Source organism: Leuresthes tenuis, unplaced genomic scaffold (assembly GCF_036924035.1).
Source record: "Leuresthes tenuis unplaced genomic scaffold, fLeuTen1.0.hap1 SCAF_17, whole genome shotgun sequence".
In the NCBI taxonomy this organism is placed as follows: Eukaryota; Metazoa; Chordata; class Actinopteri; order Atheriniformes; family Atherinopsidae; genus Leuresthes; species Leuresthes tenuis.
Genome location: NW_027325371.1, coordinates 8,746,398 through 8,880,512, shown reverse-complemented (window position 1 = coordinate 8,880,512; position 134,115 = coordinate 8,746,398). Strand labels below are relative to the sequence as shown.

General features: G+C 37.3%; 1 protein-coding gene across 1 annotated transcript; it reads left to right on the top strand.

Moving 5' to 3' along the window:
- The first annotated feature begins 43,729 nt into the window (after window positions 1-43,729).
- Window positions 43,730-114,557, top strand: elfn1a (extracellular leucine-rich repeat and fibronectin type III domain containing 1a). Its single transcript, XM_072369607.1, has 3 exons — window positions 43,730-44,132; window positions 89,859-89,949; window positions 110,325-114,557. The coding sequence occupies exon 3, from the start codon at window positions 110,710-110,712 to the stop codon at window positions 113,074-113,076; it is 2,367 nt and encodes a 788-aa protein (XP_072225708.1). The 5' UTR covers window positions 43,730-44,132; window positions 89,859-89,949; window positions 110,325-110,709; the 3' UTR covers window positions 113,077-114,557.
- The last annotated feature ends 19,558 nt before the right edge of the window (window positions 114,558-134,115 follow it).

Below are 134,115 nucleotides of genomic sequence, written 5' to 3'. Positions count from 1 at the left end.
CGAAGCAAGAAGAGTATCTCCCGTCATACGATCTGAAGTGAGTCGCTGCCTCATGTGAGATGCACACGCGCAAGTACTGTGATATATAGATTGCACAAAATAAAACCTTATGTTACGTCCAGTTAGTACTAATAACCAAGTCAAGTTATAAAAATAAAAAAAACACGATAAACAAGTTAAGATAGAAAAACAATGTTTATAACCATGTCTGAGTAGTGACATCTGTCCAGCTTGCAAAAGTGGGCTTATTATATGTGTCTTGGTTTAAAACATTTATTCAATGAGTGTCTTTTTCTTTACTAAAGTGTAATTGGCCTATTAGTCCACTTTAAAGCTACACTGTTGTGCAGAATTGCACATATCTGGAGGAATTGAAGCTGAAGTACTAAATAAAGTTGTGAATAGCAGTCCATATAAAACTGTGGCTGTTGAGTATGTCAGATCCACACAGGATAATTGAATGTAAGTTCAAATAGTAACCCACATTATGCTTATTATAATGTACACCAGCGACCAAAGTAGCTTCTAGGTTTTGTATGCGGGTTAAGGGGTAGGATGAGGATAACTATGGGGTATGCAGTCTTAGCTTAGCATCTCACACTGGACAACTGTTGGGTCTGTTGAATTTGAACCTTTTAACCTTTATCCTCATTGAGAAAAAAAGGTAAAATGTTTCTTTGCATTTTTTACTTTCTCCAGGTAAAGGATAATATATCTTTTGGTGGTTCATCCATCAAAGGATAAACTCTTTTATAAACAGAGAAATAAAGTGTTGGAGGTGGCTCAAGAAGGTGAGCTTCCACAAATCTTTAAAAAGTGGAGTCACTGAAAAATGTCTGTACTAAATGGTTGACCAGGACATTAAAGGGTTCCACCATTATCCCAGCTATTCTGCGTTATCATTTCCCCAGAAATAATTGCATCAAAGCTTTCACAAAATATTAGTGAGAGTGAATTTGTTTGGGTTTTAAACTAAGATGCTCCTATGGCCTGGTACATTTCAATCAATATTGGGCAACGGAGACAACTGTTCCAAAACAAGCTGCACACAGGCATGATGTTTTTTAATTAACTGTCAAGCTTAAAAGTAGAAAATAAAGCCTTGCTTTTAATTGCAATTTTACTTACTTATGTTGCTGTGAGTTTTTTTTTCTTCCACTTCAGGCAGAACAAATCCTTGGTTTACTGTGGGCAAGGGGACATTAGTATGAGCTGTCATAGCGACACAGAAATTTCATCTCACATGGGATGAAATCAAATCATTAGAAAGAGCAGGACGACAGAATGATTTTGACAGAGACTGATAAGTTTTAAACATCTTCTTCATTCGAAATGTTAAATGTACATGGGGTTAAAATCAGCCGCCGAGGTTTTGCCTTGACATTTGAATAGTACTCTAAATTTATGTGTGGTACGTGCAAGGATTTAGTTGCCCCTTTACACTTATGCAGTTGCTTTCACTTATACTGCTATAAAGAGATGTGTTGTTGAGGAATTTTTACTGTAAGCAAAAGTGCTTGCATGACATTTTTTTTTATATATTTTATTTTTTTCTCAGGTGGATGCAAGGCACCACTAAAGTCTGCGACTGCTGCATCAGGCTGACTCAAAGAAACCATCTTCACGAACATGACACTTTCACAATGTCAAATAGAACCGGCTCAGCGGAATTGTTATTCACTCTGAGTAGACAGCAGCAAGTATGAAATTGGTTGGACCACTGCCTTCACTCACTGACTGCCGATGTGTGTCCTTGAGTGAGCTAAACAAAATTGTAATGCAAATATCAAAAAGCAGTAGTTCTGCTTTAATGTAAGGAAATCAGTTGTGCCTGAGATTCTGTGAGTTTAAACTCACCTGCTGCATCTTCATAAAAATGAATACTGGGCCCGCAGTATTGGAGTCTCTTAAAGGAAGTGTTAAATATGGATGGTGACGTTTTTGCACAATTACATGGGTACAGCACATCCTTTTATCAAAAAGATTGACATTGCTGCTTAAATGCTGGATTTAGGATGATGAGTGTAACTAGTCAGGGAGATAATGCGAGATTACCCTCTTTATTTGAGTCTATTTCCAATAGATTGTGAATATCTTGGGAATACCTCTTTTTAAGCTCACCAGCAGTAGCTTGTCATGCAACGAACACCTGCTTGTTAAAATGTTTTTGTGATTTCTTTAATTTAAGCTCATGCTTAATGTTAATGGAAAAAAAAAGAAAAAATGAGGAATATGTTCATGTGAACTTCATCAACTAATATTTTGCATATTGTTATGTTGATATGTTATTAACTGGCACCTGTAATTCTCAAGAAGTCATCCAACTGATAAGATCATGTAGGAGAATTTATTTGTTGAATATGACTAATAACGGCATCCTGTAAAGTTCCATCCCCACAAGCAGCAGGGTGGAAATGTCATACATATGAGCATTTCCACATCAGAAAATATGTCCTTCTCGAGTGTTTCCTGTAAGAAATAACAATAAGCTGACAAGGAGGTTGCATGGTAATGTGCAGCACTTTCAATCACTCAACAGTTCATGGCACAAGCTCAAGACCAATATATGACAATTGCTTTTTACATCTTTTTTGTTCAGTTAATCAGACAACAATATGTAGCTAAAATATATTTGTCACCTAATGGTTGGGTTTTGGCAATAACATTAGTTTAGGAATAAAAGGGTTAGTTTTTTACAACACGACTGTCATTCACACATTACAACAAAACTGTCTCACATCCTGGTTGGGTTTAGACTATATCTTCAATTGTTTAGAGTAAGAAATGGTCATATTTCGAGCTGAAAAACACATTATTTTTACAACTAGACCATAACTGTCATCTTGCTGGGTGCAATTTTTATGATTAGGGTGCAGTTATTCTCACGACAACAAAAGGTAATATATTTTAGGCATTAAAATGATTTGCCATATCTGCCAGCACTAACAAATGCCACAGGAAACATATTTATGCAGAGAGAAGTCTCATTTGATCGAGGAAAGTTTCTATAACACAATAACTTTGTGCCCATCTCTTGGCATATCTATTATCCTTTATCAATAACAATGTTGAATCTGTAATTTGTTCTTATAATGACGTTTTTACTGTTTGTATTTGTTATTACTTAGATTTGACTGGGGAGTGTCTGTTAAGCTCCATGAATCTTTTGGTAGTTGTGCAGCACCTGTGGCATGAAAACAGATATGTGTTGCCAACTTTTTTTTTCTAAGATCTTTCGAACTGTGCTTTAATTGATTTTGACTTAACATTTTAAAACGTTAGCAGCTTCAACAGGAAAAAGATTTTAGTTGTTGATATGGAGATTTTTTTATGCTCTAAAATACCAGAGAAACTTTGAAGAGTCCTAGTCTCAAATCACTTAGTTCATGTACTGTTTCATTGTGAGTTACTTAAGCTTTGCTTTGCATAATGAATGGCCGTAGACTCACACTAACAGCTGCTGTTTCCAGGGAAAATGGGGACTAGTTTAATTCATCATGATGTGATTCATGTGTAGGAAGCACGGGTTTATATCTTTTTTTGTGTTTTTTGCACCAGCCTTTTACATTCAATCACTCAAATAATACATATTATACCCTCTTATACCCTATTATAATTGCCACAAGTTCATACCCAAGGTCTTAATTAAATGTTTTTTACATACTTTGGTCATTAAGGCAGTTCTGAAAGCAAAATTGGGTCCAACCTTTTACTTGCAAGGTGGCCAGTGAGTGTATATATATATGGATCGGACTTTCCTGTAATACCACTTTGTAACCCCAGATTGAGGAACAGTAACAACACTAGAAGAAGAGGAAGCAGGAAGCTTCTGGCACTGGAAGGGGCAAATGAACAAACTGTCAGCTGACAGAGCATATAGATGACTGATTGCACACACTGGAAAAAGAAGATAAAACACATTCAGCATGAAATTACAATAAAAGATCTTTGCTTTTTTCACTGGAGACAGCTTTTGGATGGTAAATAACTGAAATTCGATGCAGAACTTGCAATGTGTCTTTTGGAGATGTAAGTGAGAATTCACATTGGATGCTTATGCTGTAGCTCAACTATAACTTATCTCAATGGATTCCACAGTGTTGGCTTGTATTAAGTCAGTGCTTAGCTTCCTTAGCTTAGTGTTTGGGATATGTCAATATTCAAAGGGAAACAGCAGCAGTTACCCATGTGGTAATAACTTTGGAAGACCAAAGTAAAAAAAAAAAAAATCCACCTTTAACGAACAAGTTCAATAACAAATGGAAACTTGGAATTTTTCAACTTCAGCCAGTACAAAAACAATCAAAGAAAATGCCAAAAGGATTCAGATTTCCTGATCAGAATATGCAACGTTAAACATAGTTGTGGAAGAATATTACCAGCTCATTTTCCACTTCATTTACGAGAGCTATATAACTGCTGATGAGAAGTTGGTGTTTATAGCAATGTAAAAAGGGCAGAAAAGTTTTGACTTCCCATTTCTGATACAGCAAGGACACTGTGATTTGAACTTCTGAGTAGAAGCTGGATATCTTAAGCTAGGTCAGTGAAATGGCAAAATACATATATTTTCAAGCGTAGACAGAAAAAAAACAACTGATTCGTGTTTTTTCAGAATTTTAGAGTTAGTTGTCATTTCAGATATACATATATGCCCTTAATCATAGTTAAAGTGATACATTTCCCTAATATATCCCTTTAAATCACCTAGCAGCTACAGTAAATGTGCATTGGAGGGCCCTAAAATCCAAAGATTTTGATAAAAAAAAACAAAAAAAAAAACAAAGGTGTTACTTTGACTAAATTGATTTGTTGTTATCGACATGAACTTTGAACGCTAACGATAAAAAAGAGATGCCTCGTCTTTTAATCATTTTTCCCTGATCTATCTTTAGGGGAAAAAAATAGCAATAAACACCTGTTGCCACTCAAAAAGTGAGCTTTGGCATTACAATGAAAAAGGGAAAGTTTGACTCTGACATGTTTCTAAAAGAACTGATGGTGTATTATTTTTTGTACGAGCGCAGTCTATAATGAATAGTCAAGCACATGTCATTCCATGTGAAAATATCCTATTTGCAAAATGAAGCAGTTACTGGCCACAACCATGCAGGATTTCATCTTCCTACAAAAAATGTCTCACTGTGCTTTTCTGTTTAAGTCTCCTCTGTACAGAGTGAACACATATCAAACAGCAAACCTTTTTTTTCCCTTCTCAGTCATTTTGAATAGTAAATATCTTTGTATTGATCATCGGTCATGTCAGTCAAACCTACTTAACCTCACACCTTCATAATAAAGTAATAAACAGCAGAATCTTCATACCTCACTGCAAAAGTCTTAAATCCTCAAACTCAAACGCTCACAATGTTTATATTTTTATCTCTGTGAGGACTGTGTGTTGCCTGGCCTCTTAATCATGACTATTAATTGCCTTACACTAACGCTGATCTGAAAGCCAACAATGAACCCTAAAGTGTTATTCTCAACCAGCTATATGAAGCAAGGGCTGGGATGAAAGTACCCTCACTCCGAGAATTGCTAATTCAAATTAGCCCACGTAAAGATAGAATTACAATACATGCACACACACACACACACACACACACACACACACACACACAGGTATTACCCTGGTGGCCACTAGAGTGCTGTGCTGTATTACAGATAAAACTCAAATGCATCTTTACCATGATATTTTAAGGTTGAGCTCATGCCGCATGAGATTAACCACTGGGGATAGTTAACATTAACAGTTTTTATACAAGCAGAGACCATCAAAAGGAGAAAAAAAGAAGCTATGTTTAACATGGGTGTTACACAACCAGCAATTTAAAATGTCTACCTGCAGGCTACAAAATGATTATGGTTTTGTTGGTGTTATTTCTTTTGGAGTTTGTTTATTAAGGTGACCATGTGAAAGCTGTGTGAAAGTGCAATTTGGGAGCTTTATATAAGCGGCAGAAAATTACTGTATTCGAAGAGAATAGAAATTGTTTGTTCATTATTAAGTATTGCTTCTCCAACCATGGTTGCTAGACACTGTCAAATCTGCAAGCCCCAATTTTTCAACATGCACACACACACACACAAATCTGGCAGTAATCCCATGCTTGACCAGTCTGCCATTCACTTTCCATTTTATTTTCAACTTCTCAGTAATGGAAGGCAATACAACAACCAACTCTTCAGCAACGTCAGACATTTCTTACTCAAGACAAAAACAACTTGACAACGCTATTACATCATATTGGACAATGGAAAGGGTTATTTATTTTTAATGTCTCACACCCTTGTCAAAAATAAGATGGTTCTTCATGTTTGACAGAGGGGATTCAAATATTTTGGAGAAATCAAAGAGGCATTAAAGACTTGTCCCACTCTGTCTCATATCATATCCTGACTGTGCTCGAGAAATGTGCATGTCAAATTCTGACAGAAACATCTTTTATTTCCTAAACAAGAAGAAGCTTAATTTTTAAAAATAAACTGTGGATAGAGAACATTTGCTCTATTTTTTTTAGTAGAGGGTCTTACACTGAAAATAGTACAAAGATGACTTATGAGATGTAGAAACATTTGTGAAAGTACATGTGTTCAATTTAACGCCAACACTGGAACAGAAAAAAAAAGATTTGAAAAAAAGTATTTTTTTTAAAATCATCTAAACAAAGAAAAGAGTGAATCATCTACATGAGGCTGACTTCTACATCATGAGTTGTTTAACAAAAACTGTCAAAGTCTGAATGGAAGAATAATTGAATCCAGAAAAATCTTTGCTCACGAGGGATGGCAGAAAGGATTATCGAATGTGCAAACCAATACTGACTGATCATAACCTTTAGGCCCCCGGGCACTACTGGATTAGACACAAAATTCTGTGTGGAAATCAGTGCATGGTCTCAGGGAGGCCTCTTAAACACACTCCATTGCTCCCTCCCCAAATTAAAGTTAGAATTAAAACGTACAAAGAAAATTAACAACGCATATAGTTGACATAGAGTAGCTGACATGCATATCAAGCAAGACACATTCCTCTTCTGCACACATCTGGAAGAGGAAATAAGAACATTTTTTGTTAGAGGAAAGTTTATATTTCAACAAGACAATGACCCAATGAAATATGCAAGAAAACACAGGAGGGTTTTTTTAAGAGAATTCTGGAGTTTGTGAGTCCTGAAGTGACCCAGCTGGAGTCTGGAACTGAACCTTGTAATGCATCTCTGGAGACACCAGAAAATGGCTGTGCAATGGTTTTCTAAAGGAAAAGAGTGCCAGCTTGTAGAATTATTTCTATACAGACTGCCAAAGGTGCTTTTACCAAGTACTAAGTGAAAGGGGGAAAATGCTTATGTAAGGTTTTTTTTATTTTATTTATGTATTTACAAAACCCTCAAGAAATGTTTTGCTTTGTCATTGTAAATATTGTGTGAAGATTAATGAAATATTAATATTAACACAAGGTTGGTTACAGATCACTTAGGACTCTGCCAGAGCTGCCCGTTTGTGGTGCTCATGGACAGGATCTAAAGGCGAGGAGGATGTCTCAGGGTTGCATCTCTGCTTTTTATGGATGATAAGGTTCTGTTGACCTCTTCAAGTCATGACCTCTAATGTACGCTGCAGCAGTTTGCAGCTGAGTTTGCAGCTGACTTCAGGGTCTGGCTTGGGTCTTTGTCTGAAGTGGAGGGTTTAAAATATCTCTGGATCCTATTCATGAGTGATGTTAGAATGGAGCAAGACTTAACAGACAGCCAGGGGCTTCATCAGCAGTAGTACCGGCTGCTGATAAGAGCAGCAGGTGAGTCAGCCAAAGAGCGGGGACCCAAGACTCCACCAGAGGCGGGTCCATCTCCTGCCCAACCCAACCTAGACTCAGAGAATGTTAAAGCACCAAACAAATAACCATTACTGATGGAAACATTACAGTTAATAACAGAGAGTACTTTATGCAAATGAGCTAACGACTTATCAAAATGATAAAGAAAGCAGGACAAATCTTTTGCGTGGACATGGGAATTCTGTTTACTACCCTGGGAGTGGAGATGCAAAGTGTGCACTATCAATATTTACATCATGTTAAAAGTGAAACTTCATCCTTTGGTAGAGAGCCACAGGGTGTTATATATCTGACAACCCTTCAGCACCTTGAGATTCCTCAGTATTCCAGTCACTGAGGCACTTTGCTTGCCCTTGTCTGTAGATCACTCCCACAAACATACTTGTCTCTTCTGCATCATTTTGTCTAGATACAGAGTGGAAAGACCCTAACCTCACTTTGAGCAAGATTTTTTGTATAATTAGCTGCAAAGAAGCCCCACTTTTAACAAATTGCTCTCATCTCTGGGGTAGTTAACATATTAAGCTCTTCACATTTTCTTTGTTCTCACATATTACGCCTCAGTATTTGATCTTCAATCTTATGTTTGTGATCATTAATCATTACTAATGACCTCCATTAGGTCTTAACTTAGTTTATCTACATCCATTGGTGTTTTCCATGCTGGCTGAAAGCCAGACTTGGCTAATTAAGAAACTATAATGGTTAATAGAAGATATAATTAATGTCACTGAAGTCAGGGGATATGGATGAGTTTCAGCGAGGCCATATAAATAGTTGAACATGTTTGGTTGATGAGTTCATTAATAGTAATCAGTTTCTACAGACTCTTGACACATGTATCAAAATTAAACATAAGTAGCATGCCCTTTAGTGTTGTTTAAATTTTCACTCAAATGTATCACCTGATTAATTCAAATAACTTAATTTGTGCCACTGATTATCTGCCCGGTCTGTGATGCAGCACCTCATTAGATCAGAATGGCCAGAAGGCCTTCAAAGCAGCCTGAGAAATTGAATATTCCAAACAATTAATGTTGACATTCAAAAGCCTGATGTGTAGCCATATAATTAATTATACTACTATTGAAGCTATACTGATGTATATATATTTGAAACAGCAATCCAGTCAGAATAGCTCAAGTGATAAAATGCACTTAACTTTTTCTGAAGGACGCCAGATATATTGTGAGGAGAAAGTATAAAAAACGTACTTGTCATGTATTTTTACAGATGGTAATAGGACAGAGTTCTTTTTTCCATGATGCCTCAGGAACTGGACTCAAATGGCAGCCATTAGTTTCCCACGCTGTTGCTGCCTAGTCCCATGGAGAAATCCCCTCTCACCTTCAAACCATTAATGGTGGTATACTCAAGGCCACCTGGAGAAACAGTAGGCATGTAAACAAAGAAGTCCATCTTCTGTGTCACATATTTACCTTGAAGACAAACTCTCCCCGCAAGAAATTAAATGTAGTTCAAGATTCTTCAGGAAGGGCCACAACTCCACCAGATTCCACCAGATTCCACCAGATTCCACCAGGGACTAAGTAGTAAAATTTTATTTAAAAGAAAAATACTAGTTTTTCTCAGATCCAACTTGAGAGGCAAAACTAGCCATGAAACAAAACATCCTGTGAACAACTATGATATTAATTAACAATTCGATGTAAATTTCACTATTCATCTAATTTCACTATTAAACATATTGACTGTTCTGCCAATCAAAATTCAGCTACAGCTTGAATTGATTTTGTTGCTTGCAAGTAATTGTCCACCACTGCAAAAACAAACAGGTCAGTACTTACTGACTAAAGAAGTATGCAAAAGAAAAACATCCACTTTCTTTGTAATGGGCTAAATTTATTTCCACAATCATGCAAAAAAAAAAAAAAAACACTGTGAAAAACTCCCTGAATCTGTACAGGTGGTGAGATCATCCCTTGAGGACAGACAACACACTAAGCCCAGACTCACAACAAAAAAACTTTGTTCCCACATCCGAAACATATTAGTGTCACAATAACAAGTCCACCAACTGAAGTGGTCACATAAGTACCTTATTCATACCCCTCGGTACTGCTCATAAGGGCATCCTGTATCCCCAGGAGCCTACAAGCAGCACGAGGTAAACATTAGTTTCTACATTAGATACTGTGCTTTAAACCATAGGCCTGTTTGTAATGTGAGATCGAGACCAACACGTGTTCAGTCAAAAAGCTTTTTTAAAAAAACACTTTTGTCAGATTCCAGTTGGGTTTAAACGTTGTTTGCTTATGCCAAGAAATCAAAACGTCTTGGGTAGGGTCCTTTCACAACTCAATTGTATCATCGTGGACATTTTCACTCTCTCCAATGGGCAGATATCGGGGAGGAGGACAATCTCTGATAAAGACACAGGAGTTGTGAGATGGAGCATTTTACTTTTCTTGTTGGTTTGTATGGGGAAGTTTTCACGTTAGCATCACCGCTATGCCAACTGTGGCTGGGTGCAACAAATGCAAAGGAAAACACAAACCCATCATGTTTTTGAAAAATGGAGTGAATTTCTCATTTTCGAGTCCGTGTGATGATTTCATGTCATGCAAAAAGTAAGCATGTCACCCATTTTAAAAAGTGGACATGCAATAATTTTGGAGCCAAGAAAGGGTTGTAGCTTTTACAAAATTGAGACTTTATTGTGAAACTGCTATGTAGCACATTCCAAGGTGAAAGTGAATACAGTTGTCAAATTCCACCACCCATGTTAAAAAATCTTGGTCCAAAAGTCTCTTTTGTAAACTCTGTCTAGATGATCTGCAAGCATCATTAGATAATTTGTCTGAAAATAGATTTCTCTGCCATAACACCCTGTTTTGCGACATTAGTATTTGAGGAAAATCAATAGAGCAAGTAAGCTGAATCGTATCCGGCCTGTACGTGATCGCCTTACAATGTTTTGAACTGATCATCATGCCGTGAGTATAAACCTGACAGTGAGGACACAAGTTATAAATACCTTCATCTTTGTGGGAGAAGCAATTAGACTCACAATTTCCATCTGAATCAGATTTAATGTGGGTGTCATCAGTGCTTACTGAAAAATAAGTGAATATGTTCTGTATACCTGTGTATAACCTGCCCTACACTGCAGTGTGGCCCACTGATTTAGTACCTTATAACATCTAAACTAGATGTTATAAGATACAGGATATAGAAAATGTGGTTCAAATTCATGGTGAATTTCCAACCAAACTTCACCAGAAAATAATGACCATGTTAGTCATTTGTTTAAAGGGGTTAAATGACCATTTACAGTACATTTGTTTCAGGGAAGCAGTGGTATTGTTGCTATCAGTGGAAATTGTGACCAGACTCAGACAGTAGTACTTTCCTGCTACCATGTGGCTAACTTTGTCAGAGGGTCTTGTAAATGTCAACCGACAAGCAACCGACATTGACCACAATTAAATGAAACAAAATAAAAGTAATCAGAGCAGAGAAAAAATTCAGACTGATGAAAACAAAAACCAATAATGGTTTCATACAGGACTTGAATTTGAGCTTCTTCTGTTACTCTTTCATACTTCATTATATTTGCAACAACTCATACACCTTGTGATGTTTCTGCGAACACTCAGAATGTTTGTTATTTGGAAGTCATTTGCAACAGACCTCTTTTATGAGAACATGTAATTTTCTCATTGTTGATGGAGGGGATTTATAGGTTTCAGTGTGCTGCCCCATTATCATTTTTTGTGTTTTACATTTGTTTGACAAAACAGTGGATTCATTTTTTTTTATCTTCCCAATCAGCCCAGTCTCTTCAGAAGATGTGTTATACATGCATTTGTCTACATTTCAGAATCTAATAGTGCCACAATCTGTGGCTGTAAAATGTTAGATGACAGCTGACAGTTGTTTTCTGTCGGGCGCAAAGGGATTCATGAGCCGGGAAGAGTGACATGTGTAACCTCTGACCATGTCCCTTTATTCTAACCCTAACCATGTAAGTGGTAGCAATGTGAGTTGTGAAGAACAGGTCTTTGACTGTTGCAAGGAAGTGTGCAGATTAGCACTTCCTGCCAACTTCTCTTTCATGCTTAAAAAATGTTGTTGTTGCAGTGTCAAACGTGTGGAAATTGGCTGTGATGATGAACTTAACGAGACGTAAGGGCATGTTGAATGTCAACGTGATGACAAATCAAGATGCAAGCTGCATCTTTGTAGGGATCTGAGTCAGGAAAACATTGTTGTTATACAATTTCCGAGCCTTTATTGTGAAACATTCTGCTGAAGATCTTTGGTTTGGTATCATGCCAAAATGTAGTCTCATATTCTTCCAGATTAAATTTCTTTTGTTTTTGATTTGGTTGCAAGAGCTATTTTGAATCACATTTTTGTAGCATAGACTCATATATGCAAAGGCTAAATTATTTTCACCTGTCAATGTAAATATTCTTTTACATCCCAAAAAATAAATGCAGTAACACTTTGATTGGGGTACATAAAAAGATATGGTGAATTCAAAGCAGCTCAGCAGCATAATGTGATTGTGGCTACATGTTCAATTATATGAGCATGTTGAGGTATTTTTCAATTGAAAATGTAGTGGGACAAAACTCTCTGAATTTATTCGAAGGATAATTAACTGCAATTAATTTGCTCAACACTCCACAAAGAGAAAGCATGGTTAATGACTTACATTTCACAAGATGGAGCCGCTCCCACATCCAAGAGGTATTTCATGTTGGATAAGATAATGCATATTTTAGAGACCTGAGACTTGTCACTCATGCATTATTGTTCAGAGGTGATACACATCTGATGTTACTGAGGGATCCCTTTTGTGACTACACTTATGTGTGCAGTCCTGAGGCTTAGCTTGTATGAACTGAACCTCAAAACAATACATGAATAAAACAACACTTTGGAATTCTATGAAAATGGGTACTTTTACTATTCCAGCCCAGATCAGTCTCTGCACAGCTCTCACTTCAGAACTGCTTCCTGAGAGGAATCTTGTCACAGGGTGCTCTGTTGTCTGTCACTTTCCCTTGTGTGTGTGCGGCAAAGCAGCTGGGAGAGGTTTTGTCAGCAGACCAGGAAACCTCTTAATCACAGATGTGGTCTCAAAAGAGAGAGCCATTGAAGCAGATTCATAACATGTGGGTTGCTGGGGATCCTCATCTAATATTCTGAAAGGTGGAAAAACCTGGTTGACAGATTTTGGGCTGAGCCAGGGAAATTAAATCTGTAATCTCTAAACAGATGAAAAGGCATTCTTTATTTCAGCAAACCCTTTTTTTTACGCTGGTTATGCTGTTGTGCGGAGCGTAGTGTGGCCTTTTTGTATGATCTATAGCCATTCTGATGATTGTTCACATGCATTGTGAGCAATGTCAGGAACTGAGTGAAAAAAGCAAGAGAAAAATGAGCTGGAATGGGCTTACATCTTCAGTATATGACATTTATGCTAATTTGAAATGAAGATCCTCGTTCTGAAATACCAGCCTTTACATTTTGTCCACCTCTGCTGATTTCAGTGGCAGTATCAATCTCATATTTGGCTGGTATTCAGTCTGTTGCTTGATGAATACATGAGACCACAGGGTATTGTTTTTCATGAGACATAATGGGCCCAATATTTTACAGTGACATGGCAATGTCTTTGTTGGCAAGCCAACCTAAATTCATTCATCAATCTGAATCCCTGTATTTGATGACTTGGTGGCATTTGGTAAACACTGAGTGCAGGTATGGTGGTGTGTCCGGGATTCTGCCTTGGCATTGTTTAGAACAGCAGGAGGCTTGCAGATATATACATTGCACACACCTGGGAAAAGGTCACAGACAAAGATGGAGAGCTGCAGAAAATTGGTCTTTGTTATGTTGTGTTACCCTTATGCCATACTGGGAGAGGCATCATGAAAAATGGGCTTTTACTTAAATAAACATTGCCTAAATTAATCTGGTAAGTTGACAACAATTTTTCTCCCTATTTTCCTCAGGGGAATAAGAAATAATGGGAAGGTGATGAAATTAATTTTGCCATACGTTTATTTTTCAATCTTGCAGTTCCTAAACATCAGAGCCTGATTATATTGATAGTCATCCCTTTAAAATGTTGGGGTGACATATTTGAATGCGAGTGAAGTGAGTGAGTTGTATTTACTCCAGAAACCTTTAGGCTGTTTTCTGCTTTCTGGATAAATAAGTATGTTTGGAGTTTCTGCTTTGGATTAACGCTGAAGTTGATAATGCTAAAAGTGTTTTGCAAACGATTTATGAGGTTTTGCCATCAATTTCCTTCTCATTCATTTCTGAGATTTTTGACTCACGATCTGACTTGTGAATATGGACTAATTATCTTCACGGCACACTTGGCCAAAAACTAAGAGCCTATAAAAGGATGCAATATCATGAACATTACAGGAAAGTCATCCTATTTAATATAGAAAAAAAAAATCCGTATATCAGCAACATTTTGTCATATATTGTATATTGTCTCCTAAATGAAAAGTTCCTTGTCTGCCTGGTAAAGGCTGAAGGACTAACTCCGGTGGAATATACCATCACCGCATAGACACGTCCTAACTGAGGTTCAAAAGTGACCTTCTTAATTTGAGGTGACAGTGCTAACTATGGTACTGTGCACTGTGTCATTAAACATCTCACAAGTATTTAGATTATTTAGCGGCAAGTGAGTGAAATAACTTGTGATAAATTTCTCCTGGATTTGTTGACAATGACATGAACCATATTTATATAATCCTTTCCTATGGAATAAGTATCCGCCTGCCACTCTGAAGGGTAGCTTTAAAGAGGCAGTAGCTAAAACAGACAGTTGTAGGGAAAAGGTGCAGAAGTGTGGCAGAAATATAGAATATGAAAAAAATTAAGTGGTTAGGTTAAACAACAATTTTAATTAGGACTTCTATCTATATCCAGAGCACAACGCTCAGGGAAACGATAAGCCCCATAGAGCCTCTGTGAGCTCTGCTAACAAAAAGTGACAATAACATCACCAGCACCTTTCTAAAAAGTTCCAAAATTTTAAACTAGAACTTCTTAAACCAGTCGCTCAAAAAGGGTAGAGTGCTTTAAACAAGATGCTGGGTGCAGCTCCTTTTGTCTGTAAGACCAAAAGTGGCTATGTTCACTGTCTCCTCATTGGGAACAACAGAGGAAGACACTGGAGATCAGAAAGAGTCTGTGAGACTCAATTTATAGGCGTGATGGAGGTCACTGGAGAAAAATCGTGTCAGAAAAGAAGCTGAAAAAAGTTAAAAGTTTGTTACTATTCAAACAAATGAAAAGTGAAATTATTGTACAATGTGTATATTGTAAAACAGCTTATTCCAATAATACAAAGTCATTGCATTTGAGCAGAAAGCACACAGTTTACACATCCAGTAAACAGAGCAAAACAAAGTAGATGGTAATGTTTTACGTTAGCATCTTAATGATAATAAATCAGTGGGCTTGACAGCAGGATGGACTCACACAACAAACACATCTGTTTACTTGAGTAACTGATGGCTTAATCAACTGAATACCTGAATGCCTAAATAATCATTTGCTGCAGCCCTAATTAGAAGATGTAAAATCATATTAGCTTGTCCAAATAAAAAAGGGAAACTGTACATGAGCATAATTTAGATACTTTAGAATAAGACAAAACATTTCCAATTTCAGCATTTGATATTTTGTCTGTATACCATTTTTTAATGAATGTTTGGTTTAAGTGATTTGTAAATAAATGAATGCTTCCATAATCTAACTTAAAAAAAAGAAAACAAACATTGTGATATGAATAAGTAAAACAGAGTTAGATGTAAAATAATATTATTTAAGATGTGTGTATATATAATAAAAATACACATTAATCTAAAACTAAATCCATCACATATTTCAATCAATGTAAATTCTTGAGCAACTTCTCACTATAATTTTCCTTAAGTCCTTCACAGCATTAAAAACATGGCAGGAGCTGTTTGGAGCTGAAGTGCAATGCCTATCATAATTTACAAAGGCATTAGAACATCAATGGAACAGCGTGTGCTTGTGTGTGTGTGTATGTGTATGTGTTGTATGTGCGAGTGTGTGGAGGTATAAAGGGTGAGAAGGCACTGGCTGATGAGGTTAGGGAGGTGCATGTGTACCTCTGTGGGTCTCTGTGGTGTTTGCTTCCATTTACAATCTGTTTTGAAGCAAAAGCTCCGATGTTCAAGACTATGTTTCTTTGAGTGTATCCAGTGTCCGGGGCTTGTCAGGCACACAGCAAAAATCTGCCATTTTAATATGCTCACTGAGCGGGAACATTGTGTTTGACTGCAGCAGTTCTTATCATCCCCTTGGTGATATCCTTCTCACATTCCAATTTACTTCACACTGAAAGGCCTTTTTTGTTATTAAACAATTCAAATGAGGACTGTCATAGGATAAACTTTAGGAGGATGGGTTAAGATTCCGCTCTAGGGAATAGATACTGCTGGTTATTTTCCATTTAAAAAGATACTCATTTTAACCAATCATTTTCAAACTGTGTGAGAGGGACAAAGCAATAATACCTGAATTGCTGTCATGTGGATATGTCTCATTGCATCATAATTTGATAATTTCACGTATTGCAAACAAAATTCTTATTACTGTTTTTAGTCCGTTTCAGGTTGCTGTTCAACTTCACTAAGACCAAACAAATTTGTTCTTTAAACAGTGAGAAAGATCACGGAGAGGAAATAACATTTTCTGCTTAGTTATTCCATAGTTAGACACAGTTTGTTACCAGTATGGATGAACTTTTCTCTCCTTTGCATTTTTTTCCAGAGCGTTGTATAAGACATGAAGTTGAAATGTAATTTATCATGCGTATGAGGTCAGGATTCATCTCCAAAAGAACACAATTTAACTGGAATATTAGGCACAAAGGATGTTGTCCACTTGATCTCTAGGCGGACTTGACAGTTTGATACTGATTCATGTAGGTACTGACTCATTAAATCTGCTTCAACGGGAATATGTGGGTTGCCAGATACTAGTAGCTAGGTTAGGCCAGCTCAGAGAATTTCAGTCCCTTTATTGAAAATGACAGAAGAGACCATCACATCATTAAAAGTAGCTTTATGAACTGGTATCTGCTGTCATTTGGATCAGGGAAGTTCTGTGGAGTCCTGAGCCAAAAAAAGATAAAAGTAAAACAACAAAGCAGACCATTTGACAGGTTATTGCATCATCTGAAACATGAAAGGACAAAAGAAATGAAAGAAGACACTATTTGAATGGGATAGATTTGTGATTGTGGGACATTTATGCTGTTTAAAACATAATTTTGATGGAAATCTTTACAAAGAAGAGCAGACTTTGGGTTCCAGTCTTTGCCCCACCTTTAATGAATTGTCTTTAAATGAAATGTCATAAAAACTGTAATTAAGAAAACAGAAGACAACAGTAAATGTAAATCAGAATGTAATTTGAAAGACTCATTATCACTAATCTGTTTTCCAAGATTGTTAAAAAGGTTAGGTTTGTTTCCCCTTCCTTTTGTGTCTATTCCTCTTTACCCTGGTGTTTTGTGTTGTTTGGCTCCCTCTGTTGAGTGTGCTTGTGCTCAGGTGAGTGTGCAGGTGTGGCCTCTTCCTCCCAACAGGTTCTCCTGGCACAGCTGTTCCTCATCAATTCATCAGTCCATACAGCTGGGGAGAACACCTGAACCCAGGCTGAACATCTAAAAAGGTTGCAATCTGGGGAGTGTCTTTATTGTGGGAAGACTGGTCATTTCCATGTCTCCTGCCCGGCCAAAAGCCTAATCCCATGTCTGCTCACGCTTTAGATGGACGGCCCATTACTCATGTTATTCAATCTACCGTTCCTGTTGAACTCAGCCACTCTGAAATTATTTTCAATCTCATAACAGCACCAGAATCGTAGTTAGTTCTTGGCACTTGGCTCATAACCTTAACATAAATTGGGAGACCAGTGCTATTCTCAGTTTAAGTATCATCAGTCATGTCTTAGAGCAGCCACACCGCCTGCTGATTGGCAGAGTCAGGAATGTTAGAAATCAGACCTTTATTTCATTCCCTCCAAGTATCATGACCGAGCCGAAGTGTTCAGTAGAACTAAGACACTGTCACTCCCTCCTTACAATTGCTCTATAGACCTCGTTCCTGGTGCTCCTCTACCCAGCAGTCGCTTACATAACCCAAAAGACAAAACACTGCATCCTTGCATATACTTTTGGGGTCTTAATCATATAACTGTTTGGAACAAATACCCCTTACTTCTGCCTGACAGCTTTTGATTCACTCCGAGAACCCACCATTTTCCCCAAGTTGGATCTCCGCAATGCATATCACTTAGTCTGTATTAAAGAAGGCAACAAGTGGAAGACAGCATTTGACACTCCCATGGGGCACTTTGAATATCTAGTTATGCCCTTCGGACTCACTAATGCCCCTGCTGTATTTAAGGCACCGGTTAATGATGTTCACTGCGATTTTCTCAACTGTTTTGTTGTTGTCTCCTCCAGAGACGCTATTGGTGGCCGACCATGGAGAAAGATGTGAAGGAGTATGCCGCGGCCTGCCTTGCCCACTAGAGGAAAAACCTCCTCCAAGCCATCTGCTGGTTTCTTCTGCCCACTCCCTGTGCCCAACAGACCCTGGTTCCATATTGCTCTGGACTTTGTTACCAGACCTCATCCATCCAAAGGTAACACAGTTATACTGTTGTACATTATTGATTGTTTCTCAAAAGCCGTTCACTTTGTACCTCTCCCCAAGCTGTCCTCTGCTCTAGAGACTGCAGAACTGATCATGTGTGAGTGTATGTGCCTGCAGGTGCAGCTTCTTCCTTTCCTGTAGGTTCTCCTGGCATCAGTCCTGAAGCCTTATCTACCTTGGTCTCACCACTACTCCTCACCAGATCATTATCTGCCTTTTGTGGCACAACTTGGCTACCTCAGTTAAAAGTATCTTTCAGACTAACCTTGTAAACGCTGTCTAAACGAGTATTTCTATGTATAGTAGCCACGCCTATGCCAGCTCACCTGAGGATCGAGGACCTACGGAGCCCAGCGAGAAACCTGGATGATTCTCACCAAGCCAAATCTACACCTCAACGTGGAACCACACGTCTAAGAGGTCTTATCTGTGGATCTTCAGCCTTTGGTACCAAAATCCATGACCATCACCCACTACAAGCAGATCCTGCATTACCGGTACCCTCACCTGTCGGCCTGCCTGTGGAAACAGAAATACCAAAGATTTAAAAAATCTCCATCTGGAAATATCTACCTTTTTATTGATAAACCTGTTGAACATTTACCTCTTGTTCTCAGTCTGCTTCTTGGGTCCAACTCTGTTCGCTGTGACACTCAATTACAGTAAAGGCAGAAGTTATAAGTACTCTTTCAGGGTGCATTTTTAAAATATTGATGGATGATAATATTGCTGAATACTTCCATCAATATCACCAAAGACAAATGGCAAAATATTCTGTATTTCCTCTTTAGAGCATTTAACACTTTTGAATAACCTTAATGGAGACAAAACAAGCAGGTTCATTGCATTCTTATTTCATGCATGTATGCTTTAGATCGTGCAAATAAACATTCACATCATATTGGTTTACTCTGAACTAATTTCAAGGCTCAAGTCAGGCATTAGATAAAGAGATTAACCATCTGTTACTCTATTGATGTACACATATAAATACAGTTACCCTTTTTCTTGTTCCCCCAATAGTCTGTGGCATTCACATTGTTGTGTCATTTAAATGCATCCATACGTTAACATTGCATGAAGGATTAGTGTTGTGGATCAGAGGGACTGAGTCATGTGTGGGTAGAACAGGTAAGCCGAAGCAGAATTGTTGCTATGGTGCTGGTTTTGAAAGTACTCTTTATGTTTCAAGATATCAGACTTGCGTGGGCAAAGTCTGTGCAGTTGTCATCCATCTGACCTCCCTGCTCAAGTCACATTGTTCTGTGATGTATTTGATCTTGACTAGAATGTCTTGAGAAAAATCTGAGCGGCAAGCCCATAATAAAGCAGTGAAATTGAGTTCTTTTAAGATATAGTGACAACACGGTATTACACTATTAACTCTAAATGTGAAAAATAATATAGCAGTGTTAAAAGTCTCCGTGCAAAAAACTGAGTTTGGGCAGCTTTGCTGTGAGAAGAAACAGAAAACACAAAAAGGGAAATGGTTAAACAAAATGACCACACGCTAATATTGTTGAAAGGATCTTCTTCTTTGCATCTCATTAACTCTTTACATGATAAAGTTGTCATATGTTGCAGTCATTTGAGTTTACAACAGCCCAAATTTACTATTTTTTTAGGTAAATTCAACATCTAGTTTATATTGACAGTATAATAAAACAAGAAAAAAAATTATTCTGTACAGTTTTCAAAATTTTGGTATGATGCAAATACCTGAAAATAACAAATCAAAAGAAGATCTATTTGTGTAGTTTATACATTCAGAAAATGCATCTGTGCTGAGGAAATAATTTTATCAGCATTCTCTCTGACTCAGCAGACACTTCCTCCTGTGAAGTTAGCAGCACAGCCTCCCTTGTTAAGCTCTGGAATGTTCAAGTAAAACTAGACACACACAAGCAGCACAACACACATACACTTCATCTTCCTGTATTTTCTTTGGACAAGCAACTCAGTGGGTGGAATGTTCTGGATGATATACAACATCTGTACTAAAAATTCAGACAAAATGGGAATCTGGTTAGTTCACAAATTGATTGGCCTCTTTCATTCAAAATTGCACTGACAAATAACATTTTTACAAGCCAGTACCTGAGAGTGGTTAATGTTGGTGGTAAATGTTAGCTTGGAAAGATCTAGTCTATGGACTGTTAAGCTAGATAGCACATGGAACTAAATGAAATATGGATTGACAAAAGTTATGAGCAAATTTGGTAGAGTAGAACACCAAGAGAAAAAGAAAACAGAAGACACAAGCGAGAGACCAGAAAAATGGAGCTTACGGTTATATGTGCATGGGCAGAACTAAAAAGTCCTGCTTCATTTCAGTTAATGGGAGTTGTCAGACTCTGGTGTGCTATGTTTAACTAACTCCTTGAATCTTTTTCAGACAGCGGTGTAAATCGCATCAAAATTACACATAAACTGGCCACCTACTCAGTTCCAAAATGTGAAGTCCGGTTGAACACATTCCAGCCCAAATCGCCTTGATGTTTTCTCCTTGTTCTGGGTCATGTCTGTCCCCAAGGTTACCACCGTTACAAGCAGTCCTTGTGTATGGCTATTGCTGCTGGCAGGAGTGACTTCCTGTACCGTCATGTATTGCATCACTGTGTTCTTTGAAAATCAGCTCCAGAGGATCCAGAGCAGTTCCCAGCACAGAGCCAGCCTTCTTTATCAGTTCATTCTTTTTGAGTCCCTGGCCCTAATGCTGCTCCCCCAGCAGATGGTTGCAAAGCATTTTACACTCCCTACCACAAACTTAAAGAAGATATGCAACATATTGGTGCAGATGTCGAAGAACATACGCTTACACTAGAATTACAGTCTGTTTCTGTTCTTCCTTGAAGACAGCTTCAGTGTTGCATTTCCAGTCCAGTCTGTTGTCCAAGTGAACAACAAAGTATCTGAAGGTCTTCACCACCTTTCTCCCAGGATGGAGATAGAGGTTAGCCTATTCCTGGTCTTCCTAAAACCCATAGTAATCTTTTGTGTTTTGCTTGTGTTTAAGACGAGTTGATTGTTTCTACACCATTACACAACCGGTTCCCTGTACTCTTGTCCATCACTGATACACACAACAACTGCAGCCACCTGAGTATTACTGGAGATGACAGGACTCTGAGTTGTACTGGAAGTCTGAGGTGTACAGAGTGTAGACAAACGGTGGGAGTACAGTGCTGCTGGCCACCTTCTCATACACACAACCCTTCAGTCTCACAAACTATGGTCCATCAATAATCTAAGGGGTTGTGGGGGCATTCACATTTCTGCCGGTAGCAATAACAATTCACAATGTAAGCTTACTGAATGTTAAGAAAAAAATATTGCAACGATATAATTTTCCTCTGAGATAAAATAATGTATTTTTTCATTTTATTTCATTGCTTTGTTACTTTAAGAATCAGTTTTTTATTGTAACCATACCAACAGCTTTTTGCTATTCCTGTCCTTTGTGAAGTGTCATTTAAAGTACTTAACCAGATTGTTGTCACATCATGAAATAGATCAATTTTATGGCATAAAACACAAAATATCAAGTCCATAAATATCAAAGTGGATAAAATTAGAGACATTCAACTAGAGTCTGGATTTATGAAATTGATTATATTATTGCCAGTTGAATAAAAGCTTTCAGAGGGGCTGCTGAGGGAGGCAATTTAAAAGTTTGGAACATGGAACAGTTGTAAAACCGCAAGGCTTTTTGACCAAATGGTAGCAGGATTGATTAAGGAGGACAGAGAGAGGAAGAATGCAAGAGAAGTGCATATGGTTGGATGAGGTCAGTGAATTCTATATGTCCATGAAGGATTTGAGGAAAACCTAAAGGCCCTGTTCTTTAAGCCATAATGAAGTGATAGTTCTGTGGAGTGTGGGAGAATTGCTACCAGGGACAGAACCTGTTGAGATGAACAACCTAAGTTGGACATCTTTCAATAGAAAGTGACTTTTCATTATTTGTGGGGTAAGCTTTTTATAAAAGCAAACATTGTAGGTTTGTTAAATGCTTATTCTTGTTGGTTGTATGTAAAATCAAGCACTTAAAATATTCTTTCAGCATTAAGCAATTCCGTTTTGCTATTAAACACAGCCAGTTTACCAGATTGCTCCTCCCTTTGATACCTATCTAGTAGTAGTTCTGTTAATTTAAGATATGAATTGAATTCAAGTTGATGGTTCTGCAGCTACATACAGAGTGGATATTAAGCCTCATGCCTCTCAATCCCCCAATGGACTGTAAAACGTTGAATAAGCATTTCCAACGAACAACCTTAAACAGGCTTAGGTACCCTGATCAGGAGAGAGACAAACTGAACATGAGACTATTAAAGATATAGGATATGTATTACTGCTGAAACACTACTTTATTGTGAAGATTTGTTAGAATATTCTTTAGGGAATGAGAACAAAGCAACTGTGGCTTATTCAAAACTGTGTTTTTCATATAGAAATAAAATTATCTTTAAGAAGAGCACAGAAAGTCTTTGGAACTATTAAACCACTTGTTTACAGAAGAACCTTTGTCACCATGTTTATCTCTTCTAATGACTTTTATCATCTGTATTTACGCTCAGCTATGAAAGGTCATGCACAGAGATCCCGAAGACTAACATTTTTCCCCTCACTGATAAGAGATCAGCACAATGAGTTGTGACAATCCCATTCTGACATATGATACAAGTTGAATAATTCTTATCGCATTGTAACACAAGGTGAATGCTAATTGACCAGGGTTGATCACAATAATGAATGTGAATGACAACAAAACAGGTTGGAGGATAAAATTATCATTTTAAATGTCGTTCTTTTCAGTACCCCTTTCACCTTCATGACCTCCCCTCAGAGTTAAGATGCCCCTTTGAATTCTAAATCAGCACCATAAATTTCCTTACTGTGAAAAGGTCATGAGGTCTCATTTTTCATTTAGCTTTGAGACTGTCACTGACTGCCACATTACAATATTATTAGCAAACTGACTCTAGTTCGTGATGCAGCTGATGACATTGAACTTTTAGGTGTCACTTCAGATATTTGAATAAGTGTCTTATCTTTTTTTTAATTAAATGAAAATGTCATCGTGCAACAGAATGTGTTGATTTGAAAAACTGGAGATAAAACATTTCTGATCCTTTGAAGAGAAGAGTCGCATCCCATATTGTTCCCCACATCTGCTATGTTCATCTGCCACTTTTATACATCATTTTTTTTTTTATCCAAATACATTATGCTTCAATTCCAAACTTTTGCCATACTAATATCTTTCAGTGGTTCTGAGTGGGCAAGGGAGACACTCTGACGAGAACCATCCTCTTTTTGAACTTATTCACAAAAAAATAAATAAAAAATCCCTGCCAGCAGCAAATTTGAGTCATAATGTAAATTCAGCACCTAATTGGCAGCACACCAGCTGTTTCTCATCAGAATAATGAGTCTGTCTTCTTTTATGAGAAAATTATCTTTCTTCTTTGGATGCTGAAAGCTCAGCTTCAGTTTTTCCACTGATACAGTTTGTCCTGACAACACAACCTGCCTGAGGTTTCCAGATCCGGCCTGAACCTGTCTAACATTGCCAGCTGCAGAAAAGGAGAAAGGGAGGCTTTTAGCACCAACAGGTATCTCACTCAGTCAGTCCTGAAGAATAGAGAGCCTGCCTTTGTTGGTCAAGACACTAGAGACCTCTTCATAGGTCTTCCTCCTCATCTTCATCCACCTTAATAGCTCACTGCACAATTTGATTGTATGCAGATGAGGAAATGTGATGAAGTCATTTTTGTGCACGTGCATAACTGCAGGGTTTTAGATCTGCCACTTGAGTACAACTTATTAATGATTTCTGGGACTCTAACTCTTACATATGCACTGAGCAATATAAAAGGTTAATAGGTATTTCATATTGCTGTCTAACGGACGGATTGAGCTGGTGGTCAGACGAAAGTCATTGCTGGGTTTTAAATGAAAGAGCCTTCTGCCATCATGCATAAGACTGAATAATAGCCATTCAGTGGCTGTACTGAAAAGTGGATTTTGTGAAATTGCATCAGCTTGTACTGATATGATTCAGAAGAAACTGACAGTTCCCTTTATGCTAAACCCAGATGAACAGATAAACCATCAGATTTGTACTAAGTTCATTTTAGCTACATGCTAATATTAGCATGCTAACATATGCCTAATAAGATTACAGACTGTACAAAAATGTTCATCATTTTTACTATCATTGTATTGGATGTTAGCTTGCAAACAATTCCAAGTTATTGCAGATAATTTATATAAAATTCTTATGCAAACTAAAATAAGCTGTATTTACAGATACATTTTATATTTTAAATTTTCTGGAATGTTCTGGAGTGTCTGCATGTCAGAATGCAAGAATGCCAGCAGAATGCATGTCAGTGAATAAGACCATGGGGGAATGCATCAGATAATCCTTGAGAGCATGTGGAGTTCATGAGCATCATCCCTTTCCTCCTGTGTGTTCTACCACGGCACCCCTTTTAAGTTTTTCCACTTATGTGAAAGCCCCTCTTTGTCTGAAGTGCCTGTTTGAATGTGGAGAAGGTCCAGACCTGATTGTCAAGACATTTCCAAGAAAATGTCTGGTGTTTTCGATTGAAAATTACAAAATAAGAAATCAATGTCAAATTTAAAGATAGATTCAAAACACCCCCGAAAGCACTAATTGGCAATTGTCTTTCACCACCTGAGAAAGACTGCTAAGCAATTGCAACCACTAATGTAGGTTGAAAGATGTGAAGCAGAAGGCTCACAGCCACTAATCTGATTAATTGCCCCAGTGTATGTTGCTCCACATTGTCATTTTCTAGCCTTTTAGCACTGATGCAGCTCTCACTCCTTTACTGAGATAGATTACACAGTATCATTCTCTGTGTCTGGATTTTACACCACCTAGACAAATGACGTGTCAAAAAAGAAGAAACCTGAAAGTCCACTCAAGTGAAAAAGCTATATGTTAAAATTACTTTTTTTGCCCATGGGGCAAAGGCTGAACGCGAGTTACTTTCTACATTTTATCACCTCAACTGGGTCATAATATCACAGAGAGCTCGAAAAGGTAAAATTTGCATTCCTGACATGCACAGGAAACAAGTAGTGAATCCTCCTCTTGAGTTAAATGTTACAATCTTACATTACTAAAAACCACAAATAACAAATGTATGATCTCAACATTAGTCATTTAAAAGACCAATGCTCTCTGTAGAGCTGGATTTAATGCCAAACATTGATCTTTAACCGTAACTAGATTGTTTTGGGAACTAACACTGAACAAATATCTGTACATGTATCTGTACATGAGAGTTAAAACAGTCACTTATATAATATTTAATAGTTAAAATCCAAATCAACAACAAACCCATGTAAATCAGTCAAGTTACATGAGCTAATGGAACTGAAAAGAGGGACTAAAAAAGGTGAGGATTTTATATGTAGCTTACTCCATACATATTCATATTTTTGCTAACGTTCAACCGAGCAAGGCATGCCTGTCAGGGATTTTTTTATTCCTTGTTCGACCTCCTGCTGCTCTTTATGTAAACTAATGTACAGAAAACTGACTTACACAGGTAAGTGATGGTGGGGTAAGACTTACACTCAGAAGCCTGAGGTAGGGTTATGTACTTTGATGTAGAAGCCAACAAAAACAGATTCAAGGGGAGCTTAATACATTTGAGTTTCTTCGTACAGCACATTCAGAACTCTGAACGCTCCTCTCAAGGAGTTTTTCTGTTGAGGATTTCTAATTATTTAATAATTTATTCATTATGATTTATTTCTATTTTTCTGATTTTATTTTCTTAGGGTGTTGTTTCATCTGCACGGGTGATTAGTTTTGTTTTGCTCAATGCTAAATAGTAATCCATTTCCTCTGGCTGTCAGTCAAAGCCTTTGATGTGTCACACCCTGAAGATTTTCACAATACAGCACTCGCCTGTACAAATGGGGTATCCATTCGAGAGAGACATTTTCAAATGTTTTCACAGGTTAAAGATTTTCCCTTAGTTTTTGGAAATGAGTACATGCAAAGAACTGATACAGTAACGAGTAAAACGAGTATTTTTTCCCTGTCAACTAGTCCACAGAGAAGATCCACAGGGAAAAAAATAGTCCTACACACCAGTCAAAGTCACGTGTCCTGGACAAAGGTCCACATTTTCATCACCCCTCCAACCTCTGACTTCAGACTTGATTGGTGGTTGGTAATGGACATGCAGAATAAAACACGCACTCCTGTATGTCTCCGAAGCGTTTTCTTGGAAGATTAAGATCCAATAAAATGTGCGGGTTTTTTTTATAATCATGGTTTCTGCAGTTGTAAAATGGCTGCAGAGTTTCTCTTTTGTAACTAGTCTAAAAAAGCTACTTATGCATTTTTACATCATCACTGCCATCGTAGGCACACTTTAGATGGAAGAGATGAGGAGTGGGAAGCTAGTTGATTACAGTTTGCAGTCTCACCACTAGATATCACTAAATATGACTCATTGGTTCTGGAAGAATTTCTTTCAAAGGAGCTGTCCATATGTTGAGTCCTTCATAGCTGTTGGGGTTGATTTTTACATTGCAGTTATGAAAAGTTTAATTCAAATGTCATTAAGCATCTTATCATGGAGTTTTTTTCACTTCTTTGTCTTATTTACTGAGGTCATATTATTGTGCACAGGAATGCTTCTATAACTACAAATTGAATGTGACCTTTCTTCTGTGACCATATCTAAACCTTCAAACCACTTCAATTTGGCAATAGGGAGCCTTGTAACTAAATTTGATTATACTGACAACATCTACTACAAATAATGATAATAAAGTTAATGACAATGAATTGCAGGTAACCAGTGAATTTGGGTTGTTTATTGTTAATATAAACTATTCAGACAGATACTTAAATATTTTCCTCATGTTTTAAATGATATGTCTGTTTAATTTAAACCATTAACATAAAAATAAACACGCATGTTGATAAAAAAAAAAAGCATGTTGTATATTTTTGTACATGGTCAGTTTTCCAAAAAGCTACAAAAGGTGAGTGTTGTTTATTGGGACTGTGACTATAACATCATTAAGATGGTCCTGCAAGAGGACCTGCTGCTGTGAATTGACCAGGAGCAGAAACACAGAAACGGTTTTGCCTTTGCAATTTAAGAAAGGAAAAAAATGTGATTTCTTTTTTAAAGTTGAAAGAATACATCATTTGATTATTAAACTGAAATTGCAGAGCACTGTACACTAGTCCACACATTCCTATATATAAATAGTATATCAGTGCAACAGAATATCTCATTAACTAACAATAACCAAATTAGTTCATTATTCCCCATTTTTAAACTGTTTAACTGTAAATCTTAAACCATTAAAGCTCCATTTGTCTTTTTTTTTATCACACAGGAATGTTGCTTGGTGACAAACGAGAAGAACATATGTTGAGTGCATACATCAAGCCATGTTGTTTAATAAAAATGAATAAGAACTCTCAATAAATGCAGGAAATCTTGAGTAGACCGATGTAATGTCTCCCAGCTGGCTTGTTGTAGGAGTCATAAATCACAATAGTGGATACATAATTGAAGGTGACCCAAACATCAGTGTAGTCAGAACACACCGATTCTCTCTTTTTTGGTCAGAAATAAGTGGTAAAATTACATTTTTGAGTGTTGCCTGAAACATTAAAACTCATTATGCAGTTCTGGTTGATTTTTATCTACATAATTGGAAGAATGTTTTTTTTTTTTTACAGCACTAGTGGCAAATCAAGAAGAAATAAGGTTTGATCACAGTGGTCAGTTGCAAAATGTGCTTTTTGATGCATGAAAGCTCTCTTGGTAAGTTCTACTTGAAGCAATGAAATCGTAACTTTATTCTATTTTTCTTGTGAAAGTTAAACTGCTCCACAAGCCTCTGCAGTTTGACACAGTAATATGATAAATACTAATGCAAGCTGAAAACAAATTTGCCAGGTGATGTAGCCAACAGTCTGTTTGGAGGATTTATCTTGGCACTTTTTGTATAAGCCAGCTAACTTATATGTTGTATTTACCCCATGTCATGCACAGCTCACAGATAATGTTAGTGACACTGACAGTCAGGGTTGCTTGTTGCCTCAGTCGAGACCGACTGTATTAATGGTGTTTGTGCTGTTTGCTGGATGTTTATATACCATATTTGTGCTGCTAAACAGTGTGAAATACCAAAAAAGATTTCATTTGAATAATCCAACAGGTTTAAATGATCTTTGTAGGCCTTGTTGGTAAGGTGATTAACCAAAAACTTGCAGGTTTGCACTCAGGTTATAAAAATCCTTTAATGAGAAGGCTTCCATTAAGTGTGAAATAGCACAAATACTCTAAGGCATTCTCTAAAACTTACATTTGTTGTTTAATTTAATAGCCAGACTGTTATGGATTCGATGTTCTAAAAACAATGAAAGAGGAAGGAAAACTTGTAGGTGTCAGAAGAAACTGTGTAATTGAAAGTGAAATCAAGAAGCCCCCGAGGAGACCTAGTAATTTGCATAATAATGAATAGGCATGTGTTATTGTGTAGTCTGGTACATGCTGTTTAACCACACAGAGACTTTGAAATGGTCTGTTCCTGGGCTTTGAACCTCTTGCTGTACGGCAGATGATTTTGCGCTCAGTAAAATGACAGGAAAATAATGAAAAACCATGTGCCTCACATCAGCGTTCTCTGTAAATTCATTTGAACACATCTGTTCCCCTGGAGTGTCATCAAGTGATGCAGCTGTAAAATGTGGGAACATCATCTGTTAATGGGGAAAAGCACAAATGGCTAACATAACCCATCAGCCACCATTTATTTAGAAATGAAATGGGCTTATTTGTGAACTCACTCAGTTTTCTATGCTCAAGGGAGGACTGAATTGATATCCTATCAGCAGAAAGAAATTGAAAATGTACCAAAATGTTGAATAAAACCCAGTTAACTAATTTATCAATTAAGAAACATGTTTCATATAGCCATATGCCTGTCATTAGCAGTCTGTTCCTCATTGTGTTGGCGAACAAGTGTTTTTTTGCCCTTGACCTGAAAAAGAAAAACACACACAGATACACACATACACTCTCAGACTGAGCTTGTGAAGCAGATGCAGGTGTTACCTTGTGTTGGGCAACAAGCAGACATCTTCATCTCTAGCAGTCAGTCATTGGGGATGTCATTGCTCCTCTCTGACCCTCGCCGAGCTGCCTGACGCCTGAATCATTTTAATGGTTTCATCATGTCGAGCTTCACGAATACGAGGAAGGATCACTGAGACTGCAGCTGTCCCACTCTAGTGATGTCGGTCTATGTGGTGGCATCATGGGGTCACACAAGTCTGTGACTGAATAAGCCTCTGTAGAATTTGACAAAGCTAAAACAAAACACAAGCCTGGAGAGAACAATATCTTTGGCATTCACTACATGGTCATTTTAAAATGGTCTCCTATACCAAAAGAAGCTGAAAAGCAATATAATGTTGAAGGTTTAAGATGGTGTCACATTTTGATAATATCTACAGCAAGAAAAATATTTGAACATTATACTAAAATGTCAAAATATTGTATATTATGAAATATTAATGTATTTTCTATCAGACATCCCTAATATCCATCAACTAAAACAATGTTAATTTGACTTGAACATGCTGATTTGAGGCTCAGATATAAATTCATGTCTATTTATGTATGTCATAAAGCTGCAGCCTTTTTCTCAGCCTGTTATGACTGCAAAGGCTTTACATACTGGAAAGGTGCAGCCTAGACCCTTAAAGACCACATTTTGGATGTGCTAGTAATGTAATAGCTGTGCTATGCTTTGCAATGACAATGAGGAAAAATGTGTATTTCAACAGTTCACCATTATGTTTACCTTAACTGACTACTTCCAAATACAAGCAAAGTAGTATAGCTGTAGAGCAATGAAGGTCAAAATGAGAATAACGTCAGTGTCAAGGTTTGTTCTGAACTCTAACTATCCTGACTTCCATCCTTCTCATGCAGTTTGTGTTTTTTGATGATGAGCGAGCACTGTAGAATGACATTTCCTGTCGTTGTTTATTTGTGCAGCAGATTTGTGAAGGTTATTTGGCGTGTCAATTACGACCCCAGAAGTATAACTGGTAATATGCAGCTGTAAAGCAGTTCCTTTTGCACTGAAAACTGACTTGAAGGGCTGTTGATCGACTGTCAGTATATGACATGATGGTAATGACAATTTAATTCCGTATGGATTTAAAGATTTCTCAGTCGAGCTACGGCTTCTCATCTCTCACACAGTGATAATGGTCCTCAGGTATAGTAAGAGATAATGTTTTTCAAGTTGATAACAACTATGCTCATTACTGTAATTGCAATTGAACCCTTGTGGATAAGACACCAGTTGGAGCATTTTACAACACTGGCTGTTAAATAAATTTAAACATGTAGAAAAGTGATCTTTTCAGCTTCCTCCATCCATTGTTGCTTTGTTTACACTACCTGTTCCAAGCATGGACATGAGTATGATTTTTTAAGGCAGCATGACATGTTGTTGTAAGAAATCAATTATTGAGCTTGCATCTTGAATCTTTCCATCACTGCATGAGGCATGTCTGAATGAAAGGAGGACCATTTGCACAAGACTGGCCATTACCATAAATGTTACGTAGCACATGTCTGAAAACAGCTTTATTTCAGCAGTGTATTTTTTTACTTTCAAACACAGCCAGGCTTGTGGTTTCGTCTTGTTTCCTGTTAGTTAAATAACATATATTACAATAAATGATACCAGAGAGTTTTAAAATGTACCCTTAAATCTCTGCCTCAGTGATTATTGGAATGAATCTGAATGTTAACTAAATGTGTGTGAGTGCAGCTGCGGAGAGATGATGTGTTAATTAACGGTCTTGTTGCCTTTGGACAGAGCCAGGCTAATTGTTTCGCTCTCATTTCTTGTCTTTGTTCCATATAAACAATCTGCTTGATGTGGCGTCGCATGTGAAATAAAAACATGAGAGTGGTATCATTAGCAATTTCTGACTCAAGAAAGCAAATGAAATTGATTTTTTATTATTTCCAAAATTATTGACATTTCCTTTAAATCATCAAGATTAAAGTTGAATAGTTTAGTTATATATATATGCTGAGCAGAATGGTGTCTTATGCTGTCTTTGTTGAAAGAGCCAGTGGGCTTTTCAGATGAATGCCCCCATATGCTGCATGCCTCACACATTCAAGCTACAGGCCAGAAACAAGGCTAGAGCTCTTCTCAGCAGTCCTTGAGACACACTGCTCTGTCTCTGGGGCGCTTGGGTTTGTATGTATGAGAACACACTCATAAAGAATTAAAACCATACCCCTGTTTAACAATAATTCCCTCATTTGCTACTTTCTCTGACTGTACCAGATAATGTAGCCTAAATGAAGATGTCTTCATATTCCAGCCCATCCTTATTTTGACCTTCAGAAGTGTGCTGAGAAAAAAAGAATAGAATATATATAATTCTCTGACAGCTTATATTCATTAGATCATGCAGCAACAACATCTGCTGCCCTGAGCTGATTTTTGTGCTTTTGATGCCTTTGCATGTGGAAGCATTCCCAACTCTTCCCGGCACCCTGATTGGTATCAGAGAAGTGGAACTTTTTTTTTTTAAATATACAGTAATTAAAATTTTATTCTCTCTTTAAGTCTCTATTTTACAAAAGAGACTTTCGGGTCTATTTTTTCTTGTATCCTATCTACAGTTTCCTTTAAGGGACCCACCATTGATGTAGTCACTTCAGATAAAGTCTTTTCCACTAATACCTGTTCTCTCAGAAAGTGGTGCACGCTTACCTTTGTCACCTTTTAGGTTTTGATTCATGTCTTGTATCGTCATTTCCTGTTTCATTTTGAAATGCCAACTGCCCCTCTCGTTTCAGGTACCTTGTCCTTCCTCCTGTGTCAAGCGCCTTTGTTCCACAGAAACCCATAGTCAAGTTGAGCGATCCTCCTTCAGAACTATCTTGATTTGTAAATTATTCCATAGCCATAGTTTAGCCTCGGTAAGTTTGTTTAGTTTGTCTGTTTTGTTTCCTCCATTAAGGAGTGGTTTTTCTTTCTTGCTAAATGTTTCATAGAACCTCCGATAGTGGAGTGTTGCACCTTTGATTTATTGTTAATGTTTCATAGAGCCTCTATTAGAAGGGGAGAGTTTTTGTTTCATAGTTTTCGAGAGAGCATCTGTTGTTTGGTCAGCCTCACTAGGAGAGCGTGTAGAGTTTATTTATCTTTTCATAGCCTTTCCTGTTTTCCTTCTGGACTGGAGAGTTTTTGATTTTCATAGCTGCACCATCCTCACTCATAGTTATTGAGGAGAGTGCCACAGGATTTTCACAGCCCCTTGCTTTGCTCTGTTTGGGAGCTCCTTGACTTGTTTATTGTAAATAAACACACAAAGACCCTGCATCTGTGTCCTGTGTTCAAATGGGCCGTGACAACCTTAACTACCGGTAGTCACATTTCTATTCAAAATAAAGTTCAGATCCACTTTTGTGCAAGCACAATAGGAGATGCACACAAACCTCAGATCACAAGAATCCTGTTTTACTTATTTTCTGCCACAAAAAATTATGCAATCTTAAAAAAAGCTATTAAAATTTATGAGGTGTAAGACCTGAGAGTGCTTCTCTAACTGTTCATTTAAACGTTCAGTAGCAACACAGAAGATTTTTTCAACTGAGGGAGTGTTTTAATGCTGCTCAGCATCTCTGATAAGAGTTTGAGACACCACCACATGAATGTTTGTGGCTTAGGCTGTCAGACAGTTAAAACCTCATAAAACAATCCCGAGTTACAAATGGGAGATGAGGAATGATCACTGAGTAATGATTCTGTCAACAAAATACTAGCACAGTGGAGCTCCTGTCAAACATGCACACACACACACACACACAAACACATCCTCTTAAGTTTAGTTTCTCCAGATACAATAGCTGGTCTGAAAAATCCCTGAAGACTGAACTTGTCTTGACAGAACTTTATATCTCTTAGCATCAACCCACTATTCTTGACACCCTTCATACTGCTTTCAAGAATGAACAGCTGGAACTATTTAAAATTTCTGCAGCACTATCAGCACCATTTCAATATTTGTACATCCTTGTGATGACCAGAGTTTCCTGATGCCAATATCTTGCACTGCACAAGACCTATGCTTCACTTCAGTCTGTTCATAGTTGTGTGTTTATGTAAGCAACCTCATCATTTTTTCTTAGGAGCTCTCGTTTGGGTGTGGCCCAAGTTCACAATAGTGATTTTGTTTCACAATGCATTACAGCTTCATTAGCCAGTGTCCTGGCATATATTATAGTTTAATTAAGCGAAGCCACAGTCCCGAGGCCATCTGATTTCTTCCAATTACAGCAAAGACCTGTTTTTAAAGGGCTACAGATAGAATATTGAAAACCAATTTCTCCAAAAACCCTTTAATGTTGGGACTTGGCAACCCTCATTGGAAAAGAAAATGCTTGTTTTCAGTATCTTTAATATTTGGATTACTTGGCCAGGATGAGAGGTAGACATCCACACAACATAAGTCTGAATGTGGACGAGCTTAGCTTGCTGTTGTGTTGAGTCTATTTAAGTCTAAGTATTTGTAATGGCCAGTGCTCTGCAGAAAGTTTGAATGGCATTCTTATATTATCAAAAGGTTATAACAAATAATGTACGGTCTAATATAAGTTCATGAATAAATTGCTGTTCTAATGAGCAGTAATTACCTTGATAAGCTAATAAGCTTGTGAAGGATTTTTGGTGCATCAAACCCTTAATAAAAAATGTCTGCTGAGACTCGAGTCATACTCATACGTCAGCTTGACAGAAATGTGTGTGGCTCTGTATATATTCCTGCATACCTGTGTGTGTGTGTGTGTATCAAGCTTTTATTGCTCTATAACTTCAATAACACCACCTGCAATAATAGCTAAACATGTGCCTGTTGTGTGTGAGTGCACCTCACTTGCCCTCCTTTCACTTTCTTTGAAGCAACTGCATTCAAAAGAACAACAGGCTTTTAGCCCGCATTTATAAAAACAATCCTTCTCTCCACACTATCTGTCAAAAATCACAGACCAGCTGCCAACTTTTAACCCTTTTCCTATTTTTTCTAGCAGCTCTGCAGAGCAGTAATGAAAAGTTTTAGAGGAAGTATTTCTCTAAACTCTTTCCAGCCTCCACTGATCATACACTTCACAATCTGCTGGGTTTTTTTCATCGTTACGTGAGCTGAGGAATCATTTAGACAACACAGTGTAGGCGGATGTCCTTTTGTCAGTATGCACAGCATCTGTGTGGGCTGCCTGCTGGCCTCAGCTCTCTTATGGATGAGGCACTGGAAGGCACAGGCTCCCTGGCTGCAGTCTGACAGATGCAGACTGGTGGGCGCCTCATTGCTAACTGCCTGCAGACAGACGCACAAACAGCGGCTACAGTGTACCAACTCTCAGTGTGAAATAAAGGCAAGACTTATGAGGATGTTCTGCGCATGTGTGCCTGAGTCCATTTCTCTGGCCTCTGACCTGCTATCAATCTGTTTACATCATGAGTCAGATGTTGTGAATGAAGAAACAATTCTATGTAGGATGAGGAATGTCTCATCAATATGTATATATATATTATTACCATAGCTGTTTTGTTGTTTGTTTGTTTCATCATTTACATGTAGATAAATAATTGTGGCTTAAAGGAATAGTTATTTTTGTGTGGGTCATATTTCTTTTTTATTTGGTGAGAAAATTTATATCGCTCCGATGTTTAGGTGAATATAAAAACTACCATCAACCACAGCCTAGCTTATCATAGATGGTCTTCCTCTACAGGGACATGGTACGACTCTCAAAAGTTGGAAGTCAGAACGAAGAGTAATGTCATTTTGGACCATAATGTAAGATGCAAATGTCAGTTCATTTATTTGTAGTGTCAATTCACAAAAAAAAATTATCTCAAGGCACTTTCATGAGAAAGAAAATGAGTAATATTATAACTCAATTCAGTGCAATTCATTACACTTGAGTTCACTTCAAGCCCAGTAACCAAAGTGATTCAGTGTCACACAAGCCAGCCCTAGCTATAAGCGTCATAAAAAAGGAGGGTTTTAAGCATTTTAATAAAGATACAGTGTCTCCCTCCCAAACCCATATTAGGAGCATCTGATAACTAATGACTCTGCCTCACATTCTACAGGTGAAACTTCTCAGAATAACAAGTAAGCCTGCAGTCTGAGATCAAAGTATTCTATTGGAAAAATGGTTGAACTTGATGATTTTTTAAAAGATGCAATAGAGCTTTCATAACCAAGCTATATTGTACATAGGTGGGTTGGTTGGTTGGTTGGATGGATGGATGGATGGATGGATGGATGGATGGATGGATAGATGGATGGATGGATGGATGGATGGATGGATGGATGGATGGATGGATGGATGGATGGATGGATGGATGGATGGATGGATGGATGGATGGATGGATGAACTGATTGAGTGATTGTTGGAAGTTTTTTACAATGCTGAACAAAGGCTGCAGCAATAATGAATGTGCCACATGGTTGATCAGCGAATGTTATGACTGGATTTATTTTATATTCATAAAGTTAATGTGAAAGTGTCAGCATTATCCTTTTAACTCTGCACAAAGACAGATTTTTTTGCAAGCTATGCGTCTGGCTTAAAATATCGACTAATAGTACCTGGCTGACCGTGTATTGACTCACATAATTTCAAGAATCTAAATGGGCAGCACATACTTCTTGACTGAGAGGTTTTCCTCTCAGCTACATCTCCTTTGGTATGTATGTCTGCGCTGTCTACTAGAGATGTTTCTAAAGACATTTTGTATGATGAAAGAAGGCATCAGTTCCACAAGATGAATAATTAACTGGTTATTTTTACCCCTCAGGGGCACGAAGCGGATGCCAGTATGTGTGCAGACAGGTGAGAGGATTGCTGACTGTATAAACGATGGCATTGAGTCAGAGGATCTCATGGTTTCACAGGCATGCAGCCAAGCTTGTTAATAAAAGGCTGCAGGAGGGGGCTGCGCTGCATTCAAATTTGAATAATTCAAATACAGAGGTGTTGTAAAGTTTATGCAGTATTCTGTGTTGCTGTTCTTGCATATAAAGTCAATATAAATAGCTGTGAAGTATCTGATAAAATGGCTCTGTGTACTCAATATTAATGACGCTAGCTTTAGATTAAGCTTTTAATGAATCAGCTTTGTACTGTAGGCATTATCATCAGTATGGTGGAGAAGCATGCAAAGCAAGAACTGTGCTCTGTTAAATTGACATGACGTTCAGGTTGAATTAATCTGTCACAGAGCCTCAAATTCAAGTGAAGTCTATTTGCTTATTGATGATGGATAAATTGAGCCTACATGGCTGTGCAGCCCCGTGAATCATGTGTGGTGCAATTTTCCTCACAGTGTGCAAAACATGGGTATGGCCTTATTTCTTGTTTTGCCTCCAAACTTATAATACGTCAAGGAGTTGGTAAAAATCATAGAGTGACTTAGCATTTTGCATTGCTGTCAAAGTAATCCCACTGTCCAGTCCCTGTAAGTATATATGAGATGGACATTATGGACATTATTATGGTGGTATGGGGGAGGGCAGCCAACCTAAACCAGCGTAGTTCAGCTGGGAGAACTGAACCATCTGGTACTGTCAGCCTTTCTTCCATCTAAACCATAAATAAACCTCATTTATTCCAGAGTCACAGGGTGCAGACTGCATGTCACAGCTGTGGAATAGCTGTGTCTCCTTTGTAAAGCTTTTAGTGTAGGTGGTGTGTTTATCCCACAGGTCATACTGAGGCAGCCACCATTGGGCCTCAGCTCTCCTCGCTGAGTGCTGGCTGAGTTTGCCCACGCTCTGCTTTCCACTTTGCGCTGTCTGTCTCTTCAGAGGGAACGTACAGGAGGAGGAGCTAAAAGATGAGACATCATTTTCGACATAATACAGAGCAGCTGACCCGCCACGTAATTTTTCTTCTCGTTCCTGGGGAAATTATGGGCTAATTTTGACACCTCGACTGCTGTATGAGTGCAGACACAAGCACAGCAGAGCGAAAATAAACATCATAGAGGTCATACTTTGGCTTAAGCGACATTTCACTTCCCCTGCAGAGGCACTGATAAGAGGATAAAATCTCACATTGGTCTACCTGTCTTAGTCAACAGCTGATTGATATTTCAGCTGAACAAAAGCTGTTTCAGACCTCTGGAGATGCATGTCATGAAAACACTTACAACTGCAAGTCCCTGTTTAGATCACCAATGTAAAATTTCATCAAATTGTAAATTTATGTGCTGGCTGAATATTCAAATGAATGCAAATGGAAATGAATCATGGCTTGAGATCTATGTTGTAACCCAGTCCCACACGGTGCCTTTCCTAATGGTTATGCAAACAATTCCTTAGTTAGTTTGTTCACTGCAATTGTTTAGAGCAGCACAGGTTAAAATGGTGCATGCATGCATATTCTTACTTTCTTTTTTCAATTATTTAATTTTTCCTTCTTTCACTGGTGATCTACTTACTGTCATATGCAAATCTTGTAAAACAATATTTTATTTGAAAATAAAACACTGAAAGTACTGAACGTGACATTAGACAAAGAAATTACCTCACCTTGAATTTCATGCAACGAAATGCCTCCAAACAGTTGGGACAGGGGCACCAAAAGACTGGAAAGAAGTGGTACGAAAAAAAGAAAGAGAAACATGATCGGTATGCTGATGGGGCAAGAAAAAGGGCATCTGAGAGGCAGGCTTTCTCAGAAGTAAAAATGGGAAAAAGTTCAGCAATCTGCAAAGAACTGCATCCTCAAATTTTGAATCCGTTTCAGAATAATATTCCGAAATATCAAATAGTATATTCCATTGTCTACAGTACATGATATCATCTAAAGATTAAGAAAATCTTGAGATATCTCTGTGCACAAGGGACATGGATATCAAATGATCTTTGAGCCCCTTAGGCTGCACTGCATTAAAAACAGGCATAATTCTGTCATGGAATTCACTGCATGGACACCTCCAGACATAACTCAACTGTTTTTTAACACAGTTTACCTTGTCATCCACAATTGCAGGCCAAATCGCTATCATACAAAGAGAAAACCACATGGGATCATTATCCAAAAATACTGGTGCCCTCTCTGGGCCAAGGCTAAAGTAAAATGGAATGAAGCAAAGTGGAAAATTGTTTATTTTTGGAAATCATTCACGCCACATTCTCTAAACTAAAGAGAAGAAGGACCATCTGGCTTGTTCTCAGCACTTAGTTCAAAAGCCTGCTTTTCTGATGGTATGGTGGTGAATCTATGGAATAGCCACTTGCACATCTGGAAAGGCACCATCAATACTGAAAGGTATATACAAGTTTTAGAACAACACATGCTTCTAGTCAGACGTTATTTTCAGGGAAGACCTTGCATATTTAAACAAGACAATGCTAAACCACATATTGCATCTATTACAACAGCATGGAGAGTCTGGGTGCTGAACTGACCTGCCTGCAGTCCAGATGTTTCAACAACTGAGAACATTTGACAAATTCTGAACTGCAAAATAAGATTAATTAGATTACAATCAGCAGTATTTACAGTGTTAAATTATGATAAAACTGTGTTATGTGGACTGATAGTCATAGTTAGACAAAGACATCACAACTGAAAGCATCACTTTGAGCTCTGGGTAAGTATTTCCTCCGATTTTCATGTTTAACAAATAGGGAAATAACCAATTAAGTGATCAACAGGTACATGTGTGTTGCAGCCTTTAAAAAAGTGATCTCAACTTCATCTTCAACAGTGAAATTTAGATAAAAATACATCATCAGCAATGATACAATTCTAATATAAAGTTTACACATTGTGGATTTAGATATATCATATAGACTAACATGAGTCATTGAAGTATATTTTCCCAGATAATTATTTTTCCTTGAATGACATTTGGAATGGAAGACTGAGGAGTTTGATGGTCTACATACCTGTATGTCCAAATCATGTATAAAGCTTATTCAACTATAGAAGTTGGTCAACATTGGCTCTGGATAAGGGATAAGCTAGAATTAGCTGATGGCGTGTTGCAAAATTTATCATACTGGTAATGCTCCTCTTTCTTTGTCGTTGTTTGTCAACTGTAAATGTGGTAATGACACATAGAACGGCAACAGTAACAGAGAAGCATAAGTGCCATTTGACGTGCAACTACTTCAAATCAGTGCTTTACAAGGTGTACAACTCTTTTTGTTTGCAGTGTGTTTGTGTTGCTTGAATGATAAAAACAAGAAGGGCTATTAAAAGCAGCAAGCACTGCTAAGTGCAGTGCATGCACCTCTGCTGGCCATATAACAATGCACAACATTTTAAAAATTCTATTTTTGTTTTACTTTTTTGTTTAGTACAGAAGTGTTTATATATGTGAACACATTCTGTGTAGTTTCTTTTTAGTAATTTTATAATGTGAGTTCCAATATTGAAATTGTCCTTCGGGGATAAATAAGGTATATATAAATAAGGTATATATATAGGTATATAAGGTATATATAAATAAGGTATATATATATATATATATAGGTATATATGGTATATATATATATATATATATATACAAGGTATATATATGTATATGAAATGTATAATTGATGGAGAAGCCCCATTGCTTAGCCAGTAACATAGATCTCCTGCACTTCACTGACAGCAGAGATTCCATTATGTAAACCAGCAGTCACTGTCTCCTCCCCTGAAATCTGAAATATTGCTGCCCCTGTCACTTGCCTCAGCACCAAATTGGCTTAGCCAGTAAATGAAGGATTTGAATAATGCAGTCCACCTTTCTTCTCCACCCAGACTGCCTCTACTTCATTCAGTGACACCATAATCTTTTTCATTTCTGAGCATTAGAAGCCTTCACCAATGCAAAACAAGTCAAGCTGCCTGAAGGTGAAAGGAGTATTACTGTCACTAGTAATTCTGAATTTGAGATGAAATTAACATGCATTTTTCAATCATACATGCTCTAAATCAACTTCTTACATCGTACCTTGTACATAAAAGCTTGAGATAGTAAAAGCTGACATGTTTAAACCCAATGTGGACTCATGTTTGAACAGTTATCCAGTTGCTCTATCTTGATTAACTTACAGTTAAAATGTAGAATCTGTTCTAACATCAGCTTCATGTACAAGAAAAATGGATGATAACAGAATGTGACAGACCGATAAGTTCAGCCTGGTGTTTATTGAGACAGTTTTGAATGAATATTTATAATTTCGATTTTTTTCAATTAAAAATAAACAAGTTCTGAATCTAAAGTAATTATACATAATTTACCTATCCATCATCATGTTGAATGTGGAACATTTATATTTTCCAAGTTGTTTGTTAATAGATATTGAAGGAAAATCGTGTTATTGTCATGTAACCTCATGTAACCTTATTGTCATGTAACAAGTTGTTCTTGTAATTCCATTTGATGTGTAACATTTCATTTGTATAAATCCAAGTTTGCATAAACTGCATAACTGAATGCCGGCAAGAAAAATGTTTATATGTCTTTAGAGCAGCAAGTTTGACCAAATTTGTTCAAAGTAGTGGGTCGAGAGAAAAACAGATTGTTTTCAAAAAAGGAAAAAAATCCCAATGAAAAACACGCAGAAAAATATATCCCACAATAACAGAGCTTTTCAGATGTTTCGTTCATGTTGACTGCAATTGAGAATTTAATATTAAGCGCCAACAAATGAAAATTTTAAAACGATCCCAAGAAAGAGAAGTGAAAAAGATATGTAAAAAAGTCAGGGAAAGCTTCGGAGATGTCTTTAATTAGGTTGATGTGTTGTACTCTACACTTTCCTCCTAATCAGTTTATGAAGCTTTGCATGTTTCAGAAGTTTGTATGAATATGTGATGTACATCAGACTGCCAACAAGCACATTTGTGATCAAAAGAAAAGAATCTATATGAAACGTCATCTACTGTAGTAATAGGGATCCATATCAACCTTGTGCAGGTTTATGTGCACAACATTGTGGTAAAAAAAAAAAAAGGTACGTAGTTAAAGGATAAGAAACATAAAAGCAAGAAGAAATGTTCAAACTTTTTCCAATAGCAGGTTGCTGCTTACTTTTATCATAAGAAACATTATCTGGTTTATGTACTTACATTCGGTTGTGCATTGTAAATTATTAATGTGTTATTAAAAATAGCTTTTTTTCCCATTGGGAGTCAAAGCTTATACATGGATGACATAAGAGCAATTGTGCCCTCAAGGGAAATTCAGCAGGGAAGGTTAATTATAACAGCCCATCAAGCCCCTCCCTCATCTGCTGCACTGTAAGGTGCAGATTCCTTATTTTGTATCTGATTTAAAAAATAAAACAAAACAACAAAGTTTTAAAGACTTTGTGTGAGCTTTGAGATAGGCTTCTATGATATTTTCTTAGAAATATAGTATTATGTAAGAACTGAAATGGAAACGCTGAAATTCCATGTTGTTTTATCACAGAATTCTGGTAGTGGTACCTCCTTAATAGAAGAGTAAGACCTGTGTCTGTGACCTGCTTTTCTACATTCTGCCTGCAGGCCCTGATACCTCTAAAGCTTTAAGTTTTGAATTTAGGCTGGTGTGCCGTGGCAGCACAGGGCTCAGAAGCAGCAATGTTTGTATGAGGTCATGTATCAGGGGCTGTGACGATATTAGGGAGCATGATACAGTGTGTCTGTCATTCTCCGTGCTGCAGCTGCACTGCTGTGACTTCCTTGGCTGGGCTGTCCATCTTCACATTTCACAGCTCCAACGTGACTGCTGCAATGAGACAAGGAATTGCCACGTCTGTGCCAAGTCCTCACACAACCACTTGCTCCGTCTCTGAAGAGTATCTGCATTCTGGCTACCGTTTCCCGGTTTGCTGGGGTCATCCCCCTGACTACGTCATTACAGAGGACATCAGGCTGCACTCTCCATAAATTAAATCTGGGACCGCATATACACAGGGACAGACAATCTGAGTTTAACCCTTGAGCTACTGATTGCATTTTGCCACAGCTTTTCTGGCAGGAAAATTCTAAGTCTTCCTCCGTTTTGTTTATATTCTTTGCACTTTTGTATTCAATCAGTGGTTTATCAACCCTTACAATTAATGTCATGGCAGGTGTGATCATATTGCAGTCACATCTATGTACACCACTCATCATCATTTGGATTTTAACAGTGGGGGCATCAATTTATCATTTCTATACCAATCAATAAGTGCAGTTCTGGATCACTTTGTGAGAGTGCACCATCACATAAGCTGGAACACTCATATTTTGGGTGTTCTGCTAATCAATAATTGATTAACAAGCTTTATTGATTTCTTGTCTTAAGGACCAAGGCTTGACCTCCTCAGTGAAGTGTTGGCTGTTTAAATAGATGCCTTGGTCTAGTCCTTAAATCTATAAACCAGCATCATCTTGATGGGGGCATTTTCACTTGTAGACCCCTTCAGTGATTTCTATTTACATTAGTTTGCCTCTGCACTGCTTGGCACAAGCCTGTAATCCCATTATTTCAAGGCAGATACATACCTACAAAGCAAGGTTTGGTCTTAGGGGACAACATTAGGATAGATATACACACTCTATGTGTTCTTAGGCTGTAGTGCTCCCAGTGGACATGTTTAAGTTTTCTAAAGAACAGTCACTAAATTGTGATAAATGATCATATAAAGCAGAATTTTCATTATGAACAGGCCCCCTGCTGGTTGTGGACCTTTCCTTGAGAAAAAGAAATTGTTTCCTTTCATGCTGTACCAAATTAAACATACCCCCCAACCAGACTGAAATCGGGCAGTTCAAAACCATTTAAAGCAAGGAGGTGCAGCCCATATACTCAGAGGAACATGAGAGAAAAGTTTTTCACTTCATCATAGAAACAAGCTGTTCAAACTTAAAGCCAGCTAAGTTTTTTTCTTACCGGACACGGGTTATTATGCACTTTCATACGCAGGAGTCGTCCTAACCCTCTCGGCATCCGTCTTGAACAAACCACCATTTATAGCCTCGTGGTGACCGACAATCTTATTATGAGATTTAAACTTTGCCTCGGCTAGTCTGAAGGATCAACATGCGCTCCACTCCCAGTTGTTCCCCTCGGTTTCCCAACCTCATACAGTAATACCAACCCACAGTAACTACACGCCTCCTTTGATTGTGGTTAAACGCTAGTGTCAGCTCTCGGTGCAATAGAAAGACCAAGCAGGGCTCCGGGTCTCTTCAGAATACATAAAGGCGAGCAATGAGAGGAGCTCAGCCCTGAATTAAATCACTCATCGCTGAATGGATCTTTGAGACTCTCCTGACGCAGACAATCGCTGCGTTGGCGTCCTTAAACCGAACACAGAAAATTGGGATTCTTCTTCTTTTTAAATCGTTGTTTTGATTATCTTTTTCTTTTTTATGATCACCCAGAAATATCTCCTGTCTCTTTGAAAATGTCTTGCGATCGTGGTAAGATACAGTGAGCTGTCAGCTTTGTATCGGGAGGAGGCTCTTGCTCTGCAGGTAAGCTGTGACAGTGTTGAATTTATATACCTAACTTTAATATCGCAGACTTTACGGACCGTTTACTGTTAGCGACTGTCTTTTGCATCCACATGTGGCAGCGTTAAATCTCTAAGATCAAATGTGATTTGAAGAGTGCTTGAATGACTCGACTGTTGTGCATACACTGTGTGGAACAAGTAACTCATGCATACGCCTTTCAAAATGCACAGCTTAACTTGTACACCAGCATGCTGAAGTCGGTGCATTTTGGACTAGTTTTTGTGATATCTTTGTACGTTTATGTAAACCGGGCATGGGCACTTTGACGCCTTAACTGGTCAGCAGCATAAGTTTCCTTATTAATTTCGTCTTCTTCTATTTAATTTATCTAAACATTAATAGGTGTTGAGATACAATAGATTTGCATTTGCTCCGCATGCACTCAGTCCGATACAGCTCCAGATAAAGTACAGTGGGCACTTTGCAGCTGTAAACCTCCAGCAATAGTCCGCTGGAGATGTCGCTTCAGCACCACGGACAGCTCCGGGGTACCTTACTGAACCAGAAGAGGCTGAACTTTATTTCAGAGATTCAAGCACAGACACCAACATTACCTCATTACGTGGGAGCTTGCTGCTCTAATTACAATTTATAAATAAAGCCTGCTTTCAGCATCACTTGGCCTATCCAGCCAACCCCACATACACAAAAGGAAAACTGGTATCACGAATATGCACCTGAAATCGAAAGGTCATGACAAAAAGACAGATCCTAAATACTTAAAAAGCTAAATCTACATGAATAGACCACATAGACTGAACACACAGTACTGTTGTTATTACACAGTCTTGTACTTAGTAGCCTTGTGCAGTGTCACTCAGATTAGCTGAGGATTTTGCTGTCTGTATGCCATCTGTCTGAAGGATGCTGGATGCTAGACATGTTGATTTATTTGAGTTGCATGAGGCTTCAAGTGGATTGATGTCTCTTTTTATTCAAGCCAGCATATATCTAGTATCAGAAGATGTTTAGTCAGCTCAGTAGTCTTTTTGCACAAATGGAGGCAGCAGTGAGTGGGCATCAGTCGGGTCCATTATACTGTAGGGACAAATAAATGACAGACCTAGAGGAACAACTCATAGAGGTAGGTGTAGATGTGCTATAGTCCTAGTGGCATTTAAAGATATTAAGCATATTTTGACATAGAAACGGTAGATATTACATGATATTTTGTCTGTCTGTATTATCCCTTGTTCTAGTCATTTCATGCACAGGGTCATCTTCAGTTTAGCCTTTGGTCATCACTGTGAATTATTATGTTTCCTCTTTAAACTTTTGATCTCAACAGTTATAACAGTTTCAAAACATCTCAGTTTTGCTGCTGTTGCTAAAGTCTTGCATTTGGCTTCACATCTCTCTTTTCCTGTTCCCGTCTCCGTTATCTTGATTATACAGCTGGATGATTGAGTCAGCTATTTTGTATGCAAGCTGCCTTAGCTTGGCTCTTTGTGGCAGAGAAAGAAAGAGATCGTGCTGAGGATACTGAGAGAGAATTACAGCTTCTCATGACCATGAGGAGCAGAAAAGACGAGACTGCCCTGTTCGATAAATTGCTATTTGAGAGAGACAGATATCCTGAGAGGACAGCGGTTTTGGAAATGCGACCAACCTTTTTCTAAATGGAAATGACAGTGGGAATTATAGTTTTCAACGGCTCTGCACTGTCAACGGCTTCAATTGAAGCACCCAAAACTCTTTGTTACCAAGTTAACCTGACATTAACCTATCTCTCAACGCAGCAACTTGTTTTAAAAATTGAACACACAATAAAATAATCCCAGATGTTAAAAAAAACAGAGGGACTTAAAGAAGAAATGATTGGCATTTTTGTCTCCCTGCAATATCTGATGTTGGACAACAATTGAAAGGACAAAAATATATTTTTTAATTCAGCCTGAATCGCTGCACTGCTGGTAATTTGCATATTTCACCTGTTTTTTGGACACAGAAAAACAGAGCTCATACATTCAGTGTAAATATGGTTATTTATCACATTCGAGTCATGTTGAAGAAAAGTTATCAGGGCTTGGCCACGGCAGCGAAGCATTGGTTGTATGGTTAACAATGTGTAAAGTGTAATCAGAGCAACCAGCCAGGGTTTGTAGACAAAGCTGTGAAACATATGGTACAACAGCATGGCCTTATTCAGTGCCACAGTTTTCGAAACCCGTTAAAACTTATTGTGCCATTTTATAAGAGCTGTTGAACCACCTCCTTTGCAAGTGTCCCTTGTGATGCTCAGCTGTTTTTTTAAACAAATGAAGACAAATTAAGCGTTTTTTCTTTTATTAAGTATAAAAGGATCAAGAAATTTGTTGCAGAAAGAAAACAAATCAAAGTAAGACAAAAATACAAAAATATAGTTTCCTCTCTATTAAGAGCTTAACAGATTGAAGAAGCAAAATCCCTATAAAGTAGAATTGTTTCACTGAACCATAACAGCATTTTCTACATTACATCTCTTTATAGTGATGTCATTATAATTAGATTGTACTACAAAGAGTCTCCATTTTATCTGCACTAGACTTTCAAGGTATATATTTTCTGTAACAATATCATCTTTAAACAACATTATATTTCACAGTTTTTGAAAGTTCTTTGGATCTAATTTACCATCACACATACTTAACTGGAAATTATACATGCACTTCAGTCTTGCAGGTCTTGATGTCTCACCAGTAACAGTAAACAATTATTCTAAGAAGAAATCAGGGTTGAATTAACGTTCACCATTTTAGAATGATAAACTTCAGCTGGTGAAACAAAGACTGACCTGTATTATAAAAGACTTACAGGAAAGTAGAAAGTATTTATGAGCTATCAAAAAAATAAATAAATAAATCAAAGTGGCTTCAGAAATTCTGTCATAAACTGCTCATGTGTTTGCAATTTGTTTATACCTTACAACCTGTATCTAAAAGTGTTGCAAATTCTTGATGGATGATGCTGTAACTCCCCAGAGCTATTCGTCACTTGTTATCTCAACTTTGGAAATACGTGGCAATGTAACAGCAGAAAATGTTTATTTCTCAACATTTGTAGTGCTGTTTTTGCTATGGGGAGACTTGTTAAGAGCTTTTTATGGTGAAGGACGGACTATTAACGACACTGGTAGAGTTTATCTTTAGGACAACAGAAATTAAGAGGAAGTGTTATTGGCAGAAATTAACACTGGAAAGGGAAACTATTGGTTGAAATTTTACGATGTGTAACGAAGGCTGTAATTAGCAGATAAGGCTGAAAACACAAAAACAGCTGCCCCTCAAATGCAGCTGCCCTTGGACACATTTTCTTTAGACAATACATTTCTTTAGACAAAACATAGATGCACTATTGCTGAGATGTTATCTCCTTAAATGCTTGCAAAACCATTTGCGAACTTCACCTTGAATCGGCACCTCATGAGTCATTAACCATGTAGTGCATTTTCAGAGCTCTGGCTTGGTCTCATCTCAGGAAAGAATGCATTTAAATTTACTCAGGGGAGTTTATAGAAAGTGGCAGCACTGGCTCTTTGAATTCCCAGCATGTTTTGAGACACAGAAAAATGTTGCAGGTGCAGTCATTATCTCTTGGAACTTTCATTTCTCCTACCTTCTATTATCTTATTGGAGATTACACCTTAGAAGAAATAAGATGAGTAGCCTTTTACGTAGGTTTTTACATATTCCCCAAAAAACTAAATGATCGCTGGGGATTAGACATGAGAAGGGAGCAGCACAGACTGTACCACTAACAGCTTGTGGGGATCAACCTGGGGATGTGGAGATTCACTCAAGGGTGTGAATCAGTCATCATTCATTTAGGAGTGAACAAAAATTAATCCACCGCAGAATGCCAGAAAACGTTTGTGTAGTTTCCTCAGCCACCTGCTGGCTGCCTTATGATGCACGAAACCCTTTAGTAAACAAGCGTCATGAAATGGCAGAGTGAGGCGTATTGAACATTGCTCTGTCTTTTATTTACCATCTTTTCTGCAAAGTAATTAGATGCTGGTTTGAATGGCAGTGTATCTGCAGGCACCTGCTCTGCTTGATGAATATCCTGTACATGAGAGCCCCAAACAGCTGGCCTATAACAGCTCAGTTTAGAAACAATGTTTCAAGGATCAGATGAAGGTTATTGTCAATTAATGCTTTTTGTGTCGATGATGAGGATGAACCCAGCAGAAAGTGTTTCATGTTAAACGGTGCGATTCCACATTTTATTACAGACAAAACACAGAGAAAACTTTAGACATAAAAATCCTCCCATAGTGTAATTTCTAGATACAATGCATGCACTCAAAAGACGGGCTCATACATGCAGGGCTGCCAAGGCTCTGTTGAGTGTGCTGCATATTTCCTCTGTGAATTGCACACTGTACACCGCACAAACAAGTACATTGAACATGAACACACAAAGCACTGGCCCAAAAATAACCTGTCTATTTGATTTCATGAAGCTTATATGACAACTTTGTCTCACTTTTAGAAGACAGACACATCAATATGAACGATTTGCTTTGTTGAGAAAAAAAAAGAGAAGTAGAGGTCATGATGTGGGCTGTGGTTAATAATTAAGTGCTCAACCCAGTTTGTTTAAATATCAAGCTCTATTAGCAATGTTATTTTGTTTTGTTTTTTATCTTGATTCCCCACAGCAAAAAAATATTACAACATCCATCTTATGTTAGATGTTTTTCACATTTTTTTAAGGACATTATCTGTGCACATCTGAATATGAATGTATTTGCGCTTGTATGCAGCCCTCATAAAATCAATAAAACTACAGGTTGTATAATTCTATGTGAATAGTATTATGTGCAATTTTTTTAATCATAAATCACACTATGTGCCCTCTTGATTGTAGTTTTGACTTGATAAAATTACAGGCCTGTCAAACATCAGTAATCTATGCAAAGACATTTGTCAATCACTGAATAATAGCAGTGATAAACCATATATTATGCTGTAAATAAGGTACTTGTGTGGGTTACAGATACAGATAATTATTATATGCTTAAAATCATACGCTTTTTTCTACAATATTTTTACAAACAAAAGGAGGATGTGACATTCAGTTCATTTAGCAACTGCAGAGGACAAAGACAACATGTAGTTTATACAGCAGGTATGGAAAGGAAGAACACTTTTTAACTTGATTCTTTGCATAAAACCTCATCAGCGGCACCTAAAAGGTCAGATTTCTCTTTTTTTTCTTTCTATTCAGTCTCGATTCATTTTTCAGGAGCACAGTTTGAGCTTGAATAACACTATATTTCCCCTGCTCAGTCAAACCAAACATTGAAGTCTGTAAGCTTTTCTTGAATTGATTTTAACAGGTTCTACATGGAATTTCCCATCAGGTGTCAATGATCAATTTGCCATGAATATGTATTTTAGTAGATGGATGCTGCTAAACAGCAAAGGTGAAAATGCAGTTTAAGAGTCCAATTTGCATTAGAACTTAGCAACATCTTAAGCATTATAAAAATGTTCAGCACTAGATTCATTAACCATTTTAATAACCAACATATTCTTTATGGAGGGTTTCAGAGTTAAGTCCTTGCACTCTGAAACAAACACAAAAAGAGGTGTGTATGTGCAAAGCTCAGGCAAACATGCTCTATCAGTGAAGATAGAAAAAAATACCCTATACGCGGTAATTGGTTCCTAGGGGAAATATAGAAAGCAAAGAGGCCAATGCACTCAAAGTCCACGAAGACATATATTTAAGATTCTGAGCTGAGTGTCTATCAAAATAAAGCCAACTCACACCCCAAACTTCACATCCTGTTTTGCAGCAATCCATTTTTTGTACATCTACTGCGTTGGAAGAAGCAGCTGATTAGATCGCTGATTAGCAATGCAGCATGATTAAGCAGTTTGTAGGAAAGCAGTTTATAAAATTTAAACCAGGAGCCTTTAAAGATGATGGATTCCTGTATGATTGGAGCTGCTCCCTTGTGCAATGCTGAATGCTTTACATCTAACAGTGAGAAATTTCATGGTGTCATGGCTGCATGATGGTGATCGATACATTGCCCCTCTGCTATGAATGCCAAGTAACTCTGGTAATGATGCACTTGAGAAAATTAACCTGTTAAGTGGCCTCTGTAAATATAAAGCCCTAAATGCAGATTTGCTTCTTTCTTTGCCAGAGTGTTACTGTCTGGACACTCGCATTTGCTTTGTTGGTTTTGAGAATCTACATACAGGGTACTTTAAAATGGTATTTTTTGTTTATTTTCACTTTTTTTATCAAGGCTGTTTCACAATTTATTATTGCATTCTCTCAATTTTAGCAGCCAGAGTAATTCATTCAGTGAATTCCCAATGTAAAAAAAAAACATTCAAAAGATTTTTGATTTAGTGAGTCAAGGTAACTTGTGTCGCAAAGTAAGAACCTGAAGCTGCTTACTGTTTCTTATTAATTTATGCAGAACACGAGACCAAAGACGAGACACGGGGGAACTGTGTTTTCTCCTTGTAAGCAGTCCCACTGCTTCTTGATATGTGTTCCATTTCTATGCAAGAAGGGTAATTTGAGTAATTTGAGAAAAGGACTCATGTCATTCAAAAATTCCTTCAAACCAACATCAGTAAACCTTAACTTTTCCCTTTGACTGCACTTTTTCAGCTGTTATGGTCAGTAAAATTGGACATAAATAAGAGCTTCATATCAAACCCTCAAATGAAGCCTCTTAAACTCTCAAACCAGTGTACTCTGTAGAAATGTGACAGATGAAAAGATCAAGTAATCAACCCACCAGAACTGTCCAGTGATGCTGGACAACATCTGACCGATGATTAATTATGGAGCAGCTTTTGCTTTGCACACCATATTAACCAACACAAGCGAAGCAAACATTTCTTTAAGTCTACAATCATCTGAAGTGTAAGCAAAGAAAAAAAAAAGAAGCAATCAGGTGATCTGTCCAGGACTCATCTACACTTTGATGTTGTGTGAAGGTCAGTCCTTAATCTTCCTCACCACAGCTGCTGAGCACATTGTAGAAATGTCTGATGAATGACTTCAGCAAGTCGATTGCTTCCTGTTGAGCTATAGAAGCCATACAGGGGACATATTGCAAAGCCTGTAAGTGCTTCATGGGTGATGAGTGAGCCTACAAATATCTGACTGACCCAAGCAGTAAGGTTACCTGTTGGGAGTCAATGTTCTTCTGATCGAAAAGATGCACAGCATCAAACTTCAGACGCAGACTCCAGACTACACTTCTGACATGCTAACATTGTCTTTATTATTTGGATTAATTATTTGGACCACTTTTCATTCATAATTTAAGTCACAACTTCAAACCAAATCCAGTTTAGAAGCACATGCAGAAAGACCATCAGTGACAGAGCATTGAAATACTGCTTTTCACAAGTTTAGCATGTTGAGCAGAAGTAACACATTGTCTAAAACCTGTTAGCTTCTCTGACAAGCTTCTCTGAAAGGAAAATACACAATGATTTTCAAGACTAGAGTTCACTTAATCAGTGAGCATCTTTTCACAGTGTTGACACATCTAAGGGCTTGTTGGTGATTGGCACATTATCAAGACTTCTGACAAAGGTCAAAAAGAAAAAAAATAAACAATTAGGATACATTTGCACATTAATATACACCAAAAAATGCTGTTTTTTTTTTTTTTTTTTTTTACAGAATAAATCATTATTTTGTGGTGAAATGTAGCTACATGTTCTGTAGGTGCAGTAATTCAGACACGATTCAGCTTTTACATATTACGTTTCATGACAAATGCTGTCATCTTTCAGATTATAAATTTCTAGTTAACTATAATTCCAGCGTTATCAATATCAAAGTACTCCTAAATCAAACACTAATATTTTTCTACACTATTCTACACTACATTATATATTCTCTTTTTAGAATTTGGTATCACTACTTCAGCAGAAGTATTCTTCCTCCACTTTTGTCCTCTTTATCTACAGAGCTACAGCATGAGAGATACATTGTGGCATGCAGATAATGATGAACAATAATATCACACAAATGACAATTCCCATTTCCTGCTATTTCAACCACTTGACTCAACTATTCTAAATTAAACTGCCTTTATCTCACAACAATCCCAGCATCTGTTTTATTGTTGAAGTAAGGCATTTCTGCATCCATCTCAAGAAGCGGTAGAAAATCAAGACTAAAACTCTATACACTCTTTTTTGTTATTGTTAGATCGACATGATTAAAGTCTATATGGTTTGAGCAAAGATACTGAAGGCACCACCTAAGCCTGAACCCCTTAACTGGGGCTAGTGTCTTACGAATTTCACACTGAAAGAATTTATAAAGCTAAGCATCACTGACAGAGGACATGGCTGCTTTAAGGACCAGCTTGGAAGGGCTGCTTGTAAATAACAGGGTGACTCATCAATAACTTCACCAGCCATATGTCTAGCCTTTGCAACCTGTATGACCTTGTTTGCTGTACTGTGAGGATCATAGGTCAGATCATAGGTAGAAAATAATTAAAAATTTATTTACGTTGTTTATGATGTAGAATGTGCAGGTTGCAGCTGAACTTAAAAGTATTTTTAAAACGACCTTTGTAAAGTTAGACTATAACTTTTAGGTTTTGGCTGGCGAGCAAATTTGCTTACCTGAGCACATATTTAAAAAGTTCCAAACACAGTGTAAGTCTAAATCTTTTTAGGCTTAAATTGAGTTAATTTTCTTTAAAGGGAGATACTGCTTAAATCTGCAGATTGTCAGAGAGTGAGTGAAGATAGGACATTGTTACCATAGAAACTGCTTCCAAACTTGGAGCAAACATACTAGCATCTACTTATAAAAATGTGCCAGTATTCACACCATTATCAGGCCACAGTGTACCATAACACTCATACTGGAGAGCAATGCTGCATACTTGACTTACTGTTCATTGACACTACCAGGAGGCTTTAATATGATGAAAATTATTCAAAGAGGCTGTTTTCTACACTGTCATCTCAGTGAAGTCTTAAAAAGGCTTTGGTGTAAGTGCTTTACACAGTGACTTCGAAGGACACACTGAATTCTAACTTTTATGATAAATTAATTAAAGCTCACACTTTTCAGTGAAAAATCCAACTGAGGAACTTGTGTTTCTATTTTGGTGTGAGATGAAACAATGCAGTATTTGAAAAATGGTTACAGAGCAACTGATGGAGGAAGAATACTGAACTTTGAAAGCCATGACTTGAGCAAGCCACATCAAGCTGGAAAAGAAATACTATATTTGGTTTGCTCTGTGCAGTGAGGTCAATGTGGTGCTCTGCCAATTCTTCAGAGTGCCGTTACTGATAATACAGATCATGATTCAGATAAAATGCGGCACCATTTTAGGCAAATTCCTTTCTGCTTACAGCAGCAAATCAGGAACACATCAATATTTACCTGGATAACTGCCAAGCTTAGAGCTGATCTCTCTGAACACCAGCCAGATGAACATCATGCAAATCTAACTTATTCTCCAACTGCCTCGATCGAATGAATACTTTTGCATGTTTCTTTGTTTTTAATGATTATTATCTGGGCCGACTGTTGGCAAGAAAAGTGGCCAATCCCCAGCTGCAGAGCATTAATCTGACACTCCACCTGTTGTCTCTTCACTCGTGCTCGCCATTGCTCATTAAACAGCGCTGCCTTTCAGGCCGAATCAGCTCAGGCTGGTGATCACCCGCTGCGAGACCAGAGCATAGAGAGAAAAGGGATCTGGGCTGCCAGATTGTCAGGCCTGTGAGGTGTTATTCCTTGACTAAATATGGAGATTATGTGTAAAGTCTGTGTGCCAATTATGCTTCCCCACTTCTTTAGTGAGATCACTTCGATTCTACAGGAAGCTATGCACAAGGAATACATGGAGCTTCAGTCTCTTGGGATGTGATGGATATGTGCATTTCAAATTAATAGGAACCACAGCAAAGTATAACATTAAATACTTTTATTGGACTCCTGCTATAAAAGAATTGATCGTGCTTTTCCACATCCTCTGTTGACATCTCAGCAGTGTAATTCAGTGGCACAGTAGGTGTTTTGTATTATTCTGTCTTTTCTCACAAATACACAAAATTACCCTTTTCACGTACATGTTCACTCTTCAGTTTATTCAATTGTTTTGTTATTTAATCTCAGGATGTTGCTAAGATATGTGTTTATGTCAGCTGGCATTTACAGATCACATAGTACATGTCACCCAAGAAGGTAGTCATCAGACTGAATCTGTAAGCCTTTTATCACATGTTAGAACACTGAATATTCAAAGGATTTTTACTGCACATTAGGCAATTGCATATTAAAAAGTGTGCCTATATTTTCTGCTGTTAAGGAGCACAGACAAGATCAGTGGTTTGTGTGTCTGGGGTTAAGTTGTAAATACTTTAATTACCATATTCTGCAAAGACTGAGATATTATAATTATTTTTGTGGGTTCAGCCTCCAAACAAAAAGTTTTGTCCTCATATTCATGTGATGAATCATGCCAATTGTGAGTCTTGAACAATAAACCATTGTTTTCAAGTCAGCTTTACGAAAGACTCAGTTCAAATATGTCAAATGTGGAGTCACAGTTATCAGCGTGAAGTACAGTTTTAATACAAAATGCAAACACAAGCCCGCAGACTATTATGTCTCTCAATCAGTGTCTCCTTATTGTTGTTTATTCAAAAAATAACTTATAAGCCAACTGTTGTTAAGTTACTCTTCACTGGAGAGTTCCATTTTTTTAACAAAGAGCTCTAACGTGGCATATCTTCATAAAAAAAAACTCAGCTGTTGGCATTAAAATTCAGAAGTACTGATCAAAAAAGTATGCATGGACTGCTGAAACCAAATTATTATCATTATCCAGCTTTTGCTCAGTAATTTGCAGAGGTTCAATAATAACAGATGTCTGCTGTGACCACTAGCAATTTCAGTAAAGTGATTTTTGCCTCTTCCAGATATGTTTCAAACCTGCCATTTAGTTTTCAGCCAAGTGCAGGAGCAGCACGGTAGAGACAGATAAAATCAGCTGTACCTCGAAATTTTAATACAAACCTGTTAAGAAATAAGTGTGGAAACTGTTTAAATATTAGGAAGAGAGCAAATGCAATGGCCTTTTAAACTTTCGAAACTTTAAAACTTTGTTCTGATGGAAATCTTGCTATATTGCCCTATATTGTCCAGCATTTATGTGCCTTCACAGATGCACAAATTGCCAACGTAGAGTACATCACTGCTCCATGTTATCATTGATACTTGCTATTAAATTGTGCTTACAGGAAAGTTTTCTCCTTTGTTGTAGTTAATTGTAAAATAACTAAGGTGTGAAACAAATTCTGTCTGTCTTATTATTGTGGCTGCAACTAGGAACAGTATTTACTGACAATGTTTTTCAGGGTTTCTTTGAGTTCATTCAATGAATTCCACTTCAGAATAATGTTTGTTTGTAATGCATAGCCATCTGAGGACCTGGAAGCTGAAAGAATGCAGTCTCACAACAGAATGTGTAATAATCTCAATGGGCCACAGCAATACAACACTTATACGACCCTATAATTATATACCTTCGTCTGCCTTTCAAAATCACAGAAGACTATCATGCATGCTCAAAAATCGCTTGGTTAGGGTGAGACATACAAGAGTACATTGCTAGGCAAAATAAATGGTTATAGTTATGTTTTCCATGTCTCCTACGTCTCTATACAAAACGACTAGGAATGAAAGACGTTACCATCTCACAATGTTTCTGCCTTTATTGTGATATTGCTACATTTTGGACATGTGGACAAACGTACCTATTTCATCTCTTCTCATAAGAAGAGACTGAGCTGGCCACATTCACTCTGTATTCAAGTATGTTCCTTTAAATGCAGACATTTCTGTATCTTTTTCAATCTTTTGATGGTATTATATCCTGCACATGACAAAAAAGAGATTTTTGCAGTTTTATTCGGATTGTAATCATCAAATCTTTACACTATTTATTGTCTTCTACCAAGTGATAAACTCTTCTTCTTTACCTGTGAAAACGTCTCTTAGATGCTCATTTTATACCCATCATGCTACTGACCTGTTACTAATTAACATAATCTGTTTAGAGGCATTCCACTTTGTGTTTTTTTCTCTTCTCTTTTGAAGAGGAGAACAAATTACAAACGGTGTTACACAAACAAACACAATATCTAGCTTCAAACATTTAGAATTTTGATTCTATACTGCTAGTTTGTATAGTTTGTAAGTCATTGAAAATCTGCGCCTTCTGTTTTTATGTTTACATATGCAAACTGTTTGGGTTAAACTTGAAAAAAAGTATGTACATATGGCTGGGGCTGCTGTCAGCTTTGAAAAGCATGCAAAAACTAAAATAAGAATTGAGATGCTCTCCGTAACCTGTCTGAATTTAGATTCAGCTCAACCACTTTAGGCAAAATATAGGGGCCAAAGATCTTTGGATAAACAACTTGCTGCCAAAACTACTGACAAAGTCCACATGAACCTGCAAAGAGACTGTTGTTGTTGAAAATGTTGGGTTTTTTTTTTGCATTAAATAAGCCATTAATATGAAAAATCTCAATATATTTATAAAAATCAAGTTTTGATGCTTTGAGCTTTTGTTGGGGGCATTCTTGATTAAAGTACAATGCTCACTACAGCTCAGTAATTCTATGAACATTGTTCTACTAACCAAGGGTCAAAGTATCACCTACTGTAGACTCAGTATACCAGTACTATGTATGCACTTGTTGAGGTTCATTAGATATGAAATTGACTTGCTTTAAGTATGAATTTAAAAAAGCAGTTCATACATTATTCTGTAAGTGACTATGTGAATTGAGAAGAACTGCAGACAGCAGCAGAGTTTCAAATGACCAACTATGTTAAATTGTAAGGCTGTGTGCATCCTTTGGTCTCTTCTGTATGTAGAGATGCATTTGCAAGGAATAAAAGACCTGGAAAAATTGCTCCAGTGGTTAAGGTGAAATTTAGAGAGCTGATGCACTGGCCTTGCATGGCATATACATCAAACATAGAGCAATGAAAACAAACAACCATAGAAAAGTATGCCACTTTTTTAGCTTGAAATTGAAACATTTTTGTCTGTGGGGATGAATAAAGAAAGGTCATCTTATCAGGGCAGGTACCCTCCCTCTAGAAAACATCTTACTAAGATAACAGTCTAGGAGAAGATGACGTCAAAGACAGGCCACATAACTTTACAGTACAGCACTGTAGAACAGCTCACCAGCAGGGAAAATGAGGAACTCTGTTATCAACTGGGCCTCAGTTGATAGTTTTACAGCAGGGCACTCTGTATTATAGAAATTATAACTCCCTGCACCATCAAAACAGGTAAACACCTCTTTTCCTTGGAGTGTTTTATGGAGTGCTGGATGCTCTGTAGAAACAAGTCTCAGACATTATTACAGTGTATAATGTATGTTTTATTTGAGGACAGGGCCTCCCTTGAGGGCGAGAGTGCCTATTAGCCCTGCGGGTGCGCCTGCTCAGACTTCATCCTGCCGTAGGCACACTCCCTCTGTCAATTCCTCTGTGCAGTGCCTTCAGTCCCTCCTCCAGGGAAGTTCTCAAAGAGGTACATCTGTTATGTCACAGTAATGTCAGGGATAACACAATGATAAACTTGTTTTATCATAGCAAGAATTTTGTCAGTTGATTTAGGCCTGCTGAACGCATCAAAATGACCAACTGTAATGAAACATCACCATAATCATCAGCCTAATTTTAATTACACTACATGAATTTGAGTTGAGCAACTGGCTGTATTCATGTGGGAGCTCAAAGGCCCTCATATCAATCAATAATAAATTCATCTTTATAAAATTAATTATGCATACCATAATTTATCTTAGTAATGGGAATAAACACATTCCTTGAAATGTGTGTGAGACAAACCCTCAGTGCAGCATGCAATGTAAAACTGAGCTTTATCATAACTACCTTAATCAGAGCATAAAAGAGGCTGAAATTTCAATTAATTTTTTCTTGATAGTTCTCAAAGATACCAGCCTGATTAAAAAGTATAATCCATTTTGAGCAGCGTACAAATCCACATCAGACGAAGCGAACATGTCCATGAGGAAAAGCACACAGTGTAGTGGGTGTTCGGCTCTGTACTTTGCTAATAGCAGTTCGGGCTTGACTAAATGTATCCTTTTCTGCCTAATCTGATTTACACAGCTAGATGCTTATGCCTGGTTCTATGTGTCAGTGTCACTATACTTTTAATTAAAAATGTTAGGTCTTTCACTTTTGATTATTTTTGCTGTTTAAGGGTTTTCAGTATTTCCCAGTTAAACTGATTAAGAAGTGTATCAGACTCTGGTTTCAGATGCGGAGAGGTTGTCTTAATACTCACTTCACCTGGGGTTTTGATAATTAGAGAGTTTTGATTCAAACTATCACTAATAATATGTTTTCTGTAGAATAAATAACCCAGGCTCTGTAGGCAACACTTTTCAGACACTTTTCATCACATAACTCCAAAGGGAAATCGCTTATAAGTTGCAACCAGCTACCAGCATGCAACTTTCCCAATTTAAAAGAAAACAAAAAGTGTCACGTGATGCACACATTTTTCATGTGGACAGCATCCAAGTCATAACACCGCAGCTTCTTGACGAAGATTCAGGATTTAGCAATGGGTAAAAATCAAACATTGGTGGTGATGGTGATGTATACTGAAGCTGTTAAAGATTTTGCATCTGAATACATCCGTCACTGAAAGCTGATACAAAGGAGTCAGGGGCTGCAGACGATCTTGGCCATTGTCCCCGCAGCTTGGAGCATAGCCAGAGTTTCTACTGAGATGGAGGGTTCGAAAGATCGAAGGATACTCCCATACAAAGACACATTTGAACTTTCTATCTTATTGATTGATGAAGTTCAGCTTTGTGTGGAAATTAACATCTTGAAACAAAGTGACTTTGACCAGGAAAAAGGGTACGAACTTTCAGATTTATTGAGTGACTTTGGGCAACAGCCTCAACAAGCAGGAGCTGAATGATTATCTTCACCAGGTTTTAACAGTGTGAACCAAAAAAGAAAAGAATTAATTTTAAAAAAATTTACTGGTCTGTGCCAACAACTTCAAAAGGTCTGAAGAGGTCAGTTAGCCTCCCTGGGTCTTCACAGAGGTGGAGTTTTTGGTACCACCTGTTTTTCACTCATGTAATGATGTAATATTAAATAGGCCAAAAAGATATCTTGATCATTTCAAAGTCATTCTTCCTTTTTTCCAAAATTGAATATGATAATTTAAAAAGGCTGTGTGATCTCAGCTAAATGAGTTGTAAAGAATAATTACAGCTTTCAGTTTCTCATAATCTGATTATTTCCACAAAGCACATTTGCTATCAAACCATTAATCTGCTTAAAACTGATAAGTAGTAACCTCTGTACGATTTTGACTATTATCTGTGTCTGAATATAATCTTCTCAGTTATCCTTTTATTTGATCCTAAAATTTGAATTATTTCACAGCAGTCTCATTTCCTTTTTTGTATCTTTTTTGAGCAAATCCTGCTTTCCGCTGTTGTCTGAACCGCCGTGCCAGTGGTCATTTGCATTTGTATGCAAACCCTCCCACATGAGGCTTTCTGGTGGTCCAGTGTTGTAAAACACATACCATGCAACCACAATGTCCCTCTCTGAGGACTGAATTTAGCTGAGGGACTTCATCACTCGTTATGTCACATTCTTTCCCCCCGTGTTGTGTTCGTTGGTACCTCGAAAAGCCAAATAATGACAATACACCACTGAATAAGAGGTTATACATATTAAACGTGGACAATACAGGAGTAATGATGGAATTTTATTTTATTATTTTTTTGTCCAACTAATTTCACTTTGCAGGTCATTGCCTACAAAATGTGTTGTAATCAAGCAGTATTAAGTAATTATTACATCAAATTGGACTTTGAACTGCTGCTGATCACATGAAAGCACTCAAACATAACAGAAACATCTGGGATATCACTGTCAAGGATTCGGTGACAGCAGATTAGAAGCTATAGTACAGCTCTGGTGTTGAAGGAAAAGACAAACTATTTTGTTCTTGATGCAACAACACACTGATTACTGTTGTTGTGTCAAACCTCTTGGGACTAAATGTTCTAAAATTACAGACCGACAAAGACTCAGAGAAAGTGTTCCACTTGTTTTGTTTGTTGTTCTGTTTCTTTGAAAACAAGAATCACTGTTCCGACTTTTTTTTTTCAGTTGGAATTCATGCACATAAAATAGAGCGTCGGAAAAATATATTATGCATGGCTTTGAATCTCAGCTCAGATGCCAAGTGATTGTCACTATGGGCATCATATTTTTGCATGCATTTTATTTCCATCATCATTCAAAGATGTACTAAAGAGATTAGAGAATCTCACATTCAGAAATATAGTCATGTTTGAACATATTTTAGAAAGAAAATTTGTTCATTTAGTGGGTGTTTTTTATCAAGTAGTGTTGGTTTTTGCAATTGTCAAGTATGAGAAAACAGCCTCTTATGAAATTACATAACAAGTCCTCTTACAAAACTGGAGAGATGCCAATGGCAGCTTTGAGGGAGCAGCTAGACAGAGCTTCTTTTCTCTTTTTAATGTGCTCTAGATATACAGCCATGAGCCTTCACACTTCCCCCGCTAGCCTACATACACACTCCTCCATTTCTCGTCCTCTGGTATTGGCCTCTATATCTTGTATTCTCAGACTTTCCCCAAAACGTTGGTTTCAAGTGGCCAAACGGGAGGGTTACTTTGTAATATGTTTTTATTGAGTCAGACAGTTGAAAAGCATAAAGTGAGACTACTGGAGAGGAACCAGAGGTGTTAGATAATACTGGACATGGTTATGTTCTGAGCCCTGTCATACTGCAACAATGTCAATATCAGCAATTTGCATTGAAAAAATACATCTGCTGGCAAAATCCTGAATGAGCTGTAAATCGTAATGTTGGAGAAAACACAATAAACACACATAACATAAACACATAACACAATGTAGTTTCTTTTTGTCATGCAAGGAGATTGATAGCTCTTAACTTATCCGGCTAAATGCTTTCCGAAGTCATTTCACCTTTCTATGTCGTTCTAACCTGCAAAAGGTTTGGTTTAGATGTAAAAGTAGGGTGTTGATCTTTTAGTGAGTGACAACATCACAGTATGTTTTTTGTTTTTTGTCCAAAGTAGCCAGTGTGGGAAGTTAAAAAAGTGCTATAAGACTAAGATTTTGTTAAGTTCGTATGTACTGTCATAAACACTAAGGGCATCCATCCATCAAATTTCTATACCCACTTAACCCAACTCAGGGTCGCAGGGGGACCTGGAGCCTATGCCAGCTGTCATTGGGTGAGAGGCAGGGTACACCCTGGACAGGTCGCCAGTCCATCGCAAGGTCACATGACACAAACAACCATCAACGGTCACACTCACTCCTAGGGTCAATGTAGAGTCACCATTTAACCTAACATGCATGTTTTTGGGCGGTGGGAGGATGATGGAATACCCGGAGAGAAACCATGCATAAACGAGGAGAACGTGCAAACTCCACTCAGACGGGTCCCAGCCAGGATTTGAATCCGGAACCCTCTTGCTGTGAGGCAACAATGCTAACCACCACATCACCGTGGAACACCATGCAACCCCACACTAAGGGCAAATAATTCCAATTAAAATGGTTCTGATATTCCCAAAACACTGGCAATCTCTTTTCTGCCACATGTGAACAATTTTGAATAAGGTAAGAAGTTCTGTAGAAGATTCACAGCTTAAACTGATGGTATTTCTAAGCAACCCACTTTATTGTGACAGTATTATCAATGGGATTCCTACCTAACACTTTTGGTTACCCTTCGCTATAGGCCTGTAAGGCAGAAAAGACAGAAAGAAATGAGCAAAAAGCTGAGGTCCACTACCACTAAATTGTACATGCATAAAATAAAGCTCCTATGAAATAGTTTATTTTGACATGTGATAGGACTATCGAGCACTTTGATTGGATAGAGTGTAGTTACCAAGGCCACACAAATGCAAGGCCACTCGTGCAAGCTGTGAGCGCTGCTATGCACTCCTCTGAATTACCTGTCAGCATCGATTACAAAGAGTCTGTGTGGATGGGATCTTGGATTTTCTCTCCCTCAGAATTAAGATAAGCTCCTGCTTGCCTGTCTGAGATGCCCCTTGTTGACCCACCTGTTGAGGTTGATGTGAGATGTGTATGCTGCCACTTCGGCCATATTATCCTCCAACTATGCACACACATGCACACATGCCAAGTTAGCAGCACTCACTGTCCTCATCTGTTCCATTTCTCCCCATCACCCCTGTCCCTTGTCTCCCCTCTCACCTTTGTTTTCAGCCCTTGTTTTTCTTCTCTCTCCTCCAACCCCTCACGCTAAGCTATCTGTCGGCTCTTATTCAACCTCATCTCTTTCCTGCCACACCTCGTCGACAGCAAATTCCAAAGAGAATGTCCCTCTTCTGCTGTTATCCATGCAGAAATTAAACATTCTGCTTTGTGAAATTGGGGATATGTGAATTTAAATGGGCTATGTCTGTGATAGTTAAGGTGCACAATACAATCTGAAATGACGGAAGTGAACGAATACAACAGATGTCTACTTGTATGTGTAATATTAGTCGTATCTGTTTAAATCACAAGTAATGTTTTCAGTCTTTTTGGTTTTTGGTTTTGTCAAAGTTTTTTTGTCACAATAAATTTATCTTTATTATTTGTCAGTCATCTCGAAAACCCATTTTAAATGATTGATTTGCATATCTGACACATATTTTCAAAATTTTATTTAGTCACAAATACACCAGGAAATAATGGAAATGATTCATTCATACATTTTTATGTGCAGTGTATATAGTTATGATACTGAGTTCAATATCATAACTATTGAACTCAAAGCTCAAACTAAGTGTGTAATGTAATGTAATGTAAGAGAAAGCTAGATTTTTAAAAACACAGAGACAGCAGAAAAACTCACAGCCCCTCCTCCCAGAGCTCCTTCCTAAGCGTGAGTACAGTAAACACAGCCACTGACTAACAGACATGAAAACAGCAAATTCCCCATAAAACAAACAAACATATAACCTTTCAGCAGAGAAACAGCAACCGTGTTATCAGTTCTCTTACCCTGTGAATCTTCAAGTTGTTGCCATTGTGAAAAAGCTATCTCCTTGTTGACTGTGCGTTGACCTCTGACATTTTTTTTTACCAGTAGCCTTTACTGTGCTGTCTGCTAGCTGCTCTTACTCTCAGCTGTGCAACGATTTAGGTGACATGCAATTAACGCACAGACTTGGGAAGAGAAGCTGGTGGGTTGCCCTTTTTACATGACCTTTTTACACACCTGTGACAAACCTACAAGATTGATTTCTTTCAAATTATGCGTGTAAATTCATTGACAGCTGCCGGGATGTGAGGGGAATGTCAGCACGTCAGACAAAAAGTGCATATAGAGAAGGTCAAATACACTGAAGTCCACCAGTGCTAGTGTTGCCAGATCTTGTAACAGAGACAAGCACTGTGATCTGTGAAAACAAGGCCAAAACAAAAGTTCTAACTAAACAGGCACAATTCCACTCATAATAAACTGACCTGGCAACTCTGGAGCCTGCATACAGAAGCAGATGCTGTGAAAACTCAGTAGGAATTGATATATACATAATGTAACTCAGATTAGTATACTCCACATACATGAGGCAAGGTAATCGAATCAAAACAAAAATGTGCTGTTTACATGGCAGTTTCTGATTTGGAGTAAGACCTTTAATCAGGTCTACACTGGAAAATGCTGTACATGCAAACGTAGCGACTGCCCTTTCAGAGTGTTTTTTTTTTTGTGGCACTATTCAAGTATGTGTGTCAGTCCATCCACCTGTTCTGACGCTCATTTGCAGTTTGTGTATTAATAGGCTGAGTAAAAATGTCCAGAATTTGAAAAGCAGAAATAAGTCCAACAAAGTGCATTGAAATGAGTCTTTTTTAAATTGCTTATTTTTCACTGAAACTACAGCTCTAATGAAAGTACAGAAAATGGTTGCAGGTGACATGTTTAATGTTTATCAGCACTGGGCAGCAGAATTCACCCCACCCTCTTTATGCACCAGTCATAAAAGAGCAATAGAAGCAGAGGAGGGAAACAAACCCTGAGTCATATTTCCTTCCACAATTATCAGGAAATTTGATTAAATCAATGTTACATTAGGATAGCAATTTAATCAAACCGTTATATATAATCTTTTGCTCTTCATCAACAATAGTCATATTTTTTGTTCAACTACATGAAGCCACTCTTAAAACGTCATTATATTGTTTCTGTTAATTTACTAAAATGGCTGATACTGTAAGGCTTGTACTGACAAATGGCACAACTGAATAACAAAGCAGTAGTGTTTTAATACTTTCCACACTAGCAGAGACAGTTTCTTACCTCTATGAAAGACAAATTGCAACCATCTTCAATAGATATGTGTTGAGTAACATCAGTGGTGGGATCTTACTCATTCTTGCTGGTTACACATTAAGAACAGCAATTAAAAATGAAGGCCAAATATTAGACCAGTCATTGAGTTGACTTTTATTACAAAACCCTAAACCTTATACCCACTTAACCTATTCTAAGCTCAGACACTTTCACAAACATAACACCTGATAGAGTAAGCAAGTGAAGATAGAAAAAGGGAGAGTGATAATAAAGAGGGGGAAAAACATATTCTCTTTTCATCAGGATGATGTAAAGTTCCTTGCACTGTATTTCAGACAAACTTTATGAGTCATCGAAGTCCCCTTTTTTTTTCATTATCGATGAAGGAGCTCTAGACTGTGTATCAATGTGACACTGCAGTTAATAATTGGTTCTATGGCTTGGAGAAAGAATTATTCATCCTCATGGATTCTGATTATCCTTTCTAATACCCTCAGAAAATGATATGTGACTTTATGGTATTCCTAAACCATCACTAAAGGTTTCATCAGGGGAGAGAAGCTGGTCCTTCAACCAACACTTTCCATAATTTGAGCGGCTTCAAGTGTAATTTTAACTTGATGAGAGTGTTGTAGATGGGAATCTGAGATCTGATATAATTTCAGCTGAGGCCTGATTGCACTCTCAATGGTGTGCTGACTCTTCAATATGTTGGGTTAAGGAGACACAGGGAAGATGTATTTTTAGGTTCTTTAGATGGATTTCTATTTCTCACATATTGATTTGGTTTTTTGGTGCCAGACGAGACAAGGAATAACTTATTCTAGTCTAAATCAGAGGAAACAAGCTACATTTTTAAAGCAATACTGAAAGATAAAAATGAGTAACCATGTCTTTTTACTAAACTGAAATAACAATGAGTTAGTCAATGAGCTTATAGAGAGTTTTAATCTTTTCTAGCCCTATCTCAATTTATGTGTGACAGGTTTTCACTTATGTTATCATGTATTTATAGTTTTGAGTGCCATAATATTACTGTGTCAGAAATAAACCACTGATGTGTGTGATGGTAAATGCAACACTATGTTTCTCAAGATTTTTAGGAAGTCAACCAAAAATGACATAGCCATATTTTAAAATCCCATTTTCGCACCTTCTTCTTCAATTTCCAGTAATAACCCATTTTAAAGTGTGAGAGGGACTCGGGCACTAACATCCTCATTCTCTGCCTTTATCAGCTTGTCTCAAACATGGAGAAGTAATTGCATCCTTGTCGAGCCATATTGTTATTGTGCTTACAGCTCCTAATCCCTTCAGGTAATCCCATCGACTTCACCACAGCCATAACCTCCCTAGTTGAGCTTTCCTGGACAGCTGTCATGTGCTTGTATTCTACTGTCTGACTGTTCAGTTGGTCATATAATGACATTATATTATCACATCTTGCTAATAAACTAGTATTTGTCTATATATATATATATGTATTTTTTTCTATGTATTTATTCATATAGTTATTTTCTATTAGCTTTAGTCAGCTGACTAAATGTGCTCTTATGTAGATGTGAAAGCGTGTGAGGTGTGAGAAAACATCCCTGTAATTGGATTCATATGGAGATGATCATTGTCCCCATTAGAGCCATTTGTGTACAGTGATGTAGACTCAATCTCTCACTGGCTCTCATTGCCTCCTCCTTTCCCCTTGGAAATGAACAATTATCTTCAGTAAATTGATTTCAGCCTCCCACCAAGTTGAACACCAAGCGCAGGCACATAAAACTACTCCGTCCAGCATCCATTTTCTCTCACTTTGCATCTCGCTGCACACATACGAGCACAATGGGCTTTATCTCTCAATTGTGCAAACATACATCTAGGTCACGAAGAAATTCAAAACCTACAATTCGTTTCATGTTTGCTTGCTTCTAATCTCCCTAAATATATTCGTCATGCTCAGAATATGCTCCCAGTATTTGAACTTGAGTAGAATCAAGGGACATTGGTAAGGACCCAACAACTCAGTGGCGTTTGTTGACATATGTCAGAGTCAACAGTGACTCTGAGGGAAGCTCATCGGCAAACTGTACAGAGAAGATTTTATAGTTCAGAACACACCCGGATTCTTAAATCCTATCAGTAGCTATATGGTTAAGTGCCTAAATAAGCCATTAACTTGGTTTGATTTTTAGCAAACCATCATGATTCAAGGCTTTGTGCACAATAAACCTCAGTAATAATGATCATTGAATGTTTGTGCATTCAAGCTCTTTCAAAATGATCAGAATTAGAATTTTTAAAAAGATTTTAGATGAAAATAAATATACCATATGATATTGAAGTATAACTGATTAGCTTAGCTTAGTTTAAGAACTTGAAAAGTGCTATACTGCTGCTTTTCTGAACTCACAAAGCACTATACATATGTTTGTTTCCACAAAAATAATATAAGATTGAAATCAATTGTCTCAACTAATTAAACCGCTGAAAGCGAAGTGTATTTACCTCATGAATTATTCTTGGACTGAGATGGACTGATTGACTTCTTCTTTTTGGGTCTTAAAGAAATTAATTTCCTCAATGTGAGTCACAATAACAGCAAATGTTTGTGGTAAAAAAAATCCTGCATCTTCTATTTTATAGAGTTAGAGAGAAAATCCATAACAAAGCAGAGCACAATCTCTATATTCAATCTTCATGATTTTGAACAGCTTGGGATTTCATTACACAGAGTATGTTCACGAACCCTGTCCAAACTTTGAAAGAAAGCCAAGCTTTATAACAAAGTCCCACTGCATATTAGGGTTGCGGTGCCTTTTACGTGCTGAGCCTGAGGCTGAAGGGGCTCTGTTGGTGCAAAAGCTTACCAGGTGTTTTTTAAGATGCAGTTGAGACCTTAGCCTCCTCTCTGCTGCTGCCTCCAAGCTGCCCAGCGTCAGCTCCATTCTACAGACACTCTTTCTCCCTTTGTTTATCCTGCCTGTCTCCACAGGTTCCAACCACAGAGATACAAGCCCTGACCATCACTGACATAGATAGTGTTTGATAAAACCTGATACAGACATTGAGGCTGAGCTTCTTAAGACTGAACTGTTTCCTCATATTTTTAGCATTTTTCTGGTTTCATCTCCTCTCACGATTGGTTTCAGTTTTTGTGGTTTCTGGTTCCATTAACAGATCACCAATTTCTCTACATGTGTCTGTCTGTTGAATGATCCCCTTAGATATTTGTTTGGAACCCTTTAGACGGAGACGGGGACAGCATCCTTGGACATGAACATTACATTATTATTTAGGAGTGACTGAAATCATAGCTGAGGTAAACATTGATTGTTAGGAAGAAAGCAGGACAGCAGTTAAAATCCATTATTGTGGTTACTGATTCACTCACCCATTCAATATTAGCATCACCCAGGTTCCTCCATTGCCTGACAGATAAGATTTACAATTCCTGCTGCTGCTGGAGGCTTTGTCACTTAAATATAAACACATGTCAGCTTTGGTTATTTCCTTTAACAACCGATAATGTTGATTTTCTAAGGTGGCAGTCTCCCACCAAGACAGAGTTTCAGCTTTTTTTCCCAGAATTTTCCCCCTTCTATTGATTTTTTTTTTTTACAAAAATCATTCATAGATATAGATATAAATAAAATGGCAGGGTGAACGCTGGTGAAGTCAGAGACGTTGAACAAGTGAAATAAAAAGGTCACAGCAAAGAACTGGAGGTTTTCTGCAAGAAGACCAAGATTGTGATCCGAATGCAGAGATACTCCACAGTCTGCCTGACTAGTAGTGAGTAAACTAAAAATCCTGATGCAGTCCACTTATGGCTCTTCAAAATAGATGGGTTGAAAGGAAAAGAAGTTCAGGCACAAGATCCTATAGCGCTGTGAATTAGATAGGTGCCACTGGTGTCAGCTTCAAACACAGTAAAGGTTTTACAACACTGAAGAAAATGCATTTGCGCTGCATCACATTAAAAGGCTCAATAAATTCTGTTTTCTTTTTTCTTTTTGTATTGTATTCATGTCATATGACTGCCACATCAGATTTTCTATCCACAGAGAAAGAGCTGGTATTGGAGTGGTTGTATAAGGAAGGGATTACTTTCACTCAGGAGACAAGTGTGTGTCCCATCTAATTTTGTTTCTTTCAGTTTTCAGTTGCTATCTGGTTGGTTAGTTTATTTTTTTTAAATATAACTATTTTTTAGGTCTTGAAAAAAAAAGTTTGCTTTTTAAAATACGCTTCCTTGACATCAGTTTTTAACTAGCTCCATTTTCAATTATCTGACATTGCCGGAGTGACCACCCGAATCCCCAAAAATATGTCATAAGGAAACATGTAATTCTCACAACTGTGAAGAATTTTTTATCATTAAAAACCATGCAAGTGGGTCCACCAAATCTGCTTGGCTTAGAGCCCCTAGCAGGAATCTTTTATGGCTATCGCTGAGCAGCACTCCTGCCTTGAGGCTCAGAGGGAACATATGCCCATTCACTTGTTGCAGTATAATTTTAGAGGATTTTAAAACTCTATATGTTAAGCTACGACCTGCATAGAGAGATAACATGCTTGCCCTCTGATGCTTGTTTGCGTCCATGACGGCACACAGAGTTGACACGACTGAGGGGGAAAGGCTGTAGAGGGGAAAAAAAAATCAGCAAACTGCTACAAAAATATATGTTTTTCTTTTTTTAGCTCCTGACAGATGTGCCGCACCTTCCTAGGTTCTAAGGCATGAGTCAATCATGAGTCTAAGCACAAGACATCTATGCGTGTCCTGTCTCCTTTGAGCTCTTTCAGTACATTACGGTGACAGACATGTGTCACTTGATGAGAAAAAAGTCGAGTGACTTACACCAATCATTTGCAGCCTGACATCCTGGCAGTTCAATGGCTTCATGTAAAAAGGAAAGATATGCTGAGATAAAACATTGCTTAGTTTTCTTGGAAAGGACAGACCTCTTCCCACAGATCAGCTGTTAAACTCACTGAACTGAAAAAAAAATCTCTTCGTTTCTCCCTTGAAGAAGCTGTAGTCTGTGTCTGCCTAGTGTGAAAATATTCCATTTTTGATAAAGTGATTCTTGCACAATATTCCTCTGGGGGTATTTCTTATTTGGAGAATGTTTTGTGTTCCACTGGTTTGTAGAAAAGGCTTGAGTGGTCTGACAATTTGTGCAGTCATTCAGTACAATCTCGCACTCCAACATAGCAGATGTTTTAGCTGAGTGTGTGTTGGCCTGTAAGTTGCCATCCAGCATTCGTTATGGCAGACGTTGCACATATTTGGATTGGACGATATGCTGTGAGCAGGGGAGATTTAGCTAGACATGCTTTGCTACTTCTATTAAGTTTGAATGAGCCAATTTGAGGGTATTGTACAAATCTGTGAAGACTGGTACAACACTAAATTTAGTATTTTTAAAATCGAAGTATAAATTAAAAGATGATGACTATTTTGAACATCAATTGCATCCATTTTTCAAGTTAAACTTTTGCTGATTCTCGACTTTAAACATTTGTAGGTGTAGCATTTTATATTTTCCATATGATAAATAATAATGAGTTGAATGTTTTGGGGCTTGAACGTATGAATAAAAAGCTTCATCCTGGAATGTGTCTGGAAATCTTTTTTAGATTATTTCTATTTCTTTTGGCTTTCTCTTTTTTCTTTTTTCAGAAGTATGGATTTAACCTGGAGAGACAATAGCAAAATAATTGTCAATGAAAATAATTAATTTCAGTAACAGTTAAACGTGAAAGCATTTGTCATATTTCATGTACTGAGATTTCTTGATTGCTTTTAAATCAGTGGATTTGCGGATTTTGTAGATTTCAGTTCTCCCCTGAAATTACAGAAAATATACTATATTTTAATACACATAATGCACAAGAAAACTTAACTCATATCAGTGACTCTCATTCCCAAATAATTTTAGAGAAAAAAAGATGAATTGAATTTTAAAACCCATGCTCATCAAATTAGATTATTAGTTAGTAGTGGTTATTATCATTTACCAAATCAGCAGGAAATCTTTCTTGCCTCGTAACACAGCAACACTTTAAGATGGTTATGATTATTGGTCCTAAAAAGTAACAAAAAAGTGTTTACATATAGACTTAAGCTTACAAATGCTCACGAAATGGCAGCAAAAATTTTGATTCCTAAGAGGTCTGTTTCCAGTGCTGATAATGTGTTTTCCTGCAGTCTTCCATCTGCAACAGTCAGAGCCATAATATAAACCTAATACCATTTATCCTCAATGTTCAAAGAGATATTAAGGATCTCATCATTATCTTAGTCTGTAAATTTCAGGCTTATTTACTGATTGCAAGAATGGGACATCATGTAATGAATGCCACCTGATGGATGGTCATTAGGAAAGGGAAGGAGACATGTTGCTAGCTTTGACAACACTTACAGACCTACGGTTTTAAAGCATCTATGAGGCATTACTCCACAGATTGAACTGACATGGTGGTAAAAGTTCTGTATGATAACTTTAGCTTTATTATCAGACTGAACCCTTTAATGGGGACTTGGGATCTAAGCTCACTGAAATCTACATATGGTCAGCCAGGCAGGACTCTCCAACTCAGTCCTCTGGGAGCTGAAAACACCACTTTGCTCAGGTTTGTGTGGTGAAGTGCAATTACTGAGCCTTCTGCCCTGACATCGGCACAGTAATGTAATTATTTTTTAAATTAGTCTAGTGCGATTCAGATTGTTTAACCCTCATATAAGAGGTCAGCGGAGGTGCATTTGGGTCCCAATCTATCCTGATAAGCAGGATCATAAACCCATTGAGGATCAGCTATTCACCTGTCCATTTTCTGTTGTCCTACTATACGGCATTATGTGTTGTTCTGTACTGTGGGACAAAGTAATATAAATTGACAAAATTTATTTCTACTTGATACTGTGCCTGAATCTCAACTTAAAATGTAAGATTACAGAATAAGGTAAAATTTTGGAAAATGTCACTTCCAAATGTGAGATGGCAATGTATGGCTAGGGTGTTGTTTTGCATAGAGTGACATCAGCATCACATGACAGGACCATGCTCCGTGAATGTTAAATTGTGTATGCTGTAAATAAGTATATTTCTCCAACCCTAATCATGTATTTTGAGCAGCTAACCCTAATCATGTCCTTTTAACTCTTTGTCAAAGAGAGGTGATCAATCCCAAGTCAGAGGGAATGTAGAATGGTGAAAGGACAGGGAAAAATGTGTAGGACAGGAGTCAAAGAAGCAATTTGTGGCATAAAAAATTAGCACCATTCACCAACTGTGTCTGTGTCTATTCAAGCATTGTTTTCCCCAGAGGTGGGAGAAATTATCAAAATCAAAAGTAAATTTCATTATTCATTTTAAAACACTTAATGAGACTGTTACTTTATGCAATTCAGTAAATATCTTATTAGTGAATGTCTCATTTACACATTTAGAACATAATAAGCAGCCAGGGAAGTTTTTTACTATATCCATTGGTTACTTTTTTAACCCTAAATCCCTAGTTGTGTCTAAAGTAAATATTTAATTTACTATACTTCCTCCCACTGATCCTATATTAGTCAAAATAAAACTTTAAACCAACCGCATGGTACCAGCTCATAACCATGGGATTTGAACGCTAAGCAGCAAAATATGACAGCACACTATAATCCAAATGCTTACTTTTCCATATACAGTAAATTAAAAAAAACCTGGCTGATGAATCTGCAGTTAAATCTACACTTTGTAGTAACCTTGCCACTGTTTTTCATTCCTGCAGAGGTCTTCTAGATCAGATGGTTCAGGACATTTTACAAACATCTCCACCCAGCAGAACGATGATGCAGGCTTTTAGCCGGCTGGTGTGCAGCCAGGTAGAATGACATATGGCAAGGAGGCATGAGCGATGTGCAGCAAATCTCTTTTAGGTGAACACAATCTTTGCCTTGACTTTCAGGTTTCATGAATGATGTAGTATGGGCAAAAGAAAACATTTGGATTCCCCAGGGGCGAATACAAATGCCTTTTAAATCCTACTTTTAAGTGCACTTAAAAATAGGGGAATATTCTCCTCAACTGTCACTACACATAGTAGAGGATTCTGTCCAAGCATTTAGTAGAGTAAGCTGAAAATACCACTTGACTTGTTTAACTTTGACCTGAAAAAGACTCATCTATTCTAAAAGACAACATAAATCCGCCTTGAGCAAGTCTGGGGTTTTAGATGGGCCATGTGGGGATAGAACAGTCACGTCCGTCCAGGAGGTCAAAGTTCAAACATACCGTCAGTGAAGCCAAACTCATTGGTTTGCTGTAAATAGTTTGTGGAAAATTTGTAAACAGTTTATATAAAGAAGCTTATCACTGGATTTTGTAAAACAGACAAGTCATGGGTGAAACAGTGTTGTTAATTCAGTGTTACAAGAACTGAAAACAGGATGATGGTAGTCCCTTACAGACTTCCTCCCCAGGAGGGCTAGAAAAAGTTTGGCATGTTATGTCACAATGTGCTAAAGAAAAAAAACACATCAAATAGATATACTTTAGATTGTGCTCTCCTGGTTTCTGACTTGAAGGTAGACAGCAGATGTCACAGGGAAAAGACACTTACAGATGCCCAGAAAGGTGTTTGTAAGTTCTAAAAAGCAGAGAGTCATGAAAAAGCCCCCATGGTGGATCCAAACTCCTAGAGAAATCTGAGCATTTTCCATTTAAAGGAACAGATACTTAGGTATTCATATTGTAATCTTAAATTTCGCTTTTCAGGACTGTTTAGTTATGTCCCAACTTAGATTGCATTTGCAGAGTGAGGTATTGCATACACTGACACTGTTGTGCTGGAATCAAGTAAAAGACTAAATGAGAGTAAAAGTGAAAAAAAGGGGGTAAGAAAGATAAATGAGGAAATAGAGAATGAATTAAGGCCTTTTTGAGTCTGGCAGCTTAAGGGCTTTTGTGCGACTGTCTGTGGCTGTGTAAAGATAAGGTATACTAATGGTATGTTCAGGGGAATGTTTCATTTATTATCAAACTTTGCTAATGCAAATGTGGAATATTATCGAGTGGTGGCACTATTCATAGGAAATCTGAGAGCTTTACAGTTTAAACTGGGTGGACTGGAAAACTGTTTAACGTTGGTAACTGCAGCCATGATAGCTATTAGTGCAGCTATTGGAAATATTAAGTCCACAGACCTGATACAGAGGCTTTGTTATTGCCTATATATTAATATTCTAGTGCTGTCTTTGACACTACAGCAGTTATTCTTCAGAGGCTATGTGATTGGTACAGTTTGTCTGTTTGTAAACAGGATTACCGAGCAAGTTACGGACGGATTTACATGAAAATTTGGCTCAACTCTTGAGGATCCAGGATTTCCTTTAGCCTTGGCAGAGGTGTACAATCTTGGCTTGCTCTTGTTTTGTTCTTTGTACCACTTTTACCTCAATAGCCTTTAGGTGTCTTCCAACAGCTAGTTTAAGATCATACAGTGTTACACATTCACTGAGGAGGATATGAGTTTGTTACAGTATACCTGTTTGTTTAATTGTCAGCATGATGTGCAGAACTTTCAGAGCCATTTTTTTTAATGAAACTTGGTAGGGGGTTGGAGTATGGGCAAAGAATGAATCGATTAAATTTTTATGCAGATTGGAAGCACTTTCATAAAAATTGCAAAACACAGCATGGGTTTTGGCAGACGTGGAATTCTGTGAGAAAATTTGACATTGCACTTCTATAACACTATTAGACAACCGACTGCTTAAAAGAGAAACAGGAAAGAAAAACTCAAAGTAACAATAATAATTTTATTTGAAGGTGCCTTTCAAAACACTCAAGGACACTGAACATGTCTTAACTGAGGACGTGTTATCATATCGGTGTTAGCCATTTTTGGTGCTCGCCATTAAAAACTGATGTGATATCCAAACTCGTTTCACCATATCTGTATTGACTAAAATATGTATAAATTGTGGAAATATTGGCAGGTCGAGCATATGTCCAATTTTTTAAGAACATTTTTATACTGTGGCTCAGTGGAACAAATGCAAGTTAACGTAAAGCCATAAAAGACATTTAAGATAAAAATAAAGCACATTCATAAACTCTGCTGTAGTTTTGGTATTGTAGACTTTTTGCTCATATAAAGAAACTGACTGGAACAGTTTTCAGAGCAAATATGACAGATATTGAGTGTCATCAGTCGTAATATGAACAGATAAGCTTAGATTTTTCTGTGTTTAATGATGTTTTATGCTGCAGTCTGAACAATTATTTTATTCACTTATGTTTCCTCATTTGCAGTCTTTGAAATAAAAATTCCCCAACCACTTATTTTTTTCAAGTTATTTGTATTCCCAGATACATGCAAGCCACCATCCCTCTTACCTAAAGTTGAGCTAAAGCCAAAAATATTAGAGAGCAGCATTGTTACTGGATTATTTAGCATAGTGATGTACTGTGACTTCATCACTGAACACTTCATTAGTATTTCTTCTGTAGCTGGGCGCACATTCATTAAATGTGAATGAATCTTTTTGTCACACTACTAATACTGGTGCTATTTGTGTCAGAACTTTTGTAGCAGCTATCAGGCAACAACAAGAAAGTTCATTTTCAAAGAGCAAACAAAAGTTATCATTCTAAATGGAGGAAATTAAGGCTTATATAAAAGGACCATTCCATCATAACCAAAATCCATTTTTAATCATGTAGAAATGAATGTGTCATCTGAGGCACTTTATTTAATGCTGTGTAAAAGGTCAGATTATTTTCTATTGACTGTTTAAGGTTGAAATATGCTACCATCACAATTTGCATGACAGCACAATAACTTTAATCACCATAATTTCAAAGGGATAAGTGACATATAAAATACCTAATCTTTAAGAACTGAAGTTAAGATCATCAAGACAAAATAAGCAGATGAACAAATGACACAACACATAAAGTTTACCGGGAGAAAATCAACTGAAGGAAAAACCGGACAAGATGTTTTCAATCAGCGACCAACCCGGAGGAGATCTGGAAGCAGTGAAAAGAAAAGCTCAGGAGCAGAGCCAGCAAAAACAGATGCTGGAAAATGTACCAAATCCAGCGCAAAGGCCAGGTGCACAACAGAAATGCAAAATAAATTTAGAATAAGATCATTCTGCCAGCACAGGTCAAATAAACCTCATTATTGACCAGAAGCACATGGAAATTAAAAAGAAAAGGATTTATGTTCAATTTAAAATCTAACTTCCATACCATGCAGACAGAGCATGACTGATGTGATGAAACAGTACCCTTAGACAGCTTGGAGTGGGCAGTTTTATTCTAGCAGAGAGCTGAATTTAAAATAGAAACTGTATCCAACAAAATATGTTAAACAATAACAAAAAGGAGAATAAGGTTATGATGTATCTTGCAGAGTCAAACATTAGGTCTATCACTGAGTCATCTCTTTCCTAGATGCAGTTGGTGGAGTTTTGCAAATCCCACTGCATTAAAGTAGCTGTGTGTGAACTGCTCACTGACTTGATATTTTTATTTTCCCTGCAAAGAGTAGCCATCAAGCAAAGTGAATCAAAGTACAGATAAATACAAAGGATCGCTAACTTTTCTTTGCTGATATTCAAAAACAGATTAATATTACACTAGACTGAAAGATGAAAATATATTTATGAACAAGTCTGTTTGATTCTGCAAAGCAATCTCATATCATATTAGCCAAGGTAAAAGCATGCCACTAAATATTTAACTTCTGTTCTCCTTTTCTCACCACCACTCAGGTCCTATTAGATAGTAAACCCTCTTGAGGGAAAACAAGTTGAAGAGGAGATGAGAGAAAGAGGCAATAGTGGGGGAAATGGCTCTGCTTCTGTGCCACAGCATTGCTAATGAGACATTAGCCTCAGTGTTTATGGAGCTGTCAGATAGTCAAAGGAGCAAAGCCATAGATGGAATATGATAGATCAGACTGCAATGGTCTAATACTTAAGAAAAAATCAATAAAAGACAAAAAGAATATGCTACAGTAGAGTCCACACAGTGTATATCATGTTCATGTATAACACCTATTATTTACCTAAATATTTGTTCTTTTTCTCAAGGATTAAGTTAATTGTATTCTGTATATCTTTTATACATATGTGACCCACATGTGACCCTTTGTACAATGCAAAATTACAAACTTGTTTTCATATATTTCCTGACCATTGAGATTTCCTGCCCATTTGCCAGGATAGTTAGGTTTCTGCATCGGTGTAAAATAGAGACATGTAATCTAAAATGTTCTAGAAACAGAAAAGCCTGGTCTAACTAACTCGAACAAGAACAGCATTTTGTTGCCTAAAGCCCAACTAAACAGTGAAAGATAGTGACACTGAAAACATAAGCTTCACAAGGGACACACAAGAAAATCTATGATGACATAGCTGAAAATAAGTAAGTTATTAAAACAAAAACAAAACAGTGCTGAGACCTCCAGGATAAATGTCCCACCGCTCAGTCCACCATCACCCTACTGCCTCCTACAGACTTTTTTGCTCATTAGTAAAGCAAAGAGTCCTGCAGCTTGCCAACCGTCAACCACCTGTCAAATATTGCTGCAGTGATAAAGAAGGTAATCCAGCAGTGGACAGCATGGCCCCTTCATTTATTGCTTGATAATGTTATTGCGGCATGTCGCTTTAAACTTTTCAAAAAAGTTCATAAATACGTAATCAAAAATAACATGATAAAACAGATTCACAGATATTCATGCTGTTAAACATATTCTCTTTGAAAACAGATAAAGATGAAAAGCAATGAAGTCTCACTTTAGAAGGTGTGATGGCTACATTGGTCTGCAGTGGAAATTTCACAGTCCAAAAATGGTAAAAGATCAGAATCCGAAGGCTCCAGAATAATTCTATGTCTCTATTTGCCTTAGAAAATTGTGATATGCCATTTTGTCATTTTGTAGGTGTCCAAAAAACAAGGAGGTAGATGGCATGTGGCGTTAATCTGCTGATTTCATAGAGACCTGAGTTTGACATCACGTCACATGAATGCGGCTCTCTGCATAACAATAGGAGAAATAAAACTTTGCCATCTCACAATGTTAGAAACTTTATTGTCCTACTACTGCATTTTAATGTAGCAGTTACATGTTCTGTGCTGGAATATTAATCAGTATTTTCTAAACATGTATTTCTAGAATTGGAAAACACCGAACATTTGATAAGGATTTAAAACATATTTGAAATTACATAGATTTGTTTATGTAATCCAAAATTTAAACTGCACATGTATTTGTTTGATACAAAATTAAACTGGAGCATCATCAGCACATTAATAAAGGTAGAAGGCTCAGCAAGACAGACATAAATGCATTTTCATGGCAACTATTGGCATCTTAGAAAGCTCAACAAAAAGCTCAGCAAGACTTGACTTTACTCAAGTTTATATTGTGTATAAATTGAATGTGCTAACATTGGCACTCCAATAAGAAGTTTTAGTTGTCAAATTAATTTTACTTGAACGACTGAATGACAAGTTCTGGTCAGCAAGTTGGCTACTGCCTACATTCATAATAACTAAATCCTTGGATGACTCTAATTCTTTAGATAATCTAAGACAGCTAAATGTTTGTTTTGCTACTGCCTATTGTTCAGTAATCTGTCGTGATAGTGGAAAGAAAGAAATTCCCAAGGCTAAGACTTACACTTTGTGCCCGTAGCTTCATTAGACTTCAAAGTCCATTAGCAGCTACGCTGACGCTCTTTAATGAATCAACACTGGCAAGAGCCATCAATATGAAGGCACTGAATAATGCCTTTAGTGCAGACACTTAGCTTGTTACCGTATTCATTCTATAAGTGCTGATTGAGGAAGCAGGAGAATATACTGTATGGCTGTGGCGCCTTCATTTATGGTATTGACCTAAATGTATTCATGGTAATATCATTCTTTTGATTAATGTCTCATAGTGATATTGACACCCTTAAAATGGTACTCACATTACACTGAAACTGTGTTACATAAAATGCTTCATAAAATGATTTTCTCCTCTATGGCACACTGTAAACTGAACCATGTAATGAAACACCAGTTTCTGAGCAGGCCTCTCACAGACAACAATACCTGTACATGCATGTATCTCAAGTTACTTTCTTCTCTTTGTATAATAGATGGTCTTTGTTCGTTTTCCCTTTTTAATAATTCACATCATTCAAAGGAGCAAATTACATCAAAGATCCATGATGTTATAGTAAAAGTGGTCACAATGTCCATTTGCTCTAGTTTTTTTATTTAGAGTTTTACATGAATATTTTTGAATGTTTTGCCATAGTTCTTGAAATAGGAAGCAAAAGCCAACCTCTATCAGCCAAGAGTTTGCTGACTCATGACAATTCATCCTCCCCACCACTGACATTGGTGTCTTAGCTGCAGAGTAAAGGCAGCGCTTTGCACTGTGATTTATTGAGTGGGCCTACTGCAGAGGGAAGCGGGGAGAATAAAATGCTCTCACCTGGAAAGTAAGGCTCACTGTGGTTTGAGGAGGCTTTTCTTCCTAAGGCTGCACTGCTCACATTACTGTAAAAAGAGCCAATGAGGTCTGAACGATTCCATATTCATGAGTGGATTAATGAACAGTTGCAGGAATCGTGTCTGCGGTTGCAATTTAATTCTCAGCATTTATCAGCGTTGAATATATGAATGGACAAAAGAAAGTAAAGCAGAATGCTGGAGGACTTACTCTAAATAATGAACATCTGGGAATTATGTGCTTCTCCTGCCAGCATGTTCAGCTGAGAGCATGGGACTTAGCCATGTAAACTGCTTGTACACTCACGGTGCAAAGGTGCTCAGCATGTTATGTGTTTCCTGCTTCGTGGCCTTGCAGGTTTCTATGTTAACATATGTACAGTGCAGCCACATGGGCCCGACAGTCCCACTCCTTTGTGCGTGCTGAGCTATGTGAGTTGAATTGGGTGAGACAACTTGTGCAATTTTTCATGTCAGATCATGTCCCAGATATGCATCACCTGGCAGCAAATCTGTGGTGTGTTCTCCATCTCATGCTTGGATTTTATACGTATTTCAGGCACTGTAGCTCCACACTGTGAAGCTTTCAATCTGGGCTGGTTCGAGCGTAATAATAAACTTAAATAAGAGGATTTTACGGCACTCTGTCAACTTGACAGCTTCTGCAAACAACTTGAAGGCCTTAAGGGTGCTCAGCAGGAATGCAGCATTTCCAGGCTTTTACATCTCACAGTCCTCTAAGTCTCCTCTGATCCCATCAATTAAACTGCAAGCTTCTTTTATAGAGGGCTCACACCTTTTGTCCTCTGCACAGAAAAGCTTGCCTTTAAAGCTGCCCGCATAACCTGATGGCAGCTTAGCCAATCTCAGCAAATTGACATAACTGCATCCATTTAAATTTTACAATACTGACTAAACTATAGACTCTAAATCCGATCCAAAATTCAATTTTATCAAGACTAAGGGTGAGTATATTTTAAAAGGATTGAATTGGAGCTATGCCATTTATTGTATTAAATTGATTGTTTTCATTTTTTTGCTTTTGCTCAGTGTTAAAATGCCTAAATCATAAAATCACGATGCATGATCACTGTCAGAAATATTCAGAGAATTCTTTAGGGGGGCATGGATGATGACCAAATATATTCAAAGAAAGGGAGTCATGGTAACTTTGTGACATGACAATGGCTCAGCCTAAAGATCAAACATCCTACAAGACCACCTGCTGTTTAAAGTTCTCCTCTGAGAACTGACTGGGAGCATCAAGGCAAATGCTACAAGTAAATATAAAAGCTTCAATCAGGTTCTCTACTTTCTCCATCTCTTTATCTGACATTATCACTCAGTCTCACTTAACTAGCATTTTGTTAAGAGATGTGTGTAATATTTAAATTTAGATGCTTGTACCCATCGGAATTCTGAAACTTCACCTACAGAAGCATTTTTGTTTTACTTTGACAAGACAGTGAGTGCACTGGTGCGAAGAAATTTCAGTAATGATAATATTTTAAAAGAGGAACACTGTGGGGATTGAAACCATGAAGTGCCCCTAAGGCTGAACAAAATGGAAATTTAATTTCATGGCCATATCACCCAACCCCAGCTGTACTAAACTACACAGTTTCAAGAGAAGGAAAGTCCTGATATTTTTGTCCATCTTCTTCAGGGCTAAATCTTGATTTTCCACTGATGAAATCAATTAGACAGGCTGATAAATGCTCAGAGTGAAGTGTGGCGTGCATCACAGACTCTCTTTGCAAGCCTCTGAATCACAGCTTGAATTCAGGTCTAATGATGACAGCGATGACAGGATTCAACTTAGATTATTGCTGAGGCTGTTGATTTGCTCTGCTAAAAGCATTGACAGACTTTTTTCATTAGTGCAGGAGCTTGATCTAGGAACAGCTTTATCTAGAAGAGGTAAACGACGGCAGCAAGATCAGTGTTCAATTCCACCATATGTTTTCCCAGATGCCTTCACCGTGGGAACATCAGAGGAAACATTTACACATTTACACATAAAGTAACCTCTGTTCAGTCCTTGTGAGTTCATCAAGTTTCTGCAATTTCCACTTTTCAGAAATACTAAATATTGTTACTGCTGAAAATTGTTACACACTGTATGCTTTTAATCCTCTAATAACTCTTCTTCTGCTGAAAGGAGCCTCTATGCTTTAGTCTGTTCTTCACATGTACATGTCCCTCACTGTACTTCTCAGGCAATGCGAGAGTACCAGCATAAAATGCCCTCTTTTGCTAGTGTCACCCTGAAGAAAGTCTGCTGAAAGCACTAAAGGCAATGGTGTAAAACCACACAGAGTTCCTGATATACTTGTCATCCTTATCATTCTACCCCACTTATTTCGTATAATAACAAATTACTGCCCATGTCATTCAAAAGTTCTTTCTTTGACTTCACAAGATGTCCCTGATGAATAATCTTAGAGAGTAAAAACAGACAGGGTTGTACATTAATGTCTTTGTTACATTCATGTGTGCTAGGCCACTGTCCGTGACTACCACACTGTTACTATTCATCACTATTCAGAGTTGCCCTGGCAGCAAAGAAGAAGAAACTAAGTGGCAAAGATCAGACATAAAATGAATGCAAAACAAAACTGCCTCAGAGTTTGTGTCACTTAATAGCTTTCCAGCCTCTGTACCCCAGGGTCCAGTCTGTTCACAGTGCACTGAATGGCTTTAATAAAAGATCATGAATGCACCTCTGAAATGAAGTGTCAACAGCGAGGGCTCTTTCAATCTGGCAGCACACAGCTTTTTAATGTGAATAGGTACAGCAAAAAAAGGGGATTTTTTTTCTTTTACATAGAGAACTATTTATTAAAATATTAACAAGAAGTACTACTCTCTGATGCTAATTTGTACAGTGATGCTAATCACAATTCTGCTAAACATTATTTTGTAATATCAAATTCAGAATTTTTCCTTGAGCTCAGGGTCCACCTACAGTACTGATGCTCGCTTGTCAACTCTGAGAACTGATTAGCAACAATTTAACATTATTGTACTCTGAATTTATATACACAATGAGACATGTCATCTTTTAAAGCTCATATACTATTTAAAAGAGAGATTAACATATCAATTTTAAGGACGACAAAAGGCAGAATAGGAGATGATTTCTGTTTGATCAAAAGGGAAAATCGATAAGGATCTTGTTTTATTTGCTGCCCTCATACTGCTATTCTATTAGAAAATTGACCTCTATGCTTTTAATCTCATACAGAAACATTGACATATTGTACATCCCAATGTGGCCATCGAGCTCTTTTCTAAAAATCTAAACTAGTGTGTAGAAGGATGGAGATTACACCTGTAATCACAAATGACTAGCTGTGATAGCAGTAACGTAAGGAACTAATGAACAATTATAAAACAGCATGTGATGATGTCAGCACTTAGTGTGACAACCACTACCACTTGACTTTTCAAAAGGCAGCATCTACAGTTCAGTTTATGCTAAATAAAACATTTTTACCTGTCAGTTTCTTCCGCAAATCTCTGTGGAAAAAAGGCATAACAATGTTTAATCTTTTTCTTTTCTCTAAACTGGAATGGTTTCACATGCACTCTAAGCTGCATGTTCATTTTGTATTTCAGTAGCAAAGATATCTTCTTTGTCCTGTAAAGCCATTACAACATCATTATGTGTGCTCTAGAAGGCATGCCATGCCACTTTAATATTGTATGAGTGAAAGAATAGTACACCAGTGTCTTAGTTTCATGAAGCTATCAGGAAACCCATTCCGCCTTTTTTATTTATTTTTTAACTGAGGATCACGATTGCTGTGGTTGAGGATACTGTAAATATGCATGTCTATTTTTAGAAAGGCAATTTCAAGTTTACTGTTTGTATATACATGCTCTGGGGCAAGTGGCTAAATGGACTTGTGTGTATGTGCTTGCTGCACATGTATGTCTGCTGCTTTATTCAAGGCTTATTTGTTTCCACTCTCCATATGGAAACTAGTTGTGTTGTTTCCCTCTTGTTTACCATGAGAATGAGTCACTCTGATGTAAAATCAAGAACTTCACCTCTGAAGTATTGGCAGACAATGTGACAATACGTAAATCTAATAACTCAGCGTAGTCATTTCATGCTCTGTTGGAAAATCCCCATGTTCGGATTCCAATACAACTTCATGTGGCGATTTCCTGTTGTCTATCTTTTTTTGCTTCTCTTCGAGTCAAAACTCTTCAGACACCAACACAGGTTGAGTCGGCAAGCTTAACAAAACAAACCCAACAAGCAGTGCGCATAAGACACATCAAACACTCTCTCCACATCAGAGTGGACCTTTCAAAGAGCCGTGATTCTTTTTGCCAGTCTGCTTCTCACCCTCTGCAGTCTGTTGCGTGTGAATGCAGCATGTTACAAAGATTTAGTTGTGCTTTTGTACACCCTCCTCCACTCCAGCTGTCATGCTTTTAAGTGCAGTAAGCAACTTCTTGATTGACTGCTCCAGATCAGCGAAGTACATAAGAGGAAATGTACTCACCAGTAAAATTCATTCATCTTGCCAAAATCAAAAAAGTTCAAATTGAACATAAATTACTCAAGTCATGATGATTCATGTGTGGTGTTTAAGATAAGCAACACGTCTGTCACATCTAAACACCAACATTTAAATTTATTTCTGCTGTTTGGCCACTGACCAGTGGTACTTAATACACTATATTACAAGACAATATAACCCTGTCAGTGGTGTCACCTTATTTTATAATCATGAAAGACAGACAAGAAATCAAACTGAGTGATAACATGCTCTGTGTTTACACTCACAGCTGCATGCATTTTGCATTCTAGCCATTTTAATTAATTTTCAAACTTGTGCCATTACAAAGCTAACAATACCAAGGTCAAAACATTTTTAAGAACAGTTTTTCAAAATTGTGGATGGTTTTCTGTAACACCTGATGCCCTTCCAGGATCTACAACACATGTCATGACACTTACTGAAGATGAAGGAAGAGCAGAAACCACCTCCTTATTAGAACATCCTGGCTTTGCTGCAGAGGTGCCATCATGAAACTCAAACATCTCTTATTCTCAAATCTTTTTCCTAACATCATCAATGAGCCACTCATCACAGAATTTTCTGGAGTCACCAACATCATCCAGGCAACATCTAATCATCGTGAGCTACCAACAACAACACCTGATGTAACATCCCCAAATAATGTTCATTTAGAAAATCTCACTGTTTTCCAATTTTGTTTAACTGTCATCTCGATATGAAAACCTTTGATCTTTAAACCACTTAAGCACAATAACCTTCACCTGAAGGAGCAGGTGTAACAAAATGGTTTTCCCTTTTTTACATAAAAAAAAGCAAGGGTCACAAATAATTTGACTTGGGATCACCCTTTTCTGAATATAAACTCCCCCTTACAACTTGTTACCAAGTAGGAGGTTTTCTGCAATACAATCTTGAATGAGTAATAGAATAAATTACAATAAAATTAACCGAAACATCCTTCATGCACACATAAATAAATAAATAAATAAATAAATAAATATTGCATTGTTAAAATACATATATTCCTGCCTTCATTTTTATATGCAATTAAACTTTCTGTGAATCAGTAAATTGTTTACATGGGACAGAATTACTTGGCATTGACTTAAACTGAGAATAGTAGCGTCAAGCTGTGGACCACAGCGAGCTATTTTTGTCCTCACACTCGTATGCCCTCCTCTGCAACACAGCAGCTGAGCAGAATCAGTCAGATCTGTGCCAATGCTCAACCTTTCAATACTCTGGGTCAGCATCATGGATATATGCCAGAAATCCCTGCTTTTTAAGACCATATTGGATCTGCCTCCTATCCACCTTCACCTCCACTCCTCCTGCAGCTGCCACTGCACCCCTTCCTCCAGGGCAGCAACCTGACCCATCCTCACATTTATTATGTCTTTGATAAAGCAACACAAAAGATGAGAAGATTTAGGTATAGGAGCTCTGTCTTTTTTTTAGAAGAGGGATGTACTGTAAAGTGTACCACTTTATTCATATAAAAGTCTCTACTTCTTGGAAAAGGAGTATTAAATATTCATTATCTTTATGTAGTGTTTGTTGCAGAAGAAAACATGTGTTGTGTTACCTTTATTTATTCAGCACATTTAAAACAATAACAGTTGAACCAAACTGCTCTCCATTCAGGCTGAAAAAAATGAAATAAATCAGAGCTATAAAGACAATATGAATAGTATTAGAAACACAATATAAAAACCATGACGTGCTGAGTAAAAATAAAAACAGAAACAAATTAAAACAAATCAATAAAATTGTTAAAACAAGTATGAAAGATGATAAACTGAGGGTCAGAATAAAAGGTTCACCTGTTTTTATATTTAAAATATGAGTGAGGGACGGAGAGTAACAATTGGGATGATGACCTTATGTAAAGGAAGACGGTTTTGCATGTCTGTAACTTAATGTGGAACTAAACCATGAAGGACTTTAAAAACAACTAATGAAAATTTAAACTAATTCTGTAGCACACAGATAACCAGTGCGATATGAGTAAAAACTGCTAAAAAATATTACTGTTAAAGTAAAATTTGTTCAAGATATGCAATTAAATTGAGAACCAGCCTTGGTAAAAAAACAAAAAAAACTTTAATCAACTCCTGTAGATTATGTTGACCCAATCCAAACATATTAATTTATGAAACAGAATTGTTTTATTGCTGAAAGACAGCAATTTAATTGTCTGGAAATTTGTCCAGTGTTTTTATGACATTCATTCAACAAGTTACTATTTTAGATGCATGATTTTCAATACAACAATCAATGGTGAATTATTTAACAAACCTAAACTTAATGCATTTATGTTTTGAAAAAATATTTCTATTTAGTCTTTAAAACCTGCACCTTTATAGAATTTTGAGTGTACAGTGAGTTATAGTAGTCTGACCGAGGGGAGATAAAAGCATAAGTAAGTGTTTCCAGGTCCCTGTGAGATAAGAATGTTTTTAATTTAGGTATTTTTCTAACCTGATAAAAACTGTCTTTCACAACACTGCAGACTTGTTTATTAAACTTCAAGGAAGAATCCATGAAAGCACAAAGATTTTTTATTACATCATGCATTTTCACCTACAAAATACAGTGCACCACATCTAATATAAACCCAACCAGTGCATCCAGAATCGATAATGTTACAGGATAACAAGTTAGCAGTCGAAGTACAGACTTGTCATCTGCAGCTAAACTAATGTTGGTGTGTGGTTGGATCGTCATGGGAATACTAAAAGTCTTTGTATTACTAGGGCAGGTGATGCAAAACAACGTATGAGGCCAGGAAATCCCTTCACAGCGATTCCGTTTTGCAGAAATCTTTTTTTCCGTTTTTTTTTCATCATGTATGCTGTTGATCTGCTGTTGGTTTAGAACAGATTATAACTGACAGAGTCTACATTTGAATGTTGGATGGGTTTTGGATGTATAAAACACAAGTAACACCCAAGAGACTGGGGTTCACATCCTGTGATGGACAAATTTAGATTTTTATGATCAGGTAGTGTTCAGTAAGGATTATGTATAAAACCATTTGTTTAGATTCAATAAAATATTATTGTTTGGGTTCAACTACACTCTTTCAAAACAGTAATCACAGATGAGAAGAAACACTTCCTTCTCCTCTGTTTTCTTGATTACAGCAGTGACAAGTCTTATGATATTTGTATCTTCATTGGGATATGCTGGGAGATCTTAGCAAAATATATTTCACTAAGATCTCACAGCATCTGCAGACTTAGAGGAATTTGAATTCCATTTGGACTTTGATGCCTACAGGAAACTGACATCAAAGATGTATCCGTTACACCTAAGTGCGACCATACAGGCTTCTATAAAAGCATCCGTATGTGATGAGGTGAGAAGATGTTGCAGTTGCAGATTTTTATCTGTTGACTGCATCTGACAGTCGCGAAATAATTTTTCCCCCTCTTAGTATCCAACACCCACAAATACTTTAGTCAAGTAGGTAAATGTACTACAAAGGGAAGGAATTTAAATGCAAAGATTAAAAAGGATAAATAAAAGAAACAAACAACTTACTTTTGGAAAATAATGGAGTCAGACAATAAATTTGACACAGCAATATAACTGGTACAATGTGTAAAAACAGTTTCTGAGAGACAGAGTTGATCCTGAAGTTCTGTCTTGAATATAAATTTTGGACCTTCTATGAGACTAACTTTACACAAAAACTATTACAAAACACAATATACTGCATAGACAGACATATATATACATTTCGTGTGTGTGTGTGCACATAAATTAAAAAAATATATATGTCATATTTATTATGCATAATTACATTTCAAGAAACAATCAAACTAAACAAAAGTGCAGTAATTACAGAGAAAAGTCTCTAATCGGATGCTGAAAACTGTTAAAACATTTCTCTGAACTTCAATATGTGTTTGCTTGTTTTTTGTAGGGTTTAGATATTAAAAACTACTTGGTTAGGGTTAAAAAAACTTTCTGGCATACCTCATAACAGACTCTCTCACAATGGATTCAACAGTACACACTGACATCTCCTTTCATAGTATTGGGTGACGACTGCAAAAGAGAGAAAAAAAGAAGAATCGGAGAATCAAAAGAAATCAAACAGAAATGTGGAGCAAGCACATAAAACATGTCTCATTGAAATAAATGAAAATTAACTGTTTGAATGTTTTTTTTTACTTTACATGTCAACATGCAGCTCGCAGCTATAGGACAGCTAAGATGTTGTTAGGTCATTTTTGGTCATTTTAAGGTTATTCCAAACCAGAGTTTGTTAAGATGCTTGCTTGCATAGTTGGAAATTATAAACTTACAGTCTTGCACTCTCACACCACTGCCCTGGTGCCTGTGATAAAGAGACACGATGAGCTATAATGCATTGAGAATAACTGTCATAAAAATAATAATTAATGTTGGCATTTGGATTATTTTCTATTTCATAAATTGTTTAAATGCTCAGATGTTATTATTACTCAAAAAAACACAAATGAAAATAAATTATATGTATTTATAGAATTATAATTGTACAGAATTTTGATGTGAATTATTGGGCAGTAGTTGAGGTTTTCGAACATTCAGGTCAATCCCTGTTTCTTTATGCATTAGAAGAAATTCAATTGTCAATTTTGTCATACAATAAAGTTAATATTGACACGACTTTTTAGTCTCTACTGTAGATCGGGTACTTTAACATAGTCACTGCTAACATTTCAACTGGGCATACTGGTTATCTGCTTACATAGATGGTTGGTGTCAACACACAAACCAGCCTTTATCTGATGCTCTGCAATATTCATGAGGAATAATCATATTTCTTCCATATAATGAGTACCTCTTTGAACTGAATCCCCCTGTGCAGTGACATTTAGTCCATACCTAATTTGTGGGGATAAATTTGGTGTGCACGTGTAGATGTTTTTTTGAGGGAAAATTTCAGGGCGACCTGCCTGCTAAAGCCCGATGTGGTGAAATAAAAACAGGATCACTCTTGGTTGAAACATGGCAGCAGGGGCAGCTGCAGGACTGACCCTGCCAAGGACAGAAAGCTTCCCATGCCTGTTCAATGCCATGAAATGGGTCATTGAACAGCTAAATGGAGTCATTATGATGAGCAATTAAAAGAATACAGCTGAAGACTCCCAAACTCCTCTTTTCTCTTGGTTCCGCTGCGTTTTTGTTGTCATGGGTCTTTGCTGAAAGGCAGCTGCCTTGGGCCACTTTACCACCCTTTTCACTGGAATGCAAATGGCAGCCTCACCAGCTAATTGAATCACATTATCTATTGTCTGTTCATTTACCAAAAAATCTAGCCATTTTGCAGATTTCCATTACTGATTGTTGAAGACTAGATTTTGCCCATGCTTTTCAACTGGTACACCATGTCATACACTCTGAATCACAAGGGATGAGAGCACCGAAATGTTTCATATGAAAGGGGAGCAGTATGAATACTTAAGTGTGCTGTAATCCAGAGCTTGTGTTATGCAGACATTAATATGTATGTAGGTGGTAAAATGGTAGCCTTGCATCGCTGCATTCTGCTGAGACTCTATAAACACAAAACATAACAGTAAGGATGACGCATGGACAAACGACGAAGAAATCGTGTTTCATCTCTATTAGGCTCATTGTTGTGAATACAAAGCATCTATCTCCCTTTGTGCAAAGCTTTCTTTTGTCGTTATTTCAACTTTCAATAAAAATGCATGAAAGATGTGCCAAAGTAGCCTCCCCCTGGGCAGTCTGTGCATTCTCACTTGCTTTTATAGTTAGTCATTAAGATGATGGAGAGGCGGTGGGGGGGTTCATGTTTGATTAATTAGTAAAACTAACTTTGGCAAGACCAGAAACTGAAACAGAGGATTTCATTAGCTTGCACTTGTTAGATAAGGTTAATGAGGTGGTTCCCATTCCTGAATAAAAGTGGGGGAGGGAGGGACATGGCTTTGAATTAATTCTGCAATGCCAAAAGAAAGTTATCCTTTGAAGATGACATTTTTTTGTCTTTTATTATTTCATACATTGTGCAGATAGATGGACTCCATGCACTGCATTTAACATGCTGACATGCATTCTTGCACAGCACAAAGGCATGTGAAACAATGGACATAGTGGTAACAAAAAAAGAAATATTTCTTTGATGCTTGAAAGCAAACTTCCTCATAACAAATTGAATATTCACATGTACCATATCTTATTTATTGTTCTACAGAGTTCAACAAGAGAAACTGAAGAACATCTGCACTGCTGGAGGCCACCAGGGATGCTTTCTCACACTGAGGATTTCAACCTAGATTACAACGGTAAGTGCAGGTGTTTGGTACAGCTGTGCATGTGGCTTGACTCAGCTGAGGCTCTGCATGAGCAAACGCACCCTAAGAGGATCACATCGCTAATCCACTGGTCAATACACATGACAAGAACAGTACAGCGACGAAGGCAAGTCACTCAAAGGACATGTCTTTCTGACAGTGAACAGCAGAAATATCCCTCAGTGGATTTATGCTGTGTTCAGGTTTAAGAACTTCTGTTTCTGTAATTATCTTACATAAGCATCACAAACTGAGTATCCATCTCATATTTGACAGAAAATTTCAAACACACAAATAAAATACACTCACCACAGTATGTAAATTTAGTCCATTCCATAAATTCAAATTAAATTTTAAATTAGAATGTTGATATCCCCATGACATTGTGCATTCCAGAAATGTAATGAGCCACTATGGTTGGGTATAAAGTTGAATAAGTATATAAATAACCAATGATTTTGATTAGAATTGATTCACTCTAATCAATGGTGCATTGGTTCCATAAGCCAATGTTTATCCCTAAAGCACATTTTAAAACAACTTCAACTGACCAAAGTGCTGGACAAGTTGTATCAAAAAAGTATATATAATTTATATATCGTCATAAGATCTGCAATGAATATGTAAAAAAAACAATAAAACATCAAATAAAAGAAGAGTAAAATAAATAAGATTAAATTAAATAGAATTTTTTTTTAAAAGATCTTGGACATGAAAAGCTATTTTTCAAGAAATTCTGCTCAACCAGAAGACTTAAAGACCAAAAGAAAAGAGTTTTTCAGCAGTGTTACTTCTTCACTGTGGACTTTGCAGCCCATTCAGCAAGTTTCTTAAAAAAATTATTTTTTCGTGTTCACTTTTCTTGTATCGAACAGAAATGTGCCCCGTCATGTGCCCTGATGTTTTTCATGATAAGGAAAAACCTATTAGTAATAAATCAAAGTAACACCGTGAGCTAGATGTTGAGTTCTTTATAAGAATAAATCACCTTGTTCTCTACCAAAAGCAGATTTTGTCATATCTTCTTTTCAGGGGAAAAAATAGCACTTTTTCACATAATGCTGCTAACGGAGCAACAAATGAGTGCTTTCACCGGCTGCTGTGGCACAGTGACAGGAGGTGCGAGCACACACTGAACAATTAGTGGTAATTAAGTTGGCCTTGCAGAAGGGATGTGACCCTGTGAATCATCTCTGACTCACTTTCTTGCTATATATTTTCATAACCTGCGCAACCTTTCAACTCACCTAACTCACTGGTTTCCCCAGCTGTCATGTCACACAAAGTGGAATCGTGGTGCCTAATGGCTTCATCATGGGATCTGTCATGTGGTTCAACAGCAATCAAAGAGTTTTTTTTTCCCTTATGCCCTTTACTTAAAGTATCAAGCTGAAGGTGAATGTAAAGTCAGTAAAATTTTATTTGTATCGCACCTTTCAAGATAAAAATCAAAAAGTGCTTCACAAAGAAATACAGGAAACATGAAAAATATAAAAACATAACAAAAGCTAATAAGAAGCAAGTTTAAAAAGTTGGATTTTCAACTGCTTTTTAAAAGAAATCAGAGTCCACGGATCTCAGGCTTAGAGGACGGGAGCTACCGAGTTTGCAACAGAGTGACATGACAATACTTGGAAGATTTTGTTAGAAACCTCACAGCAGCGCTCAGACAAGTGAATATATAATTATAATAATCTAGACATGATGAAAAAAAGCATGTATGATCATTTCCATCTCAGATTGGCAATATTTTTCAGATGATAAAAACAAGAGTGAACCAATGATTTAACATGAGCATCCAAAGTCAATGCTGAGTCAAGAGTTACCCCGAGGTTCCTAACTTAGGGTTTAAGAAATGAGGCGAGCGGGCAGAGAATCTCCATTATCTTTGGTAAAAACCTATTAGGGGCACAGATAAGGACTTCAGTTTTCTCTTCATTACATTGAAGAAAATTGTCAGCCATCCAACCTCTGACAGACTCTAAGCACTTTTTAACTTAAAAACTTAATTTGGTTTAAAAGGAATATAGATATATTTTATAATATATGATGCATCAGAGTGCCGTGATGCAAATTACTTGCAAAGGCAGTTAGATAACAAGTAGCATCATCACCATAACTAGGCTGTATTCCAAGAGAAAGCTGTACGAAAGCAAAAAAAGAAAAAAAAATTATTTTCTTTTCTTTATTAATTTCTTCTTGCAGAGTTTTTACATTAAACTTAATGCCTACTAGCAAACACTTCCATAGCATGATACTGCAGCCCTACTACAGTTAGCATATTAACAAGTTCTTAGCTCTGACTTTAAAGGACAGCTGAGTGGCTAAAAACAGCTTTAAAAAACAAGTGATCATATTTATAATTGAACTAAACTGGATTAAAAACATTTAGGCTGTTTTCAACTAAACATATCTCCTACTTGAGACTCAAGTCGCCATATGCTTGGTTGTTTTAAAAGGCTTGTGATTCAGGTTTTTTGGCTTGTATCTTTATATTAAGTGTCCCTTTGTTTCTGCTACAAATGGAGTAATTTCTATAAATAATATCAACAATGACTAGTAAAAAGACAATATATCTTCTTAATTCATTCTGTGTATAATAAATACTTTTCTTAGCCATATAAGAAAGGGCATGTTTGGACTTGAAACAGTTCATCCCAATTATTTGAGCTGGAAGATTTAGATTTAATTCTCATCATTATTGTTAATGATAAAATAAAATCAGAATGAAAGTTGACATGTTTCTGAACATCATCAAATCTCAGTCATTGACCATTTTTTAATCTAAGTAACAGCAGTTTTAGTACTATCAAGTTGTACAGTCTCAACTCCTTCATTAACCCAGATTCCAAATCAATGAGACTGAAGAGTTATTTGAATGGATTACCATAAAGAGCATCATGGATTACCCTGTGAGAGACATGGATCCCAAGGGAGTCTAAGATTAGTCACATAAAGTGATTATAAAACATCAGTATGGTTGGCAATTATTGGATTCCCTCCTTGTCAAAAAAATTTAACCCTTTCTCATCATTGGCTCAATGTATCGATATCACTTTGGCCTGTTAAACCTCACGATGGCTGCAGTGCATGTTCAATGCATGGAAGAAGGAAACAGCTCTGACTTTTGCTGTTATTCGTGTCTTAATTACTTTACTGGTAACGCACATGAAGACTACATAAACTCTTTACATAAGACTGATGCAACATTCCACATTCTCCATGACAGCTCCATCTATATTTAAAGAACTAAATGGGTATTTTAGACTTCTTGATTAATAATTCATGTTGCGACGTTATTACTGATATTGAATGTCCTAAATCTGAATACTGTAAAAGCACAGCGACAATACTGCATCCTCAATGGTACTGTTGCAATTTTGTGTGGAACTAGAACTGAACTTATCCACTTGCCAATGCAGAGTAATTTTTAGTGATTACTTTGCTCTCTTCATGCTACCTCAGTCCATCAATTTGTCAGTGAGCACCACATCTATCAGAAGTATGGCCTGAAGTTTTACATTAGCCAGATTAAAGACTTTCCTACGTGAAAAGAAGATCCAAATACAGCAAATGGTTTGTACAGACTTTAGTAGTTTTTGTGTGTGTGAGAGGTGAAACGTTGTGAAAAAGCTGTTAAACTCAAGAAAACAAAGGGGTCATTTACATGACCCTATGGTCTCCAAGAGTACAAAGGCTAACTTGGGCTATGCTCCATCTGTCTTATTTTCTTTTTTGCTAAATCAATCTATTACTTTTTTAGTAATCCCACTGACAAACAGGGGAGACAGTTCATGTCAACGGGAACTAGATCAGCGGAGTTCGGGGCAGGATTGAGCAAAACAAAATTGAACACACTCTAAAAAAAAATCAATACAGCAAGCTTTGTTCACAGAGTTAGAGGAGCAACTTCATCACAGATAAATGATTTACCAAACAAAGAGTACAAGACTAAATCAGCAAAATTCCTCTCCGAAGAAGGCTATGAGTGGTCTATGCAGGTGACTATCAATCTCTAAATCACCTTTACAGAGGTGAAACCAGGCCAAACACAAGATCAGCATTTCACATTGGCTCATGGAACAAAATAATTTCTTCTCATGAATCTGAGATCAGTCACAGGACAACACAGAGACAAACAGAACAAACAGCTCGCTATGCACACTCATACTCACTTTAGGGGTAAATTTAGAATTGCCAATTAATCTAACATGCATGTTTTTGGATGGTGGAAGGAAGGTGGAGTACCCAGAGAATACCATGCAGAGCAAGCAAACCCCACCAGAAAAGCTTCTGTCTCTGGATTCATTCTGGAGGTTCCAAATTGGATGCCTGCGTCTGAAAGTTGTAAAAGTTATTCAAATGTTGTTGGTTTTAAGCTGCACAGCAGGAACAGGCTGTTTTAATAAGTGTTTTATTTCATACAGGTTTAGTTTGATTCCCCAAACTTTATAATTCTACATGTTATACAGTATGTAACTTCCCTTAGGAATTAGTAAAGTATATTCTAATTATTTCATTTAACTTTCAATCACATCTGAGATTACTCCTATTGTTTGCTGACACTTTACCTGACTTGTTCTTCCTCTGTTTAAAGGAGACCTAAATGGGCCAATTTCCAAACTGTTTGTTCAGGTTAAGGTTTTCAAATCTCTTTCTAGTGAAGAATGAAAAAGAGTTTTTGTCTACAAATAATCTCTTATTTGTACACTGTCATAAGTACACTTTTGGAGTCATTTAATTTAAAGAACTACAAGAAAACTCATGCAACTAAATACTTTTTTTACTTTTGAGTCAAAATCGAACACCAGTGACCAAGAAAGACCAAAATGATGAAGTCAGCACAATGGTAATTATTCATCTTTATTGCTTGTATTAAATCCTGTTTTGTCAAAAAAGACATGCACAGGACACCAGGCGGTGACTTTGCAATGAAAAGGCAGTCATGGGGAAAATTAATAGAAGTTAAAACTTGACACCCCAATTTTGACAGACAGCTGTCTGCCATTTATTACAGACTCTCTGATGACTTTTTTCTGTACCACTGATAAAACGCTGTGGCACCTTTCTCTATATCACAGAATAATTCTCTAGTATCATGACACTTCATTTCTTCCCTCTTATTACATGCCATTCATTCAGTGAGGCAGCAGAAGACAAAGCCTCTCATCCCAGTTGGATTTTGGCCGGGAAAACTTAATCAAAACACAAAACTGTATGTTTAATGTTCATACTGATTTGAAAGACAGGCTTGAGTTGTATCCCACTGCCAAACAGTGAACTTGCAGTTTATATCTATGTCTGTCAGTGTGAGAATGTCCAAATATAAGCACACCATTTATTCAGTTACAACCTAAAAAAGTTTTTTGATGTTCCTAAAATATTTCTTTCACACGAATGGGACTTACAGACCACCTGAAAACATAAAGCCTGTGGTTAGAACAATCAGCGGTGAGTACAAAAAAGAGGAGGCTTGTAATTGAGGCTTTGTTTTAACACCTACAGAATAGGATTTCAAACCAGAGGCCACTCACCTTTCAATGAAATCTCAGACCATCTGCTTTTGTTTCCTCTTTTTAAATGCTGCCTTTCATGTTCAGGATGATTTTTTTCTTACATTTTCTAAGTTTTCCAACTGTTTTCTTTTTGTAAAGCATAAGTACGTTTGCTTTGGCATTTAAGCTGTGGACTAGTGATACATTTCACAAATGTAATTAATATAACAAACCAAAGTCTTGGTAAATGAGTCTTTGCAGACATTAGCATGTAATTATACACCCCACTATATTCTACTTTCATGTAAATGCTATATGACTCACAGTTTATAATAAACTGAAATGAATGCTGTCGAGTATGTAGGCTTGCCACAGCACTTTCTCTTTTGTATTGTGTATTTTTCTTTAATTTTTCTTTGGATTGAAAGACAACGAGACTTCTGAGAACTGAAAGCAGGCCACTTAAACGATAAAACCATCACAGCATGATGAGATAAACCATTCTTCCCTCACTCTCTATCACTCATTTCATCTCTTACCATCACTCTCCAATAAGTGGAGATACAATCTGTATATATCCTACTGTGTTTTAGTTATTTCTGTTTAACAGGAAATGACCTCAACATTTCAGAATTGATGTGATTGTCATTACCATTGGGCTACTTTGGTGTGTGTGGAAGATAACAAAAAAGCTCAGAATTGCAACTCAAAATGATTAAAGATTGGTATCAGTGTCCGACAGTCCAACTTGGGTGGTAATTTGTCAGGATTGCAGCTCAGGATCCCAAAGGAATCACTCATCCAGTATGTTTTCAAAACCAATTGTAGCTGAAGCAGTTAATAATGCACCATGTGAAAACAGTATTTTGGTGATATATCAGTTGTCATCAAAAGTGCAAGGTCAAGATTTATGTGTGGTAGCTATATTTACTTTGTAATTAACCTTAAACAACAGTATCAAAGTAATTCAAGCAACTGCTGTAATGACTGACTGTAATACCCTGACACCATCAGTCATATATGAATGAACCCACCACATTAACAATAGGCTCTGTTCTACGAGGAATAAGATTACCAGAAGAACAAACAAACAAAATAAAAACATCAAGCATTATGCTTGAGTTTCAGTTTGAAATAAAAGGTTGGGACCAGTGCTACAGATCTCCATCGGGTAAATAGTTAAACAATGATTACGGTACCTCAACAATGTCAAATATACCAATAGTCTGATTGTCCAGTGAAAGAAGTAGTTAACTTTTTAACTTATCTTAAATGGCTAAGAATAATAAAACAAATATACAGAGCAATAACGAGGAAATAATACATCAAAAACAACTGTCATCCATCTTTGAGAAAAAAAACAGCAAGATGGGAGGCTTGGCTTGCTTGCCACGTGTTCTAAAATGTGAAGCCAAACAGGAAGTGTCTTTAAGTCCAATACTGCTGACAATCAATAGGTGCACCTCCAAAATATATCTGAAAACAATGTAGTTCCAAAAACCATTAAATTGTAATTAGATACATTTTTTTATTACATTTTCCCTACACCTCATTATGGAGTCTGAAATGACTCATTCTAATCCATGTGCTGGTTATCATTCTGAAATGAGAAAAGCAATCAAATGAAAAGCCAAACTGGTTATAGGCCTAAATAATTCATACCTTTGTCCAGTCCTATTTCAGGTATCTCTCCAGCTCCAAACTCCTGACCAAATATGGTCACCTCTGAGTCACAGAAAAATGCTGTGGCTTCAAAATGGCAGTACACAAAACAAAGAGTGGCATAATGGTGGCTATAGCCACTTTCTTTTCACAATCTTTGGATTGTTCAAAGCCCAAATCAGTAATTTGCTCATTTTAAATGCTGTTTACTGGCTTGCATGTGAGCATACAATGCATGTGATTTGCTTTCACCAAGCTGGCCCGACTCTCACTTTCTTTACACAGTGTGCATGAAGGTTCGACATTTCTTTGCTTGCAACAGACAGTGACTGGCTCTTAGTTTAGTCACGCAATCATTTCCAGCTTTCCTGTTACACAGTTGAATCACGGATTTTAAGAATGCAGAGATATCGCTCCATTCAAAAAAAGAACAATGAAACACCTTTCGAAGGGCAAATTTAGATACAGGGCAGTATTGTCAAGGCCTGTAATTTCAGAGGACAGAAACATAATAAAAAACACATTTTGGAGTGAAAGGAGGCCTATTTTGAATTGTGAGGATGTTCTCAATATCAAAGTTATTTTAAAGAAAACTTGTTTACTTAATCTTGGGAATAAATTTCATGGCCCTCATTTTGAATTGAATATTTTCAGTAAAATATATTACTCATGGTATCTTCCAGCAATCAGCAGCAAAATCATATGCATCTCACGTCAGTCGCGGCAAACTTCAGAGAGAAGAGGCTGATAGGCTTAGCAAAGAGGCATGCAGAATTCACAGCTGAAACATGCCCCTTTTATGTATAATATGCAACTCAAGGACATGCAGGTGTTTTTTTTTAACCATTTTTTAAAATTGCCTTGCATCCCTGATCCAAAAGGGATGAATATCTTCCCAGTCTATAACAAAATGCTTATATATCCTTGTCTCACTATGTTTCTGCTTTCAGCCTTTGCTCTTCTAGTCTCTGATTAGGACACACATTTTCCACATTTAAAGGCTACAAATCAAATCAGCATGATCCAGGCTTTCGCTTTTGATTGTACTTTATCAAAGTCTCGCAGTTTTTCACTTTGTTCAGAAACATGCATTTATTCAACAGTGTACAGCATGCCATAGTGGAAATAATCTTTCTGTGACCTAACTGAGATTAGTGTTTTCAACAGTACACACCAAAGGTACAATACTTCCACTTGTGAAATGATTAATCCCATCATATAAAGCATCTGTCCACTTTGTAATATATCTTGTCATATGACCTTTCGACTTTTCAGTAGAACAATAATTGCCTGTGCCTCGTCTCCTTAGTAGGTTATAGCACAGATAATATTTATTGATGACACATTTATTACAAGAAATATGTAAAAGGCAAGAAAGATGAAAAACATAGATGTGTTATGATGGAAGATTTATATTATCCATGCTGGAAATGGTGTTAAAACGTTATGGATTCTGAACAGTAGTTTATAACTAGCAAAGCAAATATTTCTTCCCCTGTGCATTGGTGCAATTCAATCAAAGGGTCATAATCTAAAAGTATACTAATACTAACTGAGCATTTGTATGTTTATCTTCAATGATGTCCATCAAGGTTTTATATGTTTAGCTGCTGCATCCTCTATCTTGAACAAAAGCCCTCCCAGCAGTGCACCTGTCATGTCCTGTTGAGATCTCCTTCAACTTTATAGGTTCTGCAGTGGACCAATATACCTTTTACTCCTTTGATAGTCAAGCACAAGCCCTTTGTTGCATCCCCCACCCCGTATTAGACCTCAGCAAATTTTCCCTGTCAGAAACAATAACTTTTCTTTTCAAGGCCAAGACAGCTTTATTTTGGTGGCAAAGCTATCACGAGGAGGTTGTTTGCCACCCTGGTGTTCCCCTTCACGCCTGCACTTGTTGTCGATGAATCAAACTGCAACACAAGCCAGACTTTCCTAACATACTTGCTTGCACCAGTTGATTTTACTTCCAATCACCTTGTCCAACTGTAATAGCCTCTTCTAAAAGGAAGTTTATACTGTGGGTTCAGGGAGGTATATTGAGATCTTATTGCTGCCTGTCCAGATCATCATCAGTTAATCTTCCCAAAGCCAGCTTTAAACAGGAATATGTTTATGTAACAGGATACAACATCTTTTTTAATGAACTTATTAAAGACACTCATACTTGCTGTTACTGACCACCATTTGGGGGCTGCATGGTGGTCAGCTCAGCAAGAGGGTTCTAGTTTTGATTCCCGGCTGGGGCCTTTCTGTGTGGAGTTTGTATGTTCTCCCTGTGTATGTGTGGGTTGCCTCCAGATACTCCGGTGTCTCCCCACCGTCCAAAAACAAACATGTTGGGTTAATTGGTGACACTAAATCCTCCTTCGTGAGTGAGTGAGTGTTAGCGTGTATGGTGTGTCTCGTTTGTCTCTGTGTGGCCCTGTGATGGACTGGCAACCTGTCCAGGGTGTACCCTGCCTTTCGCCCAATGACAGCTGGGATAGGCTCCAGAACCCCCATGACCCGACATTGGAATAAGCGGATATAGAAAATGGATGGATGGATGACCACCATTATTGAACAAGCCTGCTGGATACTTACTGCAGAGCCTGATTTAACACTTGCAGTTGAAAAGTAAATTTTGCTGAATAATCTAAATCTGGGTAAAAAGGTACTCATGTAAAAATGTCTAATTCGTTTTATTATAACTGAGCCATTGTCTGTTTATGTGAATTAAACTTGTCTCACACTGTCTTTGTGGAGTTAATCTCAAAGTGATAATGTCCTCTTCCTAAATCTGTCAAATAGTCCAACAGGGTCAGACAGATATAAACATTCAGCACTGAAAATGCTCCCGTTCACAGCCTGTCAATCAGAGCACTGACGCAGGTTGAGCTGTCAGTCAGAAACATGGCTCTAAGGTCCGGTGTAATTGAATTAGCTCCAGTCTCTTTCTGAAGGTTAATTGGTGGGAAAACCTTAACAGAGCATGGCAAGGTAATTGACAAAGATAAGGATGGCTGTCTTATCGCTGATTTTGTCACTATATGTGAACTTTATAATATCGCAAAACATCAGATATTAAATCTATAAAGGAAATAATGCCTTCACAGAGTTCGCAGCTCATTTAAATCCTCTTGAACTGTGAATTTTTCACAACTTACCTTCACGTCTTGGGGCTGCACAGGATCTTCAAGATTAGTTTGACATGTCATGACTCAGCAACTAGAGTCAACGCTGGCACACACTTTGGCTCGGAGGGCAAAAAACATGGAAAGTTGATGGTCAGTTGATGGCCTGGAAAATTGCATTTAAACCTTCAGGTGTTATTCCAAGTTGTATCTTACTCTCAAATATGCTGAATTAAATTCAACTCTGCTTTGCTCCTGTCCCTGTGATAAATGCTTTCTATCTTCCAGTTGCTTTTACCCTGTTCAGTATGCAGCCCATAGAGCTGAAATGTTTTGGTTTTATTATAGAATGTCATTCTTTAAATCAACAGCACAGAGATCACAGCACACATGTTAAGAAGCTGCTGTAGGGATCTGTGCAGGATAAACTTTCTGCTTTCTGTTTTTTTTCTAACGAGTTTTCACGCCATTCTCCGTGGCTTATTATCTTTAGAAGAGGTGTCACCTAAAGTAGGGCTATTAGTTTGTAATGAAATTTTTTAGTTCTCATCTAATCTCGAATAGTACTAAGTCATAAGCCTATGAAAGGACTGTTGATACACTGAAGGACAATAATGAGAGATATTGGGAATTTACCAGACGACATGGCAGTGAGTCATTTAAAGTTTTACAAAGTATTACACCTGCTTGGAATACCAAGTAGGAAGTGAGCTGAAATAGACAGAGAGATAGTTTCAAATTCAGAATGCCTGAGGACACGTATTTATCAGCCAAACCTTTACCCCCAAGGTCTTAATTACCGAAAAAGGGTCTGTTATGTGACATTTAGGACTAATGTACCATCAGTATTAATTGAGATCAACCAACACTTCGGCAAAACTTATTATCCTGATGCTAATTTAGACTTAATTAACAGGGACCAGTACTAAATGACAGCAGTATGAATATTTGGCCTTTATTCAACTATGCAAAAGATTAATACTTCTGGAGGGCTAGATTACAGAGAAGTATTACAAAAATTAAAGCTATATTCTTTTTTATAATAAATTTTCCTTAAACAGTAATAATATAGGCCTCAAGCACAAATTAGCTGTGAACAGATGAGGAATCCTGCCTAAAGACAGATAGTGTTAATTGTGTTCACTCAACTGTTTTTATTAAACAAAATTAATCTTTTATCTTTTTCCCCCAGTGAACATTATTTTTCCATAGAAATCTTAAATTACCAAATAATATGATGTGTTTATTCATAAAATGACTGATCTGAATATGAATACACAAGTAAGTAGCTCTGTTGAATGAAAGCAACAAACAACAATCACGTATTACATGCGCTACATTTCGCAGACAATTTTGTCTAAATTAACTTCCAAATGGGGAACAACAATCAAGCTGCAGTACACTTAAAAAGGAAAAAGTCCTGGTGTAAGTAGGAAGTCCAGATTGGGTGAGTTAGTGTGTTTGAGTTCTAAGGAAAAGTCTTCAGGTGATTCTGGAAGGCATGGAGCAAAGATGTATGTCCTGTTCTGCATTTGGTAGCTCATTCCAACAGCTCAGAACCACAAATGAGAACATATTACCTTTAGTGTAGGGATGTCAATGCCAAATGTAGAAGAATGCAGTGGTCAGGAAGGAGCAGAAGTCTGTTTTATTGAGTCTATACAGCTGAGTCCAGATGCTACAGCTGCTCTGTGGATAAGCGATAGCAACTTGATATAACTGGGGAGCTGATGAAGGCTGCTATGTTGTGGAGTGACACATTCTTTTGGTTGATCCATGTCATTGCATTCTGGACCATTTGTAGGTATGTCACTCAGCATGCCAGCAGACCTGTTATTAAGAGCATTGCAGTGGCTGATTGGAGCGAAAGCTGCAGCCACTACCAGGAGCTGGTGGTATACTAAGTCAGCATTTGATAGATTTTTCTTTTGTTGTAAATTGCAAAGTGACATGACAAGGAACAGGTTCAACATGGTCAGAGAAAGATAACTGGTCAAAAATCATGATAACCAGGTTTCTTACAATCTTGATTGGAAAGAGCAATGAAAACAGCAAAGATTTTTTTTTTATGTTAAACAATAAATGGCCAGAGAAGTGTCTCCATTGTAACCAAGAAAATGGAAAAGTACCTTTTGGCAAAGGGACCATTGTTGTTTGCACAAGTATTTATTTCAAGGCAGAGTTTTCATACACCTAAATCTCTGATTGTATTTCTTTACCACCGATCCATCATCCAAAGGAAAGATTTGCCTGTCGCTAAAAGTCTTCACACAACAAAAAAAGGATGTAGAATATTACCCTGCAAACTGTAACCTAAACTGTTCCCTTGTGTGTACAGTGGAAATGTGACACCAAGGCCTCCAGACTGAGTTAAAGTCTGAGAGGTTAGCCAAGCATACACCATGGCAGTGGGTCCTTCACTGGATGGACAATGGGCCCCATCACACTGTAAATACTGTTCATAAATACTACCTCAAACTCCCCTTAATCACACTCTGAAATATCAAATTGGGATATTGTCCCACCTTCATCTCCCAGGCCTCAAGGAATATATTTAAAACTGCAACTCATTTTAGCTTCAGAAAGGTCATATTAAGACAAATCGTGAACTGAAAGCTTCACCGGACACGTGCTATATAAGGAAACAATCAATCAAGTAGTTCAGTGTGAATAAAACTTGTAAAATAAGTTAGATTATAAGTGAAAAACCTATTTGAATACAATGCATACATGCAAATTCTGCTCATATTTTGAAGAGGCCAAGTGAAATGCTGACCATTTAGCAAATGCTATTCAATGAAAACATATTCCAAACAATATTCCCAGAGTAATCAATGCATGCTTGTAATATCCTCTGATATAACTCAAAAGTATGTGACCCTGCTCACCTTCTCTCCAAATCAATTCAGTACCACTATGGGCACAATGTTTTCCTTCCCCAGGAGAAGTAGTTCCATTTCAACTCAATTGATTCTCCTATTCCAGTTTCCCATCTCTAACTTTTTTTTCATTCCGAGCAAGAAGTGCATGCATTTTCAATGACATCAAATAAAGGGCAGTCATTGGTATGGATGAGGAGGATCCTCAGAGATTGAGGCACCTTCACCGTCACAAAGCATAAGATAGTAAGCCAAGAGAGACAATAGAAAGCAGAGCTTTAAAACTGTGAAAAGAGATTCTTTGATATAATGCTTTTGTAGACACTTTACAACTGAAAGGAAGAATTGTGTTTTAGTATGCATAGTGAAGTTATTTGGACAGACACACTTACAAAAAAACAGGAAGGGACTGACAGGCAGAGGCAGCCAGAGAGGGTGTTGAGGTGCAGTGCCGTTGGTATGAATACATTAAACTCATTGTTAGAAAGGATTGGAGATACTTTCGATCTGTTTTCACCATGTGGCGTTCTGAAGCATTTGTCAATGTTTGCCTTGAGGCATTTACTCTCATTGTGGAGCAGCAGTCCTGGGGGGCTCATGGAGAGTGCAACTCTTATGCCTCATGTTTAAAAGTCCACGACAGCTGCAAGATTTCCCTTAAAGTGTTCCTCGACCTGTCACCATCACTACATCCACTTCAACCCCCTTCAAGACATTTTACCTGTCATGTCACATTCCACTGGACACACCAGTATGTGTCAGATTCTTTCCTTTAATTTAGTTGTTTTACATAATGCCAAAATGCTTTCTTGTCAGGGAGACTTAGCTGCTTCTCCACATAAATTATTTTTTGTAAATGTTCTTTAGCCTTTTTCATGAAAAAGGGAGCAAATGACTGACTAAGTAGTAAGGAAATATGTAAGGGATGAGAAAATTAAAACAGCTATGTTTGAACCATTCTTCAAGAGCAGGGTTTCAATAAGTTATCCACAGAAGGGGAAAAGGGAAAAAAAGCCTTCATTACCCTGCGCATAAAGCCTAAACAGAAAAGAGTCAGTGGAATGGCTTCCAGCCTCTGATATGGGTATATGCTCAGCTCTGATGCCTTGGGTGTCCTGCTGCACTAAGGCCTCGCACCGGACCATACAGATTGCCGCCATTATGGAAAGTGGGTCTGTGGTGGCAAATAGACCAAAGCTTTCACAAGGAAACATTCAAACTGCCTTGGGCTCAGTTTGAGATCTGAACATACAGGATGGAGGGATTAGCATGAAACTGAAGCTCTGAAAATTAATTTTAATGTAGCTGGCTGCTTTGTTTATCCCTCAACAACTTAACACTGCAGGCATTGTTTTTGTTAGTATTTGCTGTAGACTCACTGGGATCCAAGTGCAGGAGTTAAATGTTAGACAATAATTTAAAAGGAAAGCCCATACTTAGTGACCCTAAATTTAAAGTTTTTGCCCATAAGTGGTGATATGCTTGTGTGTTTTTGTGTACCTTTACAAGAGGGACTATTCTTCCTCTAACTTCCTCCAAAGAGCATCAGTGGTGAAGCAATGAATCAGAGTGAATCATTGTGGACAAACAGGACACAGCCAATGTATTCAAAATGGAGTGGGGGGCTTCTCGGGTTGAACTTAAACTTCTATTTAATGGCTAAAAGCATCTTACATCAGTGTCAGAGAAAGCGCAGGCCAGGTTGGATGAGCTCAGTCTCTGCCATGCTGTATTTGCAATAAAGGTCATAGTCGAAGCAGTAATAACAGGACACAGTTTTTCTTTAAAAGATCTCTAGCTTAGCCTGATATTCCGCAGAGCTGTATTTTTCATATTCATTTCATGGAACATTTGATTTGAAACCTCTTTCCTCCTAAGGGCTTTGAGAGTGTTCTTTTTCTTCAGTGCAGCTATGCCACTGCTCTTTTGTCATCATGAAGGTGGTTTTGTAATGGCAGCCTTTGGCATTCTGTTGCAGTGCTCACCACAGCATTTATTCCTGCTCTTTATCTGTACTTGAAAAGCTGACCAGTGCTTTTACTTGATTATCTTAGTGTCATTGCAGATAACTTCTTAGTGGTGTGTGAACCAAGGAGAATTGAACATGAAGATTGATTGTTTACATCCTCCAAAACTGCATTTCATTTCTATTTCAAAATGTTGTCTTTTTTGCACTTTTGAATGACATTTTGGACTGCACTTATGGACAGCTTGTGGAGAGCATTAGTTATAAAAAATAGGAATCTAAATTTTGAAGCAGATCAAATCCTAATGCTCACTGGCATTAAACAAAAATACTATTAGAGTGTCTTCAAAATATTTTGCTTATGCCACACAGAAAGAAAGTTTCTGTACTATTAATTTATTTATAGCATTTGGTAAAAAACTGTCCAGACAAATTTCATGAAACTCAGTGTGGAGGAGGAATGTGGTCAAAGGATAAGTTTCTTTGAGATTGCAAGGTGTGCCAATGGTCTCAGCAAAGGCTGTGTTTCACCTAATTTAACATACAGTTGCATGCAGCATGATGATTTTGTGTCCTGTCAGTTATAGTCTTGATTTTAAGGTTTCTGGAGCATTAAAACCAAACATTTTCATCTTAAAGTAGCATATTCTTTAGTAGTCAGTAGTTAGCACAACTCTATCTAAATAGGAACATATCTAAATAGTTCCTTGAAGGCACAACTGATCAAGGCAGGACTCAATCTCATGTAGTGTCGTCCTCTGCCCTCCATCCACCTCTGAATGTTTACTTATTCCCTTTTACACATCATACAACAGTCAATACATGACTATTCACAGAAGGCTGTAACACTGCTTTACTGTATATAGTTATGTTTGTGTTCTAAAACATGACAATACAAATAATCACGTCTGTTAACACAAATCAGTTGAATAAATTTGGGTGACTACATCACATTTTGCTCTGAGAAAACCCTCTTAAACCTGAAGCAGTGTAGATTGTTGCATTAATCTAACAAAACAATCTGTAGGATGCAGACCCCTCTGATGTTACAGTACAGAGCTTAATACGCCCACCACCCTCTCTAACCACTTCTCTATGATTTGCATATTGCAAAAAATCAGCAAAAAAAAACTGTGCACATAATATGATCCCCAATTACATGCACTCAGAGAGTAATTGGCAAATCAAATTAGCAGTGCATGACTCTATGTTTGCATGTAATTTCCAGGGGACAGTGTTTATTGGGTTTCAAAACTGTCCAGACCAAAAAACGTTTGCATGTGAGGAATTATGATCTCACTTGCTATTATCCTCATCTATTTACTGGCCACAGAAATATTGATGGTCCCTGTTTGATTCTATTCCCTAGAAAAAGAAAAAAACGTCAAATTGGGGATTACAATCAAGTGTGGAGGTAAACTCTTACTCACCTCAGAGTGTGACCAGCAAAACCACAACATAAAAGTGATTGTAATGTGATAGGCTCACACACAAAGGTCAAACGACAGCAGGAATGGTCTTTAGATCCACAATGGCAAGTCTTTCAGTCTGAAGTATATTCTCTCTGCTATAAACTGTCAAATTCACTCTTTTTCTAGCAGTGCGATTATCCCTGTTGTGAAGAGCCATGTTCTCTTACATACACACAAATACACTCCAAAACACCTTTTTATTCTCCCCTGAGGTTGTCTAATAGTATTATCTGTGTTACTACCTAAACAAAGAAGATTTGCTGTTTTTTTTTCATTAGTTGTCTTTTTTCATCTTTACGAAATCAAATGATCATTTATTTTATGGACACTTGATTAATAAATCATACTGAACACTGCTACATACTTCATAATAATCTACGAGTGAAAAGAGTTGATCAGTTTTACAACCTCAAAATTGTAATTATGTTATGAGCTAATAAAAAGAAACGTTATTTCAATCTGGTGACGTAAGCAGGTGACTAAAATTCATAAAATCCATCACAGGCTGAGTATTTGAGGGATAAAGATGGGCAGCAGATCTATCAACAAATTAATTTTAAAGGTTTAACAATGTTCCTTAAAGAAAGATGTGAAGGGATTTACATATATCTCCTTCTGAAGGCATAATACTAAGGCACAATATCATGAAATGACCAAAGTGATTGGGAGGAATTTCCGTCCTTAAGGGGCAGCGGTGCAAGCCTAAATATGAGTGATATCTGATCACTCAGTCAAGAACCGTCATTCATCAAAAACCAAAATTACCACATGTTCAGGGGATTACTGTAGGAAACCTTTGCTAAGTACTACAGTACAGAGTTACATTCACAGATGCCACCTATAACTTTACTGTGTAAAAAAGAAGTCCTATATTCACCTTGTCCAGTGGCCCCGCTAACTTCTCTGGGCTCTGAGGCATCTGAGATGGACCATTATACAGTGGAAACATCTACTGTGGTTGGACAAATCAGTGATTAAGATTTTTAATGTTGTGTGTTCAAGACCAAAGATGAAAAGGACAAAGACATGCTGCAGAGGAAGTTGGTATGGATACTAGACTGGGCTGCGCAGTCCTGACCAGTCGCTTTCTGACAAGGTGTGAAGAATTTTGACATGAAAAATACAGTGACAACCCTATACTGTTACAGTCGCTAAGACATGTTTGAAGGAATAGGACAAAATGATCCTTCCATCCATGCATTTTCTATACCCACATAATCCAACTCAGGGTCATGGGGGGGCTGGAGCCTATCCCAGCCATTCAGAGAGGCACAGTCCACCTTTAACAGGTCACCGGTCCATCACAGGGCCACAAAATAATACATTAAGTAGTTTATTGTTGGCTATCCTCAATGCCAAAAAAATATTTTAAGATATTCAAAAAAGAATAACAACATTATAAAGTGGTAAAAGTTTTACTCACTAGGTTTCTTTTTTCCCTAAATGTAAGAATCACAGTTTTTTTTCGTTTTTTTTTCCGGACCATGCCAACATTTTTTTAAATATGGGGTGTAAGTCAGATCTTTTCCAATTTATTTTAAAAAGAACTAATTAAAATGCATTGACTGGTTACATTTTCTAAATTTGAGATACTCATAGTCATAACAGTTCAGCAGTTAATTTTCAACAAAGAGATATTTCAATCTGCAATTAGGTATAAACATCCCTTTGCTGCATATTGAAATCAAACCAGTGGATTGCTAGACATGGCATATTATTATTGGTGATTGCACTTTCAGGTGCAACTGTTTTCTTTTTTCATGTCCTTGTCTATAACAGTATGTTGACCTTTGAGCAATTAAATGCAGTAATGAAGGCTATGATAATGAGTGAAGGGGGATGTAATGGAGTAAGATTATTGACTGGAATCAGTCTGGACAAATCTACACTTCCCAGCAACATTTACTCATTAAAAATTGAACACATGAGCGATAAAATACACATTTCAATCCACACAGGGGTCTTAATGCTGCTTCTGTGTTAGCTTATGACTACAATGTCAGCAACTGCAGCATGTGCAACTTTTTTCCTTTTTTTTTTCCTCCAAAAATCAAGTTCAAATCTATTTTAAATAAATACTTATATGTGTTATACTGTACATTTTTACATGTGATGCCTCCACTGCTGTACTTGAGTGGTAGGCTAAGTGAACTTAGATTTGTTTATCGTGTCTGAAGTTGTGATTGTTGTATTTTGACAGCTGTGCTGGCTAGTGTCTCCTATATTGACAGGTTGGCAAACATGATATATGCTTATTTTAGAGGTGACCAATGCATGCATTTGGTCTAGCTAACACTACAGCAACCTCTAATGGATCACAAGGAAAACTATTTCTTATGCACTAATGCATTCATATATACAGTCGATTGTCTGAAGCACTTTGAAACTGTATTTTATCATTTTATTTGAATGGCTTACTAATATTTAGATATCTCCTTGTTACAACTATCTAGAAAAAGTGATCATATTATACAATAATATAGTATACTAATTCACCAAGCAAAGTGGTCCCTGTTCAGCAAAAAATACATAGGATTACTCCAAATACAGCTTAAAAGATTTATGAAACATCTCTGAATGTAAGATTCTTTTTTCATGTTTTTCAACTGATATTGACAGTACCAACAGAGTATTCAAAAATACATACATTAAATAAAAGTTACAGTATGAATTATATTTCACAGTAAAGTAGTAAATTTAAAAAAGGAAGTCAAACATTTTTCCTAATGATACTATCCTATTAAAAATGTTTTCTTGGCCTTCCAAAGCTCCACCATTCATTTTGATTGCCATTTCTGAATTACATTACGAACAGAGGAAACTGTTACCTAAAAACACAGCTTACCGCAGACTTCCCATGAATTGGGAAACAATTACTCTAATGCAACTGCCTAGAGGAGACCATGGCAGCCAATATTGGTACAACATTGATAAAGCTTAGAATTGTACATTACTGGGCATCTCCTGATAATGGCTGTGAACTAACCATGCCCCTCATATTGTGATTAGGTTCTGAGACTTTGGTAAAAGTTATGAGAGCTCCAATCTTTTGGGGTATCTAAACTTTTTTATTGAGTTTCTTTTCATGTTTTCTCTTTATATATTTACTGAAAATAAAATTCCAACATGCTTAAAGTGATTATCTTTAACTGTAAGCCTTTCAGAGTTCAGTTCTGCCTCTATTCACATATCCACAGAAAATTTCTCCAGCGTTACCCAAATAGGTAACTTACCCTAACCCTAACCCTACATGCTAGCATTGCATTTGCTTTGGTAGGGTTAATACCTTCTCAGAAAATATTTTTCACATTTTTGAACAGTCATTTTCTTCTCCATGTTTCCAATATTTCCTGCTATCCAGTCTTCAAAAAGATTTTAATCTAAGCATAAAGGTTTTCACTGAAAAATGCAAAACACATTGATCCAAATGATCCCTTTACATGGTCCTGTATGTGATTTAATGCAGCTTCTTAACATGCAGCCTGGTAGTCCTCAGGTTAATGGTGTGAAAAGAGGAACCCTGCTTTTCTCAACCTGTCAAGTGGTAATTGGCCAACGGTTTCTTTTAATAGCAGCCTGCCACAGGGACTGCAAACACCTCTTAAACTGTGTACAAAATAATTGGTGGAGCACAAACAAGAAGGGCTTGAGTCAACACATATCCTCTCTTTGAGTGTAACATTTCAGTACCAACACATGCAACATGAATATGTCTTGAATCTGAGTGAAGGGGGCTTAACATCAACAATTTTTCTCTTATCTCTGTACTGCAGGTCAATCATCTGGGCACATGAGAGAGACAGAGAAAGGAGGAAACCATCAGAATCACCAAGATGAGACCATTTAATGATGGTAGCCCCTAAGGAAAAAAGCACAAACCAAGCTGAGGTGGTGAAATCTCCTTCTGAATACTGCCAGAAGTTCACAACTGACAAATCTCAATGAAACAAACTTGAGGAAGATACCCAACATTTGTCTGTCTTGTACATGGGGACAACATCCATCATCATACATCCATCAATGAGGACGAAACAAATTAAAAGGTTGTTTCTGGCTCTGAGAGCAGTTGAACATCCATCTGATTTGCTGACAGGATTGTATAAGAGGTACTGACACAACAGTGGTATCACCACTTCTTTAATTTTTTTGGCCCTGCTCATGACTCTCAGAGAAGCACCAATGGCCTGCAGCTTAGGCATGGTGATGAGTGCCTTGTTTTGGTCTGTAGCCATTGTTTATTTGACTCATATTGACCGAGTCAGTGGAGACTGCTGGCTAATTGAGGGTGAAAAGGGCTTTGTATGGCTTGCAATTTGTAGCCAAAACCAACCACCTTATGAGGCTATCCCACAGCATATCAACAGCACCATTGTGGACCTTCGTCTGAATGAGAACAAAATCAAAAGTATCCATTATTCTGCTCTCAGTCGCTTTGCCAACTTGACCTACCTGAACCTGACCAAGAATGAAATCTCTTACATAGAGGACGGGGCCTTCTCTGCTCAGTTTAACTTACAAGTCCTTCAAATGGGTTTCAACAAGTTGCGGAACTTGACAGAGGGGATCCTCCGGGGTTTAGGAAAGCTGCAGTACCTCTACCTCCAGGCAAATCTGATTGAGACTGTGACACAAAATGCCTTTTGGGAATGCCCCAACATAGAGAACATTGATCTCTCCATGAACCGAATCCAGCAGTTAGATGGGTCCACATTTACCACTTTAACCAAACTTACAACTTGTGAGTTGTACACCAACCCATTCAACTGCTCCTGTGAGTTACTGGGATTTGTGAAATGGCTCTCAGTTTTCCCTAATCGGACGAATGAGCGGATGGTCTGCGATTCCCCACCTGGTGTCTCAGGTTACAGTTTATTGAGCCAGAATCCTAACAATCCAACGTATCGAAATGCACTTCACATGCTCACTACTGTGTGCACTGATGACTATGTGACACCATTTATCCCTATTTCCATTGAGTCTACAACATTACCACCTGACTCCACTCTTTGTGGGCTGGAGGATTGTCCCTCAGGCACAGAACCAGAAGACATTACAGCCAGTACAACTGAAAATGACGTGCAAGTAATCCCTTTGATGAAAGTGAAGCAAGTAACAAACACAGGTGCCACCATCACAGTTCAGATTCCTCAACCCTACAAGAAGATGTACATCCTAGTTCTTTATAATAACAGCTTTTTCACAGATATTCAAAACCTGAAAGACATACAAGAGGACATTGAGCTAAAAAACCTGAAACCCCACACCAACTACACGTACTGTGTTGCTTCTATACGTAATTCTCTTCGACACAACCATACATGTATGACAATCTCTACTGGCCCATGGAATGGTAAAGACAAAGCTGTGAACAATGCAACTGCTACTCACTACATTATGACAATTTTAGGATGCCTCTTTAGTATGGTGATTTTTCTGGGAATTGTTTACTACTGCTTGCGAAGAAAGCGTCAACAAGATGAAAAGCACAAAAAATCAAGCAGTCTGAAGAAAAATATAATGGAACTCAAGTACGGACAAGAACTGGAGGCGGGGAATATTTCTCGGATGTCGCAGAAGCAGTTGTTGGCCGGAGAGAGCATGGCACGTATGCCATACTTACCATCTACTGGTGAAATGGACCAGTACAAATTTCAGGAGATAAGTGATACTCCCAAAATGATCAAGGGAAATTATATGGATGTGCGAAGTATGGACCATCATGAGCGAAGGGAGTGTGATATGGGAATGCCTGGAAACAGTCAGGGGTCAGTGGCAGAGATTTCCACCATTGCAAAAGAGGTGGATAAAGTAAATCAGATAATTAACAACTGCATAGATGCTTTAAAGACAGAATCCACCTCATTTCAAGGGGTAAAATCTGGAGCAGTGTCCACTGCAGAGCCTCAACTTGTACTAATATCAGAGCACCCGCAGAGTAAATCTGGCCTTCTGTCTCCAGTGTATAAGGACAGCTACCACCACTCTTTGCAGAGGCATCGGACCACTGATGTCTCACCAAAAAGGCCCAGCACTGCCACAGGAGGGCCCATGCGTAGCCCCAGGCCTTATCGCTCTGAATCCAAGTACATAGAGAAAACTTCCCCGTCTAGAGAAACCATCCTCACTGTAACACCTGCTGCCGCTATCCTGAGGGCTGAGGCAGAAAAGATCCACCAGTACAGTGACCACCGGCACTCATATCCTGACGCTCAGATCGAGGAGCTAGAAGGACCCGAAAGCCACAAGCTGTTGGAGCCTCTCACCCACTCCCGCTCCAGAGACTTAGCATATTCCCAGATGCCATCCCAGTATCACAATCTAAGCTACTCCTCCAGTCCTGAATACTACTGCAAGCCTTCACATAGCATTTGGGAGCGATTCAAACTCCATCGGAAACGGCATAAAGATGAAGAGTACATGGCTGCAGGGCACGCACTGCGTAAGAAAGTCCAGTTTGCAAAGGATGAGGACCTGCACGATATTTTAGACTACTGGAAAGGCGTTTCAGCCCAGCATAAATCATAACCCATTTAGGTGTTTTTAAAATGGACCTAATGTTGCAGACACAAGAACCTCATCTGACAACTGAATCAGTGGATTCTTCCATATTATAATTAACAACTCACTCACTTGTATCACATTATCTTTTGACTGTGAAGAAAGTGGGGTGAAGATTTATTAAATTTGTCATATTATGTAAAGAATTCATCAGGAAAAAATATATATTGCAAATTAATAATATATATGTTACAATGGATAATAGGTTTTGGGTATCGCATGGCCAAGTCCTGTGACAGTGGATTTGCTGTTGTGTAATATGAAACTACTTATGAAGATACTGAAACCTCGATATTTTTTGAAGAACTATCTGGACCCATTCAAACAGAACACCATTTTCTTTCTTCCTTACATAAATTGAATTCAAAACTATGTACAGATATGGGTTTCTATATTTGCAATGTTTGCTGTGTAAATGGTAAAATATTAGTTGAAGAATCAGGTTAATCAAATGGACCGCTGTTCATTGAGATTAACTTGGTTGCTGAAGAATGGCAAGTCCTACTTTAAACTTGTCGGAACATTTGTCATTTTAACCATCATCGCCTGTTTTTTTTCTATTATTATCAATGTTATTATTATCCTTTTTATAGCTTTTACATGATTCAGATGGATTCAGTTTTAAGTCCCCTGAATCACACTGTGCAGTATTCACTGGATGGATTCTGTCAATCTTCCCGCTGGCAAAAGTGCAGTACAGATTAAGCTGTGGTGAACATCTCCTTCACAGGTTTCACTAACCAACATTTGTTTATTTAGTACCAAAGTAGAAAAAGCTTAAATGTTTACAATATTTCTGCACAGTCTGGGAATCACACAAACATACAGCAGTAACTCTATGTAAGTTTTTATTTTATTGGTATCTCCCTCAAAAGAAAAGAATAGTATCCATCCACAGGGTGATATACAAAAGCCTACATTTTATCACTAGTACTTCAAAAGAAAGGCAGCTGTACTTTGTCACTTGTTGCTAAAGTACACAGACAGCTGTTCTGCCCTGCAGGGGAGCCCGATGGATGAATGTAATAAATATGTATTCAGATCTGTCTATGGCAGCTTTTATGTATATTTTCAAGGAAATATTTATGTCATGCTATTAACGATGTATTTTTGTTTTACTTTTGCTTCAACATTTCTCCCAGTGTATTATATTTCATACTGTGTGACCCAACCAATGGAGGAAAAGTAGTTTGCTATTTCGGATGGGCCTTGTTGCTTGCTGAGAGGTTAAATGTTATTTTTATCTGCTTAGGCTGTTAAATCTTTTTGTATATTATGAAAGCTAAGTACCAGGCAAATATCAACATGCTAGAGTAAAATTTGAGAATGTGAAACTGAATCCTCTGACTTAATGGCTGTGAATTTGTATTTCATGATGAAATGAAAATTGATGCTTTTTCTTTGTAAAATGTTTATATATTTTATTCAAACCAGGCTCATGAAGATTCATCACACATTTCTGAATTATTAATAAATATCTAATCTGCTGCTCATCAGAGGAATTGTTACAATGTTAAAATGTATCATTTACATGGGATTTGGGTTTATTAAAAACATCTCTTTGTGATGACACAATTTAACTTGAGATTAGTCGTTTTTAATTGTTGTGATTGCGATCACTTAAGTACTGTTTTGCATACAGCTACGACCCAATCACAAAAAAATGATATAAAAACAGATTTAACCTATTTGCAAAGCTCATGAGATCAAATCAAATTCAAAATAGAAGAGATAAAAACATACAGAATTTTGTAAATGAGACATTTTACTATTTCATGATCAATATTAGCTCATCTTGATTTTGATGGCAGCAACAAGTCTCAAAATAGATGGGCAGAAGTTAGGCAATCTGCAAAAAAAATGGATCTACAAATTGTTGAGCAATTCTAAACTATTGTTCTTCAACTTCAGATTGTGAATACTGCTAATATTCCATCAACCACAGTTCATATTATCATCAAAAGATTCAGAGAATCTGGAGACATCTCTGTGTGCCAACAATTAATCCTGAATGCCTGTGATGTTGCTCTCTGCTGGTGCTGCATTGAAAACAGGCATGAGTCAGTTAATCACTGCACAGGCTCAAGAACACTTTCAGAAATCATTGTCCATGACCAAAGTTCACTCCACCATTCACAAATGCAGTTTAAACCTCTATCATGCAAAGAAGAAGACATATCCAAAGCTTTCTTCTGTTAGCCAAAGCTCATTTGAAATTAAGCGAAGTGGCAAACCGTTCTGATGTCAGATTAATTACATTTTTTAATTATTTTTGGAAATCATGGACGCTGCATCCTCTAGACTAAAAAGGAGAGGGACCATCCAGCTTGTTATCAGTGCTCAGTTAAAAAAAACAGCATCTCTCATGGTATAGAGGTACATTAATAACTATGGAACTGGCAACTTACAAATCTGGCACCATCAACACTGAAAGGTATATACAGGTTTTAAAGTAATATATGCTCCAATCCAGTCATCTTTCTCAGGGAAGGCTTTGCTTATTTCAGCAAGACAAAAATGCACACTGTGTCTATTACAACAGCATGGCATTGTAGTAGAAGAGTCTGGATGTTGGACAGGCCTGCCTGCAGTCCAGACTTTTCACAAACTGAAATCACCTGATGCATCATGAAACACAACAAAGGTCAACCAGAACTACTGAGCATCTAGAATCCTCTATCAGTCAAGAATGGGACAACATTCTTCTCCCAAAGGTCCAGCAACTGGTCCCCTCGGTTCCCAGACTGTTTTTAATGGAAGAGGGGATATAACACCGTGGGTAGCATGGTCCAGTCCATACTTCTTTGAGCCGTGCACTGCCATCAAATTCAACTTGAGCTAGTATTTTTTGTGAAATATCAAAATAACTCATTTTCAATATTTGATATATTTTCTATGTTCTATTATGAGTAAAATACAAATCTTGTTGTATTCCATTATCATTAGCATTTTACACAACGTCCAGACATTTTTGAATTGCTGTTGTTCTACATATAGCTACAGGACTTCCTCTTAAATTTTCTGTCCACTACAGTCATTTTTATTGTTTTTCTTTCTGAAAGATAAAAGTTGGTGGCACCAGTTTTCCAGTCTAGAACCATTAAGGAATGCTGAAGAACAAAAGAAAAATATGACATGATTTAAAGAGGCCAGTCAAACTTCACCAAAATCAAAAAGAAATTATTTCCAAATGAGGAAAGATGCAATTCCATCTATTTATATTAGGAGTATTGAGACAACTTTGCATTGGTTCACATAAATTTGCAATCTTTCCCGCATTTTAAAATCCCTTCCACAGGCTCTTTATTCAAATGCTTTATGTCTGTCATCATTAATTCACCTTTTTCCACTCCACTTGATTCTGTAACCTTTCCATCTAGACAAATGTAAAAATGTGTTTACTTTAAAATAAGATTGATTACTCTGATTGTAGAAAGAACTTTTTCCCTGAATGTGTGGTGGCTTGTACCAAACAGTACTATATTGCCAGAAAATGCTCCAGCTAAAATATATTTTGGATTTTCTTTTGTAGAATGAGCATAAATGTTTGTTTCCAGCTGCAATTTCCACAGGAAAACTAACCTGTTGTTCCACCTGCACCTCTAATTTCAGTGGCTAAAATTACACTAGTAATTAGTGACCTTCACTCTTCGGTAAATTGATACCAAAAAGTAAGAGCTGATTAATTTAAAAACATGATGATAGGGCATACTTTTTCAGTTTGTGTATGAGATCTGATAGTGCTCCAAGCTGCTTCACTATTTCATCAATAATTTTTCTGATGACATATTTATATTGACTGTGTTCTGTAAGCAAATGTAGGTATTTATCTAAACCATTTGTATTTTTTTCTGTCCCAATATTGTGTCCATCTCATAAGTGTGTCACAATGCTGTCATTATTCATTAATGTGAAATGAAACATTCATGAGCCTGATGTGAATGTCTTATGTAAGCACCATATTCAGTGTTAACTGGGTTGTCTCACTTAATATTTCAACCGCCTTAAAATTTTGAGATTTGTGTACAGGTGTAAATTTCCTTTTATGTCATTTCCAGTGTTGATACTGTTGTTGAGTCTCCATTTGTTATTTTTATAAAAGCATTTCAGTATCGTCTGAGAGCTGTCAGGGTTCTAGTTCATTTAGCTAATTAGTAACATGTTTTATACTGCATATTGTAGCACTTCTGTGTCTAATAAGAGTTTAAAGTGTTGAGAAAACTTTTAGAAAGATCAACAGTTGTTTAAGTGCATCAAAAACAAGAGCACAAAAATTGTGTTTTTATTTTATTTCTTAATACTATGTTATCTGCTTTCAGACAAAGTACTGTGAAATAAAGTTAAGGGTGCACATTCAGTATACACTCAGTATCTTTATTATGAGTTTTTACGTTCATAACCCTTTTGAGCTACATTACATTTTCTATAAAATGACAGGTAAGGAGCACGAAATTCATAAAATTGTCATTAAATGCATATGAAATTACATTCCATTTCTAAACAATGCTATATTATGTTAAAATTTCAAACTGCGTAAAAATGCTGGATGTAGTTACTCACTATTAAATGTTAAACTGTTGTAAAGTCCAATTACGCCGAAGGCCACGCTGTCAGCATCCACTTTAAATCTATGGTGAAAGGTTTGAGTTCAGCCCAAGATACCACAAGGCAACTAAGTTAGTTTTGGTTTATTTCCTGTAAATGTTAATCAAGCTTTAGATGTACCTGCTCAGTTCTGTGAAACTGTATCATTAGCATACTGCAAATGAAAAGGGCAGGAAAAAATCGTCTATGTATCTGTCATTTATAGGCACAATGTCTGCTCTGGTCGCATTGTGCACATGCGACCTTGTGCGGATTTTGTGCATTTAATTGGTAAGCAGTTATGAAATAACTGTTTACTTAGTGAAACAGTGGTTATTAGAATAACCTAATGATTCATTAAGAGGAAAACAAACTATAGGCAAACTGGCAAATGAACCTCTAAGCCTGTCACCACTACCCACTTGTCAGTCACTAATACCATACTGTTTACGTCATTCAGGTCAGTCACAGCCATAAACTTATATCCATCCATCCATTTTCTATACCGTCAGTCCGTTAATCGGGTAGCGGGTGGGCTGGAGCCTATCCCATCGAAAGGCGGGGTACACCCTGGACAGGTCGCCAGTCCATCACAGGGCCACATATAGACAAACGAGACAAACAACCATACACTCTCACACTCACTCCTACGGACAATTTGGAGTCACCAATTAACATGCATGTTTTTGGACGGTGGGAGGAAGCCGGAGAACCCAGAGAGAACCCATGCATACACGGGGAGAACATTAAACTTATATCTCACTGATAATATTTACACCATTAATTGTGTTAATATTTACTTAATGACCAACACAATGATCAGAGGGAATGTAATTAGCTAATGATGCGATAATTGTTCATGAGTAAAATGGATTGACTTTGCATTTCATGTGAGAAGTTGAATAGAAGCGTATTAGAGCCATCACCTGGTTAACTTCAGTGGGATTTCACTTTAAAGCTACAGTGTGGGACTTGCAAATAAATTAACATTTGCTGTGTTCAAGCCCTTGCCAAAGGAGTTCACACAAAGCCAATCAGCAGTATACAGAAATCATTCTATATTTTACAGTATATGATTTACTTTCATATGCCAAGTTAGGATAGACATGATGGACACCAACTCATGTTGAAATGTTCAAGAAAAGTTTCAGATGCTTCAGAAAAAACTTGTTGTTCAGAAGTGAACTATGTAACCATGATATAAACATGATACACATTAAAAATGCTGTGATGGGGATAGCTAGAGATTAAGCAATGCTTTGATTCCCATACTGAAAAAACTCCAAATGTGTTTTGTACTTGCATGTAAGACATAGGATGAAGACAGCAAAAGCTCAAGTTTATTTCAAATGTAGGTGAGGAACAGATGTTTTATCTATAGAATTTCCCCCGCAAACAATGATAAATGAGCTGAATCGCATCCAAAAATATATTGCAGCCATGACAGGAGGATGGCAAGCATTTTTGTCCCAACCAGTTTAAAAGCATGCTGCAATATGTCCACCCATTTTAATGGAGAAATTTGTGCTGTAATTTTGTTAAATCTGATTATGCCAGTGTGTATGTCGGTGGTGGTCATATTAAGAGTGTGACATTTCAAGTCATACCCAACCCAAATCTACCTTACTAGCTCATCGTCGTACATATGTTTGAGTGCACATCAGATGTAAATCAGGTTTACTTGTACAGCTGCTAATGGTGAAGTAATGTAAACCACCCCCCCAAAAAAAATCCCTCATCTCCTTTCATGTTGGTCATGCTTGTCACTCGTTTTGATACAAACTCCATCCAGCAGATGAGTCTCCATCTACACCTCGTCACACATTTTAATGTGATTAAGGTGGTAATGACAGTGAGTACTCAGTGATGCATTAAGCTTCTTAATAACCAACTGTGTATTTTCTGGATCACATTAACGGTTTTGCTTTCTGAAATTTAAAAACTGTGTCACTTCTGTCATTTAGGATGAATTTCAAGATAAAGTTATTAAAAAACAACTATTTTTGGGCATCGGGTTATTGACAGAAAACTGTATCGATAGTTCATTTTAGTCAAAACAAAACACAGCTGAATGGTGTCCTGCAATTCCTCCAGTGTCAGGTTTGTTTGAACTTGCTATAACTGCAATGTTGGATAAAATCTGTTTTGCAGACGGACAACATAAATTTGTAGCTTGTGTAGAGCACTTCTGATATGTGGCTGATCTGGCTTAGGTTGATCTGCAGCAGCCCTAGAAACTCTATGTTGTTGTCAAATCATGAAATGACAGACATTTATTTACCCGGTGTCATTTTCCCTCCATAATGCTGAACAATAACTGTGGTTCTACATGGTTTGGTCAGAACTGGCATTGTGTAAACCATTAAGAAAAACTTAATTTAGTGTTTTTTGGTTTTATTTTGTGTGTGTGTTGCTGGGACCACATTATTTTAAGAATGGTCAAAGGGCCCTGTTCAGTTTTGGAGGAAATCATAGTTGTTTTCTGTTAAAAGTTAGTAATGGGGTTTTGGGTAAATTACCATTTAATTTGTGCACAGGAGTAAGGTTTCTAGTTGAAGCTAATGGATATAGACAATCAGTATGTTTCCATTAATTGAATTAAGGGTTATAGTTCAGATAGGTCATCTAATTAGAATACCCTCTGTGTTCCAATATACAAGCTCGGAAATCAAATCAATGTATTGATCAAAGTATGTCCAACTTCATTATGATAGAGGGGGATATTACCATTTCACTGTATTAATATTGGGCTTTTTCTGGCTCATATATCACATCTCAGACCAAAACAATTGACAATTAAGCTGATGGTAAATTGAAACATGCTGTACGGTGAGCTGGACAAATGAGATGCACTCTCTCCCTTGTGGTTATTCTCTGTTGGTAGCGGCTTTTTCTGTCACTTCTGGATCGAAGATCAGGACAGAAACTGTAGAGCATGCATTAAAGTTCTAGGTCAGTTTGAACCCAAATACATGTGGGAGCAATTTGTCTTCCAGCAGCATCATCTGGGTGTGCTTGTCTGACTTTGAATAATTCAATTTAGCACAACTTTAGTCAGGCTAATGTTTCCTTGTTTTTCAAAGTCCAGAATAGTCATAGTTAAATTATAATTCAATTTATTTATATGTAACATGTTTAAATACCACTGCAGTGGTAATATTTCATAAGAAAAATATAGTATTAATATATAAAGTAAAAATATATATGTATTTCTCTCAGGTTATAAAGTGGCGTCTTTCCTCATTATTTTACACCATTTGTATATTCAAAACCCCTTAACAGTCCAAAAGTCTCACTTTTTTTACTCTCATTTTTGCTTTTGACAAGCTACTGAAAATGTCCTTATATGGCATCCATTAATTCCTCCACAAATAATTGTTGAGAGTCTGAAGCTGAAAGGAGTCAATCAACAAGCTCCCATATAATACCATCTGGGAACTGCTTGTGACTACTTCAATTGTGTAATACTTGTTGTATACATCATGCATTGTGTTGCATTTCCTGAATGATGTGTGAATAAACTAAATTGAAACTCAAACTTTCCCCTAAAACATACTGAAGTTCAACAACAAAGCATCGACCATAAAGGTGTACTTTGCTTTACTCCTCACAGTCATCAATAGATTGTTTGCACTGCTGCTTTTTCTATTGCAATTTGCTTGTTAGGCTTGCCAGGAGGAAAATGAAGGGGAGAGACTGTGGAGCGCGTCAGCTTTGATTTGTAGCTCTTACTCACATCATTAGACAACAAGGAAAGTCTTTAAGGCAGACGTTACACAGACTCCACCCATAATTCCTCACTTAATCTTTGTTTGGTGGAAGCACTGACCTTAAAGCTACAACTTTGTTGTTTTCTAAAAATCAATCATTCTAATTCTAATATTAATAATAAAGAGTTATTATGACAAAGAACATATACAGTTTCCTCTCTCCAAACCATGTCTTGTGCCTCTAGGGAAACAAAGTCTCAAACTTGACTCGACATTTAATACCGCCATCTCCAGACACCAAAATCTGTGACAATGCAAAATGATGCAGATTAATAAGTGTTGTAGAATCGTAATTAAAAGCTCTTTTCTGAAGAATAGTTGGTAAAAAACTGAATAAAAAGCTGCACTTAGGCACAGACACTCTTCTTCAACAAAACAAGCAATCAGCAGGTCAACATGCATCTCAATTTTTCTCTTTTCTTTTTTTCATAGACACAAAAAGCATTAAGCATTAAATACAGCTCAAATGGGATACCTTGGTCAGGATCAAAGCATTAGAGAAATTGCCTAACCTCAATATACATTCCAGAAACACACACTTGCATGAATAAAAGTTTAGCTGGGCAGCTTTGCAACAGGGTTAACAGTGAGGATTTTTTGCAATATCCTAAATGGATTCATATGAGGCAACTAGACTAAAGCACGAACAGTGCTCAGTACCAAGCTGATTTTTTTTTTTTCTTTTTCTTAACCTGTTTTTTTTTAGGTGGGGATCTATCAAAAATGAACTATTCAGACCACAAGCAAGGACATACAGTATACTCTAGGTTTTTGTTTAGTGGGGAATAGTTAGCTGCCGAGTGATTTTTGACAAAGATCAAAGCTGAAGACTCTTATGTGAGAAAACAGGATACAATGTGCTGATCTAAGACACAGACATTTACCCAAGGGTTTATGCTGATCGTAGACAAATATTTTGTGAACACAGCACAGCAGCTGTATGATAATGTGACGAAACAAAAGTGTACCTAATCCCTGAACAGGTTTGCTCATGAGCTTTCTTCCCTTGAAGACAGACATTGTTAAAATAAGTAAAACCGTGCTCACAGCTGAGGTGGCACAGTGGAACATGAACAACAAAAGGAAACATAAATCACTGTTCACTGTAAGATCAGTTGCTTTTCACACATAAGTAGCCTTCTTGTCATCTTTTCCAAAAAGTTCAGCCAAGGAGAGCCTCCACGGCAGAGTGCATTAATCAGCTGTCGACAGAGCTCTAAGGCTATGAGTTTTAAGTATTTGAAGAAAGGAAACATAAAAAGTTTCTCAGCTCTTGTCAAATTCGGTGTCTAATTGGATATGGGTGATCGACTAAGAAGAGAGCATCCACAGTTGGCTCTAAAATGAGATCGGGTCCAAAGATCAAAGCTCAAGTAGCTGGTATAATTAACAGACTGAGCTCACATAAAGCTGCTTTGGAGGATGATGAAACAAGCTAATGAACTGCAGGTGAAGACATTAACCACCAGGTTCTCAGAAGAAAATACACTTTGTGAAGGACAACTTTTTTGCACTTATCCGAGTATTCAAGCGCAGTTTCTGGGTTCTTGTACTTGTTATAGTCTGGCTCTGAGAGCATATCAAATAAAGGGAGAAACATGAGGAAATAGCTCTTTTTTTCTTCTTTTTTAAAAATGTATTTCATGAAACAGAAACTGTAGTTCCCCTAGGCTTTGTGATGGACTGACGACCTGTCCAGGTTGTATACTGCCCCTCACCTGGTGGCACCTGGGGAGGGCTCCAGCTCTGCCATAACCCTTAATAGGATGAAGCAGAGGCAAAATCAGACAAAACTTAACCTTGGGAAAACCTCAAAAGTCAGACATAATGCACAGTTACGTCAGACCACATCATGACCAAAAGAGCTGTCTTATATGTCATAGAGACAATAGCCAGCTGCCTTCAATACACAGTGAGATCAGCCCTGCTCCAGGAAAACTGCTACATCATAAACCACACACTCAACTCAACGCAGACCCAACAATGATGCACTACAGAGCATTACAGATATTGTTCAACTTTTTAAACTTAGCTCGAACCAGTGGTCATAGAATACGATCAGACAGAACATGGACTTATTTCTAATGTTTCTAATTTGTAGAACTTAACTGGTCCTCTACTCTACTCTGCCTTCTCATTTGATTGTATTACATTTGGCGTATACTACACCTTGTACTTGACTCTGTTTAATTTTGACCTATTGTGCTAATTAGTGGACAATTTTAAGCACTCTGTCGTGTGAGCAAAACCACACCGCACTAAACAGCAGAAAAACAAGATGTTGTTGATCTTAGTTAAGACACTTCACATCAGAAACTGATATAAAAGGTGAACGTATAAAAACACAGAAACTCAGCTTGGAAAGAATTGGATGGAAACGAACAGTATATAGTGCTATAACTGATTGTAAGATGTAGTTCTTGCTTTTCTATATTGATTTATTTTTTCTATCCTCATGTAATACATTTTCAGAACATATTTCTCTGTTAAAAATAGAAAGATATCAAAATATAATATTAACTAATAAGAGTTAACTCAGAAGTGAAGGATTTGTCCGGTGTTTTTTCACTCAGTTTGAGTGTAAATGTATAACCTGCATCAACATGAAGAATGTGCACCACATTGTTCAGAGTTCTACCACAACACAATTGATGAAACTCATTACTGCATAAATGCCATGTTGAGCGCTGACGGTAGTATATCAGTATTTCAGCTTGAGTGTCATTTACATGTCTCGTGTGCAGTACAGGCAAATTAGGCTCTTTTAATCCATTTCCTCACACACGTGTGAAAACATTTAAATACAGTGGCGCTGATTCAAAAGATATGAGGAGAATTCAGTCTGGAGGTTCTTTTTTATTTTCAAAAGATTTCTTGCCTGCTCTAAAGGAATGTGTGTCAGTGGATGGGTAGGTAGATCTCATTTACAGGAATATTTCCATTTTGACAGAAAGTTTCATTAGAACCAAATCGACGAGAGAAGCAGGAAAAGGATGCTAATGAAATATATCAGGGAACCTTGATTGTCACTGGTCAGGCTAAAATCCTGCATACTGGAACAAAAATATATTGTAATTCATCTCTTGCTTCAAGTTCTGATCAGATGGATGAAGCCCTGTGACATATTGAATAGTATGCAACTTTGCTTTTGCAAAACCATGTAATGGTCATTGCTGTCATTTGTTACACACTGGTAATGCTACTGTGTTATACCATGAGACAAACACATTATCTCCATATGAGGACATATCTTTTCCTCAGAATCAGTTTCTGTTCAAAGACAATACTTTGAATTTAGTCTTATTAAGTCCTACTCATCCTAGAAAGCCGGGAGAAATAGAAAATGTATCAAAAATCAAAGTTTGGGCATTTAGAGTTTAAAACAGCTCAAAAGAGTAAAACATTCAGCAATGATCAAACTAGTTGTAGATTCATTTTCTATAAAAATTAAATTTCAATATGAAAGGATCATATGATGCATTTTCTTTCGAGACCCCTGACACCACTTAACAACTCAGAGGTCTTTAACGGGAGTTTATAGTACAGGTTAAAAGTGAAATAGTGTATTTTCACACCATTATCCAGAGCAATGGAATGGATTAACATCATGAAACCTGACCACAATGTTCTCCTAAGGCTAAAAGTAGTTTCTGTGTCAAAAATAAAGCAGGAAATTGTGTGAGTTTTAAAATACTGTAGCTGTAAAGCCTAAATCTACAAAAAAAAAAGCCAGTGAAACTGATCATCATAGAAAATGAATAAAAACAGAAAGTGCAAAGCTCAACTCTCCCATTAAAGTCTCAAACTTGACTCGACATTTAATACCGCCATCTCCAGACACCAAAATACATCTCACAAGGATTTTCAGTGTTTTGACCAGAAAACTGCATTTGATGCCCTGGGAATTAGAGCAGGTCAGACCATTGTAGCATATATAGACCATTCTCTACAAATGTATGCATCAGTGACTCTGATTGAACTTATGATCCTTTAAAGGGACCCAAAGATAAAGACCACTCTACGAGATACTATAAATAATCAAACTAGTTCTACCATGCCTATCTATAGCAGTATTTCTATGTACCTATATTGCTTCTTCAGTAATGATTTGAGTACCTATTTGAATACTTTATTCAAGCTTTTCATATTCAAATGTTGCAACAGTACGTGACTGATTGTCCTTACTGCTATGGCTTATGGCCCAGGAATAAGCATTGTGAGCGTATATATCATTTATTTACCAAAGGGTGTTGAAGCCTGTGATCTATGAGCACCTCTATGCTGATGGGTTGGAACTCTTCACTCTTGTTAAAAGAGATTCATGCTGATGGATGTTTCTGAAGCCAAAGAAACCTGGAACCAACTCATTAATATACAGCACAGCAGCTCAGGACGAAAGACTGTTGATCACCAAGCAGAGCAAGTGAATGATCCTTCAAATGAACAATGTGCAGAGGCAGGTCACAGGGACCACCAGTCAACAGTGCTGCCAGTGAAGAGAAGAGGAACTGCTGAGCACACTACACGTAGTACAGGAGAGTGAACGCCTCATTAAGATATGAAAGTGAGTGCAAATCAAAGACTCTGCATACACTAGTAAAAAAAAAAGATGCGCCCACACAGGCCACATGACTTTTGTTCACAGAACTTTCGCTTCTGGCAATAATGAGCCAGTCTGTCTTTTCCCCACTTCTTTGGTTCTTTCTATTTTTTTTTTTTGCCAAACAAAGACTCATCTGATCATAGTAGTGTACAGATACGAGGAGACTGAAGAAAACAGGAGAAAAATCAATGGTTTCATTTTTGAGAAAGATAAAAGCTCTTAGGCATCAATTATTTCCCTCTTGTCGCTTTATGAATTTGCTTACCACACAAATCAAAGGTGAGGGCTCCCTTGAACACACAATAAGCAGTATCAGTGTATTTTCTTTCAACATATCTAAAATTCTAATTATTGCCTGCAATAAAAGACATATGGATACAATGGTGTTTTACACTGGTGACATTTTTGAAAGGACTCGAATAAAGTAATTTGTTCAACTGAATTATATATTAGAACATGCTCTTAATAAATATTATATTGCAGTAAGTCGTTCATCAAAAGTAAATATTGCTTTTTTGTAAGTTATGATAAGTGGTGAAAACAGGCTTTTTTGTTATGCCAGTCTAAAAAAGGTGTGTCACATAAAGGTCACAGGAAAGGATGCATCAGACTAATGGTTAGATCAGAAGTATCCTCGTAATACTCAACATGGATCTCTCAAAAAATTCTCTTGCACAGAGAAAATATTAAAAGAACTCTGCATATGGCATTGCTGAATTTAGATGCAAAGTAATCCCAAAGAGGACTAATAATCAGACAACAAACACGCAAATGTATACCTTGAAAGTGCTAGTCACTCACAGTGAACAGCAGAAGAAGAAGAATTTTCCTATAATCCGATAATAATATCTTTTTAAGCCATAAAAAAGGAATTTGACCTTCAGCAAATGATTATGCTGTGCCTTGCCCTGAGAGGCCTATTCTCATGGCACAGAGGAGGCTTTATCTCTAAGTTTATCTCTGGCTCCAATAAATTTCCCTCTTTAAAAGAATAATGAAAACCATTAGACCGTTTGTCAAAACTATTATTATGAAACCGTTAAACAGTCAAAATAAAATGGTTGTCCCATTGCATACATCAAACAAAATCATTTTGAATTGGATTCAAAGGGGCTCACCATTGCCCTGTTAAAATGAGACTTCTGCAAGTGACATGATCTCACTCAGATTTTTCTGAGAGAACAGCTGTTTTTCCAAGCCCTTTCTGCTCACCAATTGAAGTTTTATTTTCAGCACACTTTCAGTTGACATTTTAGTATGAAATAAGAAATACAACTGAGGTGCTAAAACCTAGAATGGGCCATACGTAATCATTCAGCCAGATCTATGGCAACATAACATTTGCCTTCAGCCATAGAAGCTGGAACATGGCAGCTGAATAGGGACTTCTTTAGAATCTAAAGTAGTTTGAGTGAGTTCCAAGTAATAAAACTCGAGCATAGGCCCTGGTCAGTCATTTCACTTTGATGCTGCCCACTCTGGGTCAAGTAGTGCCACTGAATATAGGGGATGCCCTTAAACAGCACCTTTAAGTGCCTCTGCGGAACCTTTTAGGAAGACCAAGCTTTGTCGCTGCCTGCAGCTTGCTCTTTGAACTCCACTACTGTTCTACCTGACTCTTGTTAGTTGATCTGGAGAGGAGGGACCACACTTGAACGCTATTTCTGCAAACTGCAACCAGATAAAGTAGCTCAGTCTGTCTTTAAAGCTAGTGAAGCCAGTCACAAATTAATAGATTCTGTGCAATCTAAGCCTGAAAAGGTGACCTGATGCACAACACCTCTTAATCCCTCAATAGGGCTATCTGCCAGAGCATCCTATAGCTCCCTAGAAGCCTGTCGCAGGCATGCAGTGATACTGAAATGGTCAAGGAAGGACAGATTAAGAAAAGAGTAAACCAAGCTAAGAATGGACTGCGCTCAGGGTAACTAATTTAAACAAAGGGATAGAAAGGGCTTACAACTAACCAGGAAGAAAGGTATTGGCTTAGGTAGTGATAACAAAGGTATCAGACACTGCTTTGGTATTTGTATAATTAGTAGTGTAAAAGCAGCAATACTCATAAATTCTGAAAGTAAAATTCCTGTATTCAGAACCTTACTTTAAGAAAAAAACTGCATATTTCATAACTATGTATTCTACTGTTATTTGATGGTTAATCATTCTTTAATGGGCAGATTACTTCAATGTTGCAGCTGGATCTAATTTTACACACATTATATAGTTCTAGGTAGTTAAATCAATAATGATACATCTTATTTCAAAAGCTAACTTACATCTGCAAAATCTTAGGTTGTCTGTCCTTACAGGGTAAATAATCTTCAAAGCAGGAAAGCCTCTAACCACCTCTTTTCACAATATGTGATAGAAAACTGTAAGTTTGTTAACTGGTTTAGTTAGATAATTATGGAGATGTGAATTGCCAAGAAGAGCATCTGTATTATTATATCTCATTTAAAGACTAATGTACATCTCTGAAAATAAGTTTATGGCAGCAATCACCAACTGCAATTTAAGAAAGACAGGAGCACTTGGAACAACAATTTTTGTCGTAAAAGTATCAATTTTAAGAAATTATTTCTGCCTCAGCAGCAATTCATATTTTTAGAAAAACACTGGTCCCTAGAAATAGTGGAGTGTACTCTAACTGTATAAACTTATAGATATGTACATAAAGAAGTTTAAAACCACAGATAGATTTAAGAGTATAACAGTTCTTGGCATTCTGATGGATGTTAATCTGAAATGACCCATTTACTCACTGCTTCACACCAAGCACATCCACTCATCATAATGCTGGTGTCTGATGGTAACGGCCCCATTCTTGCTGTATCAATCATTGCATAAACAATTACTTGAAACATACGATTGGACAGACAGGACCATCAATTTTCATTATATCTATCACATTTTGATGAAGAATCTATCACTGGAATCTTCACTGAAGTCTTTCTCCATTCATTCTTCCACCTATAGCTGCCAGTATAAGCCTAGTATTTAGTCACCAAGGGAAGGATGAATCACAGCAAATGGATTCCCTTGTTACTGTAATCTCACAAACCTCACAAGAATCCAGCTGCCTTGCAAATCAAGCTAAAAGAAATGTGGTAGTGAAACAGTGGCAGGTGTCAGAGCTCTACATCAGGATAGTTTGCCTTTGCGGGAACAAGTTGCAACCATACCCACAGAGGACGGTTCTGTACTCCTCCATGTTTACCAAGCCTTGCCTATTTTCCAGTGATCCACTCACTAATATAGCTAACTCAAACTCTCCTATGCAGTTCTATTCCTACACCATATATATTATCTAAAGAAGAAAAATATCACAATTAACAACAAATATTTAGTTTTAGTCTCTTTAAAGCTGGAAAAATGACTGTTTAAATGTAAAAATAAACATTTTTTTGCATATATGTGGAAAATTTTGAAGTATTTAAAATAATCTTAAATATGAGCATGAGCAAGGCTCTTGGGTCTATTATCCACTTTAATGTGTGTGGGTATGCTTTAATAAAGTACTGACCATGTATTATTCATCTGTTAACTTTATGTGACTTCATTGGAGTAGCATTCACTGGAAGTAACCATTAAATATATTAGCACTATAAAGGGACCCTGGTCATAGTTCACTTGTTTGTTTTTGTCCACATGGACAAGGGTGAACATGCACAAATGTGCAATTTACATATTTACATTTCCTGCCAAGAATTTCACACTATTAAACTAATCCACAAGTAGTGATAGCGTGCCAAGAAAAACAAAAAAAAAGAACACAATCCACAAGCAAAAAATACCAGCAAAGTAGTCTTGGTACCACTGCCAAGTAACATGAATTTAAGCTTTGAATGTTTCAAAATGTTGCATTAGGAATTAAAAGGATTTGATATCTTTGTAAGGGATCAAGACTGCAGGAAACCACGTATAAAGAGTATATTGTCTATATTCGCAAGAAATCACATCTAAGCCTGTGTTTAACTGAGGAAACACATCACTCTGAAGACAAACTCAGCTATAGTTTAGATGCATTTTGGTTCTGTGTAGGAATGCGTTGTGTTTTTTTAAACAATGCCCTACAATTGCGTTTTGTTTCTCTCATCGCAAGATCATGAGTGATAATGTCACACAAAGTGAGATTTCACTCTGTCACACTTTGTGTTTTTCTCTAGGCAGGGAATTCACCACAACAACGTCCACAGCATGAAGTCTTTCAATCTCAAAGCCCTGCAATCATGTTTTTTCCCTCCTACCTAAGACACATTTCTGAATGCTGAGGCGCAATTTCCTAGATGAGGCAGTGATGCATACTACAGTAGTCTAATGTGCTCAGCAAGAATTGAGTCAGTGGAAGCTGTCACTGATCTTGCTGATATATTTCTGATTTCTGAAGACATTAATGAAATTTTTTGGTCATTGCAAACACAGGCAACTAAAGCCCTCGTCATTTCATGTCCAACAACATGCAATGTATTTATAAAGCTTCCGAAGCACAGCTGTTAAGTTTACCTTCATATGTATTTGGATTTGATACTCAATCAATTAAAATTTTTTATAGATATAACAGCATTTATCTGCAGGCTATAAATGTTATTCATTTATTTATTTTTCATAACTGAAGTAACATTGTGAGGCAGAATGCAATCCAATTAGGCAGAAGCTTCATGACTTCAAATAGCTCAGATTGCAACCCATTTCCCATCATATCCTAAGAACATCTTTATTTGTCTCTGAATACTTGATGCTTTCTCGTTTTGGTGAGAAGCTATTTTTCATCATCTCAATTGAAGCGACTGATCAGTCACACAGAAAAGGAAGGAAGTGGAATGATTTTTACTTGCTACAAGCTGCAACATATTCTTCACAAATACAATGCTCCTGTTTTCTTTTTTTTGAAAGAAAAAACATTATAAAAAACAATAATGTGTGTCTGCATTACAGAATAATTAGGAGATTAAAAACTTGAATTGAACATCTGCAAAGACCCACAATGATAGAAACTTTCTAATTGTATCAGATGGATGGTAAATGAACTTGTACTTGTACTTTGTAAAAAGAAAACAGTGATAATTTGGACTGAGCAACCTCTGCATTCCACTTAACAACACTCGTGCTGAATTCAAAATGTGATGCATCAGACGAGGGAATAGTGTGTTAGTATGAATTGTGACTCAAATGAAGCTGTGTTCTTCATTTCAATTCCTTGGCATGCATATAGCGCTTTTCTAGTCTAACTGACCACTCAAAGCGCTTCACTACATGCCACATTCACCCCACTCACACACATTCATACAGCACGTCTTAAGATGCTTAACTACGTGCTTTTTCTAATCATTCATACACACATTCATACCCCAGTGATACACTGGGAGGCAACGTGGGGTTCAGTGTCTTGCCCAAGGACTCTTCGACATGTAGCCGGGGAAGCCAGAGTCGAACCACCGACCTTCCGATTGGTGGGCGACTGCTCTTCCTCCTGACGATGTGGTGCAGTTGTTTGTGATATAGATTTGTGTTTACAAATTTCCATTTGTTCATTATTTTCACATGACAGCTGCTCAAAATGGGGTTTAGAGTGTAGAATTAGTGAAAATGTGCTAACATTGAAATTCACACCTTTGTTTCTTGGCAATAAAAAGTGTATGTTAATAGTTACAGCATTTTTCCAACATCAAGAATGAATGCCAAAATGCATGAGAATATTTGTAGATTTTTATGAGTGCCAATAGTCAACAAACATGGTTAATTTATGAAATGATGGAGTCATGTATACTATCTTTGTCTGCTTTGTAACACTTGTGGTGGCTTTTTTGTGTCACACTGTGGTCACGTTGCATCACAGTGTGCTGGTCTGAGCTGTGCCATGTCTATGGGTCTGTTTCTGGATGCACTTGTATACCTTTGAGCTCTTTAATATGCAAACTTCCCACAAAACAATCAATTAATTAATGGTCTATTCAGCAATGTGACTGAATTCTGACATCTGTAAAAAACAGACTCTTATATAATCATTTGACATTGAAGACATTGCACTTTGTACATTATCACTTTAAGCCAAATGAATGGGCTTTGTCACAGCATTACAAAATGAGTTTGCAGGAGACAGTATGAAAAAAAGAAAACAGTGATAATTTGGACTGAGCAACCTCTGCATTCCACTTAACAACACTCGTGCTGAATTCAAAATGTGATGCATCAGACGAGGGAATAGTGTGTTAGTATGAATTGTGACTCAAATGAAGCTGTGTTCTTCATTTTAATTCCTTGGCATGCGTAGACATTTGAATTGTGTAGATATAGCTCCCGTAGGTGGCTGTGAAATAATTCATTGCCTTGTGTATAAGCGTTGTCAGGTATCCCAACATTTTGTTCATGTTTTCAATAAAAAGAGACAAAGTTTTCTTTAAACAATGGAGAAGAGAAACACACATAATACAGAAAAATCAATGCAGTAGAATGCGATTATCTAAAGAACAGTTTTATGTTAATCAATATGTAGTAAATCAAGTGTTGCAGTAAAAAAAATGGTTGGGTTTCATCTGTCTTAGTGGGATCTAGGCTGTTTTATGCTCTGTGCTTGCTCTGTTTTCATCCCACAGTCTAAAGAGAAGCAGCTCAGGTGAAAGAATCTCTAAATTGCCCATAGGCACGGATTTAAAAGTGAAGGTGTTTGTGTGTCTGTATGAATAAACTCTCTGTTGGTTTGGCGACCTCTGCAGCAGTAACCCTCACCTTTCCAGATTTTTGTACTGGGATAAGTTCAGGCCCCTGAACAGGAAGCTGGACACAGGATTATTCTATAAGTGAGAACAAGTCAGGTGTACAAGGCAACCTTTACGGGAGCACTTACAGAGATGCAGACAGTTGTAAAGTGCTTAAAATAGTTTGATTGTTAAAACAAGCAGTTTTTTTGTGACATTAGATCCACACAAAAAACACTTCAGATAAAGCCAGGCTTGGGAAGATGTAATGCTGATTAATTGTGTCATTACAGCGGACAACTGTATCGTAATATATTATCGAAACTGGTTGCTTCAGCTAAAACATTTATTGGGACTACTTGATTGGTGGCCTACCCATTGTTAGGCATTTACCTGCTCTGCTTTTAGGGTCTTAAATAGACTGCTTGTGTCACTCTCTCTTCCACTCATTAACTCTTGCACACAATATCAGTGAAAGGGATAATTTTTGCTTTTATCAAATGTGCTTTATTGCATTGAGGGAGGCACCTCAGCTTTGGAATTTATCGGCCCAAAGTGCAACCAGATAGGTTTACCATGCTAAATTTTGACAAATTTTATTAGCACCAATACTAATTATTTTCTATCACATAATGAAAAATTCTCAAGCTATAGCATATCATGAGGGTAGGCCTTACGTGATGTGACCTAATTGAATTATCAAGGCTCAGTTTCATTGCAACTATAGTTCAAATTTCCTGGAATTGAGCAAACTGACTCGCTAGCATATTGGGACACCCAAATTACATAATTTAGAATGTAATAATGTGTTTCAGGCGCAGATACAGAAAATGGTATTTTAGAAATAGACAAAATTCCCTCTCTTAGGCAGTTATGTCACATAAAGTAAGAATAATGTGATCACTAAAACTGCTCATTGTTATTGCTGCCAGGATGGAACAGGATGTGATTAAGACAATTAAATCCACCTGTTCTCCACATCCTCTGTGACTCTATTGCTTTCCAACTGGCATATCTTCCCCAAATCCTTGTCATGGATTTGTTCAGCCTAAGAGCATGAGAGGGTCAAGAGAGACATATTCACCAAAAGGGAGCATCCTTACGAACCTGTGAACCAGAGCAGAATATATATTGAATCTGACTTTACTGATAGATATTGATTTGCCTGCTGTCCAAGAACAACTGGAGCCATGTCCAGAAAGCCAGGGCATACCTGCAGATGGTCTGACCAGAGACCGGAAAAATTTCCATTAGATTATCTTTGGATTTTTGTGGTGCCAAAGGCATTCCATTTATTTATGTATGTGTTCATTTATGGCCAGCCAATAATTTTTGCTATAGCCCTGCCATGCAA

Coding starts and splice junctions, on each gene's coding strand:
- elfn1a (XM_072369607.1), top strand. CDS start 110,710: ATGACTCTCAGAGAAGCACCAATGGCCTGCAGCTTAGGCATGGTGATG.